The 120,475-nt window shown below is 40.7% G+C and overlaps 2 protein-coding genes across 7 annotated transcripts in view; one reads left to right on the top strand and one right to left on the bottom strand.

The window, feature by feature from the left end:
• The first annotated feature begins 874 nt into the window (after positions 1-874).
• On the top strand, positions 875-92,445 carry Imp (IGF-II mRNA-binding protein). 5 transcript variants are annotated; one of them, XM_077406352.1, is made up of 8 exons: positions 875-1,548; positions 23,546-23,609; positions 87,034-87,210; positions 87,624-88,007; positions 88,337-88,589; positions 89,016-89,372; positions 89,952-90,203; positions 90,486-92,445. In XM_077406352.1, exons 1-8 carry the CDS (start codon positions 1,374-1,376, stop codon positions 90,729-90,731), a joined length of 1,908 nt encoding a protein of 635 aa, XP_077262478.1. In that variant the 5' UTR covers positions 875-1,373; the 3' UTR covers positions 90,732-92,445. The 5 variants fall into 5 exon arrangements, with proteins under 5 accessions (XP_077262478.1, XP_077262481.1, XP_077262479.1 ...); XM_077406355.1 differs by lacking the exons at positions 875-1,548; positions 23,546-23,609 and adding an exon at positions 43,915-44,812 and having other exon boundaries at positions 87,037-87,210; XM_077406353.1 differs by lacking the exons at positions 875-1,548; positions 23,546-23,609 and adding an exon at positions 43,915-44,812.
• An 18,175-nt stretch (positions 92,446-110,620) lies between these two features.
• LOC143897554 (nuclear receptor subfamily 2 group E member 1) overlaps positions 110,621-120,475 on the bottom strand; it is a 22,763-nt gene continuing 12,908 nt past the window's right edge. The window contains exons 2-8 of one of the 2 annotated variants that reach the window (XM_077406358.1): positions 117,198-117,339; positions 116,903-117,018; positions 115,231-115,416; positions 115,039-115,152; positions 114,732-114,898; positions 114,282-114,528; positions 110,621-112,797 (exon numbers count right to left, since the gene is read on the bottom strand). In XM_077406358.1, the coding sequence (XP_077262484.1) occupies positions 112,568-112,797; positions 114,282-114,528; positions 114,732-114,898; positions 115,039-115,152; positions 115,231-115,416; positions 116,903-117,018; positions 117,198-117,339 (1,202 nt within the window). In that variant the 3' untranslated portion in view covers positions 110,621-112,567. The remainder of the gene's footprint in view (positions 112,798-114,281; positions 114,529-114,731; positions 114,899-115,038; positions 115,153-115,230; positions 115,417-116,902; positions 117,019-117,197; positions 117,340-120,475) is intronic. The other variant, XM_077406359.1, reaches the window with a different exon arrangement.

Raw genomic sequence — 120,475 nt, 5'->3', positions numbered from 1 at the left:
GTGGTTAACGAACGGCCAATCCGCGCTCCATCACCGGCGGATTTCGAGTTGGTTTCCCGCTCGGTACGCCGCGTTTGCGTTCACGCTCACGCACGAGAGAGACGAACGAGGGAAAGAAAGAGAAAGAAAGAGAGAGAGAGAGAAAGAAAAGCAGGAGAGTGCACGCGCGAGCAAAGAAAGAGCTACGAATTCGCGAAAGAAGGAGAGAGAAAGGCTAGCGATGGCAGAAGAAAAAAGAAGAGAGACGAGTTTGCATCGCGTCTCAACTGCCTCCTCCCTACCCTGACCTGAGAGGCAAAGGGGTGAAAGAGAAAGACAGAAAGAGGGGCACAACATGCCGAACGAGAGAGCCCCTTGGATGTTGCGTTGTGGTCTAGCCGAAGAGAGGAGAGCCTGGAAGGAAGGTGCGTCGCAAAGAGAGAGAGAGAGAGAGAGAGAGAGAGAGAGAGAGAGAGAGAGAGAGAGAGGAGGGGGGAATTCCTTGGACACGCCGCAAGTCGACGCGAGGAAGAGAGACAAACTTGGCGAACGCGCGCGTCCCTTAAACTTGGAGCAATCGGGGAGAGCCATTTCTGCGAGGACACGCTGGCCGGTCTCCATCGTCGTCGGTTTCTGCGATCGAGCTGCTGACGGACAGCCACCGGAAGCGCGTAGCGCGTCAGATTCGCGCAACAGCGCCGCGTTTGAGTCGTCGGAGAGACAGACGGAGAAAAGTAGAGAGAGAGAGAGAGAGAGAGAGAGAGAGGGAGAGAGAGAGAGAAAGAAAGAGAGACCGCACACACAGTCGTCGCCTATCCGCGGATCGAGCGGCTCGCAGTCGGCCAGTTGAGGCGCGAGGAAGCCAGCAGCGGAAAACAAAAGAAGGTGCCAAGCCCGTCGAGGACCGATCTCGTCGCAGAAGTCGTCCAAGGACCCCGTGCATTTTGTCTCTCGCGTGTGCAGCCCGTGACCCACACGCGATTCTGATCCACGTCGTGTCCGGGATCCAGCCAAGAGTTACACCCGCGTGCCGTCCTACCAAGGATATACCATCGGACGCCTCCAGGTCCCATCCAAAACCGATCTAACCCGCGCGATTTTCTCCACTTATCGCCGGTACCACATACCTTTTTCCCTCCCGCTCGTCCACGTCGTTCAACCGCTCTGTGATCGTCGCGATCTCCGTCGTGTCGTGTCCGCGTTCAAACCAAACTTTCCACCGGGTCCACGTAGACCCCGAGTCTACGACGAGGTCAGTACTCGGGGAATCGGGTACGCGAGTCCGCGCGCACGCGCACCGAAACGTCGTTTTCGTCGAGCCTGCTACACGTGACCGAGCCGCGTACTCGGTGAAAGCCGGCATCATAGCGTCGAGAAGCGAGCAGCCAGCCACCATGTCAAAGCTCTACGTGGGCAATCTGCCGTCAGATTGCAACGAGAACGCTCTCAGGCAACTCTTCCAGGAGCATAGCCTGGCATGCACCACGATCCTGGTGAAACGCGGCGGTTATGCCTTCGTCGACTGCGCCGATCAATCCACGGCCGATCGGGCGATCGACAAGCTAAACGGTGAGTTGCCAACATAAAATGAATTATGCTAACGTTGCCTTTAATGCTTCCGATAATGCTTTATACATCGCTTCCCATCACAACGACGACGACGACGACGACCGGGAGAGGAGAAAAGAAGTGATCGAAGAGGAATGTCCATCCGCTTCATGCCGCTTTGCCAATTATTTGTATAATAATAAAACTATTTTACGCTTTGCCATCTATGCTACTGCTTTTTTTTCCAAGCTTATGCAACTTATGAGTTTATAAATCTTTCTCATAAATATTAGTCGACCGATTGATCAACTAATATTTACAATACTGGCTTTATAAAAATCTCAGCGCAAAGATGAAGGTTTTAGTGAGATCTTCAGGAGTCGTCTGGATGATCGAATTAATGTTGAATCCTCCGCTTTATTAATCAAGCTATCCTGATCCTAAACATCCATATCTTCCTGTTTGCTTAATACTTGTACTGCTGAAAATAAAGCTTTTTTTTTACAATGGTATGTAACACGCTATGCTTCATTTAGACGCTTTTTGCTAGATTATAAGAACGCCGAGTAGATGTAAGAATCTGCGTAGCATGCTTCCAACAGATTTTCTAAATGCTAGAGCGAGTGTTTCGTTAAGCGTTTCGAAAGAATAGCCAATATATCTTGACAAATCCCTCGAGAGATTTTTTTGTGAAATTATCTGTCAGGTTACTCTGTCACATCGATAGTTGATCGTCAATTGTTTCCTTTTTTCCGCCGACGCACTTTGATGTGAAATTGGAGAATATCGAATGTCTTTCCGGTGTATATAACAAAATAATGACTATCGATGTGACAAATAACACTGTCGATATTACCATCATATAATTATTTAAAGATAAAATTTCTTATGTGCAAATTGTAAAATTCCACTTACTTAAGAAACATCAGACATATATTAAATTTGCAAAATAATTAGCACGACACTAGAGTGATCGATAATTGACGGCTGTTTGTAGGAATAACCTCTTGTATGTAAAAAAAATTAAGCGGCGGGATCATTATTTAATCATTAATATTTAAAAATACATAAAAATATATATTTTGTGATTAGTGAGAAAAGATTTAATCTAAACGACTACCTAGGTCGTGCTGGTGATAAAATGGATAAACAGTGATGTGTAAACGAGAAAAATGTTCTTCGATGACACTGGACATATTTAAACCTCTTCAGCTTCAGTCGTCGACCGGAGGAGATTGAAGCTCGTATGACGAGCGAATTTATGGTCGTGTAGAATCAAAATATCGCCGCGGACACGCGCGAAATTGACTTTATATCTCGCACGGCCACTCATTTCCTCCGTGGCTCAAAGATTGCTCCATTCACGTATGACGAACGCGAGATTAGGTTCGAGAGTCGCTGTGTCACCGATTTCGGTTTCCGCCAAAAAAAGGCAGTTCTGTCACAACCATGAAATTGAGCTCCTCAATATGCGGCACTTAAATTCCTTTTAATTTCAAGTTATGTGCTCCGGCTCGCGCTAAAAAATTCCATGAGAGCAGTGTCAGATATAGAAAACGTGATGTACCTTATCTCGTTAAAGCTTATTCCGAAATCCAGCTGCCTAATACGATTAGGAAGTGATATAGCATTCCAAAAGTCAACTCTCTGAAAATATTGCTACGAACGTTCTCTCTCTATATATATATATAAAATATGTATTAATATATCAAATATAATCTCGAGAAGCTCGAGAATCAAAACAGCAAAGTTAACACAAAATAATCTCATTGAATTACATAAAAATTACTTTTAGAGAATATATGTAATGTAATACACAGTGATTTTTTTTATATTTCGATATTTATTTAATTCTGCTTCTGAATCAAATCGGAGAGAATCGTCGAATTGAGATAATTTGTCAGTTATCTTAATTTTTCCCAAAGTAGAGCGGGACAATTTCGTCTGCTCCACTTTCGTGGAAAACTTATCCACGTGGTAGATATCGCATCGCAAAATGGCGCCAGTTACGACAAGGTCACGTTTGTGTGCTCGCCTTCGCGATAAGTCGCTGATAATCGTCTGCGTCGACCAACCGTTGTCGATCGCTCCGATTACGGGCCTGGCTCTTCCCGCCAAAACGGAGGCTACGTGCACACTCGAGGAGTGCCTATCGCCGGCAAGACACTCATTCTCGGGAAGCACAACGCTTGACAATCATAGAAAAACGCTTTCTATACTTTGTATCTAAAATTTTTGTCTAGAACAATTGTCTCCAGGAAGCCACAACTCGAATCTAAACCTGAAAGAAATTCCGTAAAATTTCTTTCGTATGCCACGTTGAAAAAAATATTTATTTGAATTTTAAACACTGAGAATAGCTCGTTTCTCGACGCGCTTGTCGCTTACACTTACCGTAGCAAATTTCTATAAAGAAATCTAATAAAATATGTAGAATATTAGAAACAAAAATTGAGAACTTCGTTAAAACCTGTTCTTGAAATAAGACTCTAATGTTTTGGCTTCTGTCCATCGATGTTACTTTTCGAGACGTACGACGCGCAAAAATTGTCTGCCGAGTGGAAGTTAACTATGCGTGACGAAACGTCAGGCGGCTGAACGCGTCCGTTAATCGTTATAGACTGTCGGCGACTATACTAGCCAAAACGACTATTCTACACCCTCGCATTCGTTTAGACCTCTAAATGGTATATTTCAGTATGGTGTAACTTCGTACAAAAATATTCCCCATCAAAAATTATTTTTAAAAATTTAACTCGTAACAGGTATTTTTAGTATTCCTTATTGTGAAAAACATCACTTTTCTATGCAAGAACTTATATATTGACAAATAAATAAATAAATAATATAGTGATATTTTGTGGACAACCAGTTTAAAGGATTAAAATTTCAGAAAATTTCTTACTTTAGGATGTACAAAAGGTATACGTGTCGACGTGGTCCAAGAGAGAAACGTTTCTCTGAAAATTATCCTGAACAATTAGAAATGAGAAGCAGACATTGTATACGTTTGGCAATCTATACGTTTCGTATTTTCGCATCGACCTCTTCTCGTTATCTCGGTACAGTCCTGACCTAACGTTCCCGACTTATCCCGTCGATCGTGAGAATTTGGACCGGCACTTGACTTCGAGGCTCCGAGTCACGCCCGTACGAGTAGTAGTCAGTTGGTGGGTTCTCCCGCAGCCGAAGAGAAGAAATGTGGTCAAGGTCGCGAATGGTCGCGCGCGCGCGCGCGCGCGCCCGAGCACGCGTGACGTATGGAGCTGCCTCGATCGCCCCCGCCGCCTCCGCCGCCATCGCGACCGCCGCCGTCGTCTCCTGCTCCGAGGTTGAAATTTACATCGCGAATAGCCGCCGATCTCATCTTCTCGGCTCTCCTCCGCCTCGCCCGCCGAAAAATCGGTTAGTCACACTCGTCACGTTCCGGCAGCCATGCCTGGTATATCCAGATCATAAATTCCATTGACAACTCTGTAGTTTTCGTGCGCTCTCGCGCCCATCTCAGCGCTACCTCATTAGAGCGTGTTAATGCACGCACGCGTGCACGCATCGCACCGAAGCGCCACGTTTGAGGCCACGTTTCATCCTTGAACTTCTCTGATGAGGAAACAATCGAAACTAATCCTCGCCGACACGAGAGTGCTTCGAATACGTTGAAAAAAAACTTCAAATCACGTAATTTTTTTTTCGAAACAGTCTTGCGAAGTTAACGTGTTCGATTCTGACCAAATATCTATTGGAAGAATAAGATATTGGGAAGACGATTATTATTGCCAAATAGAATTTTTATGGTATTATTAGCTGGAACTGTTTTAGAGGGGGGGGGGAGAAAATTTTCAAGAAATCTAGAAAATTTGTGCAACAAGTTGTTTGTATAGATTTTATTCTTGTTGGGGGAAGAAGAGCGTTTTTCTTGGTGCATGTAATCGTACTCTTAGCCGTATAAAGCGTGCAAGAGCTACTTAGAAGTGAGCTACAGGAAGGAGAGTCGGGAGAGCCTCTTGGAGCGATTCATGGCGAATGCTTTCTCTCTCCCTCTATATTTCGTTAGCAATACGGTCGTTGCTTCTGCAACGTAAGGGCCGATCCTCGGATACAATGCCGCGCGAAGAACGTTACCGACGAGCCGAGGCCAGAACTAGTTTGGTGGGTTGTTGAGTTAGGTTTTAGAGAGCTCTACCAAAGCCGCAGTCTAATCGGGCTTTAGGAGGCTCGCACGCCGCTCTGTCTAGCGAACGATTGAGCTGATGTGTGCTCATTCGCGTCGTTTCAGAGTTGCTAGTATATACCGAAACGCGAATTATAGATATTTGAAATCCATGTTTCGAAGTGTCAGCACGGCCCATTATTATATCAGATATATGAATATATACGTTATAAAATTTGATTTTCAGTCTAATTGCGTACATGTAATAATCAGAAGAACAAGAGATGTTATAATAATTATATAATTATAAATAATGTGAAATTAATACAAATTAATAAATTAAACAAATTTACTTTTTACATTTATTCGGCCGTTTTTTGGTAATTATGATTATCTCAAAATTATTATCCACAGTGTATTTTTATATTAAACGCAAAGATACATGCAGTATTATAACATGGACAAATTAATTTTTTCTAACATTAATATATTTTCAATGATTTGCCGTAATCTACGAATATCACTCGTTTAGTTTCTCTTATGCGATAGTCTTCTGGCAAACACGAAAATCTTATCGAGAATTTTCTCAAAGGTCGCATTTCCCTTGAATTCCACAGACGACGGCAGTATAACGTGCCATGCCTGTTTGTGCGTGCACAGCATGCGTCTTCCTCTTTCACAGCCGGCGTTCGTGCACGCCATTCTCTTCAGCACGATCTCGAAGATACGAAGCCTAAAAGTCGGTGCCGAGACGCCAACAGGAAGCTGCCACATTCTTCCATTCTGGCTGCCTCCTATCGCTTTCTTCTTTCCTCGTAACACGCCGGCTTGTACCGAATTGATCAGCCGTTATCCATTATATTATATCTTCTAACCCTTGCCACGAGATTCATTATTTATTATAAGAAGACTCAAAAACCACACTCGAAATCATCTTATGAACTAAATATTTTATTCTGTATTTCTGTAGGTACATATTTTGCTTACTATATATTCACGCTGAACATCTCACCGCAGTATATCTTAATTTCATAAAAAGAAAAAAGTATAGGATAATTTGAGAAAATTCAATTTTTTTTTGAATTTGATAAAGTTTATATAGGAATGTTTAAACGAGAATACTCTGCAGTTGCTAGGATGGGGTGCGAACGGCCGCCGAGTGCGAGGGTTTACACCCACCAGTGCAATTCTCGACAGCTAGAACGAGCAGATGCTCCTAGGAATACATTATTCGCATCCAAAACTGCCTGTACTTAATACGCTCCCTTTTCAAACGTCTGTGGGAGACGTCCCATTTGTTCGAGATGTTTCGCATTTCTCTCCCTTCTATCGAGACCGTATCTTAAACAGGATTGCCTCAGTCATTCCAATATTTGTACTATAATTTGTACTATACTTTATGCCGTTCCCCAAATATACAAGTTGATAAAAATCTGAAATATGTTTGATAAAAACTTAAAATACATACGTTTATAACAAACTATTATAAAATATCTACACTTCATAAATAAGAGAAATCTGGTGAAAAATTTATGAAACATATGAAATATACGAGCTATTTTTTCTGGAAGTTATTTCAATTTTGAGTCACGTTTTTAAAATTGTTATTAAGATACATCACATCAATTCGTATCTGTGTCCTGCTGTCCTGCTTGATTTCGGCGTCACGCAAAAAGCCCATCATACGCATTACCGTAATTCGACGCACCTCGCTTCTACAATAAAATAATAAGTCGCTTTAAACGTCTCCTCGCCTCGCCTCTTCGTGGAAACGAGGATCTCTCGAATGAGAAAAAAGTGCAGTGACTCCGTATTATTTCTCGCACCTTTTCTCCCATCAAGCGTACCGCGCACCTCCGCGCACCTCCGCGTACGTGCGTATATGTTTATGCGGCCGAATAAACATGTCCGCGCAATCTCTTCCTTTTTTTGTAATCGCTGCCCGCGGCCCGGCCGCGCCGGCTTGATTTGTCGCGTGCCTGCTCGGGACCACCTGCCCCCGAAAAAAGTTGCCTGTTAACAGTGCACCGGTAACCGACACTGATGGGGTCTTACGATTCGCCTTTCCGCCTCGCACAAGCCCGGGCAGCCCACGGGCGACTGATTCCACCGATCGCAACTCACACAGCGGAGTAGCCGCGTCCGTCGTAAGCCGAAAACACGACGGAGGCAGAAAGGAGAGTGCCAATTATTATAATAAGGGTTTTTCCAACGGTGACGAGCGCGATCATTATTATTTACCGTTTTAATCTGCTGCACCTGATCGATGCATATCAATTATTATATCTTGGAAAATAAAGCCTTCTCTTTTTTTAAGAGCGCCTTTTAATCTCATCTAGAAAAATGGCAGATTCAGATCGATTAGCGATATTAAATACGCCAGGAACTTATCTTCTCGAATAAGCGGTTCAAGCAAAGTGAACATTTTGGAACTCACAATCATCAGATTTAATCTTCTCAGATAGCTCTCTCTTTCTCTCCTCTTTTTAATTGTTTCTCTCGTGCTCGTGAAAACTTGTGCTTGCATTGCGGTGCAACGCGCTTCTCGACGGTGACTTTGCCACGTGTCGTTATCTCGGCGGTGCATAGGAATTGGTGCGGGCAAGGTGCAACCGTGACCGGCCGCGCGTTTGTCCACGAGGCTTGTACAATGTGTCACCGAGATCGAGCCGCCCGGGCACGCGATATCGACTAGTATAAACTGGTATCAGCCAGCTGCGGCATCACTTCGAAATCTGAATAGAGTAGCCGAAAGTCTGCTAACTTGTCGCTCTCCTGCGACATGTCTATAGAGACACATTCCTCCAATTGAACCGAGCTTTTTCATTGCATCGACATAATACGCGCCTTTATATCGGATCTTTCTTATTTGCACAAATGCCTAACACAAAATGTTCTATCTAAGAAACCATTATGTGATATATATCTCAGGTGTTTGCGATAACTTATTTCTTGAGAAGAGAATATGTCGAGATACTTAGAAAACATTTTATTTCTTTACTTAATCGCAAGTGAAAAGTTACCACAGATTTTATACCTAATCAGAATTGGAGCAGAGTTGCAGATATTATTTCAGGAATTAAAAAGAACTGTATTTAATTTCAATATAGAGTTTTCGTATAGGAGAAACCTCAGCGTATTTGAAAAGAGAAACAAAGCGCTATCTTTAGCTCCGTGTACAAAGACTGCGATAGTATATCTTTCTTTACTTGTCTTTCTTTCCATCATTCCTCTGTCACAAAGTGACTTTGCTTCATGGTATTATGGAGAAGCCTGATAATAATTCTAAACGATATTTATCGACGATATCCATTGCTTTAAGTTTGGTTAAAAGAAAATTTGATAAGGAAATATTTTGAGACATTAAAGGACTTTCTTATAGAAATGTTTCTTTCCAGAGATTCATGCTCCAGATGTTCGATCTCTCACTCGTCAACGCTCATTCTCTATTTGCTTCTTGGTCTCCCGCTCTTTTCCCTTTTTTTCTCTTATCACATTTATTTTAAGAACTTCATGCGGCTGTCTCAAATACAGTTTTAACTCAAAATCGCACTTGTATTAAGTCATATGATATGTTAGTTTACATGATTTCTGACCGTTTGTACGTGATTTAATCGACTATAAGAGGTCGAGAGATCTAAAAAGTCTCTCTTTCTCTTTTTCTTTCTTTCATTATCTTTGGTAGAAATAATTATTCTTTAATTTTATATCATTCTTAATTTCTTACAACTCTTTTATAATCAATTTTTATATTTTCATAAAAATTGTATTTTTTCCTTTATCTTTTCAGGGATTTTTCCCGAAATACATTTCTCGTTCCTCTCTTTTTCTTTCGTACGCACAACTCTCTCACACTGTCGCGGTCTTTCTCTCGAAATTTCACTGTCTTTGTCTACGTGACCTCTGCCCGACTGCTCGGAGACACGTGTTTGTTTTAGATACTCGGCCATTGACTCCCCAAGCGCGCAGCGTCACTGTCGGAGTTTTTGGCGGAACGAAAGCACCTCGCGTCGCGATCGAAGCCGCTTCCTGTCCTACGTTTCTAACTCGTCGTCCCCACGGCCCACATTTAACGTTAAATATAGCCAGCCAATTCTGAGTTTCGGTTAAACGAGAGACCGCGAACGTCTTCTCAATGAAGCGAGTTCCATTGAATTCTATTAACCCTGGTCGACCCGGCTCTACCACGTTATCGCTTTGAATTTCACATACATGCAAAATATCGGCTATTAATTTTATTATTGCAGCATCATTATCTAATTATCATTTACGCAGTTCTTTCCATTATCTTAATTGCAGTATTTCTTGTTTTGAAATTATAGATATATATATAAACATTAAAAATTTATGATAACACAGAAATAATTGTGTCACTACAAAAGAATTAACGGAGAGACACGTGTCGCGCGCGCGGACAAAAAAAATTCATTTCAATATTTTTCGCAAATGTTGAGATTTTAAAGCTTATCGAGAAATCGAAATGGAATTTCGGCATCACACGAATCGACACGGCTGTTATACGTGTGTCCCGTTAATTCATAATCGCCGCAACGGCGCTCATCGTCGATGAGATCTGTCAATTAGCATCCAGAATAGCGTCTATGAATTCTAACAGATTTGTGTGACCTCAGACGTTATAATGAGACTCTTTTATATCTTTTGTATTCTCTTTATCTCATCAGAGTTCATTGATAAATTCTCTAAAAGTTTTTTTTTTTACCAAAATTTACAGAGAGAGAGAGAGAGAGAACATACGAACTTTGTTGAAAATGTTAAAAGAAACCTTATTATCGTCGGTTTCTTTAAGGTGTTAATATGAAAGATTAAGTGTGGCCCTTATGCGTGCGTATGCGCGTGTATGGAGAATGTAAGTGGACAATGAAATCTCGTTTCTCGGTCAATTTTAACTGGACATCGGTTTGACAGAAGTTTCATTTAAGACTTAATGATCACGGCATTGAATGCGGAGGGATGAAAGCTCGCGATAAATGATAACGGTTACGGGGTTAAGGGGGAAAGAGAGGTGGAGCGCACAATGTCTGGCCCACGTGCGCATAATTGTTAGGTACACGCGGAGAGAAACTCGAGTCTTTTTCGACAGGTGTCAATGAACCGGTCAACGACGTATCCGTCGGAGGATAAGCGACGAAGAGAAGGCGATAGCCCCGGCGAAGGGAGAACGGGCGGGAAAAAAATACGAGCGAGGCTCGTTCGCACCTGCCTCGGTCGTGCGAGCCGAGCTCACGGTGATTTCACATTTCGTGGTTCGCGAGGCAGACGTGCCTCCGAATGCGGCACGAAAACCGATTTTCCACACACGAGAAAGGGCGGTTGAAAGCTTGGTACCGCAGTTTGACAGGAATAGGGAGAGGGGAATGAGAACATTGCGGGGTTAACAAACCTAAAGCTTTTTAAAGGGGCGAGAAAATTAAATTATATTATAAATTAAATAAAATTAAATCATGCGCTTTTAATTGTTTGGTGAAAATAAATACAAAGCATTCACTACTAATTAGCATTAATTAGTAATTAATAATATAGAACAATTATCTAAACTAAAAAGGAGATAAATGCGTGAAGTGAAGAAATATCATGTTCTAATAGGTGTAACAGGAGAAAATGTTGTTCTTGACAGACATTCATTCATAATGTAGACACTTACACTTACAATGGAATCTGCCGCTCATTTTAGGAAGCAGCGCTCTTTCTTCATGCGTATTTTGCGATTTCACGGGGAGAGGGAGACGAGACGAAAGAATTATCTTCCGTGACTGATATATTCGGGAAAATTATGATTTCGTGGAATTTTACGTTTCTCAAACGTAAAATGGACCTATCTACCTTCAACCAAAGAATTGTAACAATTAGATATGCCTATCCCACGACTGTATTTCATTTCTTTTCAAGCGCAAATTTCAATCTCTCTTGGTAGTTATTTTATTATATTTGATTCCAAGTCATTCTAGTTGTAGCAGTAAATGAGAGTGATGACAATTATATTTTATAAATACTTAATTATTAAACAGAATAATAAATTTCTTTCGCCAGTATATAGAATAACAATTAAAGTAATTTAAATCGACCTGAATGGCAATATATATAACGTCTTTCCGATATGAACATTGAAAAATGTTGGCACGACACCCGCACGGTATACGCGGGAGGTTCCAGATTCAAACCCTGGCTGGGGTAATATTTTTCGCAAAATTTAAAAACTATTTAATTTAGAAATTACATCAACTGACCAAAACCCATGGTCGAAATTAATAATGTCTCGATATTGATCTGAAAAAAGTGCTGTGTGAATCCGACAAACCAAGTTGGCTCACAATTTTTTAATTATGCGTACATATCGGAAAGACGTTATACATATAGTATATTGCCAGTCAGGTCGATTTAAATTACTTTAATTGTTAATTATTATTCTTCGCTATTTATTTTATGTTTTTTTAATTAATTTGTGTGTGCTTATTTCATATTTATCTATATACATGCTGTTTTGCCCTTGTTTACGTTAATCGTGAAATTTTATTTTACGCGTATTGTATTAATTCTACTGCAGCATCAGATTCTAGTGACGAAAGAATCGACCGGGACAATTTTTTAAATTTATTTACAAGGAATAGAATAACAATATAAAAAAAGTTGTAGAAAAACGATTTGCGTCACGACACTCTTAAAGATTGTTTTAAAAAGCGACGAGGTTTTTTTCCGTTCAAAATCGAAAGTAAATCACAAGGACTTTATCGTAATTTAATCCTCGGTTAACGATAAGAAAACAAGTTGACTGCCTTGAGAACATACGAGAATAAAAATTATGGAAGTTTATGGGAAGAGAACAAGGAGGGAACCCCGGCAAAAATCTTATAAGCCACACATGTGCCTTTGCACTCGCTCTATGTATAGTTCTTTCTGCGAAAAGACCCTTCTTACATTACATTAAATTTTAGTAAAATATCATGCAACTCATATGTGGAAAAGAAATCACAAATATATAAAAATATCTGCAAATTTAAGTATCCTATGATAGTTTATTAGGAATTTAATATCATATAAATACAGAATATAATAATTGACAGTAGTAAAATAAACTTAGGTATGGTTAATCTAAAATTAAAATATATTGAATCGGAAACGTATCAGCTGATAATCAGGCATAAAAGATCATCGCGTAATCTTAGTAGATAAGTGATAAAGAATTACGCGGAACTCATTATTTGTCTAATTAGATTAAAGATATAACTCAGACATTTCGTATGTTACGCGCCGCTGATTTAAGATAGAAGTTATAAGAAATCGATTTATCCGCCGGTGAAAATCGCGTATGGCGCACCCGAACTATTAAACTGTCGTGACGTGGGCGATACGGTGATATGCCCGATGCTGAGCAGAAAGTCAGAAAGCTTCGTTCCCCGATGCGAGAGGAGGACGGCAGTCCGCACGTCGAGAAAAATTACATCGGCACACCGCCATTAATCTCCGAACGAGCGGATATTATTTTAATTCTCAAGTCTCGAGCCCAGTCTCTTCCGAGAAACGCCGGCCTTTGTCCCAGCCGGCTGCCCAGAAAGAAAAGTGACCGAGTGATTTAATCTACGAACGAACGAATAGCGCGACCCTGGACTCCTCTTCTGATGCTCGTGCTCGCTGTTTCCTCCTCTCCTCTCCTCTCGTCCGCCCGCCATCGGCGAGATTCGTTTTTGCTCGCCGAATTTGCGACGGCGGCGACTGCGTGCTCGAAGCTCGAACTCGGGACCGTTTCTCGGGAAAAGTCGCGACGAACTTCCTCCGGTTATTAAGAGTCTCTCGGCGACATTGCACTTAATGTCAAGGAGCGTGGAACATTGAACCTGCTGTAATCCCATTCATTCAATAATTCAGCTATTAGATAGGTAAACTGACATTTTTTCAAAACTTTCTGGATAATGAAACGTTGCTTTCGAGCAAAAACGCGTAAACTTACTATTGTAAAATAAAATTATATTATTACATATAATATTACATAAAATATCTGCTAGATTAAATCCACTTAAACCTAAGCAATAAGATGCTATATTTTATTATATATTTTCTAAAACTCAATTCGCAAAGACTATAATTATCAAATTATCTCAAAATTAGAAAGGCGAGTAGAAAGGTAACCATTTATTTTCATGCCATTGAAAGAGAAGCTATTAATCAGAAATGTCTTCATCAGAGAGAAGGAAACCGAAATAATCTCCGGATTTCTGATTTGTTCAATCAAATGTAGGAAACGGTGTTGTTTACGCACGTTTACGGGGTGTTGTTCATGCGTATGCCCTTTCCATTTTCGATAGTCGTAAAATGTCATCGGCCGGACAGATAAGACCGCAACTTTTGCTCCAAAAAGTCGCCGTCTTACTATATTCAGATAATGAATTCAAAAACCGAGAGCGATATACCACTGATTGTTGAGAGATAAGCGTCCATGTGCGTACGCGTGTGCGTGCTTGTCTTCCCTTCATTCTCCGCAGCGCGACCGTGAAACGCGCACACGGCCCGGCATTCGTAACAGCTCGAAACTCTGAACTTTGTACACCGCCAGATAATGGCCGTTATCTGCGCCTCCGCGCACAACTTTCATTGACGAACGTACTTTTAGATGCCACGAGCGCGCGAGGAATCTAAAAATGCGTATTATGTTCCGACGTTGTAAGAGGCATCAGGTAAACAGAGTAAAACGCTTGAGGAAAAGAATTTTTTATTTTATTTTATTTTTTTATTTTTTTTAGCGTTTTTTACGTATGTCGAAATTTATTCAGATTATTGTGATGGAAAAATTAAACATTAAAAATTGCCCGTTTAATAAGATAGAAAAATCCGATTAATTTTTATTTAGAACCCGGAACTTCAGTCGTCAATTGACAATTTTTCATTGACTGTAATATTCTTTTATTCGCTGAATATAACGAAAGAGTCTGGCGCAAGAAAATGGTTAGATTGCATTCAACGAGATCTTTTTCGAGTGCGCGATGCACTCGCAGTAACATATTTTCGAACGATGACTCGTGCAATCCGGAATAGCGTAATCAGTTAACGATGCAATGTTCTTCGTATTATTACCACGCGTATTATTTATCGCATGACGCAACATTTTTCTTAATTTCATCGAAATTAATCACCGACAAAAACATCTCTCGCGCGGTTGTCGGTGTTTCAATACAATAACGTTCATATTAGGAAAGCGCATCGTATATGTATAAATGCGTTTGTATATCCTTCGAACTCTCCTTCTGCACCTCTAACACAGCAATTTTCTCAGAGAGTATGCAACCGCGTAAATTAGAATATGATTGTCCTTAGCCCTGCATTATCCCATTTTGAGAGAAAAGAAATTATAAAATGTAATTAATATTAATAGATAATATATATAGGGAAAATTATATATATATCTTTAATGACAATTTTCTTACAGAGAAATAAAAAGAACCAATATATTAATATTACATTATTTTCAATTTTAGATTGCTTTTTATAAATTGAATACGTTTTATTAATTATAAATAATTGAATTAAACTTTGACTCTATAAAAAAAAATTTAAGTTTTCTATAATTACTATATATTACGGTGTAGAGAAAAATATAAAACCGTCGTTTCTAGCGGAATATCGAAACTACGTTCGATAATGCGTGCTGCTTAAGAGCCGGATGTGTGTGCAGCTCGTTTTTGATCGATAGAACCAAGGACGACTCGTCAGGCTCGCACGTTTAGAACATCCTAAATTTGCTTTGCGCCAAGGATCCCCGTTCATATACAACCCCTTCAGTATTAGTTTTAATTCAAAAATTTTATTTTTATGGAGCTTTATCTTATTTAAGACAAAATTTAAACAAACTATTAAAGAATCAATTATTTTACAGTCAATGAATCAAAATATATAAAAATTTATATATTATGGATTATATTATGTTTACATATTATTATAATTTTAAACGAGATAAAAGAATTGAAGAGCCTGGGAGGGTTAACGTGCAACCCCGCATACATAATCAGTCACGAAAGAGGAAGTAATTAGTCCACCAATTAAAGCAGAGAGAATGTAGACTTGGCTTAGTAGACCATGGCGCGTATTCATATTCCACATTAAACACTAAAAGTGGGATATGAATATACAGTGTTACAGTTATTCGGATAATTCTTGCGTTTCAACCTATAGAATAAATTCCCTTAGAGTACATGAATAATGTAGTAAAAAAAACTGCCAGGTGCAATAACTGTATAATTTATGAGTTACAAATATCGATAGTGAGCAAAAGTACCGTTCCAATATATATTGGCACGAACAAATTATAGATTTAATACTAAAATTATATATATAGCAGTATTACAAATGAATTAATATATATAAATAATGTGATTATAAAGTTTGTACAATGGTACGGCAAAATCACACATATGAGGATCATTCTGGCTACGGCAGTTGGTCGGCGAGGACGAAGTTGGGCATCTCGCGCTTTGGCGCGCTTTTCTGCATGGATTCTCAGTCAGGACCTATCTTAACGTGCGTGGGCCCGCTCGCTTCATTCGGCAAACTAACCTACCCGTCTAAGTAATCCATTGTGCTCCTCGTGTTCTCTTTGTGTGGCCGCTCTCACGGTGAGGGATCGGCGTGAGGGTTAGAGGGACAGAACGATGGAAAGAGAGAGTGGCAGGAAAAGATGGACAGAGGGAGAGAGAAAAAAAAGAGTGAGTGAGAGGGTGTGAGGATGCGGGAGATAGAGCAAAGAGGCGGGATCGAAGACGAAGGAACGAGAAAGAGGAGCCACAAGGCCAACCGAGTTCTAAACGATTCCTTGTTGCCTTACGCTTCTGCCGCGCCATGGAGATTGACTAACTGGTCCAGTTTTATTTACCGAGAAATTGTCGGTAAAAACGCGCAATATTTTTTTCAAATACGAAGTTTTAATTCATTCTTTTGGAGCGTGACAAGAGTGACCGATGATTTTTAACGCACCTAAGGGAAATTGTAATCTTTTAACAACATGAGATAGGAATGACTGCAAGTATATACATTTTAAAATTAAAATAAACATGTGCACGTACATTGCATTGCCTGCCTCTAAAAAGATACAATTAATGCAAAATTATTCACGATTTTACTGAAAACACTGGGGAACACATATATATGATACGTGCAGACGGCGATAAATGCAGGCAACGCTCTCGTATTTGTTCCTGTTGCCTTTCTGACGTTTTCCAAAACGCGTTTGATTATTCTATGATGATTCTCGTTGCGCGATAGGCTCCGCTGATATTCGTCACGATACGACACGACCTCGGAAAGATATATTACCTGGAATCACGCGACCGGTTGTACAACTTTATCCTCGAGTAAACCTCATTCAGATCGCACAACGTTTCCGCGCTGATCTTAAAGACAACCTTCGAGTTAATTACCCCACCCCTTCCACACACCGTCGCTTTTTATAACGATTATTACTTTGTCATTTTTCTCGCATGGTTGCTTCCCCCGGAACAGTCCTGCACCAGTCAAACAATTACGTAATGCATTAATTAATTCCAAATACGTTATGATAAAATTGTCCGGATACGCCTCGGTTCAAAGTAATAGAACATGAAAGTCGCGCATCCAAAGCAGTTGCTTCAAGATGCAACAATTCTTCCGTTTATTTCTAATAAGTTGAAATTAGATTGGAATTCGATAGATTCAATTATTGACTTAACCGCGTCAGTTTCCACCGTTTTCTCGATATGCTGTTCTTATCAGCTCGTGTTACGTAGTACGTCGCGTGAGTCACGGCTCCGTGGGACTGAGGAGACAAGTCGAGCGGTAACCCAATAGTAATTTATGTACCTAACCGTGCCAACCGCCGTGTCCACGGCATCGGTATTCAGCATCGGCCTGGAATGCGCAACAGGAACCTGTTCTCATTCCCATTCCCATTCTCGTTCCCGACGCAGCGCTACCCAAATATTTCATTACTTCCCCGTGGAGCCGATGTACTCTGGACCCTCTTTGCCCCTATCTCCCTTCGTCTGTGACACCTCCTTGCCTTTCCCCAGTAAGAACCTTGTCAATGTTATGTCATTCAATAATCGTGTCTTTTAATGTATCGATAATAAATTCTGAAATACGAGTATATGAGACATTAACGTGTGAAAGTTAATGAGTAGTAATAAAGGAATGAATAAGTGAATAATAAAACTTATTAATGTAAACCATATCAACAAAAATCTTAAGCGATACGGAAATAATTTCCACAAAATTAAATAATTATTGCGATTTTACCAAAAATATATTTTGAGAAAAAATAGTCATTTAAGTGTCTTCTTTTTTAAGAAACGTAGAAATAATTTTTGAATGAAATTCAAAAGTGGATAGTTAGGCTTAGAGATGAATGAATACAGGAGAAGCTTCTCGCCATATCAGTCAACGAGATAGGAAACCGCTAACGCTGCACTTCGGATGCACTTTTGGGATCTACCTTCGTCGGCCGACTGATCTTTATCTCTTAGAATCGTGTCCCTTACGAATAACCGATATACTGCGCGGGTAAGGAACGGTGCATAATAGCTGACATTTAATATCGTGGATACGGTGATCCTGTTTGTCACTCTACACTTGCGTTTACATTCGGCTGCAGCCATAATATTATCTTTTAGCGATAATTCCGGGACGGTATGTGGCTTTTTATAATTGATAGATTCGACAAATAGGTTTATTCGCATATAGTAAAAATCGAACGTTACATATATCTCAAATGTTAATTTTGTATTTAATTTTATAAAAAGATATTTATGTATGTATATATTTTTGTATAATACTATTTTTTATATATTTATATTAAAATTTTATATATTTATATTTCCCTAATTATAAATTCTGCGAAATCTAATAAGTTCCAAAAGTTTTAATTTGAGTGAGGTTTATTCCGTACTCCATCTTCGTAGGTCTTTTTTTTATACCGCATAAAAAACCTGAAGCATCGCGTACTTGAGAAGGTTTGCTTGCGTTCAAGATACGAAGGCGACAAGGGAGATTTAAAAAAAAGAGAGAAAATGAATTGATATATAAGTAGGTTGCATGGCGATTCTACTACGTCCGGATAACGCGCCCAAATTCGCTGTTAGCTCGCTTTAGCCTAACCCTAACTGGCAAAGAAGAAGACGAAGAAGAAGAAGAAGCGAGCTCGCCTACCTGACAGCTCCGCTACGCGTTGTAGGAAAAAGAAGGGCAGGCGGACAGGCAGTGCGGGGCGAAAGAGAGAGGGATGAGGTAGGGTAGGGTAGAAGGGAGAGACAGCGTGTACTAAGGAGACCTTGAAGGCTGCTGGCCGGGTGCCCAGGTCTAGTGCTGACCCACTATAAAGGCACTTGCCGTCCTCCTCAAACGTCAGGACCGCCGCCTAGCACCCTCTCCCTCGGGAGAGAGCGCCTGCTAACCTACTACTCTCCTGCCCGCGCTCTCGCTTCGTTCACCGCATATACATACACCGGCTCGGCTCCGGCGGCTCGACTCGACTACGAAACTCGCTTCCAGACCCGGACCACGAGAGTTTAGAAGCTCTCTGAAACGAGGGCCTCGCGCTCCATCTCGCTTCAATCTTTCTGGCCCTTCCTCGTTCCTTCTTTCACTCGTCGTCTCGTACTTCGTGATCCCCTGCGCCCGCTCGCTACCTTCACGATCTCGTTTTCACTCCCTCTTTTTAGCACCCGCCCCCTCTCTTCTCTCTCTCTCTCTCTCTCTCTCTCTTTCTCCCCCTGTACAATTCTCCTTCCCTCGTTTCATCTCCCCGTGGCCCTTCTCCGAATATCCGTCTGCTCTCTTCATGTCGTCACTACCACGTGTAACTCGCCCCTTCTGTGTAGTGTTTCTTCTTAGTTTGTCTCTTACTCTCTCCTCACTCTCTTTCTTTCTCTCTTTTGCTTCAACGCCGATGCTCGCTTTCTTCATCCCTTTTCTTCGCTTTCTCTCCCTTTTCTGTCGCTCTCTTTCATCTACTCTAACACAACACGTGCGTCGAGGAAAGAGGGAAGAAGAGAGAGAGAGGGATGGTGTGTACGTTTTGGAGGGAGTAGTACCATCTAGCATAGCAACTGCTGTTTCTGCATTTCTTCGCAGCGCGCCCCATGCGAGATGCCGGTATATTTTAAGCGTATAACGGGTGTCCCATCGCCGAAACGAAGCGCCGGAGCTTTCCCGGAAGCTCGCGGACGTTTACAAACCAGTTACACATATTTATTACACGACTCAATTTAATTTACCTAAATGTATATATAAAGCAAAGGAATAATTTTTTATATTACAGTCTTTTTGATGCAGCACATTAATGAACGAGATAAATGGAAAAAATTTATTGCATCTAAGAATTACAAAATTTTAGGGTCAGGTAGAATATACTGCACGTATATATTGTAATTTAATATTGTAACTATATAATTAGAGTTGAGATGGACAATAAGTTAATATTACATAATTTTATTTGAAAAAACATCAAAATGCTTTGCGAATTTTCACTAAGAAAGTTTATTAATAATAACTACATATATTTTATTAAATTATATCTTTTTTTTATATTTTATATGATATTCTCCACGCATATAATAAACTAATAATATAAAAGAACATTGTTTATATCTAACATTACATCACTGTTGACAGATACTTCAATATCGACAATCATGTAAAATCTTTAATTGCATCGCTCTACTAATTATTACTGAAGTACGTCATCCGCTTCTTGTCAAACAGTACTGAAAATTTCTACCTTGCTTCATTTTAGCATCTATCTGTTAGCCATTGTTACCGCTGTTGTTATACCTGCATTGTCGTTAGTGCCGTCGCGTTTTGTTGTACCGAGGCGCTTCTCAAGCTCCACTTTAGCGAGTGTAATGGCAAAGTTAACCCCGCTGGTGCAATCTCGTCCCATCTTTACGGCTCGTGAAATCGGCCGTAAAATGCGCGGCATATTTAACGCGGCATAAGAATTGAATTAAAGCTTCGTCAGGACGTACCCCGGGCTCTGTACCTCTCTCATTCTCTCGCCACCGAATTGGCTTTTGCATGAAACCTGTTGGCTACGCGGTCGAGCACACTCGTCTATATAGGTACACTTACGAATATTATTACTGACGGGGCAGAGCTCGCGAGGGGAGAGACTTGACACGAGACATACTAAGTAGCCATTTAGATGGCCACTCCTTTCCTCTCGTCCATCTACCGCTCTTTATTCCGTTATATCCCGCTGTCGAACGAATGACTGAAGGAGAGAGACACGCGAGCACGCCATTTTTCTGCTGCCTTGCGCATTCTTCTTATTTCGTTTTATATTCGTACTTCTAATTCATTCGCATTTCCAAGCCGGCTCGTCCAGCCACGATGTATGCATACCCTCATTGTATTGAGCGTAGCATCTAATAGAATCTACGTGAACGAGTTTACCACTTGACCCACGCCGTTCTACCACAAGAAAATCTAGTCTTGAAAATCTTCGTCTTAAAATCGAGGAAACGTGCCTATTTATTTACATAAATCGCGAGAAATTGTCCTTGATTAGAAAACAATTTGTAATTATATATAAAAATCTCGAATATTTATAATTTTAATAGTAATTAAATGATGTCATATTATAATAATTAATTATGTAGGTATATGTATATAATTGACGAGATGACAACGAGTATTGAGGGTATGACAAACGAAGCGGTAGTTCGATTCTAACAAGCCTCGCTCGCGCTCGATTAAAATTTAAATGGGCACAATCGCAAGAGCTGACACCGAAGGCACGGCACTCGTACCTCAACGGATCCGCTTAACGAGCGCTATGCCGAATGACCGTTCGGCGCGAGAATAGAATTATTCGCGAATATATTCTTCTCGCGATTCGCGCGGCGAGGAACCGGTCATGGGAAATTAGATGGGCTTGACCGGTAAACGACACCTGGCACGTAGAAAACGAAAGGAAATACTTGGTGTGCTATATATATATATATATACACGTTTTTCTATTATCTTTCTCTTTTTTTTCTCTTTTTCTTTCTCTTTCTCTTTTTTACTTTTCTTTTTCTCCCTCCTCCTTGCCACCTTCTCTCTCTCTCTCTCTCTCTCTCTCTTTCTCTCTCTCTCTCTCTCTCTCTCTCTCTCTCTCTCTCTCTCTCTTTCTCTCTCTCTCTCTCTCTCTCTCTTTTCTAACTATCTCTCCCATTCTTCTTTGTCGCGAGCTACGAAATGTCAGTTCACATAACCTTTTGATCCTGATTAGAATATGAGTGAGGTGTAGCTGTGGTGATAGCTTTCGGTCGGGTTAATGCCGGCCGCGATTTTTGCGCCGTTACCGCACACGTGCACACCGGAACCCGGAAGCGGCCGCGCGGAACCGGTGCGGTGTCCGGCCGCATGTGTTTTTCCATGGGAAAAGTCTCCCATCTCTCCTCGTTTCATCCCTGGGGTCAGAGGTCGAGGCTCAAACAGGTTGTACGCTGACCCATTGATCCAATTCTGCCGTTCGACTTGAGACGCATGAGAAAATCGCGATGAAAATATCTACTTGTGATCTCGTCAAACTTTATGGTGATAGAGAATTGAAGCTTAATTAGAAACAGAATACCAAAATAATAACAGTGAAAGTTTGTTCAATATCGACGAAATTTTTCTTAATACGATATAGTGAAGCTACAGATACGCGATGTTGGGGTTTAAAAATCCAATTCTAAATCAATCGTGCTCTTATTATATAACAAGCTTATTAACTATTTTTTTGACAATCCTAAAATTTTTTTATTTTAGATTAATCGCTAAATTAAATCAACAAAGTGAAGTAAATTATTCTAATATTCTAAATATTTTTTATAATATACACACTACGTTATTAATTAAATATAGATATAAAATATATTTCAATAAGTTAAAGCACATTTAATATTAATATTTGCAAATTAATAAATGTTTAGGACAAAGATATCGATTCGGAAAAGCTAAATTATTTACACTAAAGAGAAAAGTGAGTACAATTACAAGTGTATATACACAGTAAAAAATAAAATGTTAATCGTAACATTTTTCAGATGTCCCAGAAAGTCTACTTTAAATTTTATGTTAAAATAACTTATTCATCGTGTATTACTTGTTGACAAATTAGAAATGTTAATTTATTGACACTATATTTTACATTTATATGTGTTCTTTTAACTTTAAGTATAATGTAAAAATAACTTGTACAAAATGTCAATATAACATTTTGCTTCGTCTGATTTAATGTAACTCTTACGAAATGTATATTATACATTTTATTTTGAGTTATATTAACACATATTTTAGTAAATTTGATTATTTTATATGTGAAAGTTTACGATATTTAAGAGAAGATTTACTTTAACTTTTGTTTATGTTAAAATAATTTTAAGACGTGTTGATTTTTTGAAATAATTATGTTAAAAGAACTCAAAATAATATTCAATTTCTAAATGACATACATAAAGTGTTAGTTATGACGTTGACATAAATATAACACATGAAAATGTTACGAAAATAATAACATAGCTGTTGTATGTTAATTTTACATTGAAATAATAGTCAAATTTTGGTGACACAAGGAAATTTTAACATTTGGACGCACAATTTTTTACTGTGTAATATTAATTTTTATTATTGGATAACTACGGATTGTTTACGCCACGACAATGAAACAACCGTTAACTTTCGTCGGTTCGGTTTCTATAGTATGTGAATAGATGAAAGGACACCCTTTACAATAACAAGGCCTGGACCGCGAGATTGGTAATCGCTCTATTTACTGGCCGCGCCGTTGTGTTGTTACGTGTTCATGAATTTCGTGCGCCTCTTTAAAGACACACCTAAAAACCAGCTCCTTCGTTTTCGTTACAGGATATACCTATCTCGGATCCTCGCTCGTTGTAGAGCCGTCTGTAGCCAGCGCAGCAAAGAAACGGTAAGTTACGAAAATTTTGCCATTAAAAGTGCGACGAAAGCATGGCTTTTAGATACGTTGAGAGAGAGAAAGAAGAAAAAAGTTCAAATATGTAATCTTTACAAAAAAGAACCAAACGCCAGCGCAGTCTTGGAAACTATTTATTAAAAAAAAATATATATTATATATATGGAACATTCTGATAGTTTTATACGATCGAATTGTCATGGTTAACAAGTTTGTACGTTTGCAACAATTATGATTAATTATAATAGGAATTAAAATCTTGTTCAATTTCTTCACATGTCACTAAAGTGGATTTTATATTTAATTAATATTATTTTCTTTTCTTTTATTTTATTTGATCTGTTGAAGAGAGAGAGTCAAGTATTTCATGTCGCGGACACCTGGCCGGTGGTGTGTGATAATAAAAAATTCTGATTGCGTGTGTCGCACGGCTTAACCTGTCGCCATTTAGAGAGGCTTGGTAAAAATAAACCGATCTCGTGTCGTGCTCGCGTTGCAGACCCTCGCTCGGCCGTATTAATAAAGCCGTTAAAACCGCTGCCGCTGCACCATTCCTTAACTGATCGCCGTAAATTCGCGCAATGCAGGAAGCGGCATTGACCGTCCCACCGCGATTTTTTATTTATTAAAGCCGCGATCGGGCATCGAGCAAATTATTCAGTCATTATTTTTGGCGATTACCGAGCGTTCTCGCTAATACGCGTGCCGATCGCGCGTCTCCTGTCTCCTCTCACACATATTTCACATTTAATTTTTCTCTTTTCTTTGCTCTTTATCTCTCTCTTTCTTTCTCTCTCTCTCTCGTTCTACACTGCGTTCGCGAGCGTAAGCGGAACTTCAAAAGGTTCGTTAACCCGCGCCCGGTTGCACGCAGGCGAGATCGCAGGAGAGATCGGGCCGCGCGTAATACCGCGCGTAACAAGGTGCGTAATTGGCCGCACGCGAGTAAATGCGCGCGTGTGCGCATGCACAAGAGTTTGAACTCGTGCCCGAACGTGCCCGGGCAAAAATCGCCGGGATTAAATCGCATCGTCGCAGTGAAACTCATTCCCGTCGCGCTTGTCTTCCGAGCTCACTCGTTGCGAGATTTCAAAAGGGACTCGCGTGTACCCCCTCTATTCTTTATCTGGAGTTTGTTGGAACTATAATTAGTAAAAAGGGAAACATTTATCTCATTTGCTATACAATATTAATCTTCTAACATTTGTTTCCTTTAAAGTGTGTTCTTTTAGTAGCCGTGTCAATTAACGATATAATTGAAAGAACAGACAAGTCTTGAAGACTTTGAAGTAAATATCATGCATTAAACATGATTCACTGACACAATTGTATAATGTGCTTAGGAAAATTTATTCTCAGGTTTTTTTATAACGTGTAAAAAGCCATATGTCTTTTATTAAAATATAATTTGAAAATATCTGTATCGGATATACGCACAGTTAAACGATTTTTTATTACGCTACATACTAAATTTCGAAAACTTTCTGTAAAATTATAACGAATCCTCGTATCTCCGATTAATGCTTTACTTTAAATTTACAATTCTTGTCGTGTCAAATGTGGATAAGACGTTAAATTTATTGCAGATTGTCATAAATCATCGAGATATATCAGAATGCCTCACCGAATTCGTTCAAATTGGATCGTATTAAACGCGCGAATGATTACCACTTCGAGTAGAGACCAGCAGATACAATTTAATGCGTCAGCATGCGTACTGCGAATTTTTTGCAATCCTCTGCAGCGGTTTGCAAAAATTAATTTGCCCGACGATTTTCAACGCAAAGAAGAAAATCTAAAAATATTTTGCCGGATTTATTTGCTATTTACTAGCTAGCGCTAGCGTAGTGTTGCTCTAGCCCTTAGATAGCACTGTGTGTTCGTGTTATCGTGCATGTAATATACTTAGACCGCTATTTACATTCTTCACTATTCTCTTCACATGCTCACGTGTACACGGATCGATGGTACGTATATCTACATTATAAATAGCAGCACGGCTTCATGTACGTCGCCGATAACGAAGCGCCAAGAATCGTGATACCATCACGCATCAATCCGATATCATAAAGCGGTCGGCACTTTCGTCTGCCATAAATCGTGAGTTTTCATGCCTCGCACGGTATAGATTGCTTGTTTGACAAGCCAATATAATAGCGATAATCAGATATAACTCGCTGTTTATCGCTGAATATTTCGTGCACGTAGCGTGCACGTAACCTGCATCATTATTAACGTAAATGACATAATAAATGTCCTCTAATAAGTTTGCATCAAGGTATAATACGAAATTCATATTTTAACCCTTAAATGCCCCCTGGGGTCCAGCGGACCCCAGACTCTTTACAATGATATATTTTCAAATGTTCTTGTCAAAAATGGAGCTCATGCTCCCATTGATGATAGTTGAGTGATTGACCTACCCGTTTGTACACTTACTTAGCAGTACTCGGTTTACTTAATTTTTTATATTATGTTGGAATTGAAATTTTAACAATATAAGCATTTTATTCTCTTTTCTAAACCTTGAACAAACATTGAAAAAAATGCTCATAATTAAAGATCCAAAAATCAATGAGTAAGGAGACATTTTTCATGCTGGGGTCTTTCAGATCTTTCATGTCATTTACGAGATTCTTGAGAGGTGTGGCATTTATAAGGGTTAAGATCCCTTCGATGCAATATTGAGGAATCTGAAATATCGACATTAACATGAAACTCTTAATTTATTATGGTAATATCTTTATTAATATCTAACAATCGATATTGCCGCGTAATTTACTTCTGCTCTATTAAGTATCGAAGAAATGTCGACGAAGCTATTTGTGTAAATACTTTTCCCGTCTGCTGTTATCGTACTGCCCAAGTAAAGTAACGCACAATAGTGTTTCTCAAAAAATTTCCCAAGTTTCCGCCAGAGTCACGTAGAAGAAACAGCACACAAAAAAATCCAGGTCTTTCTTTTCTCAATAAACAATGATTCGGTGCCGGAAGGATTAACCTAAATACTCGACGCGACGCGTTTTTGCGAGGCGCAGTTTGGGAGTCTCTATACACAACGCCGCGCCGCAGAGGCAGCCTCTTTCCCGACGATGAGGCGAGCAATTCGAAAAAAAAATGTGGCACCTGCCACTTCTGCTCGCGAGCTACGAACCGAGAGAGTTCAGGCTGTTCGCTCGCTCGCTCGTGCCACAACTGCAATCTGTTATTTCACCATCCCACGGACTCGCGCGCTCGCTTTTCGTTTCTTATTTCATCCGTTCATCCCTTACGCACCGATACCGGCCGCCTCCTCTTTCTCCTTCTTCGCCACGTAAGCAGCTCGGAGCAACCTTATCGATGGGCCTCGGGGACGTGCCGCCGCATAAACCGAGAACTTGTCGCTCGGCCAAATCAATACTCGGCCGAGGAGATAACGCCAATTAAAGAACGTATGATGGATTATTTTGTCGAATACGATGAATATAACGTACACTCACGGAGCGATATTTTCTGATATTCCGTCTTAAGAACGTACTGATATACAACTGATAAATTTTACAAGGCATTGCTTTCTATTTTTTTTTTATTTGAAAAAATAGAGAACATATATAATTAATTTACTGCAATTTTAGAAGATCTAATTAAATCAGATGAAAAAACTTTGAAATGTATTAGATTCCAACAGAATTTTTTAATTAATAATAATAAGAGATTTTTAATTAAGCTCTCAACGTGACATTTTTGCAATTAGAAAAGGAAAGTGTAGCGTTTTTTGTCTTTAATTAATCAAAAATTAAAAATTTGCGCAAATAAACATTAAAATTCGATTAAAACTCGATTATCTCGAAACATGATTTTATTCTATCTTCTTCATATGCTTACCTGTTTGTTATCTTGAAACATGTTTTACTCTATCTTCTTCATATACATACGGAGAGAATTTTCTTTTAAAATTTACCCTGAAATCATGGTAGTTGTGGAACAACATGTACCACCAAGAATTTTATACGAGCTATTCTGATTATTATCCACCATAATAAAAAATATTAATATCAATTACATTAAAATATAAAATATGTTTGATTAATTTTATTAAAATATATCTAAAAAATTTCAATAATTTTTCAAAATTTACCAATTTGCTTGGTAATTTTTATCACGTTTGTAAATGGTCTTGTATATTTTAAAAATTCCTTGGTTGCCAAGTTGTCCCAAGTTTGTAGTGATTTTAAGGGTATAATAAAATATAACAAAAAATTCTCTTCGTGTACTTACCTGTTTGAACGATCTTTCCGAGTAACAATTATAAATATATATATATGAGTGTGAATTAAATTCTAGCATTGCCATTGTAATACTGCCCGAATTTTAATATGAAAAGCACAGATAACAACGATCTTCGCACGATCGTTTCGCGATCGTTATTACTACGCGCCGTGGGAGATCGTTATTCAAGGATGGACGAGCGGATGCCCGGCGAGGGAAGAGTAGAAGTTTATTATACACTCTATAGAAAGGGACGGAGACAGGGAAACGGGTATCACTTCCGAGTTGTCTTCTGCAATAGGTCGAAGACGCGGCTTCCAGCGGCGAGCTCGCTCGCCGTTTTTTGATGTTTAGGAGCCGATGCATGGCTAAACATTCATTTCCATATAAGCCGATATGTTTCAAATGTAAAGCGACGTCCGCGCACACCGGAGAGGTGGAGAAAGAAAGGACGAGGTGGATGAACGAGGGACGGAGGGAGGGTTAGAGGGGGTGAAAAAGAGAGAGAGAGAGAGAGAGAGAGAGAGAGAGAGAGAGAGAGAGAGAGGAGGAAGACCGCGTGGAAGAGCGGCGAACTGGTACGAGCGGAAACTAGTTTAAGCCCGCGGGTTGTCTCTCAACCCTCGGTCGAGTCCTCGACAATGCCCTCCATGGGATCTACCGTGCTCCCAATTCCGTCCACTTTAACTGCCTCTGCCCCGTCGTCGATTCCCTCTCTCTCTCTTTCTTTCCTTTACGCCCGTAAGTAGCCCCCGCGAGTGTGAGAACCGACCGGAAAATGCCTAACCTTGTGATAAACGCGTGTAAACCTCGAACCTTGGTTTGCCTTCAATCCCTTTGCGCGTAAATTTTACTGAAAGCGATTGAGAGAATTTTAAAAAATTACTTACTTTAAAAAAAAATATATATATATGATAAGTTGTAATATATAAGAAATGATTTTTTTGTCTTATATAAAAATGCGATTGTGTTTACTTGAGGGATGCTTCAGCTGTTTTGTACATATTACGCTTATACATATATCGAACATGAGAAAGTATACCTCTCTCTAATTCCGGTTTTTTTTTCATTATTTTAGCTTTGAGAGAGCGAAAGAGAGAGAGAGTCAATGCTTCGGAGTTAAATATCTTATATTTACAAGAATATTACGTGTTGGAAGATTGATGAGAAAGTTTGTTAGACAGTCGTAATAAAATTAGAGAAATTTTATTGCTGGTTTCTCCTTCCGTAATAGGTATATATCGAACGTGGTAATTTATTTTAAAAATGATCCTTTCGATTCACTATATATACCTGCCTGCGATATAATTTGAAAACAGCGGGATATCGCAGGTTTCCTTTTCTCCTGAGCCTCAAAGTACTCCAAAATTTGCGTGTCCACTCAAGAAAGTCCTCAGAACCGTGTCCACTGGACGCATTTGTGGCCTGTTGACGTATTACATTGTCGTTGACAACCGCACGTTACGATTCTCCAACTCGGCGCGTGGAATCATTCGGTGCTATCATTTGCTGCATATGCCAGACGAAAGTGCGACCGCAGAACTCGCCCCCATACATCGGCCGCGAAAAAGCACGTTCCACTTTGCGGTGCATCCGTGCGCACGTGCATTGTGCATTATTGTGTCCTTGCGTGCGATACTCATTCATCGCGCGAGACAGAAGCCGGCCTCAATTACGAGTGGTCGACAGCTTGAAAACATGTAACGAAACTATTAGTCAACACCGGACGGGCTTATTCTGTGTTCTTCTCTAGTTATTCCTCTCTCATCGGAATTATACTAATTTTTGTATATCCCATCCTCTTATAACTTTTAGAAGAAAATAGATCACGTTGTGTGTGGATCTCCTAATGATAAAATTATATACAATATAAATGAAAAAAGTTAAACATCTCCTCCTTTTGCTCAAAATAATTGTATACGAAATAGAAAGATATTATTACAAAATCTTCTTATTAGAGTATATTGATCCTATTTTTATAAAAATTAGTGTGTTGTATACTTAAATATATATTTTAAAGTTATTATTTTTAAATGTAAAAAAATATCTTTAGCATGTCTTAAAATTAGCCTAAGCAATTTCCGAAATTTCTGAGGATGATGACGCACCGTTCTCCTCGCAAATCGGACTGATTAATAACGAAATACAAAAAAGAAATTTAATTTACACAACGACATGTTTTTGTGTGGTATATCTTGGCTTATAATGTTAATTAATTCCGTGTGTGTCGACAATTCACCTCGGACAAATGTACCACTCGTTGACCCCAGGAGACATCTAACGCTTTTAAAAGAGTCATTCGAGCATACCGGTCGTCAACATGATGACCGAAAGCACGTGTACACCGCTTGCATTTCCGCATAACTTCGCGCGCGCGTACGAGGTCGACTGCACTTTTCTCATTTACATGACAAGGCCGCTGCACCTCGCGGCGTATGAGGTCGACGCATGCAGGTTGCACGATATGTATACATACACCAGGGGGGGGGGAGAAAAAGGGTAGCGGGCCCCCCTGCGGCCGGTGCAGTCCGGTAAGGAGCTCGAATGCACTTTGCACGATGCACCCCGGGCACTTTCTCGCGCAATGCACGTCGGTCGGCCAGGCGACTCTCCACCTCCTGCCATATAAATTCGATCGCGAACATGTTCGCGAAATAAAAAGGGTGACGGGGGGAGGGAGCACGTCGTCCTAAGGCGCATCTCTCGCCCTCTTTACGGTGCATCTCGGTCGATTTCTCTTGTTCTTTTCATCCTTCCACCCTTTTTTGTCTCTCTCTCTCTTTCTTTCTCCCTCTTTCTCACGTGAATCGTTGCACTCGGCGCGTGCCGATCTCGTGCCCTCTCCGCCTGATGTATCCCCTCCTTCGCCATGCATGTAATTCCACCGTTTCTCTCGTCCTTCTCCACCCCTTTCTTCGACCCACCCCAACTCCTCACCAGCCGGCTTCGAGCGACCAAAGTGCATCCTGCATGCGCACTTGTTGCGCCGATGCACACAGCCGGCTCTGTTACTAATCTCTCTTTTTTTTTTACCGAGTGCAAGTTCCTCGACCTGCTTTGTTGTTTCTCATTTCACTATCGCTCTTCATTATTTTTGTTTGCATAAATTGCAAAATTATTTCTCTTTTTTGTATCATCTATTATATCAAGCAAGTTTAATTAGAAAGGAGATTTTAATTAATGAAATGTGTATTATTATGCGTTATGATGTATTTTTGCGTTAACTATATTTTTCATTATTTATTATCCAGAGTTATAAAATCAAAATGAAGAGAGAGAGAGAGAGAGAGAGAGAGAGAGAGAGTTTTGCGACTAATCAGAATATTATAAACATATTTCATTTAATTTTCAATGTAAGAAAGAAAAGTGAGAGAAAGACTTGCTATTATTATATATTTTAAATTAATCGACGTGATCTCTTATTAGTATAACATTTCTGTAGAGATTGAAATAAATCAAAATTTAGAAATAACACTACACCATCGAAATTTACATTCAGAGATTTATCTTTCTTTTTTCATAATAAAAGAAGAAAATTATTTCTTTTTTTCTTTGTCTTGCCTCCTCTCTCAGCATATGCGAGGAGCAATGGCGGGGCCATGTCACGATAAAGCGAAAGTAAAACGATACGCGCGGTTTCGCCCGGTAGGATCTCTTCTTCCAACGTGTTTGCTCAAGGTATATCTTCCTACGAGCCTCGAGGGACGACGTCCCGATGAGAGGAGGAGCTCTCCCGATACGCGAGAAGGCCCTGTACGTGCAGCTGCGTCCACACGCACGCCGTCAGCACGCGCTTATCTCGTTGCGCTCTCATAAGCGAGGCATCGTCCGCGACGCTTAAAGAATTGCCAATTACGCGCGTAATTAATCAGGATCGTGATTCAGATCGACGACTCGTGAAAAATACAACATAATGCAAACGCGACGCTCGATTTATCGAAGGTAAATCTCGAATCGAGCGTCATATGTTTGTACCAAATACTGTCATGTTAAGTGCCTTTCTTTCAGCAATAGATTTTACAATCTATCACATAATTAAAGTGTGCCTAAATTAATATTTTAAAATTTTTAAATATGTGGAACCTTGTTTAATTGTGAAATTTTATTTACTTAAATCTATTAATATGTCTACTTTTGTTATACGATTAAGAACAATATCTAAATATATTATTGGCTAAACGATCTGTTTTTATTGAAAAAATGCTTTTCAAAAATTATATAAACTTTTTATTATACATATACTCGCAATAACAGAAACGCAAAATCATAAAATGTAAGATGAGATGTGTGCATCGTGGAAGCACCTTCAAACTTTAAACGTAACACCGGCAGTTTCGATCCGAATTATCGATCGGATGCTCCGGGGTGCAATGTAATTTGCGCTCTTAAGTAAGGCGCGATCGACGAAAACGCGATTATCGTCACCGAGACCTCAAGAAGGCGTGAAGCGAGGTGCGAGGTCTGAAGATTCGCTTCTCCGAGATCTCGTCGCTTAATGATTCTTTCGCCCTCACGCGATAACGAACCTGGCAGATGAGTTTGAAACTCTCCATTAATAGCCGGATTAAAGTGTGAACGATGTACACCGTCGCGGTCGTGAATCCGTCGAATCCAATGCAAATCATTGTGAAAAGAACGGGAAAATATATCATTTTTCCATCAAATTTTGAATATTTCTGGCGAATTGAAATTGCATAACAACAAATTTCACAGTTTTATTAAATTAAATCATATAAAAATTCTATGTGTATATTTTCTTTATTATATTATTAAAATAAAGCTTGGATATTTTTCAAGCTAATAAAACATGAAAATAATTTTAAAGATAAGCATTATTTTCGAACACAGAAATTAGGATCCCTTGATCTAACAACGGTATTAGGACAGTCAAATATATTTTATATACCTTTTTTCAATTTTTTATATCTTTCTCAAATTTAATATAAGTAAAAGCTGCACACGTCTCGGGCTCGACGGCCGCCTTATAGCCCAGTTAAATTAGATTATTTTTGGGCGTTTGAATGAAAAAATTGCCGGCAAGAAATTGGTATACAGGTTCATTTTAGTGTTCTTTTAAACATACTAAAAGTCCCCATACATGGAGCGTGAGCCGGCTGCGCCATCTTGAAAAAAAGAGTACAAAAATGGGTTTTTTGCGAATAACTCGGAAATTATTAGTTTCACGGGAAAGAACATTCAGAGCGAAAATGTAGCTGATAAAATTCCTCGCAATTTGGTTTTTTTGTAGAACTTTATACGACCATTAGTTCACGAGATATATTTTTTTGAAGCATCGGGCAATTGAGGAAAGAGCTGTTTCTTCGAGCGTTTTTTCAAAATATCTCAGTTCTGGCTGTCCGAAAGTAAAAAATGCATACAATGAAAGTGAAAGAGAATTAAATTACCTACAAAATGCAATATTTATGTTATACCGCGCAACTAATATTTCTGGAAATATCGTGTACTTAGAAAGTACAAAAATTTGGAATTAAGTAAAACAATCATTGGAAGTAATGAGAACAAAAATTGTTGAATATTCAATTATTTTCATCTGAACTCATGTCTGAAAAACAATTTATGCAAATAAATTTGCGATTACACGTGCGCACACTGCGCACACATTTGTCATGGGCCATATGCTGCATTACAAAAGCATCGTTTATTATTGATAGGAACCAATAAAACAGCGTATCGACTTAGCCCCTGTCGACTTAGCTCCGAACGTCGTTTTTTACTTTTGTTACTCCAAAAATATAAAAATTTTGAAAATATGCAAAAATTATTATCGGATTCGTATAAAGCATCGAATTTCCCATCAAAATCACTTACCGGTAGATTCGCAAGAGTAAAGCTCGATGAAAGAGTAGACATTTTCGAGAGATCAGAAAAATTACTTTTTACTATAAAAAACACTTATGTCGCGTTAAAAATTACACTATAACTCAGAATGTTACCAAATTCCGTTGATAATACTGGCACATAAAGACGCATTTATACAGTAGGAAAGGCAAGTTTCTACGATAGATTTAAATTGGCGAAAAGCCTAGTGTCAAGTTTGCCTCGTTGTCGGCTTAGCCCCGGTCTCCTCCCCTATTTTTGATATCCGTAAAAGAAACGGTTTTTAAGTATACTTCTCAAAATGGCGGACTTCCAAGTTATCTTTTTTAAAAAAATACACATATGTTTCTTGAAGTTTATTAAATTATTTTTAAAATGATTTTTTATTTGACCTTTTCTATGATGAATACTTCCAGAGATATAGCCTTTTAAATATTTGTTTATGTTAAAAACTTTTTAATAATTTATAGTTTTTTTACAAAACATGACATAAAATTACTTTAGAAAAAATAATATCGACATTATATGTACGCAGTTTTTTATGTTTTTATTGGTTTAATTATTAGTATATCAACAATAAATATGCATCCTTTACTTGCACTGTGTGCTTGTCTCTGCATATGAAACAGAAATTTCTTGCGGCCACTTTCGATGCCCTATATCTCGAATACTACCCGTCTTAAAAATTTAACCCAAAGACCAACGGGAAGCTTACATCATGTATAATGAGATTTGAAACTTACGCCGACCGCAAAAATTTCCAAATACATTTTTTTGACAATATTTAAATAATTAAAAGTTACGGTAAATTGAGGAAAAAAGAGCAACATATTATTCTAGCATCTGTTGTTGGTATAATTGTTGGTCACATATTAATGTCGAATATACTGTTTTTTAGAAAATTTTATATAAGCTTAAAATTTGGTCTAAAGCATTTTGTATACGTATCTTTCATAGAAACTGAGAAAATTACAAAAAAGTGTGGCAAACCCTATTTTTTTACGAAAACTATTAAGAAAGGCATAATTGAAATGACAATTTTTTAAAAACTTTTATTTCAAAACCTGTTACTGCAGGATCACATACATATGCATATAAACTTTTGAAAAAATGTCGATATTATTTTTTCTAAAGTAATTTTATGTCATGTTTTGTAAAAAAAACTATAAATTATTAAGAAATTTTTAACATAAAGAAATATTTAAAAGGCTATATCTCTGGAAGTATTCATCATAGAAGGTCAAATAAAAAATTATTTTAAAGATAATTTAATAAACTTCAAGAAACATGTGTGTTTTTTTAAAAAAAAGATAACTCGGAAGTCTGTCATATTTTGAGAAGTGTACCTAAAAACCGTTTGTTTCTTTTACGGATATCAAAAATACTATTAGTCTTATGCAAATTGGTCAAAAACCAAAATAATGAAAATTTAATAACCTTTCTATTTTATTTTAACAATTTTTTACGTAGGACTACCCATTTCCGACTTATATTGTGAGGAAATATTTATTCTCATAATTTCCGAAAGTCAAAATTTTATTTAACCCGTAATATTTCCAGAAATATTAGTTGCGCGGTATAACATAAATATTTCATTTTGTAGGTAATTTAATTCTCTTTCACTTTCATTGTATGCATTTTTTACTTTTGGACAGCCAGAATACCGAGAAAAAACGCTCGAAGAAACAGTTCTTTCCTCATTTGCCCGATGCTTCAAAAAAATCTATCTCGGGAACTAATAGTCGTACGAAGTTCTACAAAAAACCAAATTGCGAGGAATTTTATCAGCTACATTTTCGCTTTGAATGTTCTTTCCCGTGAAACTAATATATTCCGAGTTATTCGCAAAAAACCCATTTTTGTACTTTTTTTTCAAGATGGCGCAGCCGGCTCACGCTCCATGTATGGGGACTTTTAATATGTTGAAAAGAACACTAAAATGAACCTGTATACCTATTTCTAGCTTGCCGGCAATTTTTTCATCCAAAAATCTTAATTTGACTGGCTATTACGCGATAAATCCTTTTTGATTGGAAATGCGATGATGACCGCGCGTATCCTTTTCATTAATAATTAATAACAGCGCGAGCGTGCGTCCCGTGAAGGAGGGAGAAGGCCGGAGATAACGGCGAAAAATCTTAATTACAGATTCGCGTTGCATAATGCTCCGTCGTGACGTCGGCCGTTTTTTTCTCTCGTCTTGTCCCGCCGAGAAGAAGCGGAGGCGGTTACCCCGCTTATCGATCTCTTTATCAGGACCCCGGATCGGGCCCCGTGTCCGGTCACGGGTGGACGTCGGATTTCATGGATACGCATGGTACGCGCGACCCGCAGGTGTAAAAGGGCCCCGCTTAATTATTCCGAAATGAATGAGGCACGCTGACGTGCAATAATTGTCATGCGTCTCTCTCCTCTCTTCCTCTTTATTCCCCGGATTTATGCTGCCCTTTGTAACCGGTCGAGCACTTTTGTGGACTCCGATCGTTCCGCTTTAACGCGATCGTAAAATCGCCGAAGAAGCGATCTGCGGTTACTCGAGCCCAGCTGCTCACGAGTCGCTCTCTTCGAATTCGAGATCGTCGCACCGCGCGCGGGACGAAACTTTGTTTGTGACATGGTTCGACATTATTACAAAGATTGCATCGTACACTTCTTTTGACAAGTTTATTACACGTTTAAGTATGACAGAATATTTGTTTGTCAATACAATATCATCTTGAAACACTTATTATCAGTTTAAAAAATCTTACAATTAGAATCCTCAAATCTATATCGCATCATACATTTATATAGTACTCCTGGTCGTAAGAAGTTTCTAATCTACTTTCTAATTACTTTCTAATTAAGATTAAAATTATAATTATTATATCTACAGAAATAATTCGGTTAACGAAGAATTCAAATTATTATATCATTTCACGAACATAATAAGTTCCAAATGAAAAGAAAAGTTATTCACTTCTCGCACACTTCTCATTTATATTTAAGAATCATCTAGTCTTTATCTCTTGGCCTCTTTATGTCTTATTTAAAGTGGCATTAAGAAATTAAAGATCAAAGAACGCGCGCACACTTTTCACGCTTATTACAATCAAGGTAAATCTTAATATAAACACAACTGTATCCGCAAGAAAAAACGCGTATCCCGCAGTGCTCTGTAGTTCATTAGTTATACCTCGGTATACTCATGCGACGAAAAGTGAAAACGCGAGCGGGCCGCGAACAGGTTTCTCGGCGAATTGAAATTTCGCACCGCCGCGGCTCGTAATATTCGCGCGCGCGACGAGGGCAATTTTTAACGGCGATGCCTCTTAATTACCGTGACCGCGGCGTAAAAGAAGACCGCCGTGGAGGATCCCGGGCCCGTAGAATATGCACGGATCACGGAAGACGACGACGACGACGACGACGTTGCACCTGGCCGAACGACTTGCAGGCCAGATGCGTATCTCGAACGATCCAGTTATTATTAATTCTCCCTGTTTTTTTTGCTTTTTCTATCCCTTCCCCTTTCGTCGCTTACCGCCACCGCTGCCGCCATCAAATACATCGCAATTAATATGCACGTCGCGAGAGAGACGGTTAATTGGAGAAGCGAGCGAGGCTTTTTTTCCCTATCGCGAAACTCAGCGTGACTCGGCGAGCTAGCTCTGCTGTCTTCGCGACTCACCAGCTTGATGTTTATTTAGGTAAATTATATCGGCTATGCACTTTCTGGCGCGTATCTCGCGACGTCGAGGGAGGAAGAAAAATAGCCTGTGGCTTGGTAGACACACCAATTAATTATTTTGATAATTATTACTTGTCTGAAGTAATTAATTTGATAATTTCGTACACGTTCTTTAATTAACAATGCAATATTTGTACATGATATATTTATCTTGTATAGTATCCATGCGTCTCAACGTTTATTCGTGGGTGTACCTACAAGCAATAGGAAAATAAACGTAGCGCGGGAAACACGATTATCCTGATCCTTTCCAGCCCCACTCCTAATCCCTCAGGTCCTTACATCCCTGCGTATCCTATAGAATGTCTTTTCCTGCTTGCAGGGGTAGCGGCACCGCCCTACCAGAATCTCCGGTCGGCCAGGTCGGCAACGGATGGAGGTGAGTGATTTTTCTGCCCTCTCTCCCGCCGGACTTACCTTCCTTACTCCATATCTCTTTGCCTTTCCTATCTTCTCGACCGCGTGTACGGATTGAACGCTAAAATAAATCAGTATAAGTGACAATAACGGTTTTATATATAGCTTGAAGCGGTAATTAATGTACAGCGCTTTCTCTCTTGGTCAAGGATATCACACACACATACACACACAAATGCCAACATAAAAATAAACGTCATTTGTTGATAACATTTCGAAAAATTAATAACTTTTGAGAAAAGTGAGAGGAATTGATTTGGAAAGTTGTTGTAATTTCACAACCTTACGAATATAAATAGAGAAGAAAAATTATATTTTTCATTTAATTTGAAACAGACACTATCTAGTATTAGCAACAGATTTTAATTCGAAAATTATCTAGAAAAATATTTTTAGTTGGAGGTCAGAAAATTATAAGAGAACATCTCAGATAGCATCCATTTGAAAATTTTTGCTGAGAATAAAGTAATAATATTTAACACTTTTCAAGAAATTTTTAACCGATGTATTTAACATTCTCGAGAAAATTTTGAACCGACTTGAGTCGTGATGCAAACTATCAGAAAATCTCGAAGAATGCAAGATTGATTCTTAAGATTTGCTAGAGTAGGCCACATGAAAAGATACTTTCCAAAGCTATAACCTTCGACCTCCCGGTGCGAAAATTCTCCAAGGATGCGTAGTCGCTATTGATTCCGGAGACTGTGCCGCCCTTACGCACCCTCGCGGTCTTTCTCTTCCCTGCTCCAAGCACGTCTCTCGTTGCCTTTTCCTCAGCTCCTCCCTCGGCATATTTCTCCCTTGTTCCTCTATCAGTATCTTCTTCCATCCACCCGCGCTGCTTGTCTTCCCCGGAGCAGCCTCATCTCCGAAATATCTCGGTCGCTTCTCCTTTTGCCGTGCGCTTAATACCGATCCACGCTGAAGGGGTTAAAACTATCCCTAGCTTCCAGCTGCTTCCGCGTTCGTTCGAACGATGAAGCCTCATTTGCTATCATAAAATCACGCGAAGACCGCATCTAATCATCGGAAATCTGATCGCCGACATCGAGTAGATTAACTCTTTCAGGGATGAAAGCGAAATTATTCCTAGAATCACAATATATTTGTTATGCGATAAACAAATATATCTTACATATTTAATATTTTAATACTTTTTTTTTAGATCATATCTTTATCATAAACATAGTTAAAAAAATTGATATTTTTATAACAAATTATAATCTTTACTTCCTGAAAGGAATAAACGTGAAAAAAATTGGTGAAAAGAGGAGTAGCTATCACAAAATATAAGAAAGTTTTAAAAATCTAAAACTTTCTTGATCTTTACATATTTAAAAAATTATTATCTATAATATCGGTAAAAAAATTTAGTAAAAAATAAAAGAACGATGTATTTGCAAAAAATATATTTCTCTAATATATCTATATATAATATATATATATATATATATATATATATATATGATATTGAAAATATTTAATATATAACATAACATAATATTGAGCTACATTTCTTAACTAGAGCTTATAAAGTGAATTAAAATTTACGCAGCAATTAAACATGCTCATAAAATTTGTGTGAAATAGAGACATGTGTATTTTCTTAGATTTTCAGGCAGGAATATTTAGTCATCGATCAACATACATGAATTCGAAACTCGGCATTTACGTTTAAGAAAACTATCATCTACGATTGTAATGCGTTTTTTGATAAATTTCGGGTAATCGCGTGCTTTGAGAAGTTTCTCTTCGAATAATTCGAAGAAGACAGTTGAACGGAGCGTTATGTTAGAGACTGTGCGCGCGCAAACAGAATGCTTCCCTTTCATTTACATCCGCCGGACGATCGACCTTGAGCAGACCTGTCGAAATCGAAGAGTCCTGGTGAAGGCCAGCCCGAAATCCATTAATTTTTATGCGCCCGGAAACCATTTGCCGATCCCACGCGCACTTGGGCCGCACGCTCCACTGATAGCGGTATTTACGAGCCATGCAACTATTAATTATCTTTAAACGTTACCTGAACCTATCCCAACCCCGTTCCAATTACCGTCAGGAACAAAGAAGCCGATATGCAGTTCTCGGTAACGATAGTCGGGAATTTTATTTGTCACTCACGTTCGCACGCGCTACTCAACCACTTTTTACTTAACGTTTACGCGTAATTAACAATATGATTTGTATTGCAAGTGTAACTACAGTTATCGTTATACGTATAACATGTTGTATATTGTATAAGATCGAGATTCTGAAACGCGGCGAAAGATTTCGCGGCACGTGGCTGCATATTTCCGAAGTGAGGCTAAAACAGAAAGAATAATCGTAAACGGCGAAAGACGCTTGTTTTCTGGGGAGCCATCGTGGATTCACGCTCGACCGAGGGGATAATCGATTGGCCATTCAGCGGAATTAGTTGATCGTGACAAGGTGGTCGATACCTATATGTTCTGGCTCACGGTACAGAAACGCGCGTCAACACGTGGTACTGAGACTTATAGACAAGGGAGACACAAAGGATATAAAAAAAAAAGTTTCTTCTCCGTTTCTCTCCTCCTCTGTCTCTCCCTTTTCCGTCTTTAAACTCGCTTCAAGTCGAGTTGATTCATTTCTGGCCGAGAAACACATAATCGATGTCGCGTATCATTAGCCGTTATTTGTCACATCGGTTTATCATATCGCTCGAACAAGTAAACGCAATTTGGAAGATGAGAGATCATTAAGAGAGAAACGCTATCAAAAGTTGCGATCGATGTTGCCGTCACAGGCCTCGTTTCTCGCCGTCTCTCGTTGAGAAGCTTCTTGAAGAGAAAGTGATGATGTAATCCATCGCGCATTTTTTCCCGCGGCAACTATCGTTATTGCCGCAAGTTTAAGCGGAAGTTACAAAAACTTCACTCGCCGATCGTCTCCAGATGCGCCGCACCGTGAATGATAAATTTTACTTCAAGGATAACACCCTCGTCATTGACGAAGATAATGACCGGCGGATCGAGCAGGAACGACGGAAAGTACCCGTCGACCTGCACCCATATACCTGCGGGCGCTCACAAAAGAGAGGACGAGTCCTTCCTTTTCTCTACCTGGAACGAACAAAGAGACCCCGTATAACGGAATCAACCCTGGGCGAACCGATAATCCCGACAGGCATATATGTTGGACCGATTTTTCGCAAACTCGGTGCCAACCTACGAACCTATACGGACTTTGACTGTAGTTGCCGCCAACAGCAATTCCAGAGCGTTAATGAATCGAACATCCATTTCGCGAAACAATGGATGACAGTACTTCAAGTCACCCGGTAGAGCTATGCGACGCAACTCCCGGCAGGGGGTCGATCGGCGAAGGGCCCTTCAGCAGTCGATCAAAGAGCGCGTTATTGCGTTCCCCGCGAGATTCGGCAAGTCGAAATTCAGATTGCCACGTGCGACAGAGAGGAAAGAGTTTGGAGTAACGCGTGAAAACGAGTTGGACAAAACAGTAGGAAAAGACGTAGAGACGACTCGATCCTCCAAGGTTTCAACCAGCGCGCTGAGAAACTTCTCGACTTTCGATGTGGCGCACTAGCAAAACTCTTGAAAGTGATTCCAACATTTATAACGATAATGACGCAGCTTACATCGATTTCCTTGAAACTCTTAGGTATCAAAATCCTACAAGTACATACAGTCAAAACTATAAGTACATACTTAAGTTCTGCTGAACACCGAAAAAAGGTTTTAGTTATAATAACGAAGGCTTGGTGAAATAGCTTCAACTAAAGGGTTTAGTGATTATGACGAAATAATTTGGTTAATGTTAACAAATTTGGTTAACATTAACCAAATATTTTGTCATAATCACTAAACCCTTTAGTTGAAGCTATTTCACCAAGCCTTGGTTATTATAACCAAACCTTTTTTTCAGTGAAGTTATAGGGAAAGTTATTCTTGGAGAACTAAATTTCAAAGCCGATTTCCCCATCGACAGTCATTTGCGATTTCATATTTAGCAAAAAAATTTTATCAACAATATCTGTTTTTAGAATATGAGGTTGGATTTTGATGTTTTATGGTAAAATAATAAATTTCGATATACATGCTAGTTAAAAATAACAAGATATTATTTAACTCAAGGTATTGTTTTAAATTTCATCCTTTTAACATTTAACAGTGTGTTACAAGTCGATTCTCGATAGCGAGATGAATTCAGAACATATCTTTAACCCTATTTATTCCAACCAGCCCTTTCGTGTCCCAACGGGTTTCTAATCCTCGCATCATAACTCACGAACGAATTGACGAAATTTAATGTTCCAAAGCGCAAATTAAAGCTAAAAGTAGTAGCTTTAATTTGCGCTTTGGAACATTAAATTTCGTCAATTCGTTCGTGAGTTATGATGCGAGGATTAAAAAGAGCGGAAAACACGTTGGAGTGAATAGGGTTAACATTTTATTATACAGTTGCAGTCGAGAGTTAATATTTCATTCTTGAACGCAGCACACCGTGTATTCAAATCCTAGTATTCATCGGTGTTCGCCTTCACTCGCGGTCAATGACGCGCGTCTTCTGCTATATCTAATACGCACTATTCGGCATGGCGCGTATCGACCCCGATTACTCCGGCGAGCCACCTCGAATTGTCGCCGTCGAACACGACCGACTCATTCCACTCGTTCGTACAAAGGAATACACGAGAAGTACGTTGGACCGTCGTGCGCACAAACTGAACCAGTCCTGAGAGAGACTTAAGATAATTCGATAATTAATTTAACAACAAATTACATCTTTCTCGTTCGCTAATTGCGTACGATCGGAAAACTCGTACGAATATAAAGGGGAGAGACGACGCGCGCGAATCCCCGCGCTTTTCCGAGAGAGGAGCGAGAGAAAGAGAGAGAGAGAGAGAGAGAGAGAGAGAGAGAGAGGGGGAGAGAGAGGGAACCATCGGCGTGGAGGCGATAGTATGTGTATATACTTCCCTCACGCACGCGTCGTAAACCGCCTTCTCAACGAACGGTGCGCCTCCGGTGGTGGGGTACACCCGGCGCGTAAAGGGGAAGCCTAGACCTGGTGGGGACAGATTGGGCGCGGCCTATGACGGGACCGCGCCGCGCGTGTTATAAAAATATAATATCGGTGTTACCTATATAGAGCTCTTTCTCACTAGATATCCCGTCCGATATTTGGCCGCGCCGAATACGCGCGTGTTCTCCGGTCCCTCCGCGTATCGTTGCACGCGTGTAACACGCGCACCGGCGAACGGCGTAGCGTTCTACTCCGGTATTCATTGATCGCCGCGATCGAATCTTGCTCCGGCGAACGGAGGAAAGAGTGGAGACGTGCCAGGGAGTGGGAAGAAGAGAGAGAGAGAGAGAGGAGTGGAGAAGAGAGGGAGGGAGGGGACACCCCCACGTATCGAGCAGCGCCATTGACAGCGCGGTACTGCGTGGAGCCGCGAGCCGAATAGCAGATACCACCGATACATCGGATCCCGAGGCGCACGTAATCGGCGTGAACCGGCGCGGCGCGGCGCGGCGCGGCGCCGAGAGAGAGAGAATTTGGCGGTCACGATCCTGCGCACCCCACGCGACCACCGATTGATCCACGTGCGAAGACAGTGACAAAAGTACGCGCGCGTGCTACGTGTGTGCATCCGACACGCCGCTGACGCCGCCCGTCATTGTCGAGTCCGGCGATCGGACGGCAGCCGCGCTGCCGCAGCCCGGGATCGTCCCGGAATCGTCCTCGACGGACGGCCAATCGCATTCGGGCCGGTCTGCTACACTCGGTTGGTAAAAAAGCACAACCCGGCTCCGATACGTCGAGGGAATTCCTACGTCGGCCCAGAACGAGGGGGAGGGAGAAAGGGAGAGAGAGCGAGGGAGAAAAACGGAGCGAGACACCGGAGCGGCCCGTTCCGAGGGAGAGAGGGTAGCGCCTGAAGAGAGAAAGACGCAGGAAGCGGACGCGCGCGGCGCGTTGCGGGGAAGAGAGATAGAGAGAACGCAGATAGAGCGTAGAGAGGGGAAGGGGACGGCTCGCTTAGAAGGCTAGGTATCGGGAGACGACGGGGAAAGCTAGTGCTTCACCACCCGCACGAGTTTCCCTTGGACATTCGTCCGAAGCAATTCGCGGCGTGTTTTCTTCCCTCTCCGAGTGCGAGTGGACTACGGTTGGACGGTGCCCCTCGTCATCGGTTATCCTCGTCGTCATTATCATCATCGCCGTCGCCGCCGTCGCCGTCGCCGCTGTTGTCGTCGTCGTCGTCGTCCGTCGCCGTCGCCGTCGTCGTCGTCGACTTGATACACAATCGTCATTTATCCGTGACGTAAATCGCGTCGTCACAGAGTCTCCTAAGAAGGAGGGAACGGCGTGCTCGAAGGAGGGAGTAAAACGCGGGACGGAAGTCGGAAGAGAGCCAAAGAGGAAAGGAAGAGAGAGAGAGAGAGTGAGGAAGTGCGTGCGTCGTAATCGGCGAGGAGGAGAGATTATACGGCAACCCGAAATCATTCGCCGAGATATATCGTGTGTGTCGCCACGACACGTACGCCGTGCCGCTCCTCATTCCGGAGCGGATCCGTCGAGGAGGGCGTTAAGGGCGAAAGTGCACCAGTATACCTTTTTTTCTACGCTTGTGTTCCCTCCCTCTCTCTCCGCACCTCGGTGGCGCGGGAGATCAGCCAGTGTTTTAGTGCCAGTGTTTAAAGTCTACCTCAGTCGGCGGCTTGCGGCCGATAAAGCAGTTTAACAAAAGCATATTTAACAGAGAGAGAAAAAGAAAATTAATACGTGTGTGTGTATATATATATAGAAGGAGACAAGTGTAAGCGCGTAATCGTCGCTTCATTTTGTGCGCGAGTTTTGCAACAGAGAGCAAAGTTATTATCGTAAACATGTCTTTGGATAAGTTCGCGGAAGGCGGTATGCTGCAGAAGGAGATGGAGCGTCTGGAGATCGAGGAGAAGAACGGTGATAGTCCGAGGTAAAACTTAAAGAAACACGTAGCGTTATATTTCCTGTTGGTCGCCAATTAACCAACGCAGGTGTTAATTTGCGATTTTAATATTTCATTAGTAGATTACACATACGTTCATTGAGATATAATTTAAAATTATTATCTGTTCTGTATGTTCTGAGAAGAATTTCATATTCTTGAAAGAGAAAAAAGAAACGGAATGCGCGTTACACAAATTAAAATTAAATTTTGACGGAATATTATCTTGATACGAAACACTGAGAATATTTTCGAGACATTTTACGATCTGCTTTCGATCGTACGATTCAGGCATTTCTCACGTACATATCAACAACTCTACAAGCTTGCGAGAGGACTTGCGAGGGCAATAACACAAACATGAACGAATATTGGAGGTCGTTCAAGAATGGTTAGTCATTTCGATTAGGAGTAGTCGATAATTTCGTCGACAACAGACGTAATGTATTATTGTCGTTCGTTATGAGTATACATGGCGCACGCGAAATTTCGATGTGATTTCGACAGAAATACACGAAAGTTTAGAATACACTTAACTCCGATGGAAAACTCCGGTTAATCCAACGCGGTTTAATGCGAGATTTAATGCAACACTATACATTCGCGATTCGCGCGATTGTCGGAGATACTGGTACGCAAATCAACGCGAATAAGTCAAGACCATACATTTCTAATTGGTCGATTACGTCAGGCCGCGATTGTTTGCGAATTCACTTTTTAAGATGCGTGGCGATTATGTAATATGATGAGGTAAATTCCGGATATCGGTCGCTTCCGCCGTCGTCAATTAAGTTCTCATCCTTGCTCTTTCACGACTAAGGTATATAAGGGTTCTTTAGGTTTATTTGCGAAGAATATAGGATGACATAGGGAGAAATCGGGGACACACTTAATTTAATAAATTAATTATTATATAAAAATACGCACACAGTGTGAGAAACAAGAATGGTTAACATTTCGTACTATAGTCAAGCTATAAAAATGATCTTTTTTTTTATAAATAGCCGATATTATGTATTTTTATATATTTTTTAATATTCACATATTGAATGCTCCCATCTTCGGTATCTATACTTAGAGAGAGATCGTCCATTAAAAAGAACACTGATCGATTAAACACCAAGAACGAAAGTTGTTTCTTCGATGTTGTCGCTCACGGCGGAGCTTTCGTCTGTGCGGACCGTTTCAAATATATATACCTGCCTGCCGATTTACACGCCGCGAGACAAATATAATGGCACGCAGACGGCGAAATTGTATCGCGATTCCGTCTCGACGAAGTCGAGTGTCGTCTAATCTCACGGCCGGCCACAAGAATTACGCTCGCAGAGTCAACAACCTCCTCGATAAATATCGCCGATAACGTAAATCAAATTACGCACGCACGCACTCCGTGCGCGGGCGTATCTTGTCATTTACACTATATGCCTCCTCGGCGGCATTCGCGCTTTCGTATGCCGCTGAATGGTCGCGATCGACTTCGAGTGACGGGAGATAAAAGCCGTTTCCATATTACTGAACGTGATACGCAATCAGATTCGCAATAATATCGCGCGAATTCACGTAGTGGATTTATGTAGTTATAATTAAAAAAAAAAAGGTTAAATATTATTTAAACTCATAAATGAATTGATGTCAGAAGTGACGAGAGCCGTAAAGCCATTAGACAAATACGTCCGGACAGGAATTACTATTTAATGAAGTTGTTTTAACTTTTTCGCATCACGGAGAACCATCATAGCGGCTTTCGTTGTACACTATATATACATATATGTATATAATATATGTATGTATTTATCTGACATATATATGCATGTATATTAAAGCCGTTATAGTTACCGGAAACATACACCGTTCGAATAAGGGCCACTGTAGTGGCACGTCGAAAATCTTCTCTGGTGTTTGTGAAGACATTACAATGACTCACCTAGTTCACATTAAGTCACTAAACAAACTCGTTAAAAGTAGTCTCTCTGTCTATTTACGATAATTTGTATAAATATGTCTTATGATAAAGACACGTCATTCAACTTTCCTTTCGATTTCCAGGGAAGAAAAACTTTTTAATTAGTAAAGTTAGAGGTAGTTATTTTTTCTATGGTAGTTTTGTTCGGTTCCATCGTGGCAAGAAGGTTAACAACTCCGAATGAGAGCAGCCAATGTCGTTCCGTGACACTCGAAGATAAAATATTGAATATCTCATAACGTTCTCTTTTCTTCACAGTCGCAGAGAGAGATTGGTTGTTGCGTATACATTGTATATATTTCGCACATATATCATGCATATACATATTAAAATGAATTATTAAAAAATCGATACAGTGCCAAAAATTACAAGACCACAAATTGTAGTGTTTAAAAATTCAGCAGGTATACTTGAATTATGATCTGATATATTTAGGGAAGATTAACGAATTTTATCGAATTAAAATTTTGTCATCGAAATATTTAATAATAAATCTAAATACATCAATTATTGTTGTATATAGTAGGTCTATTAATGTTGTTGTTATTATTGATTTCTCGTGTAAAAGATTTTATCGTGGGCAATTAAGATCGATAGAAAGTAATGTTTAAAAAATCGATGCAATCAATAATCAGCCAGTTTCTTTCTCAGCTAAAGCCGACTCTGGTCTTGGCGTGTTACACGTGGCGTGATTTCGTCCCTGAACGGCGTCGCCATCAGCATGATGGACGTCACCACGGACGGGAAATTCTTTTGGGCGAAGAGTTTATCACGTACGCATATAATGTTTACTTATCGCGTTATCGCCCGATCGGAATTTTTTTTATCGGAAAAACTCTAACAGAGGCTGACCAAGAAGCATAACAATAAATTGAGAAAGGTTCACGATACTCACGTGTAATTGTTCGAAATAAGAAGAGTTCTAAGACGAATTTAGTATAGGCCGTCGTTAGGTTTTAACTTGTAATCTTCGAGCTCTTATATATAAAACTGTCAGTGTTGTAGAAAAATGTCACGTGAATTGAAAAATTATTCGATTAAGACTATATAATATATACATATAATATAAACTGTATACGTGTTTGAATATCTTACAATAAATTTTATATAGAAATATAAATGTGAAATAGATAGATTTTCATATGCGCTTTTCACAGACGGAAAGCGTCGAAATCGTATCGAAAGGCACATTGAAATTTATAACTCGCACAACGGCTTCGTTGTGTTTGCGATATAAGATTTTGTCGAAAATGGCGGCGATAGAGCGAGGGGGACGGTATCGCGTACGTGACTTCAAGAATGACACCCCGTAAAACGAAAACGCAGCGTGACTCATTCGAGAAGGTGGAATAATAAAGAACAGGGATCAAGCAAGACTTTCTCTGCCGCCATAAACGGAGTATACGCGCGCATTTATATGTACAGATCATATTAACATCAGCTTTAATTTTCAATCGCGCCTCGTCTGGCTAATTGAAAGTCAGGTTTTTCTTTATAAAAATATCGGAGCGTTTCTAAGTTTTGAGATATATATAACTCCTCGAGTTGTCAACGATTTGCAACGCGTAAGAATTAAGATTTGGCTCTAATTTTTAAGGTGATAATTATGGAGAACATTTGGAGCATTTTCCAAGATATTTTTAATTTTACTACAATCACAAGTGTACTCCGTTCGCTAAAATTTCATCGAACAGCTCTTTATTCATAGCAAATGTAAGTTTTTTGTAAATCACTCGAAAGTACTCGCGGGATATAACATGAAAAAAAGTGGTTTAGATTTCTGATGAAGTTTAACAAAAATGGGGCCGCACGTGTAATTCCTAGCGGCGCCCATGTGCACTCACGTGGAGAACTCGCATCAGGTACGCGCCGTGCGTGCGCGTCCGCGTGACACGCACGAATTAGGGCCAGAAATAGTGCACCATATCGCGCACGAACTGCGACGCGACTTAAAAATAACGCGGGGAAATAGACCATATATGTACGCGTACGGCGGTTTATTATGGCGAAGTCCGCACCGGAAACCGGCGGTAAATAAATAGGCGGAAGAAGCGAGGGCAAAGGTAGAGAGAAAACGTCTCGCTTGGCGTTCTGTATTCGAAAATGTCGGTTTGGAAAAGAACGCGCGCTTGAAGAATCGAAACAAAGAAATGGGGAAAAAATATAAAGCTCAAGATGGTGTTAACGACGGAAAGTGAAAAACGGCTCGGCAAATTGAAAAAGAATATAAAACCTAGCTGGTTTTGATGAAAATATATTTGCTTAGGAAGGAAAATGTGGGGAAAATCGCGAACTCGAGACATTTTAGGGAAGCAACGAAATGGAAAATTCCGGAAATCAGTCGAAAACTCGGGAGTCGAGAAGGAAAAGCAGGCTACTAATTCTGATAATTGAAACAAGGGGAATTAAGAGATCAAAAGATTCGTCTTCAGAGTACCATGCACATGTATATGTATTAGGTGTCGCGATCGAAAGGGAAATCGCGAATTTCGTCGATACGTGAAAAAGATCGGCGCTGCGAACGTTTACCTATATAGCGAACACGCGTGCGCGAAACTTACGACGTGTCACCAGTGATATTTTTCTTTGCCTGCTTACGTAATTTTCCATTACGTAAACGCGTGACGACACGCGCAATTACGTCGTGAATTCTTCTTTCACTTCGCGAAGGAGCGCGCGCGTATTAGAGACGCAAGCGAATCCGATTCTTTAAGTCGCGACACGGGTCCAAAAATATAATACAATGAAATAGCAGAATGAAAAGTACAAATCATTACACTCCGTGTACGCGCGTACAATCTCTTTCTTTAGAGATAGTGGACATTATATAGCAATATTTACAAATTAATACTTTAAAATATAAATAAAATATTTCGTAACGGAGATTGTTACATAATTAAAATAGAAATTACTATTGTACGAAATGTCAGACAAACTTTCCCTTCTGCTTCACGGCAAAAGCGTTCTTGCTTCCGTTCTCTCTTGAAAGAATTCATTTCGCTCATTTCTTTTATCTCGTCGGTCGTGTGCGAGCTGCGCTTGGAAAAGAGAAAACGAAATTTAGAAACGTTCTGTGCTTAAACACGCGCGGAGAAAAATGCTCTATCTGCTCTTGTAATATTACACCCGCGTCTTTATTTTCCCCGCCAATTAAACCCGCGGGACGGACACGTGATGCGGTTCCAGCCGAAACTTTCCACGCGAGGCCCCGCTCGCCTTGTCCCCTCCCCGCTTCTAAATCTCCTAATAGCGATCGTCATCATCACACTCGTCGCCTCGCACGCATACACGCACTGCCGCGTCCACATTACCGCGCTCTTCATACCAAACAAACAAAACCGCTCCAGACGGATCGCAATCAGCACTAAATGCGCATTGACATATATCACTGTGGGATTCCTCGGAATTCTTTGACAGAGCTTTTTTCATGCCCGAAGAAATACACCTTCGTTGAATTAAATTCTTTTAATTAGAAACTAAATAATAAATTAAAGCGTAATATTGCGTATGACGAACATTCTCATAAGCTTTATATTACAATGTAAAGCAAGAGGTGCGCCAACAAGCATCCTGCCGCAATTTGAAGCGAATAAATGAATAAGGAAACCGCAGGACAACCTCAAAGTAACGCGAGACGCGCGCGGTGTTGAAATTTGATGAAGAGATGATCGCACGCGATCGCACGGTTCTCTCACGCGACGACTCGTTAAAAAAACCGCTCCAAAAAATATAGTAGTATTTTTACACTCCCGTCGAGGAGTGCAGATCGTTCTCGCGACCTCCAAAAATACAAAGGAAAAAAATTTGTGAAACTGCAAGTCGTTTTTACGACTTTTAAATGTATAATATACGAAGGGAAAAATTCGTGAAAAACACACGAAACGACTAGGATTCGAGTCAAAGTATCAATTGCAATTTTTTTACATGATAATCGTCTTCAAAAGGGGTATTATCGCACGCGCAAAAAGCGGTTACGCGAAGAAGATTGCGTGGAAAAATCGCGCGGCTGCTCTCTATTGTTCTATATAACAAGACAAATAATGACGGATAACCATAATAAAGTTAAGTGGGCAAGAAGGTGCGGCGGAGGGAGAGGGACGAATTACGGCGGAGGCGGCTACGTGGCGGAACAACGTGCGTGACTTTAATTTAAGAGCGGACAAGTCCGGATACGGCGATCTCGGCGATGCGTCCTCTCCCTGCTGAGATCGCGAGTAATAGAAATGTAAATGGCGAACGGGCGATTCCGAGAAATGGAAACGGTCTGCTCGTACTTTCACGACGAGAGGCCGGCGAACGTCATGGAGACGCGTGTTCGAGTTACGTCGCGGCTCGCGGCCGAGCCGCCATTTTCTGCTGGCACGGCGGTCTAAGCAGATATAGCGGATGCGCTATTTCGAATAGAGGGAGAGAGCGAGAGAGAGAACGTGTAATATAACACGTTAGTGCATAACATAAATAACGTTTGATTTGCGCGAGCGGATCGAAAGGAGATGCCGCGATGAGCGGCCTTATCATCGATTCGTCGAAGCGAGTAGCAACGGCGAAATACCACGTCACGTGTCGCATCGGCCAGGCTCCGTATAGAGCGTTCTCTACGTTGTTCGTGGCTCTATCTTCCAGTGAAAACGCGCATCGCGCCTTTTTTCGCGTCGGTAACGCAGGCATCTATGACACTGTCGTCGCGGAAAATTCTTCCCGTCGAAAACGTTCTTTTCGACTATAATTTCAAGATTAGTATATAAATTATAGCTACCTCGAGCACTCGGCGGAGACGTTCGATTGACTCTTTTCTTTTAGTATCAAAATCGAATCAGTCACCGAATACATTTCATTGTTAGACAAGATATTAAGTTACTGCGTGACGATGCAAACTGTTATAGCGATTATTACGAGAATATAATAGCCAATTTTCAATTTTCAATACTAAATATCTTAGCCAAACTATATATAACCTTTTAATTAAACAAAGAATGAGATTTTATTATGTTTGACTTTTGAAACGTTTGAACTTGCCATAATGAAGATGTCTTCCATCACTTTTATATAATAGCAAAACAGTTAAAAAAAGGGTGCAAATTACAAACTTGCACATTGCTTCCTCATTATTACAGGAAGCTTTTATTTTATTTAATGTATGATTATTAATATTTATTTTTTTGGCTTCCTCATAGAGGAAGCCAAATTTTTCAGTTTTTTCCACCCCTATTTCATGTATAAAAAATTTGGTTGATTAGACTAAACTTTATCAGGGTTCTATGTATGTACGAAATGTCTGTAACTCCAGAACTAATTAACCAAATCTTAATTAATTATATATGAAAAAGGGGTAGAAAAAACTGAAAAATTTAATAGAATTAGATATAGATCGCTATATCAAATATTGAGAAAGCTATAGGATAAAACACGCTTTTCTAAAAAAAAAAAAAATTTGAATAAAATCTATACTGGTCAACTGATTTTAATAAAATTTGAGGAGAACATACTTTCTATGATACTCTATCGATTAAAAAAATGCATCCCGATATCTAAAAAATTGTAGAAGTAGATGCGTGTACAAAAAATCCGCATACATACTTTCGGACATTTTTTACTAATACGATTTCTCGACATTTTGGAACATTCTAAACCTATTTCTATCAAAATCTCGAAAAAAAATTTGTTCACCATCACAAAGCTTTCTCTATGAGGAAGCAAAAGCAAATAATAATAAATTAAAGGGAGTACAAATAATTTTCCGCCGTTTTTTATCAAAAAAATCATTCCCAACGATAAACGATGTGAAATTGCTTGTTGAGTCACTCCTAATGTAAGTGCAAGTTCTTTTTGCGTTTGGCACGAATCTTCCTCCAATAATGCTTCCAATTTCGTGTCTTCGTACCATAGACATATATAATAGACTGAGCATTCCCATTGGAGATCTTCCGACAAGATCTGAAGGACAGAATATATGCTTGTAGCGGCGCTTTCCTTTTCTAACATTTATAGGTTAGGATACGATTAGAAAAAGAAATCGCCACTGCAAGCATATCTTCTGTCCTTCAAATCTTGCCGGAAGATCTCCAAAAGGAATGCTCAGTCTATTATATACGTCTATGCTTCGTACACTTTCGGCCTTCCGCTACGTTCTTTGTCCTCGACGTCAAAATCACCGTTCTTAAACTTTTGAAACCACTCACGACAACTTCTATGCTTCTACAAGCAATCGATGCGCCTCAGCTGCAGATTTCTTCAAATTAAAGAAATAAATCAAAAGTTCCCGCAAATGACGCTTATTCGGCTCAAAATTCGACATTTTTGCACGAAAAGAATTATGTGATGCCGATACAGTCTGATACTATGTCAAGTTTATGGTGTTGCCCAGATGTCCAACCTTACGATATAACACTTTACATCTGACAATTTCAACCATAACCTTCTGGTGGGGCCATCTATTGTAAAACGGCGGAGACTTATTTGTACACCTAATAATAAAAGAATCTGTGAAAAAAATTAAGGGAGAAAACATCTTGTGGCCGATATAAAATTCCTTCCGATTTGCTGAATTTTTATTTAAAAAGTTGAGGAATAGGAATGGTTACAACTGAAGAAGTTGTATTTTCTCTATTCTCTTTATTTTATCGCTTCGTTACGGAAATATTTAAGAAGGAAACTCCGCTGAATGCAATATGCATCAGCCTGCGTTTAATATTTGCAAGAAAATATCTTTCCAAACGTTTTCGTCTCACACAAAGTTTTCCGTTATCGCCTGCATATCATTCTCGCCTCCCTGTCAATCTCAGCGTTAAGGTTCTCCTCTTGGGAAATCTTCCGAACAAAGAAGCCAGGTAAATTTTTGGCGCGTTTTAACGGTCCTTCGGGCTCGACGGGTAAACTTCCAGGAAGGCCCCTCTGTCGATTTCTCAATATTTCCTTTTACCTGAACACGCCGGGATCGAGCAGACCTGAAAATTTCGAAAGAGACACACGGGAAATAACAGAAGGGTATCTTTTATGAGCGTTTCTACAAAGAACTGCGTTCTCTTTCTAAAACTTTTCTGATGGTCTCCGGAATATATTGTTTAATTTATAAATTCCTTTTAGAAGTTTTTCTTCTGGAATTTCTTTAAAAAAATAATCTTTTATGATGGATCCTTATTAACGAACCCTGGTAACTTAAAGAATAATATTCCTTTGCCTTTTTTTATCTTCTCTATTCCATTGTATCTTTTCCTTACTTTCCCTAAATCTCAGTTTTTATTTTCTGTCAAGATTTTCAAAGGTGATCTCAACCATATCCGATAGCATTTCGCTATTAGAAATCTTTTCGTGACAATGGAAGATACACGCGGATAACAGCAAAAAAAACTGCCAAAAATTCTTCTGAAAACAAACATCTTTTTTTTAAATCATAAGTAATTTTAAGACGTTCAAGTTTTTCGAATTTTACAATGTAAATAACGCAGAAAAGCTTTAAAGAAGAGGCTTTTTACACGCAAAATTTAAACTTAGTGTATCTCTCTTAGCGAAATAACTTAAGAGCGTAAAAATGGCGTCGGCGCTCAAGATGACAGCCGCCATTTGCAAACCGGCTTGCGATGTCCCTGACTGATTAGCATACAAGTTGCATACTAGTCAATCATTATCAAGCTGTAGCGCTAACAAGGATTTACTCTTATATCTGCAAAAATATTTGATAAATTAACATAAGAAAATAATAGCAACTCTTCCGTTCAAATTTTTAATAGATATTTGGATTATTTGTACAGTTATCAGTTTTTCTTTTTAGTGCGCTTCAAACAAGCGACGCGAATAGTTTGAAGAAAATATTAGAAGTTATAAATATTACATAATTTATTTCATCAACTTTTATTACAATGACAATTTTGTCACATCGAGATTGTACTAAAATTAATCGTATCGGAAATATATATTAATTTATATAACAATTATACATTTAACACGTTGAAATATACAATTATACTTTGGATAATAGATTACGTTATGATAACTTAAGCATAAAGTTATCGAGTCGTCTCGAGTGTCTCTCTATTATTCTTAGTTCTCATCCTCGATATTTCTTTCGTTCCTTCGTATATAATCGATGACTGAAAAATTCCTCGCAGACTGCGAATCGCGAAGTGCATCGAATAGCCGAGACGCATCAGCGTGACATTATGCTCGCGCGATAGTCGCGGTATTTTCTCTAATCAGCTCGCGCGGGAGTTCCTTGCACTCTCTTTGTCTCTCCCGTCGATCAACGCACCCGCGAACGATTCCGTTTCCACCTTATGGCCGAAGAAGCAGACAGACGACGCCGTGCCCCGTGTCGCTGGCCGCGTAGTCTTTCCTCTCGTCATCGGATGCGTTCCTGGAAGTGCAACGGAGCCGTGTCTCCATACGTGGCTAGCAGTTTCTCCGTAACATTGATTAGTGTGTCTTATCAGAGTCTCGTAAGCAACGAACATCCAGCACCTCGCCTTTTCGCTCCTCTCGCGAAACTTTGTCACGACTTTTTGTGAGATAAAATCTAATAGCCCGCGATTATAATTCAAGTTTTTTAGTTTATGTACGTGACTTGCCTAGTTCTGTCCAGCACAACTTGTATTAGGTACTGCATGTACAAAAATTATAAATGTTAGTTTAATTATCTTCAGCGTTTCTAATCAAAGATACGAGATCTAATTAGAGATTCCGCGATTCGCACTTTAATTATTTAAATTAGAATGGAAGTAAATTTATGTGCAAACGTGTGTGCTTTTACTCTGCAAGTACGTTACGGCGTAAATATAACAAATAAGTTATGCGGACCGAATAGCACATAAAATATAAACGAATATACAATACGATTGTGCTCAATGTAAAATACATTTATTGCCCTGTCAAAACAATCGTTTGCATAAAAGAAATTTGTATTCGCTGAACACGGCATTATTTGCCGACGGGAAATGTATACCCTCCATACATTGTTCTCTTTAAGAATATATTTCTTTATCTCGTTAATCTTGTTCAACCGTAATTTCAGCTTGTTCGTACAAGCTGAGAAATGTTTAGGGAAATGGAAAATAATTTGTAGAGAGAAATTAATTTAAAGAGGAAGTTGTAACGTGATACAAGTCAGTTCTTTATGATTCCAACGCGACGGCCTCTTTCGTCCCCTGCCGTGACAATTTAAAAGGTTAATTAGACTATCGCTGATTATCGCGTTGGGCTTATCCTTCCTTTCTCTTGCCGACCACGTGTAACGGTTTGTAAACGTACAGGGGTCTTCATGGCTGCCTCTTTCCGGTCGATCGTCAACTAACCGAGGTCACGCGAGCTTGCGTAAAAAGGCACATATCTGGCTTTCGCGATCGAGTCAGACCGTGGGCCATTATTTATTCAACAGCCTCGTCCTACTTTTTGAGCTTTTCGCCGAGCCCGTGCAAGTCCGCGACGTCAGGCTGAAGGAGGGCTAAAAAAAATAAAACGAGGGTGAGAACCAGGGGCGGAGAAGAAGAGAGTTCGGGATGCTTCCTAAGATTTATTGTATTTTATTTTTATAATCGTTTTTATGCTCCTTTAAAGTGTTTGCTCGTTAAGACTTTACACTTCATTTTATATACTGTACCCATCGTATTCTAATTTATCGACTTAATAATTTCAATTGATATCCAAAATGTTTTTGCTTACTGACAATATATTTCACTTATGAATTCAACTTTCTGTAGCGCAAGTTTGATCGATCGCTATTTATTTGCATGATTTTTTTATATTCAATTTTGATGGTACAATCAACATTTTTAAAAGCTTATACGTACCAATACTTGAAAATTCATCACGCGAAAGCCACGCGGAAATGAGCATACTGGTTCCCATGCAATTTTTGCTGAAAAAATCATTTTTAACAGATATTATCGAATTTTCCCATTGCAAGGTATGGTATTTAGCGTCACGCGAATTCTGATGAGACCGCAACGTGATAATTAAATTCGGGGTGATTTTGCGCGCTCTATTGTAGTCATCGCTGTTTACGTTCTCGAGATGCATCGTCGTCGCTATGTATCGCAAAAACACGGGCGGAAATGATCTAAACGGAACAGCGAGAAACAAGAGAGACGCGAAACACGACGAATCGAAGCGGCAAGGGAGGAAGAAAGAAAACGAGAATGGTGTCAGAGATACAGGAGAGAAGAGGAGAGAACTCGGCGCAGGGCCCTAACAAAATTTTAATTAAATTTTATAATCTGGAGACGAGACGTTGTCTCGGGCATTGTATACGGGCGGCTGGAACTTAAGCCTTTGTCACGCGAGCGGCGCGGCAGCGACGACTTGTTTTCGTATATCCCGCGGGATACGCGAGCGAGGGTGGGTGGTTGCATCCTCCCCCCCCTTCTCTTTCTTTTTCTCTCTCTTTTTCGCTTGCTCGCCATCGCGACATGAACACATCGCCGTTGCATTTAATTAATTCCTCGCCGATTTCCCCCCGCCGCGCCGCCGCGACGTCTCGATGTCCGCGTATTTTATTCGCTTCTTTTTTTGTCATGGGCGATTAAACAGCCGCCCGGTGCCTAAATTCGATTAAAACTAGAATCGACGGCTGGCGCCGTGTACCGAACCGCGCGGGACAGCCGCTTCCTGATGCGTCCTTAAGGCACGCATCGCAGTCGGGATTACGATAAACACCGAGAACAGCGTATAGTTTCAGTTGAAGAAGAAAAAGAGTGAACAAGTGAGTGTGAGTGCATGAGGGAATGAATTTTTTATTTAAACGCTCCTGACGTTAATTAAATCTCGAGTTTTTAGCAAGTAGCGTTTTCGCATTATAAAAATTATATAGCAATGTCAAGATAATTTTGTTGCGACAGATGTTACGGTAAGACAAAAATATAAGCAGAATATAAGTCTTAAATTATGAAGAAATTAGGAAACTGTTTAATCGAAACGCGAATCTCAAAAATTTCAGAGCGGTGTATTGCGTATTGTCGCATTTCCCTAATTAAGGGCATCTTAAGAGGTTGTTTTACACAAATAAAATTTTGCTTCGGAATTGAGTGAATTTCTCAATTTCTCTGCCACATGCCTCTTCACCGAGAGCGAGGAGGACGAATCTCGAGGATCTCTCCTCTCGCCGCCCTACGAGCAGGGGCTGCGTAGGCCTCTCCTTCGTGCATGTGTACCGAGGGAGGAGGGCCTCGCAAGTTAAATTCGCGCAAAGTTACCGGCGATGCCGCGACCCACAGGCGTGTGTGCTTCACCCACGCACCTTCCCGAAGTATTGATTACTTTCCGCCTGTGGGAAGGAAGGGACGCGGATGAAGGGTAGGGCGGGATAACAGGAGTATTAGGAGGACGAGGAGATGGAAAGGACGGAAGGGAAGCTTCGTATACTTTCTCTTTCTCGCACTCTCTTTTCTGGCTCTATTGTGACATCTTTCTCTTTCTATCTTTTCTTCGTACACGCACACACAAAAATGCGTGTTTTTCTTTAATTTATATTACTCTTTCTGAATATATTACTGTTGTAGAAAATGCAACCGAATAAAATATGTGGAAAGATATTTCATGATTTAATTATTAATAATTAATACACACATTGTAGTACAGTCAGTTTATTATTTATAACGTTGGTACTGTATGCATCGAAAATATAATAATCGTGAATTTAGAAGTCTTAAATTGATTCGCATTTAATGTTTATTCGCATAAAATCGTTCTTTATTCTCGGTGTACAAAGCGGTATTATCTATCACATTTAATATTTTTTATTTTATCTATTGAGTGCTATATATGTTACTATATACCCCCACTTTTTTTAACGGTCCTCTCATTTTGTTTCACTTCCTTTTATTCTGGTTTCTATATATGTTTTCACAATCCTGCTCATTTTGGTGATAACATCAATAAATTCTTATTAACGGAATTCGTAGGAAAGTAGAAGCACAAATTCGTGTACCCCATTTCTCTCTTACGCACATGCGTTTTCTTTCGCTCTCTTGCTTTTTCTACGTGACTAACGTTGTAACATATACATATACATTCTTCCTTACTCCTTCGCTTTCGTCTTCGACTTCGCTTTCGCCTTTGCCTTTGGCTTTGCCCTTTCCATCTCGCCTAAAGCCACCATCGATATCACCGGTCATCTACTGCGAAACGTGACCCTCGTATCTCAATTTGTTAAGTCCTGCTGCGGGAAATTCGACGATTCTCCTGGCTTCTCGATATCGTTAAATATTCCGGGGAGAATTATTATATCAGTTAGATGAAGTCCGCTATTTAGATGAGGAGGAAGCCGCGGACTTGCTCTTCCAGTAGAGATGACATTTTTTTATAAGAGACAATCACGCTAATTATCTCGAGAAGATTCCCTTTGATAAACAGAGCTTTCTTTGACGGCAGAAATATTTTTATGTATTTTGAAAGTTATTTTGAATTAGAACACAGCAGCAATTCTTCTTCTCTATAATATATATAAATATCTGTGACATCGAAACATAAATTCGAGATTATATATTGATATTGATACCAGCTTTAAATGCTTTAAATTCTTCATAAAAAATTTCAAGAATTATGCTTGTTTTACATAATTTATATGTATGTAATATACTTATATATCTATTTAAATTATACTTATATTTAACTTATATTTTCGAAATCGGATTGCGATGAATCTTCATCGGCGTGGAGTTTTTCCTTGGCCGAAGAAATCTGTATAAAATACGTCTGCGATATTTCCGATAACGATCTCGGCTCATTATTAACCCGACCGTACTAGATTCCGTATCTGTGCCATCAACCATCCATCATTTAGACGGTGCAAAATCGGGAAATGTCGAATTCTGACCCGCGAAACCATCAAATATACTCGCCGATATCTTTAGCGACATCGCTCGACCTCGCAATATATAAAAGGATTCTCGAAACGGTCTCGATTGACGTTCACTTCTGAAGTTCTGACCCAGATCCTTAGAACTGGTCCATCAGATCGAACGTTTAAATTTACGTTAAATTTTAAAGTTTGAATGTAAACAGGAATTCACATCGGCAAACGAAAATTTCATTTCGTCAATCGCAAAAAATCTGATAATTTTATTGGAAAACTGATTACAGGAAGATTAATTATTTGAGAACATTAAAGAGTTTAATTAATTGACTAATTCCCGATTGAATGACAGAAAAGAACCGGCGTTCTTTGAGAACCTCGAAACTCGTGACCCGGTCAGTTTCGACTAAACCGTATCGATTATCGGCAAATGTCCACCTCTTTTTAATTCTGGACATGTGCAAATTAACCCTCTGATACGCTCTTTGCGGGTCAAAACGAACAAATCACTTTTCTCATCACTTTTGACAGATATTCATGTGAATGAATCATATTCATATTTCCATTTGTTTGTACAATTTCTTAAAAATAATAATTTCCCGTAAATATTATATGTATATTAGAGAGATTGCACTGCCTGATTAAATAAATATTCAAAAATGTGTACAATGAAATTAAAAGTTGTTACCGCAATAATTTGCAGATACATCTCAAGAACCGAAAAGAACAACTTCAATCAAATTGAGTGAACAACTGGCTCTGTCTATCGACCTAATCATATTTAACATAACTTTAGATCGAAACCGATTAATGAGCTTGGCAGCAGGGGGATGGGGGCGGATTGTCTCATCGATCGCAGGTGACGGTGGTGGTTGGATCGTTCCCCAAAATAGCCGCGAAAGCCAGACGGACGCGGAATGGCACGCGAAATGACGGGCCCATCTTCGTTATCAGCGCGCGCGCCGTCAATTTTCGTAGGCGCGAATCGGCCGGCGGAATCGGTGTGTGTATAATCACTTTACGCGGCAGGAGAACTTTCGGAGTCTCGCCGAATCGATCCGCGTTCGTTCGGTCGTTTCCCCGGCGAACCATCCTCTGGCGGATTCGTGACGGCCAAATGCACGCGCGTGCCTTCGAACCGGCGCATCTTAAAGCGCGATGAGACCGAAGACGATATGCTCCACGCTTTCGTCCGGATTGCAAGCCTATTCGATACTCCTGTTAAGGAAAGAAGTTGCTCGCAAACGTGTCAGTTGTGACAATGTCGATTTCTAATTCTGCATTTACAAATATGCTCCTCGTATGGTCTGCATTTTTGTATGTAAGAAGATTCAAATCAGATCCAAATTCTAAAGTCATGCTTTGAAACTATTAGAAAATTATTTCAATTATCTTTCTGCATTCGATTATAAACATTTTTACCTTCACCTTTATGGATTTCTACCTTCAATTGCATATATTTTATTTATTAATTTTGCATGATAATAAATTGATAAATTGCAATGTGAAACTTTAAAGGGAACATAATTTTATAATCACATTTTTTAAATATAATATATTATTATTTTTTCTACTATTTCTATTATTTCTTAAAATCTTTATCAAAAAAAATTAATGTTTTTATGCAACTATTATTCAACTATTATACTTTCAAGATCCAAGATTTCGAAAATAACGTTAAGTTAATGTCTGATATTCATTGCATAAAATTTTTATTTGATAGCAAATGCGCGATAAAACAAGTATCAAACTAATTCAGATATTGTATTATACTCTGAGTGAGATATATATATATATATATATATATCAAATGGAAATGTCAAATGGTAAATAACAAATCTAGCTTAACAGTAAGTTTGCATCTGTCAAATTATAATGGTTTGATATATTAATTAAAAGCTCTGATGTTAAATAACGATATATTACCTCGTGAATGTAAATTACAGAACATCCTAGACCATAACTTCAATAATCATGGATTATACAACTTATATTTTATTTTCCTCTTTCGATAAAATTTTCCTCACATTATTATTTATAAATTAAATGCTATAATGGCTAAAGAAACTTATGATTTGTATTCTTTTCTGTTACAGGTAAGCATACTTTGATGACCACAATCTATGTAATGAGACATGAATGATGAACATCAGGTAATTAAATATCTAATATAGGAATGTCGGTACAAGTTTCTTTGTTTAATCACGATAAGTATCTATAGAAATAATATGATTGAGACAGAGGCGATGGTCGAGATAAATTGTTTAGAATTCGACAAGATTTTTATCTTGAGAATTATTCAGCGCCTATACTTAATACTTCTCGAATTTAAGTAGAATTTAGTGTCCTAAAAGATATCAGCTATATCGTCGATTTTACATTTTTAAATTACATATACCTATACACACACGCACATATAAAATACAACCTTATTAAAACTCCATTAGTTACGTCAAAATTCTGAAAATAAAAGGCCAGCTTCACAGCGAGGTGAAGCGCACAGACACCATCCGTGCATAACTATTCCTTTCCGTCATTTCCGAGTCCCCGCGCCCTTCCTCTCTCCGGCCCTTTTCGCGTGCTCGCTCGTTATGGCGAGCGATGCGAGACCGCCAGCTGCGAAGGACTCTATTTTGGGAGTGAGCGTAGAAGCGGGACGCGAATTCGTTAATCGATTGCGAGACGTCTCGGTCGCGTTTTTGACTAGCCGCGTCCTAGGACGACGGCGCCGCCGCCGCCGCCGCCGTTGCCGCCGTTGCCGCCGCTTCCCACCTGTCGCACGCGTGCTCGCTTCTCCAGGATGTAACCCTGCTGGCCAGCCAACCAGGACGATCGCGAATTTCGAGCAGCAGCGAATTTCTAAGAGCGTGCGAGGCTGTCTAGCGCACCGCTATTAGGCAAATGTAAGGACTGTTTGGGTCGCCGATCAGGGGACAAAAGGTCTTCGCGGTTGTTCTCGGTGACGAAATTATCTATCGAGTTCAATACTAGCGGAAATCGATTCCTAGATTAATCCTGCGGTTCTAAATTGAAACGAGGAACGTGTATTCTATGCATATTATACGCGATGATGATCCTATTCATACACGATTGTCGAATCCTTATACAGACTTCGAAACCGATTAGAGATTGTTAGGTTTTTGTTATAATACGCGACACAAATATCGTTACTATCGATCAGAAAGTTTTTAAAAAATGAATGGACCAAGCCTCGTTTTATCTACTTTTGATCCGTGACATTTCAGAAAAGTAGGTATATATTCCTGCCCCGCACCGATATTTATACATCATGAACTATGGACTCATATCTGTCAGGAGGATTGAAATTTCACAACTGTATAATTGCATTGTGACTTTTTATTAATTTTTTTATTAGTATTTTGTTAAAATGGAAATTTTTCGATTTCTGCAATAAAAAAAATCTGATTTATATGACATTTGCCGTTTATGTCACATAAGATATGTACGAAACAACTCGGAAAATTACTTTCCGTGAAAATTCGATTGGTCGATTGGAAGTAAACCGAGGAAAACGAAAGTTATAACGTATGAAATGTAAAATTTTCATGAAAAACGAGATCCAGCACATGTGGCTCAGAGAGGAGAAAAAGATCAGGACGTGACCCGGCCGGGATAACGAATCCAGCACGCTCGATCCCCGGGCTCATACACTGGCCTTGAAATTTTGCTCTCGCTATCATCCCGGCTGCCCTATCGTCCCCTTCAACGCTCCCGTCGAAGGACGAGGGAGGAAAGAGTCGCGAAAGGGCGCGAGCGAGTGAGAAGAGTGGCAACCAGGGTCACCCTCCCCGTGATAAGTTTGCGTGGAGAGCGAGAGTGCGTCGAGAGTGGCAGCGTGGGAGGGAGGGTGAGCGGCGACGAGAATTCGAAAGAGAAAGGGCGCTGCTTCGAGCGGAGGAGGAAGAGGAGGAGAAGGAGAACGGCAAGGGGATGACGATGGTCAAAGGGCGAAGAACGGAGGTAGGAGTGGGTGGTGGTGAGCCCAGCAATAAAGAGGGAGTGAAAAGGGATGGAACGGGAGAGAGAGAGAGAGAGAGAGAGAGAGAGAGAGAGAGAGAGAGAGAGAGAGAGAGAGAGAGAGAGAGAGAGAGAGAGAGGGAGGGAGGGAGGGAGGGAGGAACGGATCCCGGCGGAGTCGTCGCCGCGTCGGCTGGAATAGAGGGTGGAAGGGGCGCGCGCGAGGGTCGCAGAAGGGGGTGAAGGGCGACGTGAGTGAGGTACGACACGCGCGCCCAGGGGTAGAGGGTCGTTCATCCCCGGGTCAAGGTTACCCACCTCCTCGCCGGTCTCACCCTCTCGCGGCCCGGCAACGTGATGCCATTTACCACTGGCTTCGACCGACCCTCTTCTCCTCCTCGTCCTCTATCCTCTCATCTCTTTATCCTTCTCCACCGAACCCCCTTATTTTACCTACCTTGTGCCGCTATTGCTACTGCTGCTGCAAGCACCGCATCGATCCTTATTTCCTTCTTTTTCGTGGCACCTTCGCGAGGATCGCTTCCGGGCTCGCCCCTCGTAAATCCTCGAAGGCAACTCGAGTGCGTGTGTTTCTTTAGCGCGGGAATTGAGTCGGACCCGAGTGTCATGCTAATCCCCGGGATTGTGGATTTTTCGAGTTAACGTGCATAATAATCTCCGTCACGCTATGTCTATCATGATTCAGTATTAGAATATTATACATATACATTAGGAGATTCGCATAATATTTTGGCTAATATACTGTTTTTTTCTCACTTTGCAAGAATTAATTATAATAAATCATTAATTATGAGAGATTAAATTTTACAATTTTTGGTTAATCTACTTGCCTGAGCGAAAGGTGAATAAAAACACCGAGAGATGCAACGAGTCTCAGCTCAATCCCCCATCTTTGCAAGTTAAACATTCGTAAGTTTGCAAGATTCTTATCAATGTATTTTTCTTCAATTCTCCTTTTTCTCACCGTTACATGACACTAAGCGTGTCCGGTGTCGAGACGATTCGCATAGTGAAATCAATGCGTGGCGGGCGACCACCCGAGACGTTCCTACACGTGCCTGGACGACGAAACACCGGCATCGGGTCAACGGACCTCCCAAGAGTCGCGGTGGCAACGTCCGATAAGCCGGTCGCGAAATTTCTCGTTACAAAACGCAAGTCAGTTCGAAAACGATTATATATTGTTCCATTTCTGGACAATAAAAAAAAGAATGCTCCCAGCATCGTATTATCGTAAAATCCCGCGGCCCACGTTCTGACGCCGCGACCTCAATTTTCTCTCGGAAAAGAAGGTCACTAATGTAACGGAAAATAGTATAGATTTTACTGTGTTAGTCAGAAAAAGAATCCACGCCTAGCGTCATAAAACTTTTTTCTTATATATGTATTTTTGTATAACACTTTATTCCGATATCAATTATAATTGCCTTTCAAAAATAGGATTGATATTTTGCAGAAATGAAAATTAATAAATTAAGTCGATGTTTCAATCGTAAAAGGATATGTTTAGGCTGCGTTATTTTAACGACATTCCAATAACCCTTTGTCGCATTGCCGTCTTTCTTGCCGTGCTCACGTCAATTCGAGTGTATTCCCTTCGGCATGATGCATAATTCGTAAATCTCGGGGAAGAAAGGAAGAGAGCCCTTCGTGGCGCGGCGTTGCCGTAAACTCGCCCTTCTCTCTTATTTATCGCCCTCGTCTATACCGACGTTTCTCCCTCGTTCCGGAGATAGTTAAGAATACATGCACTTTGCGTTTGTCCGCATCCGCAGAATCCGGAGCGCTTAAAGATACGAGGTACTTTTTTGTTAACTACACGATTTTCTACTTGCTCATCATGTGTGAAAATTAAAATAAATGGTATTGAAACAGAAAATAAAAAATATAAACGCTGCATGTGTTAAAGAATACAATGAGTTAAATAATTCATTTTGAATATACATAATGTGAAGTATAACGTATCATAAACTGCGACGAGAAGTACATCACAAAAAAATTATCCAGAATATATTTAAAAGAAATTCATGTCGAATATTAATGTGAATATTGTGCCTTAATTATAACATAAAGCCTAACTAATTTCGTAAAAAAAGTCCTCAAAAGAAATTAGATTAATTAAATATAAAAAGTACAGGCACAAAAATGTGAGAATAAAAAACAATCTAATTACGTAAGGAAAAATCTGAAAAGTGAAAAAGAAAAAATAGCTCCACATTTTCCATATTTCCACATATTTTTCCCCTTCGGACGAACCCGATCGCGGCTTCCGCATTTATAGATTTTGAGAACCCGCGAGATATTCGGTGGCAGAGAGGAACGAAGAACGTCGCGTCGCCGACAAGAGGACAAAGAAAGAGAGACGGAAAGAAAGGGGCGGAAGAGGATGCGCGATGTCATCTCGAATGTAGCGTTATTCCGCGCGAAGTTTATGCGCGCGGAGAAGCCACCGGTCTCTCCCTTCTGGAAATAACGTCGCCCGATGCCAGCGGGAATGTAAGCGAGGGAGTGCGCCCGCTTATTGCCTTAAATTGCTAATTGGGCTCAGGAGCGACACTGCCTTTCCACGTTATGCAGTCTTTCTCCCCTCGTCCCTCTGTGTTTTTCTCTTTCTCCCTGTGTCTCTCTCTCCCGAATCTGAATCTATCGTCTACTTTTCCTCTCAGTTCCCGTATCTGCCTCCTCTACGTCTATCCGGCTTCGACTTCCTCGATGCCTATTGTCGACGACGCCAGACCGCCGTCCCCAATCGGGGAAATGAAGAGGGTGCTCCTGGCTGTTGCATATAACGTTCCAATGGAATTTCAGCGGTGCACTCCGCGAGGAATTCGATGTCGACTTTTTTCCTGGGGTGAATTTAAGCAGCGGTATAATTTACGTTTGCTAACATCGAAGATTAATCACGAATTAATTCTAGTCTAATTATAAATCCCGAGTGGAATTTTAAATTTAATTCGAATATAAATTATAGTAATCCGTATAATAATATTATGTAAACCGTTTCCCGATTGCTAAAATATACACGTGAGAGTTTAATTCCAGCCAGTAAAATATTCTATATAGGAAGAAAATATCGATGTAAAAAAAGAGATTAACATAGCTCTTGATCTCCCTCCTTCCCCGACAAATTCAGAGAGAGAGAGAGAGAGAGAGAGAGAGAGAGAGAGGGAGAGAGAGGGGGTGGAAGGGAGGGAGAGAGGAAGAGAGAAAGAGAGGAGAGAGTGAGAAGGGGAGTCTCCATTGTACTCGCGCTCCTCCAAAAATTTAGCAGGATCGATGCGGCTTTTGTTCTTTTGAAGCAGAACACTCACGATATTATGACATATCGTTCAACTCCGGAGAAAATACGATGATTGAGCCGATTGAGCGTAGCATGAAAGTGATTTACTTTCGCAGCCACCAGAGGAATAAAATAAAGTGGATTTTGTCGATTGCCGTACAACTGCGCTTGTTTTCCTGCGCACGTTATGCTTGAGAATCGTTAATCATCATTTACATTGCATTCAATATCGATATTAGACATAAAATACTGCAGCTGGTATAGGACATGGCGAGTAGCGGATGGGAGATATTAAAATATAAATTCAGCAGTGCAATGTAGCAATGCTTTGCGTTACATATTGGAACGATTAATATCTTCGATAAATATTGTACGTATATATCTTTGAACTCGTCTGTCTTAATATCGCGACCGCGAGACAATAATTAATGCTAGCGACGATATCGGGTCGAAATTGCATATTTAACGCTTCAGGAGCCGCATCCTGTCGGCGATAAGGCGACCGCCGAAAAAATTAGGTATCGTGGTTTCGTCGGACGATTTCGTGGTTCCACCTGCTGGCACCCGGATGTGCTACGGCGATGCGCGCGGTTATGCGACGCGTTATCTTGCGCTCCTCTGTATCTCGCGCACGAGCATTAATCCTCCTCGCCAGCGGAATACGCGCGCGCGCAAATTAGCATCGCGACTCCGCGGCCCGCTAATAAAGCCGTGTGCCACAGCTGCGTGGACTCATGAATATTTATGATCTGGATTTGTTCACCGAAAAGCAAATCGAACGCGTCGTTTCTCCGAACGCACGCAAGTATGTTGCGATATACCGGTTGCACTTGCGTGCCAACGTATGTATATGCGTGTGTATGCGTGCGCGTTACATAATATATACACGTCGATTCGTCGTTCGAAAACGATCGATTTCGTAACGCGGCGAGTGATCCGCAAATCTGTGATTTGTTAAAATAATACTCTGGATAATATACCCATTGGTCCGATAACATTTTATGATCCCTAATTGGTCGTAAATGTTACACGCCATGCTGATGCGAAATCCCGTGACGCGAAACGCTTTAATTAACGCCGTCGAGTCTTCGGAGTATGACAGAAATACGATCCGGTTTATCTTCTATCGTGACTCTTCCTTTCGCGATACGCTTAATATTAAATTTTACTTTTATAAGTCTTTACTAATTCGTAGCTTCTATGAAAACTGATTGAGTGAGAAGCAAAGTGTTTGGATCACTCGTTTACAGTCTTCAAGCTTACAATTCGCCAGGGTTCCTTCAATTTCGAATTTTAAGTGCGCGAAAGAGCGCACGCGGAGTGAAAAGTACCGAGGTATTCTTCCGCATGTGAAGATGACGACGGTATCGATCGTAAATAGCGGAGGATTTTCGTGATCATAGGCGGTGCGTGTCGGCCACGTGGCAGCTGCCTCCAACAGCTGTTACCGCTCGGATGCGTCGAGAGGCGCCGCGTCGCTTTTTCGCCGCTCACTGCCGATTTTTAATGTTCGCGTGTCCGCAAGAAGGAAGTATTCCGGTCCGCGAAAACAGAGCGCGTCTCTTATCAGAGCGATGCATCGCCACGCCGATCTTGGCGATATCGGCACGCGAGCGCTTTCAATTATACCCTGATGGCGAAATCGTCGTCCGCGACCGCGTTCCTTGACGTCGCGAGTTTGTCTTTCATTACACATTTTTGAGCGAGGAATAACAAAATAATATTTTTTAATATTATTGAACAATTTTCAGCTTAAAATCTTTGGAGTTCAAATGATTGAGAGAAGAGTCACACGTTTGAATCACAAATATGTATAATGTATGTCATTAATATTTGAGAATTTTGAGTTTATTTGTGTAGATTTTATTATATCTATTTTATGGTCAGCTGAACGCGTATGGTTGAAACTTTCACAATGTCAAGTTTATACGAGACACTCAATTGCATTTGTTTTATCGAGAAATAATCGCTACCGTTAATATCGTAAAAAATTGAGAAATTTTTCATACGAGCTATAAACCAGTCATAAAAATCAGGGATAGAGAATTGTCGTAAAATCGAATGTAGGCAGGCAAAGTGTTTGTCAGGGAAGGTTTCTGCAAAAAAAAAAAAAGAAAGGGAGAATGTTTGCAACAAATACGGCGGCATCTTTTCGGCAGCAATTAAAAAACCTCTCAGGTCCCTCGAGAGTCCCTCACTCTGTCATTCACAGAAACGCCGAGATTGCTCGAGTGCTTTTACGGGAGTAAAAATGTGAGCACATAATGACAGCTTCTCCATCTTTAAACCAAAGACAAATAGCGACTGTCGATTCTTGGTACCAAATGAAAACGGGAGATTAACCCATTATTCGTCCTGATGTCGTAGTTCTGATATTCTCAGTTAAATCCGACTTTTGCATAACATAATTTATGTATAATAAATTTTTGCATTAATTCCATAAGAGATAAACTCGAATATCTTCGAGAATTTAATTAATAATTGTTTAATGAGTAATTTTAAAAGAGAGGGAAAAAATTTCCGTTAAAAAACACGGTATTGCAAGAGCGAACAAAACTCGAAGAGCTAATCGATTAATCAAGCTCAATCAATTTTTAATCAGCGTAAAACAAAACGCAACGTGCAATCGTTAAAAAAACGTCAAATCAATTAGGTCTGAATTACAATTTCGCGATTCGAAATGCATTCTGCTTTTTAAATTAAAAAGAGTATACACCATCATAGTACACATGAAAATTTTACGAGGCGATTAAATATTACTTATATTTAATATATTTTAATACGTTTATATATATATATATATATATATATATATATATATATATATAATTACGTATTTAATATATTCCAATACGTAACATTTTACGTATATTAATATATTTTATGCGTTTATATATATTTCAATATATATACAATGTCTAGTATCGAATGCACCAAGTGCACTGCGAGGAATGCACGCGGCTGGGTTATCTTTTCTCGTCGGAACCTACCACCGCACCGCCGCGCCGCCGCTGCCGCGGACTCGGGCGTTTCCGCGTGCGCGGGTGTCCGAGCCGAGGCGCTCCGGTCGACCGGTTGCTCCGACGGCCGCAGTACGCGGCGAGACGCGAACCAGTGTGCCGTAGCTTTTTTTCCAAACGTTAAACGGCATCGCGCCCGAGAACCCGGTGCCGCGCGCATTCGATCTCTCTACTCGCGACCCGCGACGCGCCTCCGTTGCGCGGTGTCTCCTCCGAGTGGCGAGAGCCGCAAACGCCGTGGGTTTCGAGGATACCGCGTCGCGGTAGAAGCGATCGGCTGGATCATCTCAAGTATAGTAGCCGAAGCCGGAAGTGCGACTCGCGGACACGTGGTAAACGCTCGACGATGATAAGAGCGTGCGCGCACGCGCACGCGGCGCGGCGAGGCGAGGCGAAGCCGGCAGGCGGGAAAGGAGGGAGGAAAGAAAATTAATCTGACCGATGAGCAGCTTTTCCGCGTCGACTCGCGACGTGGCGCCGACGCAATTTCCCCGCGCGTTTTCCTCGCGATCGCGGGTCGATCGGCCGCGTGACACGTGTGCGCGCGTGCCTGCCATGCGTGCGCGTTCGCTCGTTCGTGACTTTCCGCGAACATCAATTTGCGGAAAAGCCCTCGGAGCAGCGAACTATCCGACACCCGCGGGATTTTTGCACGGAAACGCCACTGCGGTGGTTTGCGTTGCACGATGTCTTTTACTGTCTTTTTACGTAAAAACTGTACGCGTCACGGAAGAAGAATAGCGCGAAACGTGGGGTTGGTATATATGTCGCAGCGTTGTGGCAGCATTTAGCTTTTAGCTACGTTAATCAAGCGCGGCACGAATAAACCGTTTTCGTTTCCTGTTATTTTGCGCAAAATTGTCACGATAAGCGGCGCGGGGGCCAATTTTCTTTCTTCGCTCCATCAGAACGTCAAAGAGACTCGAATTACAGGCGTTGTGCAACTAATCGTAATCGGAGTGCGAACTGATCTCGGTGTCAGTTTCTTTGATGTTCGCCGTTCGATTCCCGCGCGTTACAGAATTCGGAACAAGGGTTGAATTAATTTGCCGCGCGGCTTTAAATTGACAACGCTCACACGTCTAGAAATGCAATATCCGATCGCCCTGGCCCGAAGACAGTCTTACGTGTTCCGAAAAGCGCATCGGAGAGTCTATGCATTACAATTCGACGAGATTCCTCCAACTCCTTCTCTCTCCTCTCTCTTTCTCGCGTGATTCCGTTCGAGACACATATTCCATTTTATATCCGAAGAACGAGAAAAAAGAAAGAGAGAGAGAGAGAGAGAGAGAGACCGAAGAAGAAGAAAAAGAGCGATTTCTCTGACTCACCGTTTCTTCGACACACACGAGCCTCGCAGCTTGCCGACGTCGTTAACGCGCGCGCCTCGTTAACCCGCGGGTGGGTTCGCGCCATGAGCGCCTCTCATTCGAAGGATAAAAAATTATCTTTCCCTGAGAAAAGAGACTATTTTCCTCTGTGTTTCACGCCTCATTTACTTGCACCTTTATCTCATTTATCTCATATTAATCTAATTTCTTGTTTTAACTCGAAATTTTTGAAAACCAGCATAGATTACTGAAAATTATGGACTTGTCTAACCTTGGGAAGTAGTTTGCGCTTTGTCTGTAACTTTATATTTTAAAATATATTCTATGTATATAAGCGGCAGTCTTAATTTGCGTGAATTTTGTTTTGCGCAAGTAAATTTTCATCTTATCTCTACATTTCTTGATACCTCTACGCACACATTCAATATACGCACGATCCTCTAGTGCTATCGTACTTTTCTCGAGAACTGTTAGAAAAATATTTGGGCGCAGTATGTATACTGATTCAATATAACAGTTTGCGCCAAATACGAGGCGCTTGTGGCGCGAGTTGTTTTTTTTCGTTACCACGTTCGTTTGTGCGCGCCGTTTTACATATACGTTATCATTTGCGACAGAACTGCACGACGCCACGTCCAGATTTTTCGTTCTCACGGATCGATCCCGAATCTCCTCTCCGATGCTCGAGAGCGCGTCACTGCGGCGCAAAACACGTGGCGCGTATAGCTTTTTTGTTTGTGAATTGACTCACGAAGTATATACCAGTGTGTGAACGAGGAAAGGAAGGAAAAAGAAAGAGAAAGACAATTCGCGAGGGGAGTGTCATTTTTCGTTGCGCGCGTTTCGCTAATGAACGCGAAGACGAACGGAAGGCCAACCATTAGAAGCCGACGACGATGACGAGAACCTCTCATTAACATCTCGACGCGTCTTCCTGTTGCGAGCGGAACCGTAAGTTACGATGTTTAAAAGTGTGTACAAAAAGTTCTTGACCCTAGATTAGTATCGTGGGAAAAATCGAAGGTTTCGCCTGCCTATTTTGTGATGCCAAAGTTGTTAATCAAAAGATGTATAAATTATAGATTTATCATTATAGTAATCAATTATGTAAACAAATCTATATAAATTATATATTTATCGTTATATATAGTAATCAATTATGTAATTAATAACAGTCATCACTTCACGTTGCTCGAAATACGAATAAATACATCAGGACTTGAAAGTGATATATTCATATAAATATACGTTGCAATGAAAGTTGAATATATTTTTAAAATATTTGCGTATATATATATATATATATATATATATATATATCGTGATGCAAACTTCAAACTTATAAGTATTCGGTAGATGGTAGAAACCCGACGAGTACTTATATGTGCGAGTATGTTAAATGTTAAGCCTCATTGGCTGATAGTGAAATCGTTAGTGCATACAAATTTTGCATACGCGTGCATACGCATAATAAATAAACGTGTACACCGTGGCGGTGTATGTGGCATAACGAGTTATCTGTATAAATTTCGCAAACAATATATTTATTTATATCGACCTCTCGCGTGTGTATACTATCTCTGACGCATTCCTTTGCATTCGATTCAATAGATTTTCAGCGTGGATTCCCGCTTGCGTCCGCACTTTCTCGCGGCCCCGTTCGTAATCGCGTCTGACCGGAAACCGCGTAGACCGCGCCGCGATAATGTTATGCAAAGAGTTATGCAAAAACGCCGGTCGTCGATCGCCAATGTACACACATCGCTATCTTCCTCGGCGCGGCGTGAGCGAAACACCGAAGATATCGACGTTCGGCGTATTCGGGATTCAGGTCACCGCCGTCCGCTACCGCGTCTCGTAATCGCGACTCGTACGAGAACACGCGTAAATAAACCGTCCATTCACGTGGCGGACGAGACCGGAATCCCGCATGCGGTGTGTTCGCTTAGTTTTCTCGCTCGACTTTGATTTGCAGCTCCCCGTTGATCTCACTTTCTCTCCTTCCTCTTTCTTTCTCTCGCAGAAAAGTTAAATCATCAACAAAAGTCCAGCGAGCGGTTATACTATCGCATTTCCCGCGTGACTTGAAAAAATTTTATACGATTTGTATAACATCACGTTTTATTTAACAAAGAAATTTTCATAGGAACAATGAGACATCACACACACACACGTAATATGTATTATTTAGCATAATCATCATTTTTTACGAATATATTGAGCAGAGAAAGAATAGAAAAGCGTTTCGTACTGGCCCCGAAATTGTTATTTTTTCAAGCTATTTAAAAATCATACTACTAAAAATGATATTGATGTGAGCGGCGCCTCATATATTTCGTGGAAGAAATAAGTAAGAGACGCAGGTTGCAAAGCGGACACGTTGCGCGCAACGCGTAACGATCTCGATGATTCACATCGGGCGATCAACTGGCTACACCGTCGGCTTTTCCGTTGACAAATGATTTTGCGGGACACTTGTTGCTTTTATCGAGGTGTTGGTGCAGTGGATTCGAGATCTACGAATGAGAATCGCGAGCCCGCCAGACACTCGCGTTGAAATCATTAGCGAAGAAGAATAGAAATTAATTAATTAATTATCGCAACGATAAAACTCCCGACGAAATCGACGATATTTCGAAAGACCCGGATCCTGTAGCATATGTTATGTCTTCATATTTTACGCGCGATATCTTCCACGCACTCATGCATGGTCGATCATAAATTATAAATTGCCGTGCATAAATTGCGGAGCATTCATTGCGTTTGCGCGCGGACTATAGCACCTCTTAATTCAGAGATGCCGATTGTGATTATCGTTATTGTCCACGTTGGGATAATTAACGGACACAAGGAAAACCGACGAAAGTTTTTGCACGAGTCATTGACGGTCTTGACGTCATCTCTATCTTATCGAATGATTCAGCGCAACTCAGGTTGTGAGAAACGGTATAATCGCGCCGTTCGATATTTAGTCGATTGATGCAAATTACATCTGCAATATACAAATGCATTTAGCGTAGGTGGTCGCGTTAATAAACGCCGTTGCAGTCATGAACATACGCGTAATTATGTTTTATGTCACACGTGCGTGGAAAGTGGCCCATTCCGCGCGCGACGCGCGCGTGATAGACCACTTTCCACGCACTTGCAACATTCCCTTGCAACTCGCCTTCGGCTCGTGCGTCAACTCCGCACCCGGGAATTTTCATCTTACAGCACTTGTTGCACAAATAACTATTCCAAAATTCAATGACTCTTAGAATTAACCTTTTTACAATCTTAATATCTTAACTTAATAATTTAATTATATAATCCTTTTAACAATATGAGTTTTTACATAATCTTTTTAAGAACACGTGATGTTAATTTTGTCCCGAGAGAGATCGTTACCTTGTATATCTATATGCGTACTCGACGCAACGCTCGAAGACGAAGATGCATCTGGGCTACACTCGTCATACACGCATAGACATACGGGTAATGTATAATAAGGTTTACGGTCGCAACAACCGTAATTCGTCGCAGACAGAAATATCCTGAGCTCGGGCCAACAACGTCGCGCATGTGGAACCACGTCGTCATTGTTGAATTTTCAGCGTTCTAGAATAAGCCGGCGTGTCGTTTCCCGATATGACGTAACCACGTGATAAGCTCATCATCCCATTAATAATATGTTATATTTTAATAAAATAGAAAGATTTACGCCGTTAAAATCCGACTTGCGTTACGTATTTCAGATTCATGGGGTGTTGAGGATCAAAAGCAATGATTAGAAATGTGAAACAAAACGGCAGTTTGTTTATTAGCGCTTTATTAAATATCAACATCCAAGTTCTTATAATGCTACATCGCTCGGAAATCATTAAACTCGGCTCTGCTTCGCTCTTCGTGGCGACGAGGTGCATCCTTTTGATAAGACCACAGCGAGTCTTTCGTGACGCGATTGCGTCACCACGACGACGTGATCCGCATAGCTCCGTGAACAAATTGGCGACAAGGATACATTTCCTCGGCATCGATTCGTCGTGCGCGCCTTCTTCTTCCTTTTTTTTTTTCCATTATCGTCTTCCACGAATCGGCCGGAAACCGTCATCACATTGATGCCAATGTGATGACGATTTCACATACATTATCTTGAAACGTAAGGTGTATCTTTCCAAGTATCTAAATAATATCACAACGTGTCGTCAATCCAGTAAATCTGCAAAGGTATTTCGCAAGAGATAGCTTCGCGTTATTCGTCTAATCGAGCATAAAATTATAAGATAATAAAATTAACGATTGCTAATTTTTAGTTTCAATATTTTGTGTTGTTTATTAATTTATAAAATAAATATACGTAAGTCTTCATGTTACATATGAATAAAGATAAGATGAATGGTGCCAACGAGTATAGCCTTGAAACGTTATACGTGTTTAAAATCGCTTCTCGTATCTCGATATAACGTAATGGAATAAATTTAATAATTCACATTGCGATAAAAAAGAAATAACAAAAACGAATATAAATCTTGTTACGGTGACATGAAAACGATTCCGACAACGCTTTTGACGCTAATTAATTTTCCCTTAATATTTCTTCTTTATTTCGTAAGCGGAGAGATAAGGAATTTTGTATCGATGATCTTTCGAGAGAGTATACTTTATGCCGCTCGGCGGCCGTAAGCATGGCGATCGCATAAATTAGTACAGCGTGTATATGCCGTTAAGGAGGTTCGATGGCTACAACAAAATGCAGAGTTTCATGAAATTTTAATATGTTCTGGAATGCAAAATAGAATTATGTGAATTTTTTAGGAATTTTTCACCGTCCCGTTTTGAAAAAAATCTACTCCAAAAACTTAAAAAGTACAATTTTTGGATTAGATTTTTTTCAAAACGGGACGGTAAAAAATTCCCAAAAAATTTACATAAATCTATTTTGCATTCCAAAACAACATATTAAAATTTCATGGAACTGGCTGCAATTTTAACATAGGTTTTTATGGGAAATGATATATTGCATATACCTTCAAAATGAAATAAGTGCAAGAAAAAATGCAAATGATAAGGAAAGAAAAATATGCACATGTAACTTAATAATTTACAAATAAATGAGCGAAAGAAAGGGGAAGGTTACCGCACATTTCGTAGAAAAATTAATTATTAAAGCATAAATTGCTTGATTTTTCGTCTGCTAGACTGCCACGGTCGTGAACGACGTGAACAGCAGCACGCATTAAGGTTGATTTACACTATACGGCACGGACCGTCACGTTCCGACAACGACACATACGTTAGACAAGGATACCTATTGTCTCCATCCTTGTTTAACGTACGTGAACGTACGTGTCGTTGTCGGAACGTGACGGTCCGTGCCGTATAGTGTGAATCAACCTTTATACGCACGCGGCGACCAATCAGAGCAATCCCTTTCATTCCCACTACTTCAAACGCTAGTGCGCTGTTTCCAGAACCCCCGCGTCCCACTACTCCCTCCGATGAAGCCATCGAACCTCCTTTAAGCAGCCGCTATATCACAAAATAACTGCAGCATAATAAACATCCGAGAAGGAAAGGCGGGCGCCGGGCGGTGGGAGGAAGGGAAGATATACCGCGGCGGTATGCGCGCGTGTTTTTGATACGCGCCTAATCGCCGTGACATAATCGCCGTACTGCCGGGCGCGGAGCCATGACGTGATCTTGTAATATAATCGATGCCCCTTTTGTTCGGAAGCCACGCGGCTCGTTAACTTAAAAGCACACACACACACACACACATGCACGATCTGTCGGATGATCCATCAGAGAATTATTTTTCTCGCGTGTCACGTGAAAAAAAGCAGATCGCCGAGCACCCTTAATAAGGACTTTGTAATATACTTCTCAATCGATGGTCTTGTCGAGCGTCATGCGCGATGTGCACGAATTGCATCCTTTCAGTACGGGATCTTTACTCTTTAAGAGAAAAATGTCTCGCGCAAAATTATTTTCACTTTTTCAAATATTTACAGAATTATAAATCTCCATGGTGTGTATTGTACGTACAAAAATGATTACATTTCATATTTAAATTGTACGTCATTTTCCCTCTTTAATCTTTTATTTAAAAAACAAATTACTTTTTTTGTTTTCATAATCATCGCATGCGTTGAAAATAAATATAAAACGCGAGATAATGCATCTGTTTCGATAAAATCGCATACAATATTTCGGTCTCTTTCTCTGGTTTACTAATTCACTTTAGATATCGATAAGCGATACGCAAGGCGCAGCTCGGGATATGTCGATGAGCTGATACGACTAAAAATACACGTTTGCACCTTACGAACGAAGAAAAAGACATGGGAATTGTGAAAGGGTTGGACGCGAGGAGGGTGTAGGTATCCGAAGTTTTAACGCAACCAGGTCAGGCCTTCCGGCATAAAAACCGAACGATCGGGTCCGATTCGATTCGTGTCCGGTCGTTCACGACGCGACAGAGAGAGAGCTCGATAGGTAATTGAGCTTAAATAAACGCGCGCTTTTGTTTCATGGCGTCGGCCAACTGCCGACGCGGGGAACTCTGGATGTGAAGTTAAAAATAAAGGCGAACGTTTAGGTCCAGTTTCACAAGTGTCGGTTAACTTTTAATCTTAGATTAACTCACTCTTCGTCTCTTTCTAAGGGGGACGTTAGATGGAGACGAAGAGTGATTTAATCTAAGATTAAAAGTTAACCGACACTTGTGAAACTCGGCCTTAGCGGTCTCTGCCTTCATCGAGGCCGGTCGCGGCATAATACGAAACTGAAATCCCCCGGAGTTAATACCAGAACCATTTCATTTTGAACCGGCTGCCTTTTAATCAGTCATGAATCTCTGCATGAATTAAAGCGACGACAATTCTAGGAAAGATAAATTAAAAGTTAATTAATATAAATTTAATGGTATTACTTTTATAATCTGATTTCGATAAAATCCAGTCTGAGAGCAACTTTACGGGCATTCATCATAATCTTTAACTTTTAATTGTCAGTTTCCACTCATATTTTAAGATTTATAGCGCTTAGTTCTTAGTATCTAGTATCTAAATGGAAAACGACAACGAGTCAGTGCGATTTAATTCAGCTTTGACAATCGGAGGATACATCAGAATCACATTTAATATGAATATGTTTCTCGCCGGTGGCGTTTATCGACAAAGAGGGTAGCGACGACAGCAGTTAACGTGATTGCAGAACGCTGCAATTCGCATGTAAACGTAGAATTAACTTCCGCTTCGTGAAATAGGATGGTTCGACAGGGCGAGACGCGGGTACCATCGATGAGCTCGATCGACCGGAGTCCGTGCATCTCGTACAGAAAATCGCTCTCTATTACACGCCTGAATCGCCGTGGCCATCCGCCGCTTTCTCACGGAAGCTCTCAAAAAGGAAGAAGGCGCCGCGGCGAAAAAGGACGAAGAGAGAAAGAGAGAGAAGGAAAAAGAGCGGGGTTTATCGGCATCGAAACGGCGTTTCGCGCGATCGAACACGGGGCCGGGTCGTTATACCTAACCATTTAACATACGTATATCCAAAGACGTACGTGTGTCTGCATTTATCCATGTGTACTTATCGATCGTTTCTTTGCCGTCCGCCGAAGCAACTGTAACATACGATATCGAGCACAAACAGTCGCATTCGATACCTTTCCTCCTCCAAATCAAGCGCGTAGGACAGAATTCTTCATAAGAAAGTTCACTATTGGGTGAATCGAGAACGGAGAATTAATATTAAAAATTGCGGTCAAACGTTCACGCTTTGATCTTTCTTGCGCACAAGGGAGAGGACCTCACTCCATTGATTTTTTTTTTTTTAAATATTGTATACGAAAACAAGAACAGATGGAACGGCGTCAATAGATCTTCGCCGCGCCGCGAGACGGTCGAGGAACCCTCGCCGACGTCCGCGAGGAGCCTCGCTCCCCGGTGTCGCTGAATGAACGTAGGGTACTACGAGCTATCCGTTAATAATTCCTACGCTGAGTCACCGTTTCCAATACGCCCACTGTCATCGCTTGGTGCATTCCGAATGACGTCGGTCGCTGACACCGCGTTCGCGTGACGTCCGCCTCCCTCCGGGGATCCCGCGTTGTCCCCCGAGCGATCGGAAATCGCGATCGGAGTCGCGCGTTACTCTGGGCCGACCGAAATGTCAAGTCATTTCGGTAAACATAGTGACGCGGGTTTTGGACTATTTCGAGTCGAAGACTACTATTTCTTGGAAATCCTGATACGCAACGGGCGCGTACGATGGATAACTCGCCAACGATTGTCCGCCATGAAGAAACGACGAGACAGTGGACGAATAACTATTATCACTCGTTGCCTTTTTTGTGTATATAGATGTATTGGCAGTTTGATAATCGCTATTGATAATGAAAGGCCAGTGATCGACTTCCATGCATCAGTATTCTGCATTAGTAATTATTATACCTTGGCACAAAATACTGTTTCTGTTATTATTTCGCAAAGCAATGTGTGTTGTCTCATTTCTTTTTCACTCACATCTTTCATCTTTTCAACTTTTTATATGACGATGCAAATGTGCGAGCTCACGTTTTTCCAGACAGCGAGTCGTTCGCAAGTGAGTCTATGTATAAACAACTTAGCTGTGTATATATATCTAACCTGGTGTTTTTCCATACAAAATGCATTGGATAGCGTATAAGTTCTGGCTATATGCAACGTGCAATTTTCTCACCGCGTTGAGGTGAGGATTAAATTAAATTATCGCGTCGCGCTAATATATCGTAATTATAAAGCAATAATAATTATAAGAACAATGTCTATGGAACTAATGCTCGCGACATGTGACACGCTGACTCTCAGATGCTCGCAATTACTCGCAAACGTTATGCAATTCCTGTTTCTGATATCACCGCCGCTACTCGTTATCTCCTACATTCTTACCGCGCGCTCTGCTTCTCTTATTGCGTTCTTCCTCTATCTCCTCTTTTTTATCTCCAAGTAATGCCGTGACGTCGTTATCGTCTCCCTCCTACAATTTGCCGCAATCGTGTCGATGCACTCGTCGTGCATCTCGCGGTACATTTATGCCCTCGACAACGTAAACGATTTGTTGCCGTAAATTCCTGCCGCTTTCCTGATTTTATTATTGCTTTAGCTATTCTACATTTGAGGGCTATTCTCCTTTACGAAAAAAGCAAATTATTCCTGATAAACAGCAAATCAACTTAACGAAAGTTATAACTTAGAGCTATAGAAAAATTTTATTACTTGCGCAAATTTTTCCAAAAAATATAGAAAATTTTATAGAATATCTTAAATTAATATTTTTATCAAGACGATCTTTTCACAATTATATGTATGTAAAAAAAGAATTTGATTAAAGAATGCTGTTTAATTGAACTTCTCAATCGCGACATTACTGAATATATATATGTAATTAAAGAATATTATAGAAATAATATTTCAGATCCGGTTTTTTTTTTTTTTTTTTTTTTTAAATACGCATACATGGCTCGATATAAATCGCGCGACACCAACTTCTAAACTATTTCTCCACTCAGAGAGTGAAAGTTGTTTATCTGATTTGCATTCATGAAATTTCGCAGTCTATAACTACGGTAATGCTGTTAAAATTCTTGACTAGATCGACTCTGTATTAGAACGAGCGAGTATTCTTTTTCTTCCTTTGACATTAATGTCGCTGCGTAATACGTAGTTATGAAAGTAATAAAATATTACACATTACACGTGAAAAAGCATAGAAGAGAGATATTTTTTATACGACAGACTGTACACTTTGTGTGTAGCGCCTTATTGTTAGATATTTTTGTGCGACAGTCAGTTTCGCAATATTGCGTCATCATGCTCAAATGCAAAAATGAAACGGATTAATTCTTATCGTTGTTTTGACACTAAAAGTCAGACTTTCAGCTAATTAGTTACTAAAGCTACCATCTCTGACTTCTTTGACACAAAAGCTAACAATTAGCAAGGACGTATTTTAACAAAATTGAAACGCATAAATTTTAATTTGAACAAAAAATTCGCGTTTCTCTTTTAATGATAATATATGAAAGAATATTATGTGTGTGTGTGTGTGTGTTCAAAACTGATTGTATTAAAATTTAATTTTTTAATGGTTCGTCCGTAACCTTTCCTTCCTATGACACATCGCGTTGCGCAATTTAATTTCCATCATTTGCTTCAAAACCTTCGCTTAATTTCTGCCTTTGTATTCGTGAGCTTCCTCATAACTTGGAGTTAAATCGCAAAAACATACGCTTCGGACGAGGACGTTCGTTCATTGATCTCTCTTTGAATGTTAAAGGTTCACTTCTAGGTTGGTGGCAAAAATAGCAAGTTTTTGCAACTTCAGGGAAAATAGTTTGGTTATGCTAGAGTTATCGCTCATTTCGTCGGCCAATTGTTAGTATATTACTTCCCTCGCCGCATTGTACATTTCGCGATACCCTGGATGCTTAATTCGATATCCGGTGACGTATGTCGGTTTCCTGTACCGGGCGGGTACTAATTCTTTTTCCATACGCGAGCTTATCGCGGAAAAATTACTTGGAAGTTGGCTGACGCACGGCGGTTTGCCGCAGATATACAGCGTCGACACTGTGGAAATAGGGTGGCGGCTCTAGCTAGAGCCGACCGTGTCAATATTAACAACCCCCTGTTGCATGTGTTTATCTTATCTATCTACCGTATCCATAGATAGCACGGCGACGAGACATCGGTCTTTTCCACATACCGCGATGACGCTATCATTGCGATTAAAATGCATAGATCCTCCCTTGGAATGCGTATGCTTATGTCAGCGCACTTCGATATCTGAACAATTTAAAATTTTAGTTTTAGGTCATCCCTCTATCCCGAATACAACTCACGAATCGTGCTAAATATAGAAAACCAATTCCGTGTGTTTTAAATTTCTCTTAAATTTTTTAAAATTAACTTATAGTTCTTATAATAAAGCTTTTTATTAATATATTTTTCATCGTTGAATAATGATAATGAAACTGGGAGGTTCTCCCCCTTAAAATCGCACTTAGACATCGTCGTGTGTGGCGTCTCGGCCGGCGCCGTGCGCACGTGCGTGCGTCACGCACACGCAGGCGTTAAGTGGAAAGCGACGCACGTGCCACGCGGTCGCGCAGGTACCCTACCTACACGCGATCCTCATGTCGAATCGCGCAACGACTTGCCCTCCCGCCCTCCGAATACCTCCGATACGTGGAACCTTTAATTGTAAGATGCGTTTAGATGGAACAAATCTCGAACGCGCGACATCACATTAGACCGACGTTTTTTTCCATTTCTACAAACAAAATTCGAAATAAAAATAGTATAGAAACTTATCGGACAGATCACCTAAAACACGTCATTCTTTAATAAATATCAGTCAGCAACTGAATCTATCACTCCGAAAAACAATTCTAATGCTAATTCGCCATTCAAATTTTCCGAACAGATAAAAACATTTATATATTTTATCCGTGAATTCTATACATTAGAAAAGGGACGACTGATAACAGCATTCCGAAGTGCTTTATCTTAAATATGATCGATGCCAAAATCGAGCAACTGACAGAATGTACCTTCTCTCTATTTAACAATTAAAGTAATTTAAATCGACCTGACTGGCAATATATATAACGTCTTTCCGATATGAACATTGAAAAACTGTGAGCCAACTTGGTTTGTCGGATTCACACAGCACTTTTTTCAGATCAATATCGAGACATTATTAATTTTGATCATGGTTTTGGTCAGTTGATGTAATTTCTAAATTAAATAGTTTTTAATTTTTAATTAGGATTGTTATTCTATATACTGGCGAAAGAAATTTATTATTCTGTTTATTATACACCGTCGACCTAGTAATCGGTGCTCCATCTTACAGTTGTTATTGCGATAAATATTACCACAGCCCCAGTGGTCGAATTGGCACGACACCCGCACGGTATACGGGAGGTTCCAGGTTCAAACCCTGGCTGGGGTAATATTTTTCGCAATAAAATTAAAAACTATTTAATTATAGATATTTTATCTCTCGATTCGTCGTTACATCGATCTCATTCTGAGAATGGCAAACAGATGGGGAGCCTGCCCAGCGACTTCCTGGATTTTAATGTGTGAATGCCCTTGGCCAGCGGCTTTCATACAGCGATTTTTCTCGTGTGTGATGCGTGTATGTGAAGTCACGTCGCTAACACTTTCCCTTTTCAAGATCGATTTTGGTGCCGTGCGTCCGAACGGCGCAAGTCGACGACGTCGATGGTTCTTCAGGCAGGGCTGTATTTATATACGCGACCGCCCAATTCATTTTCTCCTGTTTTACTTTTAAGAAATCGATGTGCATATCGTCCTATTTCAATTCTAAGAATCTTGAAAGATTGCCCCCAGGAGCAAATTAGATCTAGAGGCTTGCGGTGTCACGAGAGGTTTTATCAAGACGTCATCGAGAAATTGGCCTGCGGTGTCACGAGCAGACCGATATAACTGTTCAAAGACAGAAATCCCTCAATTCCTTTCGCGAAATGATCCGTATCGCGCTAACGACATCTTCAAAATTTTCGGTCGATTCTCCCGCGCTTTCTATCCATTCTTCATTCCCATTCCCCTTTCCCTTCAGCACCTCGGTCACCATGCTCGCTCCATCGACTCGTTAAAACGCCAAAAAAAATACGAGGGCGGTTAGAGAGTGGGGCGGATGGAAGAAAAAGAGTGGCCGAAAAAAAGGTGTCTTAGGCCGGGACATCAAAAGCTCTTCCACGGGGGTGATCCCGCCGCGATCCATCCCTGTCCGCATAAAGGCTCTCTTTCCTTCTCCCTCTCGTTCTCTCGTTCTCTCTCCTCCCTCCCTCCCTCCTCTCTCCCGACGCCCTCTCTATGTTCCTGCTCGTCCTCCTTTCGTTTCCCTTGCCTCGCGAAAACCCGCCTTTCGTTAAAGGTGACCCGACGAAATCGCCGACGAGTCACACGTGCGTGCAAAAGGGTTGAAGAGAGGGAGAGGATGGGAGGAGGGAGTTCTCTGGTGGGTGGGTGGTGGGCCGCGGGAACCACGAGGCAGACGGTGCACGCACTCTTTGCGCTATATTACGGATACTGCCGAAAATCCCCTAAAGGGAAGTACGCGAAACAAAGGCCCCACCCCCTCCCACCCCCACATTGCTCGCCGTCCATCGTATCTCTCTCGTTCTCCTCTCTCTTCTCGCGTGTACGAGCGCCCGCGCATTTAATGCATTCTTGTCTCTTCTACTCCCCTTTTTACCTCTTTTTATTTCATAATGTTGCGAACGCACGCCTAATTTGTCGTTAGTTTTTATATATCTTTTCCTCAGAGAGAGAGAGAGAGAGAGAGAGAGAGAGAGAGAGAGAGAGAGAGAGAGAGAGAGAGAGAGTATCTTCATTCATTTATACATTTAATCGTGAAAGATATGAATAAACTTTAATATGCTGCACTAGTTTTCTTATCGCTGTATTTTTATCTAACAAGGTTGTATGCACTTTATTTCCGAGCATTATTATGCGAATAGAAATCAACATTGCAACACTTATCGATCCTCGATTCACCGATTAAATAAATTTATGATACCACAGTTGCTCATAAATTCAACGTGAATTGCAATATTAATATGGAATGATTCCTCGTTGCATGTAAGTGCATCGCAACCGCGGACAATGCATCTTGCGTGCATCGAGTACATTTATTCGCTTTCTCCATGAATTATTTTTACAATGCGCGAAGAGAGAGGTTTTCAATTTTTTAGTTTGATATATTTCAAGAAGGCATCAGCAAACATTATTGGCATGACATAGTTTTTGATTAATTATGCATGCAGGAACGAAAATACAAATTCTCTGGCATATTAATATCGGACAATCAACGTACATTTATTTTTGATAGACGTGCTCAATTATTTCAACAAACAGTTGAAAAGTATGTCGAAATTTATGTAGAAATTTTTCCATGAGAGGGAAACATTTGATGACATTTAGAAGCGCGCAGTTTATCGACCAATTCTTGCGGAATTTTAACCTGACGATATTTCCGGATGGCCGATTCGTTATTTAATTGGCCAGAAACATACTCATATAGCTAATCTGGGTTACGCAAGATCGATTACGCAATCGTCCTATCTCATGAAAGTACGGCGGAGCTTATCCTCGGACCCGAGTAGATGCTAGAGAGTCCGTTCGCCGCGTCTTCTTCAAGGTTGCTCGAAAGCTCGCCGCGGCACCGTCGATGAGTGGGTCGGCCCGCTGAAAAATCGATACGTACGAAAGTGAGAGTCGCTCCCTCGGTCGTTCCACCCTCCTTTTTGTTCTTCACACTCCGCGTGCTCTTCTTACTTGCCGTTTGGTTCATTCATGTCGTTGGCGGCCGCGCCGATGCGATGCACCTAAACGCGCAAGCACGGTTCACGCTCGTGCAAGCCCGAACAAAGTATCGCAAAGCCGGCTAAAATGAAATTTAACCTCACCGCGTTAACCGCGGCATTTCGCGCAGAAATATTTGTATCAATGCCTGATTCAAGATCTTCAAAAGACTTTTATAACAATAATTGTTCTTTCCACATTAATTCCTTATTATCAGACATAACGTATACAATGTATTGGAGTAACGAGATCCTTAGTGATAAATTCTTTTTTAACCAAATTTTAAGATGTTTGTGATTATAAATAAGAAGATTTCATACGGAGGCTTTCAGATAAGGTGATACAACTAAAATTTTACGTTTAACAATATATTTTATTTCGCTAATTAAAAAAAAATTATAATTTTCATCGAATTTAAAGTTTAATTTTTACAAATTTTATCGAGTTTTTAACATTAAAAATTATAATATGTGGGTATAATACATAATACATAATATTATAATATAATATAATATATCTATATATATTATAAGATAATATTAAAATATGTATGTATTTAATATATAACATTGAACATCATATATTACGTTAAAAGATAATATAATATTGAATATTTTTCTATACTATTCTAGGAACAATCATTAAGAAAGATTTCATAAATGGAAAAGAAGCGAAAAGATCTCACAAATATAAAATTTGCTGCTAAACCAGGCATCCTTGTTGCTTGATACACATTCAGACATTAAAGAGATGATATTCAATCGATTTCCCATAAAGCATTTCTGGGAAAAATATTCTCAGCTCTGTACAACTATTATTTAACGCGTGAAATTTTGTTCATCTTATTTTGCACGCAGTTTGTTCTCATCTTTTGTCAAACTATAATATTCGCGTATATATAACTAGTTTTATAATTATAAATTAACCTGTAGTAATAAAGATAGTTACCTTGATAAATATATAAAGTTTAAAATTAATATTGTCCGCTGACGACAGGCGTCAACAGATATATCTCGTTATATACATATAGTAAGGCAACAATGTCGCGATGTAATGTAAACAGCCGACGACTCGCTAGGTTACAGCTCGGCTTTCAAAGTTTATTAGCGATTACCGTTGGAATCTTGCTTGCTTGTCGTATAATTCTATCACAGTCGCGTTCGAGTTCACTCTTACATGGCCTCTCTCTTCCTTCTCTTACAGTCTCTGCTCAGTCAAGACGAATACAAATACCTAACCAAGATAGAAGAAATCATGCGGTAGTATTGAAAATATATTTTAAGTTCGCTATATAGGCTCCTAACGATATTAATATCGCGTTATTAGATATTAATTAAGAACATAAGTGTGTGTGTGTGTGTATGTGTGTATTACGTTGATATAAAGTATCATTTACTCAGTTTCGTGTTACTTCTACATGTTTGCAGCCGAAACGTGTGTATCGCCTAATCTTGTTATTATTTTATTTACAGCAGCAGCGGAGTCGCTAAAGTCCTCGTGAGCAATCTACCGATCCAAATACGACCAGAGGAGCTGGACCAGCTATTTTCCAACTACGGCCAGGTTCAGAGCATTGAAAAAGTGCCGTCGCGGGACCCAAATACACAGAGCGTACTCATTAGCTATGAGACGCAAGAACAAGTACAGCAGTACGTTAATCGGCACAACTCTTTTATCTCCTGTGATTTCGCAAAAAATCGAGGAAATTTGTGGCGTAGATGAATAAGGCAAAAACGTTGCTTTCTCTTGCTTTTGTTCACATTTTGTCCCGAAGAATCGCGAAGGTTCTTTCTCGCCATATGTATTGTATATACATTCATATTCGGAATTCACGTTAGAACTTTAGGCATTCGCAGATGATGCGCACGAAAGTTGATGACGTCATCATCGGCACGGCTTAAGCCGAGCCTACTATCAGTCGTATGTCGGAACGTAGCCGATAGTTCAATGAGGAAAATTCGTTTTCGAAAAAGAAATCCTCTCATTGACTACGACATACAACTGATTGTAGAAACGACCTTACCCGGCCGGGAGAGATACTCAATGATCTCGCTATTCACAGGGCTGTGAACCAGTTAAATGGCTACGACCTCGACGGCAATCCGCTGAAAGTGGAGATGTCCTCGGCGGAGAGCCGGCGCAGGGGCCGGAGCCAGCGCGGCAGTGGCGCGGTCTTCTCCGGGCTGCCGGGATCCGGCCGCCAGACCGATTTTCCGCTACGTATCCTCGTCCAGTCCGACATGGTAGGCGCGATAATCGGCCGGCAAGGTTCCACCATACGGCAGATCACGCAGATGACGCGCGCCCGCGTCGATGTTCACCGCAAGGACAATGTCGGATCTCTAGAAAAAGCCATCACTATCTACGGCAATCCCGAGAACTGTACCAACGCATGTAAGAAGATCCTGGAGGTCATGCAACAAGAGGCCAACAATACGAACAAGGGGTAAGAGTTGGCGTCGCGAGTTCCCTTCGATCCTTCCGAAATTAAATCATACACATCAGTCGAATATATATTAAATAAAAATATATTTATATCAAATATTTTGTTTTAACTATATAACATATTAAATATTAATATATTAAAAACTTCGTTATTTTTATCCAAATTACTGTTAATTCGGTTTTAGCATGCTAACTCTCACGATCATCCCGATCTCAATATATTATAAATACATGCAGTTTTAATTTACGTTGCTCGATCGATCGACTTGCGATATTTCGCCGATAATTGAATCGTGATGATAATTATATTATTACGTTGCTTGTCGACAGTGAGATAACTTTGAAGATCCTCGCGCACAACAATCTCATCGGTCGGATTATCGGTAAGGGCGGTAACACAATCAAGAGAATCATGCAGGACACCGATACAAAGATCACCGTCAGCAGTATCAACGACATCAATAGCTTCAACCTCGAACGCATCATCACGGTTAAGGGCACGATCGATAACATGAGCAAAGCTGAGTCCATGATTTCCAGCAAGCTGCGCCAGAGCTACGAAAACGATTTGCAAGCTATGGCTGTAAGTCCCATCGCATATTGCCCACCTATTCTCAATATAATAAAGCATATTATTTTCGGGAGAATTTTCTTGGAATTCTCCCGTATAGATTAAAAAAAATTATATATAGGAAAAATATAAATAATGAAAAAAATGCAAATTTACAAACAAGTATAAATACTCACACGTATTTCAATGACTTGCAAGTGACATCTGTTATACGAGGATCAAATCTCGGAGGGTTCTATTAAAAATTTTAGATTGAATATTTGCTATCAAAAATTGGAATGTAAAGCAAACTCTTTCGTCAAGCTTTTAGTTAATCTAGAAAGATTCGAGTGTCGACCTCGTCAAGGTCTGGCGCAGGTAAAGCGCGTCGATCGCGTCAAAGACGCCGTTGCGCAACGCGACGAGGCTTCTAATCGATATAATCATTATCCTCACCAGCCCCAAAGCATGATGTTCCCCGGCCTGCATCCGATGGCCATGATGTCCACCGCCGGTATGGGCTACAGCTCCCGTGGACCCGGCCTCTACGGCTCGGGACCCGCCCCGTATCCCTATCAGAGCAGCCTGCCTACTCAACAGGGCGTCCCCGCCAGCGATACCCAGGAGACGACTTTCCTCTACATTCCCAATAACAGCGTCGGCGCCATCATCGGTACCAAGGGCTCCCACATCCGTAACATAATCAGGTTCTCTGGCGCGAGCGTAAAGATCGCTCCCCTTGAACAAGATAAGGCGGCTGAGCAACAGACTGAGAGGAAGGTTACCATCGTCGGCTCCCCGGAATCTCAGTGGAAGGTAAGCGCAATCGTCCTCGTTGTTCCGTGATCTCTCGGTCAAAAATGAGATTCCTGATTTTTTATCTCACAATTTCTTCAATTTTGCACACGAATGTTAGATCGGCGCCTTTCTTTGCTTTACGTATTATGATTCAAATAAGCACACTTAAATACGCAAAAAATATAAAGCTTGTTTCGTTAATGATAACGCCAAAGTAATGTCTGAAGGGTTTTAATATCCACATAATGTCGATGCTATATTGGCAGATAGGGTATCGCTTCGGTCTACCAATGTTGAGGTCGCGGGTTCAAATCCAGTCGTCTACGGGAAAGATTGTGTAGTACATTCAAGTCCGTAAAAATGTTCGCGGTTACCCTGCGTATTTTGGGTGGATGTTGTCATCTATGCATCAACTTGAATCAGCAGGAATATTAAAGAAAGGGCCCCGTACCGATCTCGTCGAACCAAGCATGCGAGAATCGGCCCCGTTTGACCCTTCGACATCCTTTTTTTTTTTAACTTTTGTTTTATTATTAATTCATTTCTGAGACAACTGAAGGATTTAATTTTGTACAATATAAAAAACTGCGATTTCAGGCCCAGTACTTGATCTTTGAAAAGATGCGGGAGGAGGGATACGTCTCCGGCACTGAAGACGTTAGACTGACCATCGAGATTCTCGTGCCCAGTACTCAGGTTGGCCGAATCATCGGCAAAGGTGGTCAAAACGTGAGGGAGTTACAGCGCGTGACCGGTAGCGTTATAAAATTGTCAGAACAGCAAGCAACTCCTCCTTCAGCCGAAGAGGAAACAACTGTCCATATACTCGGTCCCTTCTTTTCCGTTCAGGTAAGGAGGCTGGCTTTTTAAATAATTTTTATGAGTAGATACTTGATACTTAAATATTATTTATATATATCAGATTTATTATGAAATATGTTATTACATATGATTAATTTTTTTACTTAAATCCACCGAAAGAAATAACAAGTCACTGACACACTAAAAAAATTGCTAATCGATAGACAGGCAATTTTCTCTTGTTAAATTAGAAGTGAAGTGTGTTCTTTATGAATATAATTTGTTTAGCATAATAATTAAAATAGTGACAAATTTCCGGTTTTCTTGCAGTCGGCACAAAGAAGAATCCGCGCGATGGTACTGCAATCAGGCACGCCTGGTGGAACCGGTGGTGCTGGCTCACGCGCCGGTCGCGGTAGCAGTCAGGAAGGTGTCTCCCGTTCTAAAAGAGATGGCAGCGCCACTTCCCAGGGCGGCACGACGTCGCAGTCCAGCTCCCAACAGCAATCTGCCGGCTCGCCATCGAGCCAACAGCAGCAACAGCCGCAGCCGCAGTCGCCATCATCGCCGCAGTAACATTAACATCGATGACACCGACCTGACGCGGACCGACGCCCATCCGCTTCATTCGCAGGAGTGGCCTCGTCGTCGCTTTGACATTCTCTCTCGTCGAGAGGCTGAGCTTATCGCGACCTTTTCTCGCGGGGCGCGCGCGACCCTCCCCGTCGGGGGAGGGCTTCGAACGAGGGTGCGCGACGCGCAGATCGCGACGGGAAGACGTGCGGTAACATTCTGAGAATTAACTCGACCGAAATCCAGCAAGGTTCGCGTACTCGTCGACACTAAGAGATAATTCTTGATAGTAACAGTTCCCGTCGAACCTCGGGCTCCATGGATCAGGAACGATCCACAAGTCCGAACTCGACGAATCAATAGGAATTCTAGGAGCACTCGGCGAGTCCACAATTCGGAGAGTTAATTCTGAGAATTCGAACGAAGAATTCGTAATCTCAAAGATTCTAATTCCAAGACTTGACTGTTGTAAGTCAATCTGAAGAGTCAACGAGGCCTCGGGCCCTCCGTTCGGTTCGACACGGGCGCATTTATCGCGATCGATGTTAATCACGTGCGAATGGTTAATCTATCTTAGGTAAAGCGTTCTTGTCGACAATGGGGACACGCATGTTGTGTGAGTGATCAATCGCATTGGCATTTGGTTGAAACGATTGCGATTCTCGCGAGTCGCGACTTGAACGCAAAGCACAGAATGGTAGGCGAAGTAAAAGGCGAGAAGCCGCGACCGATCGGAGAGGCACCGAGTGTATATTATCGAATCTGGCTTTGTCCAGGCAGACACTGCCCATACGCAATCGCTGACTCTCACGACGAACTCCCGTTCTCATTGACGAAAACTGTGGCGTTTTCCCCCTTTGCTCTACGCGTCGCGTCTACGTCCCGCTCGCGCGCGCACCCCCCCCCCCCCGTTGCGATGGCGACGAAGCGACAATTAACACACAGCCGCGCACGATCCAATTTCGCAGCGCTAACGAAACCACCGCCGCCGATGAAACAGGACTCTTCGACGAGAAACAAACTGATTTAAGAAAAAAATAGAAAAAGAAGAAAAACACACACAACCTTATTACCTCATTGCATTACGGTTAAAGATTTAATACGATAAAAGAAAGTGAAACGCGCGGGAGAAGCGATAAACCGATTAATCTAAAAAAAAAAAAAAGAAAAAGTCTATCTAATATTAAAGTTATTAATAATATACAGAGAAGTTAAGTGACAATTACATATTATGTTATATCTGTTACTACTACTGCAACTATTATATTATTATTACTACCTACTACCTACCTACTACTATTATCGCTATACTATTTACTTACTTCTTACTAGTACTACAGGAGGAAAGCGGTTTTTCTTAAAAAAAAAAAAGAAGAAAGCAAAAAATACAGATTAGGTGCAGTTTTTTTATACACACAATTCAGAGACGTTGAACGATAATACGAGACTTAAATAATACCGAGACCGTGTACCGCGGAACGGCGACCCGTTGCCGGTCGTAGACATAAGCCAGGATGCCTCAGGAGGAGAAGAGAATAGAAGCGACCCCGCGCCCCCACCCGCCCCTCCTCGCACGTAATACCAAAGAAGCGACTATGAGTTATTTCGTATTAGTGAAGTGAAATGCGTCGTATACGCTCTATTCGCCTCAAGTTCCTCATCAACAGCCACAAAAGTGAAAGAGGGAAAGAAAGAAAGAGAAAAAAGGAGAGAGGGATCAGATACGTGAATGTGGGAGGGGAAATCGACAAGCAGTCATCAAGATGTCGAAGACAACACCGACGAGACATCAAGTCGCTTGGCACGAGTGATTGATGATGATAAGGAAGAAGAAGAAAGAGGGAGGAAACTGAAACTGAAGACGAAAGTCCGATTGTGTAATAGCATATCGGTACGATACGCGGATGCCGTTTTGTGCCACGTTTTCAAAGAGCGTTATTAAAGGACGTTTCTCGAACACACACGGAGAGAATGAAAAAGCGACTGTCGGTACGCAACGAAGAACAGCGAGGAAAGGAGAAAGCGAGAAAGAGAGAGAAAGAAAGAAAGCCAGACACAAAGGAAGTAAAAGAGAGACGGACGGCGAGCGAAGGAGGGGACATAAGGGACAAAAAGTGAACCGATAAAACTTTTCAGGGATTTTTACTTTTACCATGAATGTAATAATGTGTGAGTGTGCGTGTGTGTTGAATAATAATTATTAATTGATAAGTAATTTGATTACTGATTAGAAGTTAAACGGCGAGGAAAGGCGAAAGAAAGAGTAAGGGTGAATCAGGCTTAACGCAAGATAAGCAAAGAGATGGAAGGTGGTGAGAGGGAGAGTAGAGGGACGACGGGAGAGCGAAGTGTCGTGACGTTTAATCGCGACATTTACTCTCACCGCGGACGGTGTGTCGCCGAGACGAGCGTCGAGACGGAGCCTCCGCGAGGTGTCCCTCCGACGAGCCTGCGAACCCCGTAATTTTTGCAAATTATAGCTGTTATAGGGGCGCGCAGAATCAGCCGGGCGCGGATAACCGCGGAGCGCAACGATCTCGATCTCGCATCGATATCGCGACTGGCAGCGCGTATAATCGGCCATTATTATCCCGCTGCACAGAGCCAGGAGATTCCTTTCGTGATCGAGGATGATCCGATGATAACGCGGAGACGTTTGGCGAGGCAAAACGAAAGAAAGAAGAAAGAAAACAGGACGCGATTTCGCGTTGAAGTCGTTCTCCAACAGTGATGTCGAAGGCGACCTTGCTCCAGCTGGTATACTAGTGACCGAATACGCGTCACAGTCGCTGCGTCGAGTTCTGAAGACATTCCGAAGTGACGCTTTTAGAGCGATAGGGGAAGAAAGAGAGAGAGAGAGAGAGAGAGAGAGAGAGAGAGAGAGAGAGAGGAAGAGAGAGAAATTTCAGACGATCGATCGCGCGGCAGGTAGATGAGGCGGAGGCAACGAGACGGGGAACGCGATGAATCAAACCAGATTCGGAGTCGAGAAAACCGACCCTACAAAGCGGTCGTTAAGCATGACCAAGGAAATTCAACAAATACAACGGACTAATCAATCACGGCGCACGGTCTCGCGCCGATTGAAGCTCGATCGTTCTCCAAGATTCAAATAAATTCTAAAAAAAATTGAGAGAACTCTAAAACGAATGCCGATCTCATTCTCTCTCGTAATTATTTAGGCCATCAAGTGATTACTACTCGAGTTTATTGTCTGGCAGAAATGCGGGACTCAGTTTTTACGATCGATCAGCGATTATCGAGCTCGTCGGCGCGCAACCGAGGCGGCACCGGTATCGGCACGTGGAACTCCATCGGGGCGCCCACGTCTGGTGACACGACGGGCCCCACGGGCCCGCCGATTTACACTCTCGGCGTTCGGTATGCGTTTAGTACAAAGATACATGAGGTTAAGGATAAATAAGATAATCAAGATTTAAAAGTGACATGGAAAAAATGAGAGGTGAAAGAAAATTTAACATCGTGTGCTTAATCGATCTTTATTCCTTTTTTTTTATTTCTTTCGGAAAAGGCCAAAAATTGAATTTTTGGAGTGTGCGAATAGTATTTCGCGAGTGTTAATCGGTAAGAACTTTTTGCAGCGAGAATTGAAAACGCACATTATCTTATCGCGCATCTTCGATTTTAATTATTAAATATGTGACTAATCGATTCGCCTCTTTTTCGATAACATTCATTCTTAGAGCCACAAAAAAGTGTTGTTAACTTTAATTTACAATTTTTATTTCCTCCAAGCTTTGGATTTAAAGAAAGATGTGAACACCGATGTGAGCTTTCAAATGAATTTAATTTCATCGTCGATTATCCATTCATCCTTGATTATTAATCAAGTTTGCGATTTCCATAAACATTGGTTAACGCTGATCACAGTTTATAATAGATCTAAATACATCAAGAAGATAAAAGTCAGAGTTAAGACCTCAGGACTTAAACTTGATGTTTAACCGCAAAATAAAATGTACTTGCATATAAAAAACTAATTTAATTCTCGGCTTTTTCGAAAAATAAAAACTAAAGATTGATTAAACATCTTTTTAGTCTGTCTCTTTAAAATACTGAGGTCTTAATTCTGTCTTATAACCTCGGTCAACTTTAACTCGTGTTTATGAAAGTGGATATAGAAGCTCGTAGACTCGATTAAATGTTTATCTCTGTTTTTAGATCTAAAGCTATGATGAAACAAGAATCTTGTATAAATTAAGATTAAATATAACCGACATATTTGTGATTGTGAAAACGAAACTGAAAGAAAAGTGAGGATCAGGTTGTCACACATCTAATGTCGAATGCGCGACGATAATGCGAGTCTTCTTCTTTTCCGCTGCATCGCGCAAGGATGAAGCGCCGAACTAGCACACGAGTAAAGGAGAACAAAGAAAAGGATAAAAAAAAATCGAAAATAGAATAAAAGAGGAAAACGAGTCTGAGAACGTAGATTTATTTTTGATACATTGTTGGGGAGACTCCAAGTGAATCTTTCTTTTTCATTTTTTTTGTTAGATGTTTTTAATAACTTAATGAATTTTTACGATATTAAGGTGAGAAAACAAAGAGAGAGAGAGAGATAAAGAGAGAGTTTTTTTTTAATGTAAGATAAGGAGAGAGGAGAGATAGAGAGTGGCAAAATGAAATGATTTTCGCGGGAAAACGGATAAATTAACGTTATAGAGAGAGAGAGAGGATTATAAGAGTTAATCGGGGGGATGAGGCGCGCAGCTTTTTGCGCTGTGCTCGCTCGCTTTTAGGAGGGGGGGGAAGATTACGACGTGAAGGAGATTTTTTAGTGGGATATAAATTTGTATATTATATTTAATAATATATTTCGAAGAAGCGGCGGCCGCGGGTCTGCTTGGCGAAGCCGTCGGCGAGACGGGGCCCGGTCCAGGAACCTCGCAGTTTTATGCAAGGGACCCTGTTCGCGCGTCGTACCACCGTAGAGGTGTACCCTCGCCCAGACCCGTGCCGCGCGGTTATTTATCAAGCGTAAATATTTAAATGATGAAAGATGGAGAAGAGAAGTAGTGAGAGAGAGAGGGAGAGATTTGTATTAAAGCTTGTAAAGAAGAAAGAAGTTGCGAAACGGAAGGAAGTGCCAAGGGACAAGAGAAACACACACACGTTCGCACAGCATGCAAAACTAGTACTACCACAGCAATAGATTGCCGAATATATATAGAACAGGATGCAACGATAACAAAGGCAAAAAAAATACAGAGAACAATTACAGTGATGCGCAGATAAATGAGCAAAGGGAAGGATACAGAATGGGAGATAGCAAAATACGGAATCAAGCCCTCGTTTATTCTCACGGTCGACGAATCATTTACGCTACTTCAAGACCAATGTCATATTACGCGTCATCTTTTTGAATTTCTTTTTGGCCCGTACTTTCAAAATTTTAAGTCGATGAAAGAAGAACAGTCCGGACACTTGAGAGAAGAAGCACGACACGCGAAGCGAGACACGCGAATCGCCCCTATCACAAAAGACCCGTCGTCGCCGAGGAGAGGTCCACGGGGTACGGTATTATACTCCATCGGGACCTCGTCGAGTCGGCTTTCGGCGGGTACCATCGCCCACCCGCCCTCTTTCGGAGTATCTCTTTCTAAATTGAGCGAACAAAGCTTTTGCTCCGGGAAAAAACGCGGCGTCCGATATCTCGGCAAGAGGAACAGGAGATCTCTATCTATTTTTTTTCTTAGAACGTCGTATCGCCGATAACTGGCGCGCAAAGACAAATTTGGAATATTGCTTTAAAATTTTTCCAAAATTTTAGATATAGATACATAATAGTCACGAATGTATATAAATGTCAAATCGCGCGAAAACGTTAATCGCTGCGTTCTTCCCGCGGACAGATCGATGTGCCCCCGCATACAAAAACTCACACCTTTCGCTCGTTCATCGGGTTTTTCAGTTTTGATATTTTTGTTGCGACGAATTTTTTAGAAAGAGTTTTGGAATCAAAAAATTAAGAGAAAAAAATGAAAATAAGAAAAAAGACGGAAGTTGCATAGTTTTTACTCAGAAGACAGCAGATAGAAGCAGCCTCTTTGATCAGGAAAGGAAAACGGAAGAAGGGAACATTATTCAGCCGATTCCTCAAGCATTCAGGAAACACTAATAACAGATAGAAAAAGAAAGACAAAAGGAGAGAGAGAGAGAGACAATCCGCTCGCACGCTCGAGAGAGAAAGAAAGAGAATGTACAAATCAAACAAAATAACAAACGATGATTGAATAGATGAAATTATTAATATAATAATAATAACTTAAAGAAGAAAGAAAATTTTTAACGTTATAAATTATTGCGCGCGCCCGCGAGGCGCGCGAAAAGTTAGAGGCGAGGAATATAACTTAATCTACTGGTAGAGATATCGACAAACAAATGTACAAAATCGATTTATTGCTAAATGTTAGTATTCTAGAGTATTTTACTGTCGAAGATCGCGTAAAAAGTGAAGATTATACTAAGCTCGGCTAAGATTGTACTATCCCGGCAGATTAAGCTAAAAATAGGAATTTCGAGCGAAACAAGGTAAAATTTAAATAAAAATCATTCCGCCGAAGAAGAAAACAAGAATATCATCGTCGTAAAAAAAAAACAATCGGAAGATCAATCCGTAAACAAAAAAACTACTTCAACTATTGTACAAGCCTCGAGATATAATAAGTAATCCATTTTTCTTTGTACGAACGCGCGTTCTAACATCATTAACGTGTCTCCAAGGACTCTCGCGCAACACAGTTTTATCCGATCTTCCGTCACGTTCTTTCATTAGAAGCAGTTTTATATATCGCTACACCGATAAAGAATCGACGTTTTCCGCAGGACATCGCCGAACATTCTTCAGCAAGTTGAACAGAACTCGCACAAACGCGTGACGGTGAACGATAATTAACACGCGCATCGTAACACTTACGAGAGTGAAATCGCAAGAGGAAAAAAAGTGCACAGACGGCAGAATCTCAGGCCGACATGCCTGTGAGCGAGAAAAGGTATTTAATAAAAAAAAATAAATAAAGAGAGCGTCTAACGCGTAACAGCTACGCGATTCGCAGTATATATCGGACTTTCCACGAAGATACACTCAGACAAGAGAGAGACAGGAAGAAAGAGTCAGACGAACGAGATGCTCTCGAGCCAGGAAGCTCTCGTTTTCATTGATCGATCAGACGCAATCCAGGACCAGTCGTGAACGCAGCACAGCTCTCTGCGGACGGCATCCAGATGCATCCGATCTTCAAAACCAAATGCCAACGCATACACAACAGGAGTTAGAGTTCTTCTCTTATCACCGATGGCGAAACCTCGAGAAGCGACGAAGCCGATCCGATAGAAATCAACTAACGACCGAGCCTCTTACGAAGGTCTTTCAATGGAAAGGTGGAGACGGTTGGAATTTCGATCGACTTGGTCGATATATCCATCGATTTCGCGGGATTGCCGTAGGAGGAACATCCTGTATAGTACGTACAGTGGCGCGTAGCACATCCGGAAATAGAAAGGGGAGAGAAATGAAGAAACACGCGTTTCTCTCAACATTATCCCACATTACTCTCTCACCGACATTATTCACGATTCACCGACAAGATATATTGATATATAAAAAAATATATATATATATATTTACATATATAGGTACATACATGTATTCCGGCATGCAGAATCCGAACGATCGATCCCGCATCACTGCGATCGCGTTCGCGAGCAACGCTTAGAGAAAGACAAACTAGCGTCCAGGGCCGCGCGACCGCGGCCCGTTTGGAAAACAAACAGATTGCAGGATACTTGTCTTTAATTAATAATAGTGGCTAATAATAATAATAGCGATAAGAGGTGATTTAAACTGATTTTTAAATATTAAATAAGCGTCACGCGCGCTCCTCGCTCGGGGACGGGACGAGGATCGCGTTCGCGTCTAAGATTGGGGGGTGATTGACAAAAGCAAAAGTAAAACAGAGATGGCAGATTACGGCCAGGAGAGGTAGATTATTTTGGGCTTTAGTATTAGGGTTTCGATAGAGATTTGGAGTAAGTGCGATTCGGGTGCAGGAAACGGTGATAAGGCCGCCGGAAAAATTTCAAGGGGAAAAACAGTCGCTCTCTTCTCGGATTTGCTCGCGAGTTACGCTCGAGAACGGAGATCGTTTCGTCACGCTCTCCTTTCTCGACGGGCTGACGATTATTTTCCGAAAATATGCGCAGCGGCCGGACGTCGCGATTAGCTTTGAAGCCATCTGGATAAAATGGGATCAATACCTATTTACGATAATAATCGAATATTCTCGGAAATCCCATAGTTGTCGGAAATAGCCAGCACGAGATTCGAATCATTATCACGCATAATAAAATATTAAGGATCATGAAAGAACTACGTGTCTTACCTTTCTCTCGATTTTTTTAATCCAGATATTTCGGGCGCGATCGGACGTCCGTGGGAAAATCAAATGGGGGATAATTGGATACTTTCGGCGCAGGAAACAATTCTGGGACCGGGCACGTGGCGGCAATCGAAGGCCTTATTATACACACTTGGGCATTGTTATTACTGTGACAGGTTGATATCGCTAAACAGATAGTATATCAGATAAGCTTCTTGGGCGTGATATCGCGCCTCCAGATGATAGGGACAGTGAGAGGGGTGAGAAGAATGGCGCTTATTAATGCTAAGAGAGTGAAGAAACGTGTGTGGAAGATGTAATGTAATTTGTAAGATCTAATCGAAGCTAGAGAAGTAGAGTGTGACAGGGAAGTAAAAATGAGAGAGGTAATGACGACGGTGCGGGAGCCCGTTGAAGGGACTTCCCGGTGTATTATCTATTATTATCCTATTGTTGCCAATAATGGGCATTATGATGGAGAGCCGCGCGGATATGTAACTTATTCTCTACACTGCATTTACCTTTCCCCCGATGATCCCCGAGAAATATACCTATGTATACATAGTTACGCAGCGCATATACACTATACATCTGTTGTACATAGATATATATTATATGTAAAGCTTAAACTTAATTAACGTGAGGCGGATGATTAGTCGACGTGCCAGATTATGTGCAACCCGTAAATAGCCGTTCGTCGAACGGAGCGAATGAAGCGAGTGAATGGGATGGAGAGGAAGTCAGAGCAAGAGAGTATTGTGCATATACGTGTGTGTGAGTGTGTGTGTGAGAGAATGAGAGAGTGCGTGAGAGAGAAGATGCGAGAGCAGAAAAAATGAGCGACATTTTTGTACGCAGTTTTCCGCACAGGTGTGCCTCGTCTCACTTTGCTACCGAACTTTTGCGACTGATTATATACGCTAAGGAACGATCATACCCGCAAGAAAGCGATCGCACGGTAGGAAATCACCCGTTCCATCGAGATACATATTAAAACATTGTTTCTTGTTGTTCGAAAATATTTCGTAAGTAAAATATAAAATTTGAGATTAAAAAACGGTAGAAACCGCGGATTTCCTAATGAAAAAATGGACGATGAATTTTCACCGTGCGATCAAGATTCTATTCAAGGTACGATCTACCGATCGTTCCTCTCGATAGTAACTATATCTCACATATAAGGCTGTCCACACACTGCCAATACTGAGATGAGGCGACCGACCGGATACTGGAAACAATGTCGAGAGACGAGATTAATAATACTAAAACCCAAAATAGCCGTTTCCGGGAGAAAGCGAGTAAGCTCCGCACACGGAGTGGGAACATCCCGCATACAAAAGAAAGAAGCAAATTCTTTTTTTATTTTTCTTTCCTTTCACTCCGTGCTTGCGCGAGAGGAATGAATAAACAGGGAATTTACGTAATACCATCGCTACCTCATAAGTTTTACAAGAATTCTATGAAATTAAAAGAAGCGAAAAATGAAAAAAAAAAAATGCTGCCAGGCGCACAAAAAAAAGAGAAAAGAATAGTTGTTCGCGTTTTCTTTCCGTATTTTTAATCTTGGTTTTTTCTTTATTTCTTATTTTTTTGTCTTTGTTTATTCACTTGTTGCACCGAGCGAGAAAAAGAAGATAGAATCAGCTCCAGGCAGAACGCTCGAGCGATCGGCGGAAAGATTCCTTCGGAACCACTATTCGGGAACAGGGCTCTCTTGTTCTTCGCTCACGCGTCACGTTCCGTTGTTAATTTTCCTTTTTTCCCCTGCCAGTTTCTAGTTTCATATTCGTGCGCGATGCGCTTGTTCATTCTTCCTACGGTTCGCGAAAGTGTCGCGCTATCGGTCCGTATATAGGTACACGCGGATAACAGCTGTCAGCGTCCGTAGATCACGCGCGTGCGATTTTCCCTGCTTGCGGCGATACCGATTTTTCGAAACGACGCACACACTCCCGGGAAGAAACTATAATATGTTTTACACCGGCACATAAAATAGCGTTATACTACCGCCGATAATCGCTCAGACGCCGCTTTTAGCCCGGCAGTGGTAATCATTTGTCTTCAGGTGCTCTTTACGTTAATCGATATATATACATATATCGGCGACTATATATTAGTGCATATCGATCATGTTCCGATTATTTTAAATAAATAGTAATGCAAAATATATGTATACACGTAATGCACCATCGATTTTCTTCCGATCATTTAAACTCCGTCTGGCGTAAATGATGCGTGAACCGTGCCCGGATTGGAACACGCATCTTATAATTGGAAAGATATACAAAATTACAAAAATCACGTAGTTATAAGATATGCGGAAATGTTACTTGGTAATAAAAATAACAAAAAAACACGAGTTGTACTGTAATCCAATGATAATATACGAATTCGGAAATTGACTCGATGACTCTCTTGAGGGGAAAAAAAGTCTCCGCGGGGGAACTCACTCCCGTCGGCCCGGTGATAATTTTGGGCCGTACCACTGCCGGGTTAGCCGACCTGCTTTTCAACATTATCCTCCGACCACAATGTCCACGTTACAGCAAGTCGAAACGCACGTTGTATGTACATATGTACATGTGTACATAAAATATAACGCTCTGTACATACGTTGCCGTGAGTCGAGCGGATCCTGGCGAAGCACCTCCCCAACGACTGCGATCTTTCACTTCCGACCTCGTATATCCAATAACGAACGAGAATATTCGATCAAAACCAGTCACGTCTGCGTACGCATGGTAAAACGGGACCATCTCATTACTCATAACGAAATTAAACGCTTGTCGTGAAATTCCATCGCACCTTCTTAATCAACTCTTCGTGCTCGATTTATCATTTATATATAACGACTACGTCCGACCAAACTCGAACATATCTATTGGATTGTCTTAAACACCATTGTCCTTGCCGGAAAATAAACTCGCGGTACAAAAATCACATAGATAATCTTTTGCTCGTTGATTTCACGAGACAATAAATGGAGGTTGAAACTATCTGGCAACATCCATAATTTTTCAAAATTATTTATAATTTTACAAATCTTGCTTGTCATATTTGAGAGTATTTAAAAAATTACTCGAATGAAGTAATAGATTATACAATAATTAATTGCTCATCGCGTTTGCGACGCGACTACCGTAATTATCGATGCGAGATCTTGCTCAGGATTCTCTCGACTCGCGGCGCTAATTCGCTTCGTGATTTCTCGTCCGTGTCAAACGCAACGGCGAGAATAAATTAGATATAGAGAAAGCGAATCGGGGAAAAAGAACAGCAGCAGAAGATACAACAGAACGCGCAACATTTTTCAGCAACATGCAAGCAGCGATAGCACAGCTTATTGAAATAGAAAACAACGAGAGATATAAGGCATATATCGATCCTGAAGAAGAAAAAAGGAAATTCAGATTTTTAAATATTATAGCGTTCAGAAAATAATCAAAGCGTTAATCTCCATCCTAAAAGGTGAAGGATTTTCAAGTATTGCAATTAGAGGAAAAATGTTGGAATAAGGATTAAAATTAAAAACTTTTGGAATCAAAACAGCATCACGATCTTCATCAAGGAAGAGATTTTGGACCCTCAAACATTTTGGTTCGAAAATGAAGATCGCATCGACCACGAATTTTGAATTAATAATTTCAAGATAATCAAAGTGAAATAAAACGAAAGATGCAGCCAATGTGAATCTTCGAACGTCTCAAATTCGGAAAAGGAAATCTATCAGGGATTAGATTAAGAATTCTAATATATATAATCAAACTAAAAAAAGAAATCGAGATGCAAAGCGAGGTGCTTCGATGACGACCGCACAAATTCACAAAAAGAAAAACTGCCACGACGAGAAAGGATTTCTAAATTAACCGCAAGTAGGTTTCCAAGCGCTATAATAGAGAAAGAGGAGTAGGGGAAGCATAGCAAAAGAAACTGAAAGCAAAAAATAAACGAGAGAAAGAAGCAGTTGCAGAAACGGAGGCGAAACGCCAGCGAGCTAAGAACTCAGCTTTCGCGCAGCAGAGCAAAAGACAAGGCAAAAAGCCACGGCATATTACATACCTGAAAAATTAGAAGAGGAAGAAGAAGCAGAGCGGCAGAGCAGAAGAAACGGTCCGACCCAGCACACGACGCCAGGGCGACCGAAGGGCCAAACCTCATTAGCGCATTAGAAAAGAATTTCGAAGTAACATAACGAATGACAGCGATTACCGCTACATGGACGCACCATGTCTATGCCAACAATACACACGCGCATACTATATAAATGTATACATATATATATACTTTTATATGTATCTCTATTATATAATATACGTACATATTATTATTAATTATAATATACGCACACCGAGATATGCGCAGTGGGAGAGGATAATCGAGGAGAGGAAGAAAGGAAGCACACACCTACGTATAATGATGGTTGCATGCATAAACGAAGTAATAATAATAATTAATCTATAATCATAGCGAACGCGGCGACGCCGCGCCGTCTCGCCGTTACTATAGTAAGTAGGGGTGGAAAAAAAATGAGAAATGCGAGAAACACTATCACAATAGCAATAGGAACACTGTATTCATAGGGGGGAATGAGCGAGGAAGAAGAAAAGAGAGGTGACGGAAAAAGAGTGCGGGACTACAGTCACAGGACGATGATACAATGCATCTCAAGGGAGACAATGTTAATCATAAGCGAAAGAAGAGGAAGATGGAGGATAGCATTGGGGGGGATCCACCCATTTTCTCAATCGAAATATCGATGCCTCGTGGTCAGGACGGCCGGAGCCTCGTAGACACGGAACGGACAAAAAGTAAATCCCGTTAAATCTTCACCCCTTTTCCTCGTGGAAGGGCGAACAAAAGTACAGCTCGTTTGATTTCGCTCTCGCTCGTTCTCGCCCCGAGGTGTCGATACGCATATGTACGCATATATATAGATATAAAGATTGTGCATTGCCGACGGGGACAACCTCCGCGCTTGCATTCGCTTCACACTCGCTACGTTAAGTGTAATGAGTCCTTTGGTTTTCTTTTTTTTTTTATTATTTTAATTTCGGCGGGAATGTTAGCGACCGAGACGTTTCGCCGTAATTAATTCATTTTTGTCTACTTTAGTTTACTTTAATCGCTACTATTTCTATCTGTAGAGGAAAAAGTTCTATATAATTGCTGCTACTTACTACTACTACTACTACTACTACTACCATTACTCCTATTACTACTAGTGCTACTAGCCACTATATATTTTTGTGTGTTCGACAATTTTTTTTCTTGATCTTTGCGAACGCCTAAAGAAACGCGAAACGTTCCTCGTTGTTTCCCAAAAGATTCATTTAGCGACACTCCTTTTTCCAGATCGTTTTCTCTTAAAGTGCTTTTCTATGCCGAAGAAATGACTTATAATTAACTGAAATAGTTGCAATGATTGCATGTGAAATCTTAGATTATGAAACTTGCAGCATGTTGAATAATTTAGAACAACGTAGTTGTTTTTTATTGCTAATTCTCTTGCTTTAAGATAACTTAAAAAAAAAAAACACGTGGGGCATTCTTAAACATGTATGAATAAGAGATAAAGGGAAAGAGAAATGGAGGAAACATTCACTTTCCGAATGAGGAACGCGCGTTTCTTCCTTCAAAGATCATCCTTTTCGCGAGCTATCCTTTCTGCGTAAATTCGCAAAATTTTGTGCGTCGTCGCGTTACGGTTCTTTTTCGTTTGCTTTTTGGCATTTGTTCCGTTGACTTTTCTCCTTTTACATTACAGTAGAATAGTTTCTTCTTCATTCATTGTTTTTTTTCTTTTCTCAACCCTCTTCACACATCCAATTGCGCCATTCCGAATCGCTAAATTTACGCAGATCTCATCACTCACGAAAGCAAACGTACATCGACACACACGCGGTAGAAATGCAGTATATCACACGTGGCGCATAAAACTTTTCGATCGAGAGGAAAAAGAAAGCTACGGTGTTTTTAGTGGGTATAATGTTTACTACATACTACATACTCTATATATGAATAATCCTTATTAAGTACACGAAAGCATAGGAAATAAAACGTTGATAGGCATATAATAAGGCAGAAAAAAAAGTAGCGGGCGGCTTTCCTCCAGATGAAATTCAAGTTCCGTCTATCGCTTCTCTAAATTATTATCGCGATATATCAGCTGATCGCCAGCTATTTCGAAGAAATCATATCACTTCTCGTCTTCTGTTATCGTTCCATTCTGAAAATCTAGAAGCGGATAAATCTTAGGAAGGATACGGTTTTTTTGAAACGACTGACGTCAAACTTTTCGATTGGAGATCTTTTGGTCATGGGGAAAAAAAACGTCTTTTAGGAATTTTTTTTCGGTGCTCAAGAAGCACGCAAATAAGTGAAAAATCGTTTTCGGAAAATTTAAGGATACCACTTCTGGAGGGAGAGCAACCGCTGAGGTGTGTTTTTTTCGGATCATAAATTTAGTAGGCACACACAAGTGAGGAATTGCCGTGTATCATTTTGATGAGCGAAGAGAAAGACGTTGAAAGCGAGCCAGACACCGACAGACACAAAAAACAGACATGCGTACGCAGGACGCAGGGTGAAGCAGAATTCGTTACGTTTCACAGCCGCGTTATCTTTCAGTGTATCGCGCGTGCTGTATTTCTTCAGCACGCGTGTGTTTCTTTCCACGAAGATACATACGTGTTTGACGCTTAACTGAGCTTATCGTGCGTCTGGACTGGAGGAAGAAAACGGGCAAGATGGATAGAGAAACGCTATATTTTTAAAACGTCTTGAGGCCATCGCACGTAACAAAGTTTTAGTCGTAATCGTATAAGGCCGTAAGAAAATAGACCAATCACACTCGATTATTCTTCGAGCTCAAGGAGACTAATCGACTGTGATTGGTCTATTTTCTTACGGCCTTACGATTATGACTAAAACTTTGTTACGTGCAATGGTTTTCAATATCCAAAGACTTCTTCTAATATACTTTTGATAGATCTCTGCTTTCTTCCAGTTTGGACGCACGGGGGGTTCTTTATAGTGCGTGTTACTCTGTACATACGCTACAGGGAAGGAAGAAAAAGAAACGATCGATTCTCTCCGCCTGTACTAAATGTTTAAGAGTTTATTGATGACCCAGATTTACCATAGAAATTTATATTATATACATCGATATATATGTATACACCACATACGCCATATATATTTTGCAGTTCTGTCTTTTGCTTTAATACAATACTTAACAGAGATAACAGAATGCGTGAGAGATTTCGAATGTGTGCGAAACAGTGTGAGAGTGAAAGAGAACAAAGAGAGAATGGGAGAAAGGGAGGGAAAGAGCGTGAGAATGAGAGAAAGAGAGAAACGACGGGGAGTTATGGAAACCGAATGGCATTTAAACGTACCTATTACATGTTAATTAATTAACTACGATTAATATTTGCAGTTTGCAAAAATAACCATGTCTTTCTACGCACCCTTTATTTTTATCACGATCGAGTGTCACGCGATTTCTCTATACACGCATTATATATCAGATCATATATGTGCAATAGTTGTTACAATAGACCAATGGGGATTTGAAACCACCGGCGTCGAGACGCCTGGCGTCGCGACGCGCCTACATGCAAACTACCTCGCAGATTCTCAAGCTATAAACGTAAGCGTAAGCTATAAACGTCACCCGGCATGATGTAGCGCGTAATTTTGCTTGACGGAAGATTTTATTTTAACGAAACCTAGAGAAACAGGGGATGAATAATGTTACAGCGATCAATACACGGTCCATAATTTACTGGAACCGATGCAATTTATTAATGTAGTTCCATAAACTATTGTTTGCCTCTCTCGATTTCGTGCAAATCTAAATTTTCTCTATGATAATATTTTACTAATTTTCTTTAGAGAAAAATTCGATTTAAAAATTGGCCGAGTGATAATAAAATCAATTATTCATATCGCTCGGTATGTAACATTGTGATTTCAAGGATGAATTCTACAGAATCTCTCTCGTTGAAAAAATTCTTTCCTAATAAACAATCGTGAAAGGAGAGTTGCAATCGATGCAAATAATATACCTTTGTTCATTGCGTTGAAATTTGTCAGAGAGAGAGAGAGAGAGAGAGAGAGAGAGAGAGAGAGAGAAAGCATCAATTGAAATCACGACATCGCTGAAGATTAAAATGGCTTCGCAAACGAGTATCTTTGTCGCTAATCGATATATATAACGCTGTCCGCAAGAAATCCATCCTTTTTCCTCCTCGAGGCGGAAAAATGTTGCGTGCACAGAGGAACCCGGGCGAGACAAACCTGTAATAATTATCGACTCGCTGTAACGTTAATTATCCTCGAGATGGGAATAAGCTGCAGATTCTGCGCTCGTCATCGCCGGCGGATTTAACAAATTCGAATGCCGATGCAAGAACGCACCGGTACGAGACGAACGGTCATAGCAACGCGCGACAATTATGTTATAATAACACAGGCAAAAGAACCCCACCCCCACAGATTCCGCCACCCCCTCATACAATAGAAAAAGTTGCAACGTGCGTGCGTAACGATGACGATAAACAATTACGAGATAATAGATTATTGCGTTTGCGTGCTCTGTCGGGGGGGATGGAGCACTCCCAGGAACTCGATACAACCCCTTTTTTTCTCGGGCATCGACGTCCTGCGGGTGCTTCCCCTCGCGAGTGTATATAGTATAGGGTCGCCGAAGTTGCGGACTTTTCTCGAGAATTTCCAATATTCCCGATCGCAGAATTTTTCTCTGCTCTTTCTTAATTTTATTGTTGTACAAATTTTCGTAAAGATTCGTTAGAAACCAGATTTGACAATATTAGCGCGGAATTCCGGCGAATAATGTGCCCCGAATGAAGAAGGAATATAAACATCCTTAATTAATATTAATGTTAATTAATAAGGTGAGACACACCACTGCCAAATACTTTCGGGGGTCGCATCGATTCCCTGGAAATTTCGTAGAATTTCAATTTTTCTACAGGATAGTAGGAACTCTTTTTTTCTTCAGAAAAAGAAGGATATTGGAATATCTTTTTTCTTCTCTAGAAAAAAAAGGATTATCAGATAGAGCATCATAATCGTAATCACATCGATCATTCGCGATTGCGAATAAAGGGCGTCATCGAGAATCCGTAACGACGATCGTCAGAGCCGACAATCTGTTATATTTCGCTGTTTGCCGATTCGTCTGAAAATTCTGAGTTTGCGAAGAAAGCGCGTAGGAGACCAAGTCGCGCAAGAAGAAATGAACGTCCCGAAAATCCGGACTTGTTCAGATTCGCTCTCTCGGAACTCCCTTCGGGCCTTCGGCTCACAGCGACTTGTTATTACGCCGAAATCTGTTAGTTTTTTGTCCTTACATATTAGTGTTGAAATGGAGGAAAATAGTAGAAATGCCGTTGTGTTTGATTCATTTTTTTTTTATTTTTTAAGAGAAAAGAAAGAAAAAATACGAGAAAAAGCCAAGGTAGAAGTAAAGCGTCGGCGAGATATTTCGTCGCGCATTCAGGCGACGGGAAATCAGGAAGAGGAGAGATTCAGCGAACACATGCACGAATGTACGCGCGTCTTTTTCTTTATGTAACGTTAACGCGCCTGCGAGCTTCGGTCCTCGATCGATCCTGAATATGAAGTGTGCGCGATCCGGCACGGCAATTTTTCGCTTCGTTAAAAATTCAGATGCGCTCGAGATGTATTGTACTATTCGTCTCTTGTCGAAATTGCACAAACGAACGTTGGTTTGTAACTAATAATAATAACGATATGTTTTAATGAGGAGATCAATAACGGAAAAAATAATTGATGTACCAATAATTGAAATAGTCATTAATTAATGACTTCGCTAGTTACCGTTGATTTTACCATTACAAAGGTGCGATTTCATGGGCGTCAGTTGACGCGCGTCAAGACGATTTTGTGACGTCATGTTGTTTCTGCGTCGACGCTGAGAAGTTCAGATTTCCCAACTTCTAGCGTCAACTGGCATCTTTATACGCGAGTTCCAAAAATTGACGCATGAAAACCTTTTTCATCGCGCGTCAGAATATCGGCGTCATTATACTAATCTAACTTACCCGAACTTGATTTCGAGCGTCAACTGACGCCCATGAAAAAGCACCTGTTTAGGAGACATAACGTCACATTTCTCTTATTGTTTTGATTATTCCGGTCGATAACGATCGGAGGGAAGCGAGGTGAAGCGAGAATCGAGTTGAAGCACGCGCGTAAGCGAGCATTGGCAAACGAGAACGAGAACAATTCCTCACATAAACGAAAAGAAAAAAGAAAGAAAATTGCAATTATCAGAAAAAAATAGAGAAAGTAAGAGAGAGAGAGAGAGAGTGTGTGTGTGTGAGAGAAAGAGTGAGAGTGTAATGGATGAACGAGAAAATAACGGGCATACGCAGGTGAATCAGGTTTAATTGGAAATCAATTGTGTAACTCTAATGAACATGAATTTTGAATGTAAGCGCGTTAAAAAAATATTAAGGAGAACAGTATAGAAAATATGTAACACGTATATGATAAAGAGCGACCGGCAGATCACGGAAGAGAGCAGGTAACTCACGAGTAGATTTCGAAGAGAGATCTCTTCTTTCTCTTCTTTTTTTATTGTTTGTTCGTTTGTTCATTAAGTAATATCCGTTTAGATACTAAAAACGATGGAAAAAATATTCGAGCGAAACGACCGAGCGAGTCGAGCAAAAATGAGGGAGAGATGCATTTGAAACTTTGAACGGTTTACGATAATGTCGAATTTTTCTAAAGAGAAGAAATTTCAATTTTCGAGCAAGAATTACTTTAAAATTTTCTAAAAATCTTTACAAAATTTTATAATTCAATGGACATTTGAGATATTTGAGAAATTGTTTGAGCACACCGCCAGTTCAAGTGTACTTCCCTCCTGTTGGAAATCATGGTCGAGAATTTCTCGATCCCGTCGCTCGGTCGGGCGTTTTCGTCTTCTTCCAGCTACCGCTTGCTATCAGTAATCTTAACTGTCCGAGAATGGTTACACACGAACGAGAATCGCGACGCGCGATTCGGCAGACGGAGATAACCGTACTGACGAAATAATGCGAATGTGAGCCTCGAAAATCTTTCCGTCACGAAATGCTCCCATCGATAATTAACGTCCATCCGAAAATCCTTCTATCTGTAAACGCATACACACGTAGATACAACGCAATGTACGGACACACATGTACACACACGCGTGCGCGCGCGCGCAGCTTCTTCGTATGAAAACTTTTCCACTTTTCCACGTTTTTTTCCTTTCTCGAACTCTGTTCCACTGTTTCCCTGCAATGTCTCCTTTCTTTCAGTCCACGCGCAAGAATGAGAAAGGAATTCATACGCAACTACACTTACAATCGAAACGACTTTTCCCACTCCGCTGAACAACCGGCCGATCGTATTTTCAGATAATATAGCGAGCAGTTCTTTCTTTCGGGAATGCATTCACGAGGACAAGGAAGTAATGAGAAATCGATGTGTAATGAGTTTATGTGTAACGTTCAATTGAGGATTGTATGTAATTGTATATATATAAGTACAATGCAGTTCGTGAGTTAAGATACATTCTCCTTTTTCTACCATGAGAGAAAAATAAATTATTCTAGTTAATAAAAAAAAAATAGTGCGTGTATGTCGTCCCCTCGCCATCATCTTTCCATATTAATTATACTAACGATTTCCAGCATGTTTTAATGCATTAATTATTTTTACTTGCATAAAGAAAATGTATAAGATCTTTCAGCTGAAATGTCAAATTAGTCGTGAAAAAGTGCGCTGGTAAAACATTTTCTGCAGAATTCCGTTTTATGATACAATAATTCTGTTATTTTATTTATGTGTTTCATTTATCTCTTCTTACTGTTTAAAAAATCATTTATTTCTCTAAGAACCTATAATAGAACTTGCAACATGAACAAAGAATTTTTATAGTATATTTCATCATAAGTTTTTCATCGTAACATGATTTGAATTACATAGAAAAATTGCATTAGCCAAGCGCTTTTTATATAAAGAAAAATCATTTTGAGGGAAAGAAAAGTGTATGTCTTTTCTGAAGGGATTTATTCCAGTTTAATTACTACGGAGAACAATTTTTGAAAATGATGCGACAGACATCAATAGCGACCAACTCGCGATTAATCTTCGGTCGCTCTGGCGCAAAGAATTAATACTATACAGAGATAACATTATAGCGAGAGTAACGCTGGAAATGACGACAATCGTTTTTCGCTTCAGATATATCCGACTAGTGGCACGAAGAACGGAATGAACGAGACCATTAATCGATTAATTAAGTAATTACACGAATACACGTTTGTGCCGCTTTAATATGCATTACATTATCTAATTTACGATACGCTACGGTCGCGTCGGTAAAGTTACTTATATCTATAATAGGACAGGTATGTATGTACATATGTATCCACTTAAGGTGCATAAATATTACATTGCGCAAAGCCCATTTGTATATAAGTATAATACCACATAAACACACGGAAAGAATTGATGCCATTGAATAGCGCCATAATTCTGTCCATCGCGAATCGATATTTCGACGAGCGAAACTGTCGCTGCGTCACGAAATCTCGTATATACGTTTCCCTTCTGCTGTCATTTTATCACCGTTTTACGCATTTTATCGGCACGGCCAACGCGGTCGTATCATAATTCGATAAGCTAGCTGGCAACAAGAATTATCTTTATCGCTTATTGCTTATCTGTCCCATTCACAATTATTAGTCTACTAGAATAGTGTATTTAGAATATTCTGGACGTCACTAATCAGCTTAAAATTGGCTTTTCCGGAATTTTCACTATATAAAGTAACACAAGGGACTATTTAGTCAATCGTAGTTAACTAAAGTTAAATAAAGTTATCTTAGAAGGGAGCAAGAAATCTACTGGACTAGATTCAATATCCTTTTAAGTGATCGATATCCGCGGTGACAGAATCGTAGATATAGGACACTTCTGTCCTTCTATCTCCGTGTCAACACCATAGACTGTTCCAATAATCATATCAACGATAATAATTACATACGCCATTCACGTTCACACTCTATAACAATCTTCAATATCTAAAACAATCAACCTCATTACGTGACTTACACGACGTCAAAATCGATCACGATATTTATGTGTTTTAACGTTAATTATTTTTAAGGAAAGTAAATTATACATATATATTTAGAGGTCGATGTCGAAAATAAATCGATTTTGCACGTAGACGCGCATTTCTTTCATAGACAAATCTTTTACGACGCAAAAGTATATTTCAATTTTATCTCGGCATGATCATCCCTCGGTCTGAATATTTCGCCATCGCCGATAAAGGGGTGTCGGTAAAACGTATACACGGCACAGATATCCCAAGAGCAAGGGGTGCATTCGTGCCAGCAGTTAGGTAGGCCTTAGGGCGCCGACCATGTCGCCCAACAGTCGCTCCACGCTGACATCGCCGACCGTCGGCTTGAACAGCAGCTCGTGCAGGGTAGCACGGCAGAGTGCACGCGCCGGTGGTAAAAGCAGCAGCAATCGACCCACCCTGCGCGCATCCCTTTCGCAGAACACCGCTACAGTCTGCTCCTGCAACGCCGCCACTCGTCCCGGCTCGCAGAGATTTCGCGACTCTATGATCGGAAAATATGTCAAAGAAAGTTAAAACGTCAAAAAAATTGTGAAATACTTAAATAAAGCAAAAGTCGCTTTTTGCCAACCTTTTCATGAAACAAGCAGAATTTATGGGTAGACTTCCGAAAACGGCCCCCCTCCGATTTCGATGAAACTTTGTGAAAAGCTTCGTTTTGGGTTAAAATGAAAGCCCTTAAAAGGAATTTTGGCGACTCCTATGATAAAGCCATTTTTTTAGATAAAATGATAAAAAATATAGGAAAATCTTCGTAATTCTACAGGATGTTATAAATTGAATATATACTGTTTGTATTTAATGATTTAATGTTTTTATTATATACTTACAGCAGAATACATAAATAATATGCTTTGTAATATATTACACTTTCTACGCGAACCGAGGTTCACGCACACCCCCCCGTGCTTTCGGGGGAGGTGCGGTAGTCCCGAAATAGTTCACGCATACACTTTCCACGCGAACCGGAGATTCACGCACACCCTCCCCGTGCTTTCGGGGGAGGTGCGGTAGTACCGAAATAGTTCACGCATACACTTTCCACGCGAACCGAGGTTCACGCACACCCCCCCGTGCTTTCGGGGGAAGTGCGGTAGTACCGAAATAGTTCACGCATACACTTTCCACGCGAACCGAGGTTCACGCACACCCCCCCCCCGTGCTTTCGGGGGAGGTGCGGTAGTCCCGAAATAGTTCATGCATACACTTTCCACGTGAACCGAGGTTCACGCACACCCCCCCGTGCTTTCGGGGGAGGTGCGGTAGTCCCGAAATAGTTCACGCATACACTTTCCACGCGAACCGAGGTTCACGCACACCCCCCCCCCCGTGCTTTCGGGGGAGGTGCGGTAGTACCGAAATAGTTCACGCATGTACTTTGTAAGGCACACTATATATGTGTCTAGTTTAAAAGATGTGGAGCTCCCCGCAGGGGGGCGGAACCTACTGCCCCCACGCATACACTTTTCACGCGAAACGAGATATCACATAAGTTCGTGGCGCGCTTTACAAGCTTGTTTATATATATACATACTAGCTTCTGACCTTGATTATTTAAATACAAACAGTATATATTCAATTTATAACATCCTGTAGAATTATGAAGATTTTCCTATATTTTTTATCATTTTATCTAAAAAAATGGCTTTATCATAGGAGTCGCCAAAATTCCTTTTAAGGGCTTTCATTTTGACCCAAAACAAAGCTTTTCACAAAGTTTCATCGAAATCGGAGGGGGGCCGTTTTCGGAAGTTTATCCGAATTTATATATGAAAAACGAAAAGCAACTGAACAACTACGCGATCGATGAGGATTATAAAATTCGAGAATATTATTACAAATATGACGTTGCAATATACGTAGAATTTAGAGTTATGCCTGAAAATTCAGATGATTAAAGCAAGGAAAAAAGAAAGGAACGAATCGTTTAAAAGGAAGAGATCGAAAGTTTTGATCTAACTTGCTCACCCGCCTTAAAGAGGACTATGGCCTTCAAGCAGGCGTACTCCGAATGATCCACCCTCAACGCGGCGCACTTCGCTAAAAGTTCCCTCAGCCTCCTCGCTTTATCAAGGAGAACTTCCCTCCGCTCTATCGGCAGATCCACGGGCACCAGGGTGGTCTCATCCACGGGAAAGTTCCACTGCGCGGCCGTCAGCACGAACAACTCGCTCCAAGACTCCTCCAGAAGGATGGTTTGGTCTCTGTAAGGAAGCTTGCAAGAAAGGACAACAGCATGATTATCTTTTTTAACTTTTGCGAGTACGAAGGACTATTTTGCGATCTTAACTCAAATTCTATTTAATTTTGTACAAATTTTCATTTTACGTGTTATTTTATATAATTATCTGTTCTATTTTACTTTTACGATAGAAATATCTTTAAGTTGGTTTAACGGAAGACTTGATTAGAGCTTACTTGCAGAAAGGAATGTATACTCCTCGCCCATCGCACGGCGAAGAAAAGTAACTTCGCCGCGAACTCGTAGATATTTTCGGTCGGCAGGAGAGATAAGCTGTGCATGGCGTATTCCGATGAGACGGAAGTGATAACCGGCGGCGCTAAGCGAGTGCTCATTAGTTCCTCTACAACAAATATACAATCTGCTTGAATAACTTACATGCGCGGTAAAAAGAAATACTAATTTTACGTTCCGAGATCGCAACTTGCGAGTCACAAATCAACAGCGAACCTTTAAATTATTTATCACAACTAATTTTTATACCTTTCGATTCGATTCTGACATCGACAGTTGCCGCTTCCTCGGAGCTGGTAACTTCGTCTTCCTTGGCGGTGGTCATAGACAAAGATTCCGGAGACGGTCGTGGCAGAAAATGCGCTGCCAAGATAACATACAATATTTTATCGCGGAAAGAATAAATATATCGACTCATTGATCTTTATATCTATTGCTTACCGACGGACGGGGTGAATGTTGGTACCGTGGGTTTGAAGGGGAACAATGCGGGATATAGAAGTGGATGGTAGGTGCTGCTTGCAGGATGATAGACGTTAGGGATGCCCGTGTAAAGCCCCGAAGAAGTTCTCCTCGCCGCTGCAACAAGAGAAGACGTGCTCCTCGGTGCTCTCTCGTGTTGTACAGCTAAAAACGACGACGTCGTTAAAATTCCGTCTCTAATCGGAAAGTTCTGTACCATCATATATATTTGGATAGTGTATAATCGCGTTATATTAGTTAAATTAATTTTTAATTCAGTTTAATGAATAGTATATGCTCATTAAGTTCTCTTTTAAATATCTAATAAAGTAATAATTATTATTATATTAATTTAAGATTAATAGATAATAAAATTATAACTCGGTACAATTAAAATAGATAATAATTACGACTCCGTACAATTGCGTGTTCGTTTTCGCATCACGAGGGAGGAAGAAAGAGGCACAAGGAGTGCAGCGGCCCTTTAATGGCACCCTCCCGCCTCTCTCCTCGCTAATTGATATCTCAGCAATCAAGTGTTTGGATTATCGCTCGACGCATAAGGGGGCCGGAGGTGTTTACAAAAGCTGTGAACGCCAGGCTGCTTCTGACACCGCTCGCCACCGGATCCTACCATTCGGTAAGCAGAAGTATAGAGTTTCATGTGGATGTGTGAGATGTGAGATGGCAAAGTGTGGACACTTCGCTTTTTCCAGGCAGCCAGGCAGCCAGGCAGTCTCCCTTCCGCCGCGAGCGCGTCACCGTGCATTGTAATATTCAACTCGCGGCACTTTGCGGATATATTTTATTCTACGGAGCGCATCTAAAAGCTCCGCGTTGTGTTGGAACGCAGCTTTTGCGTATCAATACGGAATATGAGGCTTATCCTGCACGTAGAGCGGAATAGAGCATTCCTAATATCTACACGAATAATAAAATTTATTTCAATTGTCTTGCCTTGTCGAACAGATTGAAGAACGTCGTTTTTAAGAAGATAATTAATAAATGTTTTATTTCTTTATCTTCGACGGAGATTCCTTCGTCGTTTTTCTTATACGCAATATCAAATTGACGAGTATACCTATCTTATTTAGCATATTTCCGAGATTAGCAACTTAGAAATTGTGATTTACCCGCGAAGACTTGTAAGTCGTTTCGAAAATATAACACAAGAAAATACGCGGTGATTTCGCGCTGTAATCGAACGCTGAAACACTTTGAGAAGTTAAAATCTCGATCTGTCAGGTGCCAGGAAGTTCTGCGACTGTCAGAAAATATAGAATATACATCTCTCGCTTATAGCCACACTCCTATAGCTGGATATTTCCGTGCAAACATGTCGAGTGCCGCTCGGTGGCCTTAAAAATCGGGAGATATATCACAATGTACATTTCTTTCGTTTCTTTAACAAATGAGGTGTCAATGGACAAACACACGCATTATTATTAGAAGCGGATTTATGCACAACGGTCAGTAAGATTAGGCAAGCGCTCGGGACTGGTATATTTAAGGATCCGTCGCGATATTATAGAGCTGATTGTGAGATGTAGTGTTAGATATATGTATGTTGACGCGAATGATCTCTGCAATTGCCCCGCGAACATAAATGGCCGATAGCTTCGGAACTCTATTAATCGCCGACAGAACGTACCGTCTCGCTTCATGTTGACCTGAAGACACTTCGTGAAACGGCAGGCCTGGCACTGATTGCGCCGCGATACATCAACGATGCAGCGCCCGTTCTCCTTGCACACGTAATCCAGATTCCTGCGCACACGCAATTTCAAAGGCTTCCTTTTACGAGCCGCTAAGAAAAATCTCCCGGGGGAAAGAAAAACAGCGCGGCGCACAATTACAACAAAAATAAACGGCAGAGCAATTAACAAATCTGTGGGATGAGATCACGCTTGCAGAGATTGTTTATAATCAGGCGAGAAGTCAATTACCTCGCGTACCTGCGGATAGACCGCTTGAAGAATCCCCGACATCCGTCGCAACTCGGCACGCCGTAATGCTTCCCAGAGGCCTTGTCCCCGCAGACTTTACACAGCGTTTCCCCGCGTCCGTTTTCCTCCATGTCCGACGAACCTGTTTGCAATAAAAGTCGACTTCTTGGAAGACATAGATATTACGTTTGACGCTTAATTCTAAATTATGAAGTAGAACATTTCACATATATTTTACAGGAATCAAAGAGACGACTCGCTGTATATCTAGTTAATCTATAAGCTATCAAGCAAAGGACCCCGCACCCAAAAGAGGGGAATTTGGTTCTCGGCCAAATTTGCTAAAACTATAGTATGTTATTCTTTATGACCTCCTGATCAAAAGTCTCAACGGACATAAAGTCCAAAAATCAATGGTTTTCGAGATACTGTGCTTCAAAAGTTCGATTTTTAGCTTTTTGCATGTAATCAAGTGAATATACGAAATCGGGTTTACGATCGTAATATACGCGTAACTGTAAACATGTGAACGCAGATGTGTATGTGCCGGTAGTATTGAATTGACAAGTATACTGATTTTGAAAATCAGCTATTGTTTATAACTTACAAGCGACACAATTAGTGCCCGCACTTAGCGCAATCCAGGACCAACCACGAGGAGGTGGCGAGCATACTGGTCCCTTTGTGTGTGTGTGCGTGCGTGTGTGTGTGTGTGTGTGTGAGTGTGAGTGTGCGTGTGTGCGTGCGTGTGTGTGTGCGTGTGCGTGTGCGTGTGCGTGTGCGTGTGCGTGTGCGTGTGCGTGTGCGTGTGCGTGTGCGTGCGTGCGTGTGCGAGCGTGCATGCGTGTGTGTGTGTGTGTGAGTGTGTGTGTGTGTGTGTGTGTGTGTGTCAGCAGAGATAAGGACCCCACGGTTCGTCACTCCCGCGGTAGTTAACGACTCCAAACCTTCTCTGCTGTGTGCGTGCGTACGTGCGTGCGTGCGTGCGTGCGTGTGCGTGTGCGTGTGCGTGTGCGTGTGCGTGTGTGCGCGCGCGCGCGTGTGTGTGTGTGTGTGTGTGTGTATGTGTGTGTGTGTGTGTGTGTACGCGCGTAAACGTGCGCGTTTAATAAATCGTTACTTATATCTTCTGTTATGAAATGTTTTATCCATTTTTTATTCTATGCCATGGTTAGGATCTTGCTGGTGAGGTCTATGGGCAGCATCTTGAACAGATTGCAATAGTTGTGTTGAAGGATATTTAATACGCTGTTGGTGTCGTGCGTACCCCAAAAACCAAAGAACACTTGCAACATGCGCACATGTCCCCAGTGTTCGAGCACCTGCTTGACATGTACAATAGTAACCTGTTATTGGTTCTACGTCATCGTTATCATTATCAATATTATCATCCTCCATTTCATTATACGAAATCCAGAGTTGGTGTTTAGTTGCATTACGGTAACGCAAATATACTCTAACTCTAATCAATGATGGCTTATCAAAGTGAACATCGATTTGAAACTCTTCCTGCTCATCTCGTTGGAGTTTATCTTGAACGTAAGACGGAGCTAAATTCACTTGATAAGTGCCAACTGTCAATTTTCGTAAATAGTCTAAGGTAAGCAGGGGGAAGTTACGGACATGCTGGTGATTGAGACGATTCCAGTTAGCTCTCAAAACTCTTAGATTTTCTGCATCCACACGCTCTTGTACAACATTTACTTGCCTTGATTATTGTAAAAGTTCTCTTGCTAACTCTGCATTTGCTTCTTCCATACGAATAGGCGGGTGGTATTTATTAATAATAGCACAAGCAATTCGTAAAAAGTCCCCAAGATTTTTTGTGTGAATTATTTGAATGACGTTAGCAAAAAACTTAAAAATTGATTTTAAATGTCCGTTACGAGCTTCGACTACCCACCTTGTCTTTGTTACTATTCGAGATTCATTAGCTTGTTCCGTAGTAAACTGACGTTGACCTCGTTCAAGAAGACAAGGCATCCTATGTGTGATTCCCATAGCTTCAAGCAGTGGTATCGCATCTCTGTAACCTCGATCTACTATGAAAATGTCCCCATTTTGAAACCATTCTCTCATTCCTTGCATATCTTGTTCGAATTCATTTCGAAGCATTTGAGCATCGTTATTGCTCGCATCTGAAAAATATGGTCCATGAATAGCTAATATATAACCATCGGGGGCAACAACCAAGGCAGGTTTGAGTAAATGATAACCCTTATGTACAGAGTAAGATTGCCGTAACGGGCGGAAGTTTGAACTTTTTTGAATTCGTAAATAAAACCATCAATGTAAGCTAGCGCCTTTCGGTTTTCTGGCTGTGGATTATATAATTCATTTGAAAAGTCTGTACAATGTCTCACTATATAATCTTCTCTAGTTATTGCAGCGAATCCAATATTTGATGGAACGAATAGTTGCATTAGAGAGATTCGCACAGTAGCGACAGCTAAGCTCACATTTTGTCTGCTTTTATAATGAAAGATTACTTTTAAAAAGTCATCTGATAAACCTTGTCGTAGCTTACATAAGAATGTCATGAGATCTTTTTTTGTTATATTTCTGTTATGACCTGCTGAATGAACAGGAACACAGTATGTGAATAAATCCTGGAACTGTTCCTTTGTAATAGGACTGATGCATTGGAACGCATCATCTTCGAAATCATTCTCATTTTGATAAACTCTTGTATTGTTCACAGCATTTCGAAGTTCATCTAAAAACAATTGCATCTGATCTCCTCTTATTGAATATGGTCTATTGACAAACTGCAAAGCAGGTAAAAGCAATGGTAGAATGAATCCTCGATCATTCAAATGCTGTGCACAAGACTTGGTTATTTCTGAAATATAAATATTTCTTTTAACAAATACATCAACCCTACATGCGATGGATAATCTGTGCAGATTAACTGCAGCATTACAAAATAAACAAGTTCTATTTTGAGTTTGTCTTAAAACATTAAGTTTAAAGCAGTAAGGATCACGTTCAAGGGCGGTTATTTCCGCCTATGATCAAACGATTGCAATTTAAACACAATCGTGTTCTGTCTGTGATATCGAGAGGATTTTGTCCTAATGCATCACGTCTAGTGATAGCGATTTCTCGTTTGTGTGCATTTTCCTCGTCATCAATACGAGCCATCTGTTGACGACCGAATGCATGACCACAAACGTAACACTGTAAGCGATTCTGAGCCATCATTGATTTTATTATTTAATCAATTAAGAAAATATCGAAGAATCTACTTAAGCCGAGGATTCTGTTACGTGGTCAAT

This window comes from Temnothorax americanus, unplaced genomic scaffold, assembly GCF_048541705.1.
Source record: "Temnothorax americanus isolate GAGA-0224 unplaced genomic scaffold, ASM4854170v1 Scaffold20, whole genome shotgun sequence".
Classification (NCBI taxonomy): domain Eukaryota; kingdom Metazoa; phylum Arthropoda; class Insecta; order Hymenoptera; family Formicidae; genus Temnothorax; species Temnothorax americanus.
The sequence above is the reverse complement of the archived record's forward strand: the minus strand, read 5'-3'. Positions and strand labels throughout refer to the sequence as shown.

What these genes read in the sequence shown, in the direction of transcription:
- Imp (XM_077406352.1), top strand. Translation starts at nt 1,374, where the DNA reads ATGTCAAAGCTCTACGTGGGCAATCTGCCGTCAGATTGCAACGAGAAC. An exon ending in GCCAACAATACGAACAAGGG is followed by an intron (nt 88,008 to 88,336) that starts GTAAGAGTTGGC and finishes GCTTGTCGACAG; the next exon opens with TGAGATAACTTTGAAGATCC. An exon ending in CCCCGGAATCTCAGTGGAAG is followed by an intron (nt 89,373 to 89,951) that starts GTAAGCGCAATC and finishes CTGCGATTTCAG; the next exon opens with GCCCAGTACTTGATCTTTGA.